The sequence below is a fragment of the Rana temporaria genome, chromosome 13 (genome assembly GCF_905171775.1).
Source record: "Rana temporaria chromosome 13, aRanTem1.1, whole genome shotgun sequence".
In the NCBI taxonomy this organism is placed as follows: domain Eukaryota; kingdom Metazoa; phylum Chordata; class Amphibia; order Anura; family Ranidae; genus Rana; species Rana temporaria.
The window spans coordinates 41,126,815-41,270,993 of record NC_053501.1 but is presented as its reverse complement, the minus strand read 5'-3'; the positions used below and the strand labels follow the sequence as shown (position 1 = coordinate 41,270,993).

At 46.5% G+C, this 144,179-nt stretch overlaps 4 protein-coding genes across 4 annotated transcripts in view; 3 read left to right on the top strand and 1 right to left on the bottom strand.

The window, feature by feature from the left end:
- Positions 1-33,246: 33,246 nt before the first annotated feature.
- On the bottom strand, positions 33,247-86,062 carry HEATR4 (HEAT repeat containing 4). Its single transcript, XM_040332417.1, has 18 exons — positions 85,966-86,062; positions 85,556-85,675; positions 79,705-80,533; positions 78,480-78,667; positions 77,128-77,262; positions 76,098-76,304; positions 74,033-74,176; positions 69,880-70,071; positions 66,094-66,254; positions 61,981-62,085; positions 60,019-60,137; positions 57,927-58,107; positions 56,842-56,911; positions 51,030-51,216; positions 41,440-41,518; positions 39,119-39,290; positions 36,576-36,637; positions 33,247-33,421 (listed from the first exon to the last, which is right to left on the bottom strand). Exons 2-18 carry the CDS (start codon positions 85,620-85,622, stop codon positions 33,266-33,268), a joined length of 3,054 nt encoding a protein of 1,017 aa, XP_040188351.1. The 5' UTR covers positions 85,623-85,675; positions 85,966-86,062; the 3' UTR covers positions 33,247-33,265.
- Positions 86,063-90,827: 4,765 nt separating this feature from the next.
- LOC120920304 (acyl-coenzyme A thioesterase 1-like) lies at positions 90,828-103,171 on the top strand. The gene is made up of 3 exons (XM_040332303.1): positions 90,828-91,458; positions 94,029-94,231; positions 102,405-103,171. The coding sequence occupies exons 1-3, from the start codon at positions 90,906-90,908 to the stop codon at positions 103,002-103,004; spliced, it is 1,356 nt and encodes a 451-aa protein (XP_040188237.1). The 5' UTR covers positions 90,828-90,905; the 3' UTR covers positions 103,005-103,171.
- Positions 103,172-113,167: 9,996 nt separating this feature from the next.
- LOC120920315 (acyl-coenzyme A thioesterase 1-like) lies at positions 113,168-130,658 on the top strand. Its single transcript, XM_040332324.1, has 3 exons — positions 113,168-113,772; positions 121,462-121,664; positions 129,964-130,658. Exons 1-3 carry the CDS (start codon positions 113,214-113,216, stop codon positions 130,561-130,563), a joined length of 1,362 nt encoding a protein of 453 aa, XP_040188258.1. The 5' UTR covers positions 113,168-113,213; the 3' UTR covers positions 130,564-130,658.
- Positions 130,659-142,859: 12,201 nt separating this feature from the next.
- LOC120920325 (acyl-coenzyme A thioesterase 1-like) overlaps positions 142,860-144,179 on the top strand; it is a 6,775-nt gene continuing 5,455 nt past the window's right edge. The window contains exon 1 of the mRNA XM_040332343.1: positions 142,860-143,471. Within this exon, the coding sequence (XP_040188277.1) occupies positions 142,880-143,471 (592 nt within the window). The 5' untranslated portion in view covers positions 142,860-142,879. The remainder of the gene's footprint in view (positions 143,472-144,179) is intronic.

Here is a 144,179-nt window from a genome sequence, read left to right as displayed (position 1 = left end):
ACGGCGCATTGGGTGACTGCTGGCAGCTGGGAAGGACGCATGACAAGGTACAGTAGTGTTGGAGGTTGTTCCGCCACCACGCCTCCAAAATGCTACTACTGGTTGTGACACACCTCTCTCCTCCACCCCCTCCTCTTCTTCTTCCTCTGTCGCCTCTTCCTGTGCTTATGTGTCCTCGGAACCAGCGGTGCTCCGTAGGCGTTCAAGGGGCTACGCAGGTACGCAGGCAAAGAGATGCCACGCGGTGCTTGAGCTGGTGTGCTTGGGGGACAGGAGCCACACTGGGCCAGAGGTTCTGTCAGCTCTGCAGGGGCACGCTCAGAGGTGGTTGACGCCACGCCAGCTTAAGCCAGGAATGGTGGTTTGCCACAATGGCACCAACCTCCTCTCCGCCCTGTGACAGGGATAACTGACCCATGTAACCTGTTTTGCTCATGTCCTTAACTTGGTGGTGCAGCGGTTCTTGGGCGGGTACCCGGGCTTACAGGATGTCCTGAAGCAGGCCAGGAAAGTCTGTGTGCATTTCCGACGGTCATATAATGCCAGTGCTCGGCTGGCAGACCTCCAAAAGGAATACAACCTGCCCAAGAACCGCCTAATCTGTGACATGCCCACCAGGTGGAACTCTACGTTGGCCATGCTGCAGCGGCTGCACGCGCAGCAGAGGGCCATCAATGAGTATCTGTGCCAATATGGCAGCAGGACAGGGTCAGGGGAGCTTGGTTTATTTTCCCCTATGCCAGTGGGCCATGATCAGGGATGCATGCACTGTCCTGTCACCATTTGAGGAGGCCACAAGGATGGTGAGCAGTGACAGTGCATGCATCAGTGAGACTGTCCCTCTTATTCACCTGTTGGAGCACACGCTGCGTGGAATAATAGACAGGGCCATTGAGGCAGAACAGAGGGAGGAAGAGGACTTCCTTACCTCTCAAGGCCCCCTTTATCCAGACAGTGTTCCTGCTTGCCCGCCTATCACACAGTAAGTGGTTGAGAAAGAGGAGGATTGTGTCAGCATGGAGGTGGAGCCTAGCACTCAGCATCAGCAGCAGTCTTCAAGGGATCAATTACAGTCCCAAGGAACCCATGGACTTGTACGTGGCTGAGACGAGATGGCTGCGGATCATGTCGTCCTCAGTGACCCAGAGGACTCCGCACCAAATGCCTCAGCAAACCTACGTTGTATGCCCCCCCCCCCCGATCCTGCAAAGCCTGCGGAAGGATCCTCGTATTTGTGCTATCAAGGAGAGGGATCATTACTGGCTGGCAACCCTCCTTGATCCACGTTACAAGAGTAAGGTTGCGGACCTTATCTAGCTGGCACAGAGGGAGCAGAAAATGAAACATCTTCGGGAGGCCTTGCAGAAAGGTCTGTGCAACGCGTTCCCAGATACTGGGAGGTTACAAAATCCTGGTCCTGGACAACGTGTTGCTGAGGCTTCGGTCAGTCACAGAAGGAGCGGTGGAGAAGGTGGCCATCTGAGCGATGCGTTCAGACAATTTTTTAGTCCGCAGCCCCAAGGTATGACCGGTTCCTGCAACCATCGCCAGCGTCTGTTTTACATGGTGCGGGAATACCTAGGGGCAAGATCAGACTTGGACACCTTTCCCACCAAAAATCCTCTGGCTTACTGGGTCTTGAGGATGGATCACTGGCCAGAGCTTGCACAGTACGCAATTGAGCTACTGGCTTGTCCTGCAACCAGCGTTCTTTCAGAACGTACATTCAGTGCTGCTGGAGGCTTTGTAACTGATCACAGGGTGCCAGGCACGGACTGGCCATTGAGACTACCGGGAGTTTCCCGGCAGGCTGATGGCTCAGTGGGCCGGTCAGGTGCAGTCCTTGAGCCGCTCCTCTCTGACAGTGAGTAATCAAGATTTCACTCCTGTCAAGAGAAGCAGCAGCCGTCACTTGCTGGAGTGAGTATTAGCCTTTCTGCTCCCTCCCGCCCTATAGGGGGAGATAGACTGCCGGCAGACTTTCCTTCCTCTCTCCCCTTATCACTTGTCACTTATCACATGACTGGAGAGAGGAACAATGCTGCCTTTCTGGAGAGTAATGATGAGCTCTGGCGTGTTCGCATAGAACACATGCAGAGCCCGCCAGGAAGTGTGCACGGCGCTGTGCTAATCACAGCCAGGGAGACATTGTCCCGATGCTCGGCTGCAGGGATCGTGAAATGTCTCCCTGACTGTTATTATGTGGGACACTCTGATGCAAGGGAGACTCTGATGGGGGATACTCTGATACAAGGGGGGCTCTGATGGGGGGACACTGATGTAAGGGGGACTCTGATGCAAGGGGGAATTAAACTTAAAATTAAAGTGGGCCGGTCTGGATGAAGTCCAGGGCCAAATTTCTGTCCCAGTCCAGCCCAGTCCAGCCCTGGACCTATATACATTTTTTCCTTTTCCAACTCTATATACTCTGAATAAACCAAGAGTCCTTTGGTAAAATCAATTGGCCAGAAGTGAGGATCTAGTGATCCTCTCGCCCATTTGCTGGCACACTGTTGACCAAGAGATTCTAAGCCTGCCCACCACGGCAAGGTAGACTCTTCTAGGGCAGGACCTACACTAACTACACTAAGCTACCCTACTGGATGCTAGTCATCCTTTTTCTAATGTTGGATGTATGTTTGTAGTAGGCCTCATCCTATAATCTGTGTGTGCAATCTACTCTCTCCTAATTTGGTTGTCTGTCTGTGTGCATCTATCTAAAGCATGGAGCGTTTATGTACACCTGGACGTCGTCTGTTAGTGTAGGTCAGTGCATGCCAGTCATTGTATGTTGACCAGTGTGTTAGTAAATAAATGTTAGTCCTGTTTTTACCTGGGCATGTAGCCCAACTTATCTGCAAGGCACCCCATTTTCTCTGGACCCTCTTGGTGGTAGACGAGTGCATATAGGTGGGGCCAGGGGGTAGTACCATTACACTGGGCGTAGGGGAGTGTGGACAGATGAAACTTGGGGGGAAGTTCCACTGGCCACACTCACCCTATACTCAGGGTGGTAGCGTCCCCTCTTGGTGGTAGATGAGTGCATATAGGTGAGGGCAGGTGGTATTACCAGTATACTGGGCGTGGGGGAGTGAGGGCAGATGAAACTTGGGGGGAAGTTCCACTGGCCACACTCACCCTATACCCAGGGTGGTTGTGTCCCCTCTTGGTGGTAGATGAGTGCATATAGGTGGGGCCAGGGGGTAGTAACATTACGCTGGGTGTGGGGGAGTGTGGACAGATTAAACTTGGGGGGAAGTTCCACTGGCCACACTCACCCTATACTCAGGGTGGTAGCGTCCCCTCTTGCTGGTAGATGAGTGCATATAGGTGAGGGCAGGTGGTATTACCAGTATACTGGGCGTGGGGGAGTGAGGGCAGATGAAACTTGGGGGGAAGTTCCACTGGCCACACTCACCCCATACCCAGGGTGGTAGCGTCCCCTCTTGGTGGTAGATGAGTGCATATAGGTGGGGCCAGGGGGTAGTACCATTACGCTGGGTGTGGGGGAGTGTGGACAGATTAAACTTGGGGGGAAGTTCCACTGGCCACACTCACCCTATACTCAGGGTGGTAGCGTCCTCTCTTGGTGGTAGATGAGTGCATATATGTGAGGGCAGGTGGTATTACCAGTATACTGGGCGTGGGGGAGTGAGGGCAGATGAAACTTGGGGGGAAGTTCCACTGGCCACACTCACCCCATACCCAGGGTGTTAGCGTCCCCTCTTGGTGGTAGATGAGTGCATATAGGTGGGGCCAGGGGGTAGTAACATTACGCTGGGCGTGGGGGAGTGTGGACAGATGAAACTTGGGGGGAAGTTCCACTGGCCACTCTCACCCTATATTCAGGGTGGTAGCGTCCCCTCTTGGTGGTAGATGAGTGCATATAGGTGGGGCCAGGGGGTAGTACCATTACGCTGGGCGTGGGGGAGTGTGGACAGATGAAACTTGGGGGGAAGTTCCACTGGCCACACTCACCCTATACTCAGGGTGGTAACGTCCCCTTTTGGTGGTAGATGAGTGCGCCAGGGGGTAGTACCATTACGCTGGGCGTGGGGGAGTGTGGACAGATGAAACTTGGGGGGAAGTTCCACTGGCCACACTCACCCTATACTCAGGGTGGTAGCGTCCCCTCTTGGTGGTAGATGAGTGCATATAGGTGGGGCCAGGGGGTAGTACCATTACGCTGGGCGTGGGGGAGTGTGGACAGATGAAACTTGGGGGGAAGTTCCACTGGCCACACTCACCCTATACTCAGGGTGGTAGCGTCCCCTCTTGGTGGTAGATGAGTGCATATAGGTGGGGCCAGGGGGTAGTACCATTACGCTGGGCGTGAGGGAGTGTGGACAGATGAAACTTGGGGGGAAGTTCCACTGGCCACACTCACCCTATACTCAGGGTGGTATCGTCCCCTCTTGGTGGTAGATGAGTGCATATAGGTGGGGGTAGTACCATTACACTGGGCGTGGGGGAGTGTGGACAGATGAAACTTGGGGGGAAGTTCCACTGGCCACACTCATCCTATACTCAGGGTGTTAGCGTCCCCTCTTGGTGGTAGATGAGTGCATATATGTGAGGGCAGGTGGTATTACCAGTATACTGGGCTTGGGGGAGTGAGGGCAGATGAAACTTGGGGGGAAGTTCCACTGGCCACACTCACCCCATACCCAGGGTGGTAGCGTCCCCTCTTGGTGGTAGATGAGTGGGTGTATTGGGTTGTAAGGCAGTTGATCCAGAGGAAGGCGAAAAACCCCAGCAAAGCATGATCAATGTGCTCCAGCTGGGTAAAAAATTCCTTCCTGATTCCCCGAGAGGCAATCGAATATTTCCTGAATCAGCCCTGTGTGTGGGGGAGGGCGGGCAATTGGAGCCCCACCCTCGGTGGTAAGTGAGTGGAGATGTGGGTGTCGGTGTGTGGAGAGCGGGGAAGGAGGGACCATCCCCCACACAGAGCTCCAGAGGGAGGAGCCATTGTCCAGACTACAGGTGGGTCACGACGTGTCTGTGTAATCTGCCGCCTCTGCTCAGGCTCTAAGGGAACTACAACTCCCAGCAATCTCTGTCCGCATGGGGAACAGCATGCACTGTGTAAGTAGTGGGGGTTCAGCTCTCAGCCTGGAATAAGATGCTGTGGGACTACATATCCCAGCATGAGTTTGTTCTATGGAGATATTACAGTTCCCAGTGATCACTACATATCCCAGCCGGCTCCCCTCCCCCTCCTCATGGGGGATTGCACATCTATCTAAAGCATGGAGCGTTTATGTACATCTGGACGTCGTCTGTTAGTGTAGGTCAGTGCATGCCAGTCATTGTATGTTGACCAGTGTCAACATCCTGTTTTTACATGGGCATGTAGCCCAACTTATCTGCAAGGCACCCCATTTTCTCTGGACCCTCTTGGTGGTAGACGAGTGCATATAGGTGGGGCCAGGGGGTAGTACCATTACGCTGGGCGTGGGGGAGTGTGGACAGATGAAACTTGGGGGGAAGTTCCACTAGCCACACTCATCCTATACTCAGGGTGGTAGCGTCCCCTCTTGGTGGTAGATGAGTGCATATATGTGGGGCCAGGGGGTAGTAACATTACGCTGGGCGTGGGGGAGTGTGGACAGATAAAACTTGGGGGGAAGTTCCACTGGCCACTCTCACCCTATATTCAGGATGGTAGCGTCCCCTCTTGGTAGTAGATGAGTGCATATAGCTGGGGCCAGGGGGTAGTACCATTACGCTGGGCGTGGGGGAGTGTGGACAGATGAAACTTGGGGGGAAGTTCCACTGGCCACTCTCACCCTATACCCAGGGTGTTAGCGTCCCCTCTTGGTGGTAGATGAGTGCATATAGGTGGGGCCAGGGGGTAGTAACATTACGCTGGGCGTGGGGGAGTGTGGACAGATGAAACTTGGGGGGAAGTTCCACTGGCCACTCTCACCCTATATTCAGGGTGGTAGCGTCCCCTCTTGGTAGTAGATGAGTGCATATAGGTGGGGCCAGGGGGTAGTACCATTACGCTGGGCGTGGGGGAGTGTGGACAGATGAAACTTGGGGGGAAGTTCCACTGGCCACACTCACCCTATACTCAGGGTGGTAGCGTCCCCTCTTGGTGGTAGATGAGTGCGCCAGGGGGTAGTACCATTACGCTGGGCGTGGGGGAGTGTGGACAGATGAAACTTGGGGGGAAGTTCCACTGGCCACACTCACCCTATACTCAGGGTGGTAGCGTCCCCTCTTGGTGGTAGATGAGTGCATATAGGTGGGGGTAGTACCATTACGCTGGGCGTGGGGGAGTGTGGACAGATGAAACTTGGGGGGAAGTTCCACTGGCCACACTCACCCTATACTCAGGGTGGTAGCGTCCCCTCTTGGTGGTAGATGAGTGCATATAGGTGGGGCCAGGGGGTAGTACCATTACGCTGGGCGTGAGGGAGTGTGGACAGATGAAACTTGGGGGGAAGTTCCACTGGCCACACTCACCCTATACTCAGGGTGGTAGCGTCCCTTCTTGGTGGTAGATGAGTGCATATAGGTGAGGGCAGGTGGTATTACCAGTATACTGGGCGTGGGGGAGTGAGGGCAGATGAAACTTGGGGGGAAGTTCCACTGGCCACACTCACCCCATACCCAGGGTGGTAGCGTCCCCTCTTGGTGGTAGATGAGTGCATATAGGTGGGGGTAGTACCATTACGCTGGGCGTGGGGGAGTGTGGACAGATGAAACTTGGGGGGAAGTTCCACTGGCCACACTCACCCTATATTCAGGGTGGTAGCGTCCCCTCTTGGTAGTAGATGAGTGCATATAGGTAGGGCCAGGGGGTAGTACCATTACGCTGGGCGTGAGGGAGTGTGGACAGATGAAACTTGGGGGGAAGTTCCACTGGCCACTCTCACCCTATATTCAGGGTGGTAGCGTCCCCTCTTGGTAGTAGATGAGTGCATATAGCTGGGGCCAGGGTGTAGTACCATTACGCTGGGCGTGGGGGAGTGTGGACAGATGAAACTTGGGGGGAAGTTCCACTGGCCACTCTCACCCTATACCCAGGGTGTTAGCGTCCCCTCTTGGTGGTAGATGAGTGCATATAGGTGGGGCCAGGGGGTAGTAACATTACGCTGGGCGTGGGGGAGTGTGGACAGATGAAACTTGGGGGGAAGTTCCACTGGCCACTCTCACCCCATACCCAGGGTGGTAGCGTCCCCTCTTGGTGGTAGATGAGTGCATATAGGTGGGGGTAGTACCATTACGCTGGGCGTGGGGGAGTGTGGACAGATGAAACTTGGGGGGAAGTTCCACTGGCCACACTCACCCTATACTCAGGGTGGTAGCGTCCCCTCTTGGTGGTAGATGATTGCATATAGGTGAGGGCAGGTGGTATTACCAGTATACTGGGCGTGGGGGAGTGAGGGCAGATGAAACTTGGGGGGAAGTTCCACTGGCCACACTCACCCCATACCCAGGGTGGTAGCGTCCCCTCTTGGTGGTAGATGAGTGCATATAGGTGGGGGTAGTACCATTACGCTGGGCGTGGGGGAGTGTGGACAGATGAAACTTGGGGGGGAAGTTCCACTGGCCACACTCACCCTATACTCAGGGTGGTAGCGTCCCCTCTTGGTGGTAGATGAGTGCATATAGGTAGGGCCAGGGGGTAGTACCATTACGCTGGGCGTGAGGGAGTGTGGACAGATGAAACTTGGGGGGAAGTTCCACTGGCCACTCTCACCCTATATTCAGGGTGGTAGCGTCCCCTCTTGGTAGTAGATGAGTGCATATAGCTGGGGCCAGGGGGTAGTACCATTACGCTGGGCGTGGGGGAGTGTGGACAGATGAAACTTGGGGGGAAGTTCCACTGGCCACTCTCACCCTATACCCAGGGTGTTAGCGTCCCCTCTTGGTGGTAGATGAGTGCATATAGGTGGGGCCAGGGGGTAGTAACATTACGCTGGGCGTGGGGGAGTGTGGACAGATGAAACTTGGGGGGAAGTTCCACTGGCCACTCTCACCCTATATTCAGGGTGGTAGCGTCCCCTCTTGGTAGTAGATGAGTGCATATAGGTGGGGCCAGGGGGTAGTACCATTACGCTGGGCGTGGGGGAGTGTGGACAGATGAAACTTGGGGGGAAGTTCCACTGGCCACACTCACCCTATACTCAGGGTGGTAGCGTCCCCTCTTGGTGGTAGATGAGTGCGCCAGGGGGTAGTACCATTACGCTGGGCGTGGGGGAGTGTGGACAGATGAAACTTGGGGGGAAGTTCCACTGGCCACACTCACCCTATACTCAGGGTGGTAGCGTCCCCTCTTGGTGGTAGATGAGTGCATATAGGTGGGGGTAGTACCATTACGCTGGGCGTGGGGGAGTGTGGACAGATGAAACTTGGGGGGAAGTTCCACTGGCCACACTCACCCTATACTCAGGGTGGTAGCGTCCCCTCTTGGTGGTAGATGAGTGCATATAGGTGGGGCCAGGGGGTAGTACCATTACGCTGGGCGTGAGGGAGTGTGGACAGATGAAACTTGGGGGGAAGTTCCACTGGCCACACTCACCCTATACTCATGGTGGTAGCGTCCCTTCTTGGTGGTAGATGAGTGCATATAGGTGAGGGCAGGTGGTATTACCAGTATACTGGGCGTGGGGGAGTGAGGGCAGATGAAACTTGGGGGGAAGTTCCACTGGCCACACTCACCCCATACCCAGGGTGGTAGCGTCCCCTCTTGGTGGTAGATGAGTGCATATAGGTGGGGGTAGTACCATTACGCTGGGCATGGGGGAGTGTGGACAGATGAAACTTGGGGGGAAGTTCCACTGGCCACACTCACCCTATACTCAGGGTGGTAGCGTCCCCTCTTGGTGGTAGATGAGTGCATATAGGTAGGGCCAGGGGGTAGTACCATTACGCTGGGCGTGAGGGAGTGTGGACAGATGAAACTTGGGGGGAAGTTCCACTGGCCACACTCACCCTATACTCAGGGTGGTAGCCTCCCTTCTTGGTGGTAGATGAGTGCGCCAGGGGGTAGTATCATTACGCTGGGTGTGGGGGAGTGTGGACAGATGAAACTTGGGGGGAAGTTCCACTGGCCACACTCACCCTATACTCAGGGTGGTAGCGTCCCCTCTTGGTGGTAGATGAGTGCGCCAGGGGGTAGTACCATTACGCTGGGCGTGGAGGAGTGTGGACAGATGAAACTTGGGGGGAAGTTCCACTGGCCACACTCATCCTATACTCAGGATGGTAGCGTCCCCTCTTGGTGGTAGATGAGTGCATATAGGTGGGGCCAGGGGGTAGTACCATTACGCTGGGCGTGGGGGAGTGTGGACAGATGAAACTTGGGGGGAAGTTCCACTGGCCACACTCACCCTATACTCAGGGTGGTAGCGTCCCCTCTTGGTGGTAGATGAGTGCATATAGGTGGGGGTAGTACCATTACGCTGGGCGTGGGGGAGTGTGGACAGATGAAACTTGGGGGGAAGTTCCACTGGCCACACTCACCCTATACTCAGGGTGGTAGCGTCCCCTCTTGGTGGTAGATGAGTGCATATAGGTGGGGCCAGGGGGTAGTTCCATTACGCTGGGCGTGAGGGAGTGTGGACAGATGAAACTTGGGGGGAAGTTCCACTGGCCACACTCACCCTATACTCAGGGTGGTAGCGTCCCTTCTTGGTGGTAGATGAGTGCATATAGGTGAGGGCAGGTGGTATTACCAGTATACTGGGCGTGGGGGAGTGAGGGCAGATGAAACTTGGGGGGAAGTTCCACTGGCCACACTCACCCCATACCCAGGGTGGTAGCGTCCCCTCTTGGTGGTAGATGAGTGCATATAGGTGGGGGTAGTACCATTACGCTGGGCGTGGGGGAGTGTGGACAGATGAAACTTGGGGGGAAGTTCCACTGGCCACACTCACCCTATACTCAGGGTGGTAGCGTCCCCTCTTGGTGGTAGATGAGTGCATATAGGTGAGGGCAGGTGGTATTACCAGTATACTGGGCGTGGGGGAGTGAGGGCAGATGAAACTTGGGGGGAAGTTCCACTGGCCACACTCACCCCATACCCAGGGTGGTAGCGTCCCCTCTTGGTGGTAGATGAGTGCATATAGGTGGGGGTAGTACCATTACGCTGGGCGTGGGGGAGTGTGGACAGATGAAACTTGGGGGGAAGTTCCACTGGCCACACTCACCCTATACTCAGGGTGGTAGCGTCCCCTCTTGGTGGTAGATGAGTGCATATAGGTAGGGCCAGGGGGTAGTACCATTACGCTGGGCGTGAGGGAGTGTGGACAGATGAAACTTGGGGGGAAGTTCCACTGGCCACTCTCACCCTATATTCAGGGTGGTAGCGTCCCCTCTTGGTAGTAGATGAGTGCATATAGCTGGGGCCATGGGGTAGTACCATTACGCTGGGCGTGGGGGAGTGTGGACAGATGAAACTTGGGGGGAAGTTCCACTGGCCACTCTCACCCTATACCCAGGGTGTTAGCGTCCCCTCTTGGTGGTAGATGAGTGCATATAGGTGGGGCCAGGGGGTAGTAACATTACGCTGGGCGTGGGGGAGTGTGGACAGATGAAACTTGGGGGGAAGTTCCACTGGCCACTCTCACCCTATATTCAGGGTGGTAGCGTCCCCTCTTGGTAGTAGATGAGTGCATATAGGTGGGGCCAGGGGGTAGTACCATTACGCTGGGCGTGGGGGAGTGTGGACAGATGAAACTTGGGGGGAAGTTCCACTGGCCACACTCACCCTATACTCAGGGTGGTAGCGTCCCTCTTGGTGGTAGATGAGTGCGCCAGGGGGTAGTACCATTACGCTGGGCGTGGGGGAGTGTGGACAGATGAAACTTGGGGGGAAGTTCCACTGGCCACACTCACCCTATACTCAGGGTGGTAGCGTCCCCTCTTGGTGGTAGATGAGTGCATATAGGTGGGGGTAGTACCATTACGCTGGGCGTGGGGGAGTGTGGACAGATGAAACTTGGGGGGAAGTTCCACTGGCCACACTCACCCTATACTCAGGGTGGTAGCGTCCCCTCTTGGTGGTAGATGAGTGCATATAGGTGGGGCCAGGGGGTAGTACCATTACGCTGGGCGTGAGGGAGTGTGGACAGATGAAACTTGGGGGGAAGTTCCACTGGCCACACTCACCCTATACTCAGGGTGGTAGCGTCCCTTCTTGGTGGTAGATGAGTGCATATAGGTGAGGGCAGGTGGTATTACCAGTATACTGGGCGTGGGGGAGTGAGGGCAGATGAAACTTGGGGGGAAGTTCCACTGGCCACACTCACCCCATACCCAGGGTGGTAGCGTCCCCTCTTGGTGGTAGATGAGTGCATATAGGTGGGGGTAGTACCATTACGCTGGGCGTGGGGGAGTGTGGACAGATGAAACTTGGGGGGAAGTTCCACTGGCCACACTCACCCTATACTCAGGGTGGTAGCGTCCCCTCTTGGTGGTAGATGAGTGCATATAGGTAGGGCCAGGGGGTAGTACCATTACGCTGGGCGTGAGGGAGTGTGGACAGATGAAACTTGGGGGGAAGTTCCACTGGCCACACTCACCCTATACTCAGGGTGGTAGCCTCCCTTCTTGGTGGTAGATGAGTGCGCCAGGGGGTAGTATCATTACGCTGGGTGTGGGGGAGTGTGGACAGATGAAACTTGGGGGGAAGTTCCACTGGCCACACTCACCCTATACTCAGGGTGGTAGCGTCCCCTCTTGGTGGTAGATGAGTGCGCCAGGGGGTAGTACCATTACGCTGGGCGTGGAGGAGTGTGGACAGATGAAACTTGGGGGGAAGTTCCACTGGCCACACTCATCCTATACTCAGGATGGTAGCGTCCCCTCTTGGTGGTAGATGAGTGCATATAGGTGGGGCCAGGGGGTAGTACCATTACGCTGGGCGTGGGGGAGTGTGGACAGATGAAACTTGGGGGGAAGTTCCACTGGCCACACTCACCCTATACTCAGGGTGGTAGCGTCCCTTCTTGGTGGTAGATGAGTGCATATAGGTGAGGGCAGGTGGTATTACCAGTATACTGGGCGTGGGGGAGTGAGAGCAGATGAAACTTGGGGGGAAGTTCCACTGGCCACACTCACCCCATACCCAGGGTGGTAGCGTCCCCTCTTGGTGGTAGATGAGTGCATATAGGTGGGGGTAGTACCATTACGCTGGGCGTGGGGGAGTGTGGACAGATGAAACTTGGGGGGAAGTTCCACTGGCCACACTCACCCTATACTCAGGGTGGTAGCGTCCCTTCTTGGTGGTAGATGAGTGCATATAGGTGAGAACAGGTGGTAGTACCATTACGCTGGGCGTGGGGGAGTGAGGGCAGATGAAACTTGGGGGGAAGTTCCACTGGCCACACTTACCCTATACTCAGGGTGGTAGCGTCCCCTCTTGGTGCTAGATGAGTGCATATAGGTGGGGGTAGTACCATTACTCTGGGTGTGGGGGAGTGTGGACAGACGAAACTTGGGGGGAAGTTCCACTAGCCACTCTCACCCTATACTCAGGGTGGTAGCGTCCCCTCTTGGTGGTAGATGAGTGCATATAGGTGGGGCCAGGGGGTAGTACCATTACGCTGGGCGTGGGGGAGTGTGGACAGATGAAACTTGGGGGGAAGTTCCACTGGCCACACTTACCCTATACTCAGGGTGGTAGCGTCCCCTCTTGGTGGTAGATGAGTGCATATAGGTGGGGGTAGTACCATTACTCTGGGTGTGGGGGAGTGTGGACAGACGAAACTTGGGGGGAAGTTCCACTAGCCACTCTCACCCTATACTCAGGGTGGTAGCGTCCCCTCTTGGTGGTAGATGAGTGCATATAGGTGGGGCCAGGGGGTAGTACCATTACGCTGGGCGTGGGGGAGTGTGGACAGATGAAACTTGGGGGGAAGTTCCACTGGCCACTCTCACCCTATATTCAGGGTGGTAGCGTCCCCTCTTGGTGGTAGATGAGTGCATATAGGTGGGGGTAGTACCATTACGCTGGGCGTGGGGGAGTGTGGACAGATGAAACTTGGGGGGAAGTTCCACAGGCCACACTTACCCTATACTCAGGGTGGTAGCGTCCCCTCTTGGTGGTAGATGAGTGCATATAGGTGGGGGTAGTACCATTACTCTGGGTGTGGGGGAGTGTGGACAGACGAAACTTGGGGGGAAGTTCCACTAGCCACTCTCACCCTATACTCAGGGTGGTAGCATCCCCTCTTGGTGGTAGATGAGTGCATATAGGTGGGGCCAGGGGGTAGTACCATTACGCTGGGCGTGGGGGAGTGTGGACAGATGAAACTTGGGGGGAAGTTCCACTGGCCACTCTCACCCTATATTCAGGGTGGTAGCGTCCCCTCTTGGTGGTAGATGAGTGCGCCAGGGGGTAGTACCATTACTCTGGGTGTGGGGGAGTGTGGACAGATGAAACTTGGGGGGAAGTTCCACTGGCCACACTCACCCTATACTCAGGGTGGTAGCGTCCCTTCTTGGTGGTAGATGAGTGCATATAGGTGAGGGCAGGTGGTATTACCAGTATACTGGGCGTGGGGGAGTGAGGGCAGATGAAACTTGGGGGGAAGTTCCACTGGCCACACTCACCCCATACCCAGGGGTGGTAGTGTCCCCTCTTGGTGGTAGATGAGTGGGTGTATTGGGTTGTGAGGCAGTTGATCCAGAGGAAGGCGAAAAACCCCAGCAAAGCATGATCAATGTGCTCCAGCTGGGTAAAAAATTCCTTCCTGATCCCCCCGAGAGGCAATCGAATATTTCCTGGATCAGCCCTGTGTGTGGGGGAGGGCACGCAATTGGAGCCCCACCCTCGGTGGTAAGTGAGTGGAGATGTGGGTGTCGGTGTGTGGAGAGCGGGGGAGGAGGGACCATCCCCCACACAGAGCTACAGAGGGAGGAGCCATTGTCCGGTGGGTCACGACGTGGCTGTGTAATCTGCCGCCTCTGCTCAGGCTCAGGGAACTACAACTCCCAGCAATCTCTGTCCGCATGGGGAACAGCATGCACTGTGTAAGTAGTTGGGTTCAGCTCTCAGCCTGGAATAAGATGCTGTGGGACTACATATCCCAGCATGATTTTTTTCTATGGAGATATTACAGGTCCCAGTGATCTCTACATATCCCAGCCTGCTCCCCTCCCCCTCCTCATGGGGGATTGCACCCCCCCAGTCCCACCACCCCACTCATCTCCCACCGCCCTTTACCCCTCCCCCGCAGGCCCAACCGGCCCACCCTTATCCTGGGGGGAGGGGACCCACCACCCATGGTGGGAGAGGAGTGTGGGGTGAAATTACCCCTGAGGAGGGGAGCAGGCTGGGGTATGTAGAGATTGCTGGGACCTGTAGTACATCTATAGAAAAAATCATGCTGGAACATATAGTCCTGTAACATCTTATTCCAGGCTGGGAGCTGAAGCCCCATTACATACACAGTGCATGCTGGGAGTTGTAGTTCCCCATGCGGGGAGAGATTGCTGGGAGATGTAGTCCCTCTGTCCCCTTCTCACGGTGTCCCTCCGGCCTACAGACATGAATTTTCTCCTCACAAGATGGAACATCGAGGGAAGATGAAATCTCGGTTTAGAATTCTGGCAAGCAGCATCTTTGGAGCAGTGAGAGGAGCAGTGTGTATACCGCTCCTTCACCGCTCCTTTCCATTGAAAACAATGGGACACCGCGGTAATACCGACAGCAATGCGCCTCTGCATAGGCGCAGAGGTTTAGAAAGTCTCTAGCACTCGAAAAGATTATTTCCACTTATTGTGAAAAAATGTCATATTATTCCAGCCACTGTTTTATTGCTGGTTCGACAGTACCAGATGATTAAACAAAAGCGCAAAACTGCGGCGGCGTAATGTATGACATTTACGTTACGCGGCCGCAAGTTTTACGGGCAAGTGCTTGATTCACAAAGCACTTGCCTGTAAAGTTGCGGCGGCGTAGCGTAAAAGGGGCTGGCGTAAGCGCGCGTAATTCAAATTATCCCGTAGGGGGCGTGGATCATTTAAATTTGGCGCGTTCCCGCGCCGAACGTACCGCAAATGCGCCGTCCCTAAATTTTCCAGACGTGCATTGCGGTAAATGACGTCGCAAGGACGTCATTGGCTTCGACGTGAACGTAAATGGCGTCCAGCGCCATTCACGGACGACTTACGCAAACAACGTAAAATTTGAAAATCGCGACACGGGAACAACGTCCATACTTACCATTGGCTGCGCCTCCTAATAGCAGGAGTAGCCTTACGACGAAACCAACTTACGCAAACAACGTAAAAAACTACCGCCGGGTGCGCGTACGTTTGTGAATCGGCGTAAGTATGCAATTTGCATACTCTACGCTGACAACTACGGGAACGCCACCTAGCAGCCAGCGTCAGAATGCACCCTAAGATACGACGGCGTAAGAGACTTATGCCAGTCGTATCTTAGGCTACAGTCAGCGTATCTAGCTTTCTGAATACAGAAAATAGATACGCCGGCACAGCTTTTGAATTACGCGGCGTATCTATGGATACGCCGGCGTAATTCGTTCCTGAATCTACCCCACTGTGGCACTCCTTCTGGAGCCTGAACAATCCACCCTTCTGGGGCCTGAATGGCCCTCCCTTCTGGAGGCTGAACAGCCCACTCTTTTGAAGCCTGAACTGCCCACTCTTCTGAAGCCTGAACAGCCCACTCTTCTGAAGCCTGAACAGCCCACTCTTCTGGAGCCCCGACGACCCCCCTTCTGGAGCCCGAACGGCCCACCGCTCTGGAGCCTTAATGGCCCACCGCTCTGGAGCCTTAATGGCCCATTCTGCTGGAGCCTGAAAGGCCCACTCTGCTGGAGCCTGAAAAGCCCCTCTTCTGGAGCCTAAACGGCCCACCGCTCTGGAGCCTGAACGGTCCACCTTTCTGGGGCTTTAACGGCCCACCATTCTGGAGCCTGAAAGGCCCACCCTTCTGGAGCCTGAACGACCCACCCTTCTGGAGCCAGAACGGCCCACCCTTCTGGAGCCTGAACGACCCACCCTTCTGGAGCCAGAACGGCCCACCCTTCTGGAGCCTGAACGACCCACCCTTCTGGAGCCAGAACGGCCCACCCTTCTGGAGCCTGAACGACCCACCCTTCTGGAGCCTGAACGACCCACCCTTCTGGAGCCGGAACGGCCCACCCTTCTGGAGCCGGAACGGCCCACCCTTCTGGAGCCGGAACGGCCCACTCTTCTGGAGCCTGAACGGCCCACCCTTCTGGAGCCGGAACGACCCACCCTTCTGGAGCCGGAACGGCCCACCCTTCTGGAGCCGGAACGACCCACCCTTCTGGAGCCTGAACGGCCCACCCTTCTGGAGCCCACCCTTCTGGAGCCGGAACGGCCCACCCTTCTGGAGCCTGAACGGCCCACCCTTCTGGAGCCTGAACGGCCCACCCTTCTGGAGCCTGAACGACCCACCCTTCTGGAGCCTGAACGGCCCACCCTTCTGGAGCCTGAACGGCCCACCCTTCTGGAGCCAGAACGGCCCACCCTTCTGGAGCCTGAACGGCCCACCCTTCTGGAGCCTGAACGGCCCACCCTTCTGGAGCCGGAACGGCCCACCCTTCTGGAGCCTGAACGCCCCACCCTTCTGGAGCCTGAACGCCCCACCCTTCTGGAGCCTGAACGGCCCACCCTTCTGGGGCCTGAACGGTCCACCTTTCTGGAGCCTGAACGGCCCACCCTTCTGGAGCCTGAAAGACCCACCCTTCTGGAGCCAGAACGGCCCACCCTTCTGGAGCCGGAACGGCCCACCCCTCTGGAGACGGAACGGCCCACCCTTCTGGAGCCGGAACGGCCCACCCTTCTGCAGCCGGAACGGCCCACTCTTCTGGAGCCTGAATGGCCCACTCTGCTCGAGCTTGAATGGGAATGTAGTACTCTACTGGAGCCTGAACGGGAGTGTCCCACTCTGCTGGAGCCTGAACGGGAGTGTCCCACTCTGCTGGAGCCTGAACGGGAGTGTCCCACTCTGCTGGAGCCTGAACGGGAGAGTACCACTCTGCTGGAGCCTGAACGGGAGTGTACCACTCTGCTGGAGCCTGAACGGGAGTGTACCACTCTGCTGGAGCCTGAACGGGAGTGTACCACTCTGCTGGAGCCTGAACGGGAGTGTACCACTCTGCTGGAGCCTGAACGGGAGTGTACCACTCTGCTGGAGCCTGAACGGGAGTGCCGCACTCTTCTGGAGTCTGAACGTGGGCGACGCCCTCTTCTGGAGTCTGAACGTGGGAGACGCCCTCTTCTTGAATCTGAACAATTTCTTCCAACTTGTTGGCAATCTTCACTCCTAAAAAAGCTGCACCCCTCCCATTTAAGTGCAGTCCATCCCTGCTATAGAGCCGGTAATTGACCGCAAAGTCAGCCCAGTTCTCCATGAAGCCAAACTCCTCTTCTCTGCACCAGTTCTTCAGCCACTTGTTAAGCTCTCTAAGCTCCTGCTGCCTTTCTGGTGTGGCTTGAGGTACAGGCAGTATTTCTGAAAATACTGCCTTGGAAGTCCTTTTTTTCAACATAGCCCCTATGTCACTGAAATCATTTTGTAGGATGCTCCATCTTCCTCTAACTTTGTCATGGGTACCAATATGTACCAAAACAGCTGGGTCCTCCCCAGCCCCACGCAACAATCTTTCCATCCTATCTGCAATGTCCCGAACCCGAGCGCCTGGTAAACAACATACTGTTCGGAGGTGACGGTCTTTGTGACAGATTGCCCTCTCTGTCCCTCTAATCATTGAATCCCCTACCACCAGTATCTGCTTATCCCTTCTTGTAACCTTGCCCCCATCTTTACCGGAGGAGATGTTCCCATGGTTCACCTGGCATTTTGGTGGAGTCTCAATGTCTGGTACAGTCCCAATGTGCACATTACACTCTACTGGAGCTTGCACATTAGCATCACACTCTGCTGGAGTCTCAAAGTTAGCGTCACACTCTTCTGGAGACTGGACATGGGAGACACACTCTTCTGAAGACTGAACGTGGGCGACGCACTCTTCTGGAGTCTGAACGTGGGAGACGCCCTCTTCTGGAGTCTGAACGTGGGAGACGCCCTCTTCTGGAGTCTGAACGTGGGAGACGCCCTCTTCTGGAGTCTGAACGCGGGAGACGCCCTCTTCTGGAGTCTGAACGTGGGAGACGCCCTCTCCTGGAGTCTGAACGTGGGAAACGCCCTCGTCTGGAGTCTGAACGTGGGAGACGCCCTCTTCTGGAGTCTGAACGTGGGAGACGCCCTCTTCTGGAGTCTGAACGTGGGAGACGCCCCCTTCTGGAGTCTGAACGTGGGAGACGCCCTCTTCTGGAGTCTGAACGTGGGAGACGCCCTCTTCTGGAGTCTGAATGTGGGAGACGCCCTCTTCTGGAGTCTGAACGTGGGAGACGCCCTCTTCTTGAATCTGAACAATTTCTTCCAACTTGTTGGCAATCTTCACTCCCAAAAAAGCTGCACCCCTCCCATTTAAGTGCAGTCCATCCCTGCTATAGAGCCGGTAATTGACCGCAAAGTCAGCCCAGTTCTCCATGAAGCCAAACTCCTCTTCTCTGCACCAGTTCTTCAGCCACTTGTTAAGCTCTCTAAGCTCCTGCTGCCTTTCTGGTGTGGCTTGAGGTACAGGCAGTATTTCTGAAAATACTGCCTTGGAGGTCCTTTTTTTCAACATAGTCCCTATGTCCCTGAAATCATTTTGTAGGATGCTCCATCTTCCTCTAACTTTGTCATGGGTACCAATATGTACCAAGACAGCTGGGTCCTCCCCAGCCCCACGCAACAATCTTTCCATCCGATCTGCAATGTCCCGAACCCGAGCGCCTGGTAAACAACATACTGTTCGGAGGTGACGGTCTTTGTGACAGATTGCCCTCTCTGTCCCTCTAATCATTGAATCTCCTACCACCAGTATCTGCTTATCCCTTCTTGTAACCTTGCCCCCATCTTTACCGGAGGAGATGTTCCCATGGTTCACCTGGCATTTTGGTGCAGTCTCAATGTCTGGTACAGTCACAATGTGCACATTACACTCTACTGGAGCTTGCACATTAGCATCACACTCTGCTGGAGTCTCAACGTTAGCATCACACTCTTCTGGAGACTGGACATGGGAGACACACTCTTCTGGAGACTGGACATGGGAGACACACTCTTCTGGAGACTGGACGTGGGAGACACACTCTTCTGGAGACTGAACGTGGGCGACACACTCTTCTGGAGTCTGAGTGTGGGCGACACACTCTTCTGGAGTCTGAGTGTGGGCGACACACTCTTCTGGAGTCTGAGTGTGGGCGACACACTCTTCTGGAGTCTGAGTGTGGGCGACACACTCTTCTGGAGTCTGAGTGTGGGCGACACACTCTTCTGGAGTCTGAATGTGGGCGACACACTCTTCTGGAGTCTGAATGTGGGCGACACACTCTTCTGGAGTCTGAATGTGGGCGACACACTCTTCTGGAGTCTGAACGTGGACGACACCCTCTTCTGAAGTCTGAACGTGGACGACACCCTCTTCTGGAACCTGAGTGTTGGCGACACACTCTTCTGGAACCTGAGTGTTGGCGACACACTCTTCTGGAACCTGAGTGCTGGCGACACACTCTTCTGGAACCTGAGCGTGGGCGACACACTCTTCTGGAACCTGAGCGTGGGCGACACACTCTTCTGGAGTCCGAGCGTGGGCGACACACTCTTCTGGAGTCCGAGCGTGGGCGACACACTCTTCTGGAGTCCGAGCGTGGGCGACAAACTCTTCTGGAGTCTGAACGTCCCTTTCAATACTGCTCACTGTGGCAGGCCTGCCGTGTGAGCTGGGTCTACAGTAAATCTCGCCTTCATCTGCAATAAAGAAAGACAAATTGGATTTAGCATCTATACCTACTATTTATATATTTTCTTTATACAACATCAAATATGAAGAAAAAAGTTCAAAACTCCACTGCCAGGGACAAATGGTAAACCCGACATGACAATGACACAGGAAAAACTGTTGTTGGCCTTTGTATAAAAATGCTGGTTGCCTGGCAGTTATGCTGACCCACTAAAATTCCATGATTGGAAGCCAACAACAAGTATTTTTAGCAGTATAATAAAACAGTATCTACCAAACATAGGTAATTGCTGTGGGCACATTGTGTGGGCGGGTAAGCAATTACACAGTGCTGGGGTGGGGTGTCAGTTCATTCTATCAACTGAATATCTATCACACATATACTACCCAGTATTAAAGCGGCGCTCCACCCTAAATTGGAACTCGAAACCCTCCCCCCCTCCGGTGTCACATTTGACACCTTTCAGGGGGGTGCAGATACCTGTCAGGGTATTTGCACCCGTTTCCGTCCACACAGTCTCGGGCAGACTGCGGGCATGATGTCACCTCCCTCCCGCCCCCTGTTGTGTTCTGGGAACACTCGGCTCCCAGTTCACAGCGGAAGCCAATCGGCAGGCGTAGCGCAACTCACACATGTGCCGTATGGAACCGGTCAGTGAAGCCGGAGCGCTTCACTTCCTGGTTCCCTCACCGAGGATGGCAGGGGGGGGGGCAGCAGAGTAAAGAGCGATCGCTCGTCCTCTGCTGCGGACGGCGCTGGACTCCAGGACAGGTAAGTGTCCTAATAAAAAAAGTCAGCAGCTGCAGTATTTGTAGCTGCTGGCTTTTAATATTTGTTTTTCAGCGGACATCCTCTTTAATATCACAGCTTATGGACTCTCTCTGTTTTTTCATATTTATTGTTTGCACATTGCTACTCACTGGGTGTGTAATATATATGTGTATTGTTTATGTTATTGCATTACAGTACCTAGCGCCACTATTTACTTTTAACCTATGTTTGGTAGATGCTGTTTCCAGGTAAGTGTCTTTATATTAAAAGTTAGCAGCTAAAGCATTTGTAGCTGCTGACTTCAAAAAATTTGGGTGGGAGACTGGAGCGCCTCTTCAAAGTGCACCTTGCAAAACCTTGGGATCAGTGGACATGCTTCCTACAAGTGTGTTTTTTTGTTTTTCTTTAGCCATGACAACTTCAGCTCCCTTATACGGGTTCAATTAAAGTGCTTGTAAAGGTAGAGGGACTTTATCTTGCTGCATTTCTAAAAAAAAACTTCTATATGAAGCTCCCCCTCAGCCCCCACTAAAAACATACCTAAACCTAATCCCGATCTAGCAATGTGCACAAGAGCCAAGGCTCTCTTGCTCCTCAATGGCTCAGTAAAAAAAAAAAAATACGCTTAAAAACACCAACGCTGTAAAAAAACGCTATTGCAAAAACGTTGAAAAACTCAACTGCAAAGCTACTGGCGTTTATATAACGTTATTATAACTTCCAGTGTGCATGAGGCAGCTTGTTTTTTTTCTTTCTGAGCATTGCACAGAGCAGGTAAAAAATAAAAGAACAAGCGTTACCATCACTGTAATGTATGGCATTGGTTTAATGATCTGCGCAGGGCCGCTATCAGGAATTATGGGGCCCCTTACACAGCTTCAGGCATGGGCCCCCTGGAGCTGCCGCTTCACATTGCGGGGGGGGGGGGGGCTGCCGCGAATTGAGAAGCGGGGGGCGTGAATTGAAAAGCAGGGGGGGTGCCACGAACTGGGGAGGTTTCCCTGGGGACCTCTGGGCCCCTTACAAAATTTATATATATATATATATATATATATATACACACACAGTATATATATATATATATATATATATATATATATATATATATATATATATATATATATAAAAGGGGAGTAGCCATCTGGGCCCTTTAATAAAAATAAAAAAATAAAAATATATATATATATATATATAGGAGGTTGCCATCCGGGCCCCTTACAGGTGTACTGCCTGTACCCCCCTGATGGCGGCCCTGGATCTGCGTCTTGTAGAATGAATCCTATTGTAATTGGAAATACATTCTCTGCCTACAATGGCTTGCTACATGTGCAGCTTAAAAACAGTTTCTGTAGAAAGGTTTTTTACATTTTGGCAACTATGTATATGTCTTATGTGGGTAACAAGGGGTTAAACAGGTATGTGGGGTTCTTTTCTTTCCATATTGTAAATCCTCTGTCATCTTTCTGGGTGGCACTGAGGTCATCAGTCCAGCCTGTAAATAGTGGTATGCACAATTTGTTTAAAAAAAAAAAAGTCAGTTAGAAGGCGGCAGTTGGAAAAATAAGGGGGGGGGGTGGGGGGACTTGGCTCAGGGTAAACAGATCTAAAAATAGCTACTTGATTCTCTTGATTTAAAAAATCCTCATAATGGTGTTTACCAGCAATGTCTATGGCCATTCTTATACAAGTGTACATATGGGGGGGTGATTGTCATCAATGGGGGGAATACGAATCCAATGAAAGTGTTTTGTATTTATCAATATCTATAAAACTTACCAGAGCCGCGTTCTTTGTGACGGCGCGTTCCATCGGCTTTACTGCCGGCATCATAACATCCGATAACGGATCTGAAGCAGCGACGTAGACATCGCCGTGCCCTCCGCATTTTGGTGGGCTTCTTGCTTGTAGGATCTACAAGCTGTTGTTGATTGATAGCTCCTTCCATAGCGGGGCTTCCTGTGGTTGGTTTCTCAATGTTGTTGTTTTGAGAAACAATCTGTTTACTTTTAAATAGTTTCATTATGAAGATATAATAAAACACGCTTTAAAGTCTGAGAAATCGCAATAAAACTGAATCGAATAAATCCGAATCCAATCAAACAGCAAGAGAACACTGGACAGAGAGAAGAACACGTCTTCACTGTACAGCAAACAACTCAGCTACTGATTCCTCACCTCCGCTCAGCCTTATATTGGGTCCACATGCTATGACATCACAAAGGACTTTTTTTCACTCTCTCACTGGCAGTTATTTTTTTTGTTGAGTCATGAGATTTAAAAACAACAACAACTCATGATGACTCAGCAAAAAAAATAACTGACGATTTTTCTTAAAGGAGCCTCGTCCTTTTTTTGTGAGCTTTGTGAATTCAAGCTGTAGGCTCAGTATACAGATGTAATAGGGATATGCCTCCTGTAATAACATGTTTTTTCTTGAAGTGACGAGATTTAACCATTTCACTACCAAACTATATTGTTCATTGGTTTTAACCCTTTAACCACTTCCCTCCCGCTGGCCGTCATATGACATTCCTTGATTTTAGTGGGGGATATCTGAATGATGGGTGCAGCTACAGGCACCATTCAGATGTCATCTTTTTCAGCCGGCGATTCCCTTGACCATAAAAATGATCATATCGGCTTTTTAGCCGCTTGATCGTTCTTACGGGTGGCGAGAGGGGATGTCCCCCCTCCTCCCGCTGCCCTCTGATGCTTCTACCGACTCACCCCTGCCATCGATGAGTTGGAGAACGGATCCACTGGCTCCAGATGTTTACCATAGCGATTTCTGGCGCACCAGATGGTCGCCGGAGTCTCTATGATCGCTCAGAGGCCGGGCGCAATGGTATGACGTCACGCCCGGCGTCTGCATTCAAACAAATGGCGCAGTTTTTTTTAATTATTTTTATTTTAGGCTTCTCAGCCTAGAGGGGAGATGTGGGGTCTTATTGACCTCATATGTCACTGTAAAGAGGACCTGTCATGCCAAATTCCTATTACAAGGGATGTTTAATTTCCTTGTAATAGGAAAAAAAGTGATAAATGTTTTTTTTTAAAGTGTCAAACTAAAATAGTAAAAGTAAAATTAACAATAAAAATATTTTTTTTTTTTTAGGCGCCACTGTCCCTGTGTGCTTGCAGAAGCAAACGCATACGTAAGTCCCATCCACATATGAAAACGGTGTTCAAATCACACATGTGAGGTATTGCCGCGAACGTTGGAGTGAGAGCAATAATTCCAGCACTAGACCTCCTCTGTTATCTGTAACTCAAAACATGTAACTAGTAAAAAAAATTGAAGCATTGCCTATGGGGATTTTTGTGACATGGTAAGTAATGTTTAGGGGTAAAAAAATTATGGGAAATGTCAGAATTGGCCTGGGTGGCAAGTGGTTAACTGTCAAACCAATGAACCCCCTCCCCCCTACACACACAAAGATTTTTTTCCCATTTCTCAACCATATGTTCAATTATACATGAAGGAAAACGTTCTTATTGTTAGTGTTGGATGGAGTGGAGAGAGATTGGAACCCCTGTCGGGTTTTTATTGCTGTCTACTTATCCTTTAGGGAGAGTCGCTTTCTGTTTTTCATGTTTACCATTTCCACCAAAAGTGAAAGAAAATTCCAGATTTTTGGTTGTCACCGGAAGAGGAAATAGAGGGAAAATGGGGACACTAGTTCTGGTGACACCCAGGTATTATGGCACTTTGAGGGATTTCTCTCACTTCCTTTTTGGCTATGGGAAAAGAAGTGAAGGGAAATTCCCCCAATGGAGACACAGATGGCAAAGAAAACCTGACAGAGGTTATAGCCCTCCCTTTCTCTATTGTAAATGAAAAAAGCTAGTGTGCGGAGGGTGGTGGGGAATCAGTCTAAAAGAGGGTGCAGCATATTACACATGGGGCTATGGGGGAGGCATGTCGGTTCTGCAGACCCGAGCAACTGCCACTGCCAGAGGGGAGGGGCGAGCGCTCAGATAGTAATTTTGAGGGTAATTTTAGCCCTTTCACTGTTGGACATTTTTTTTTCATTTTTGCACATTGCTGATTTCTGCTCTCCATGCACGCCATAGTTTGTGAAATGATGAAGGCCCCAGTCACACCTCTGACATTCACCTGGATGGCAAACACCCATTTTTTTTTTGCCCAACAAGCATAGAGCAGCTGCCCTATGCGCGACAAGCGTGGCAAAGTAGCTCATGGTGTGTTCCAGTTTGTTTTATTTACCGCGCATTTTGCCACATTTTTTGTATTGGCATCTCACGTTTGGCGTGAAATTTACATGGCACTACAAGCGCGAGGAACATATTTTTGCACATATTTTTGCATGGTAGCGGCTAGTTCCCATCCTCCAGATTCACCTAGTAATGTAACAGGAAACATGTGACCAGGAAGCAGGAAATAGAGGGCGGGAACATGAAGTGAATAGGAGGCTGCAAGCAGAGCAGACATTTTCACCCTGAAGGTCTCTCCTTTCCCTCCCTCTCTATCCATCTTCTTTTATATTATATCCTCCCTGTATACCTCTCTGTGTGTGTGTGTCTCTCTCTCTCTGTCTCTGTCTCTGTCTCTGTGTGTGTCTCTCTCTGTGTGTCTCTCTCTCTCTCTGTGTGTCTCTGGCTCTCTCTCTCTGTCTCTCTCTCTGTGTCTGTCTGTCTCTGTCTCTCTCTCTGTGTATCTCTCTCTCTCTGTGTATCTCTCTCTCTCTCTGTGTGTGTCTCTCTCTCCGTCTCTCTCTCTCTGTGTCTGTCTCTGTCTCTGTGTCTCTCAACTTACGGAGCAAGTGCTTTGTGAATACTGCACTTGCCTGTCAAAGTTGCGGAGGCGTAGCATAAATAGGATACGCTACGCCCGCACAGAGTTACGCGCTCCCTACCTGAATCTGGCCCAGTGTCTCCTGGGAAGCTGAGTGTTCCGCCTATCACGGAACAGAAGAAGTAGGAGGCGCAGCTTTTGAAAAATGGGCGGCCGCGATTCTGCATGTCTTAGGATAAGGTGAGGGATCGTCAAGACACAGTCAGGCATGTCATAAGGGAACAGCCAATCTGGCATGTAATGGGGCACAGTGAGTCTGGCATGTAATGGGGCACAGTAAGTCTGGCATGTAATGGGGCACAGTGAGTCTGGCATGTAATGGGGCACAGTGAGGCATGTAATGGGGCACAGTGAGTCTGGCATGTAATGGGGCACAGAGAGTCTGGCATGTAATGGGGCACAGTGAGGCATGTAGTGGCACAGTCTGGCATGTAATGGTGGCACCGTGAGGCGAGGCATGACTAGTAGGAAGGGGGTAGTCTTATACAGCGAGTATATCCCAAAACCAACATTTTAGCTGGAAAATTGGGGGGTCGTCTTATACACCCAGTCGTCTTATATGCCGGCAAATACGGTATATGTGTTTAAAAATAAATTTTGAAACTTTGCTATTAACTCTGCCTCTTTTTTTCTGGTTACCTTACTGCAGTACTGGTTTCATGTCCTCATTGCTCGTTTTTGCTTTGATGTTGCTGTAAAACTGCTCTGATCTCCTCACTTCCTGGTTGTCTGGCTCCTTATAACCATGGTACTGGGAGCTTTTCACGATGGTCTAAGCTGTCATTACTGTGTGTCTAAAACTTAACAGAACCAATCAGATTAATTTTAAAAACAAAACACTGCCCTGGATTTGTTTGTTTTTGTTCTATGGGTCTCTTTACTTCACATAAACATGAAACCAGTTTAAAAACGAAAGTGAAACTACAGGCACATTATATGATTGAATTTAATCTATTTTTAATCATTTTTAAAAGGAATCGGTTAACTTTTATGTCTCTATACCCTGTAAACAGTAATTTCAGCAAAAAAGTTTTTTTCCTTTAGTGATCCTTTAACTTTGCTTTTACTGTATGTTATAAGGAAAGTACAAGAGTAAGTAAGACCCCTTTCACACTGGGGCGGTAAAGCGCCGCTATCTTTACCGCCGTTTCTGCTGCGGTTTTCAGCCGCTAGCGGGACGCTTTTAACCCCCGATAGCGGCCAAAAAAGGGTTAAACTACCCGGAAAGTGCCGCAAAGTGCCGCTGTAGCATTGCTTTGCCGGTGGTTCAGTCACGCTGCCCATTGATGCTGCTTGCAGGAGTTTTTTGTTTTTTTTTAACATCCTGCCAGCGCATCGCCCTCTGGCTTTTACACTGGGAATGCAGGGGAGCCTTTTTTCAGGCGCTTTACAGGCGCTATTTTAAGCCCAAAAGCGCCCCAGTGTGAAAGGGGTCTCAGACTTACAAAAACATAAAATATGACAATATTGTGTTGTATGAATGTCATCATCTAGACACCAATTTTATTCATTTATGAACTGTTGATTTTTTTTCCAAATTGAAAATGTCAGGTCAGTGGCCCTTTCTAGTTTTTAGACTGACTCATAGTTGGTGCTCAGATACAGTGCCTTGAAAAAGTATTCATACCCCTTGACATTTTCCACATATTGTCATGTTACAACCAAAATAGTAAATGTATTTTATTGGGATTTTTTTGTGATAGACCAACACAAAGTGGCACATAATTGTGAAGTGGAAGGAAAATTCTAAATGTGAAAAGTGTGACGTGCGATTTGTATTCCACTCCTATGAGTCAGTACTTTGTAGAACCCCCTTTCTCTGCAATTACGCTGCAAGTCTTTTTGGGTGTGCAAATCTTGAGTGAAATTTTTGCCCATTCTTTAGAAAATAGTTCAAGCTCTGTCAGATTGGATGGGGAGCGTCTGTGAACAGCAATTGTCAAGTCTTGCCACAGATTCTCAATTGAATTTAGGTCTGGACTTTGACTGGGCCATTATAACACATGAATATGCTTTGATCTAAACCATTCCATTGTAGCTCTGGCTGTATGTTTAGGGTTGTTGTCCTGCTGGAAGGCGAACCTCCATCCCAGTCTCAAGTCTTTTGCAGACTCTCAACAGGGTTTCTTCAAAGATTGCCCTGTATTCGGTTCCATCCATCTTCCCATCAACTATGACCAGCTTCCCTGTCCCTTCTAAAGAAAAGCATCCCCACAACATAATGCTGCCGCCACCATGTTTCACAGTTGGGATGGTGTGTTCAGGGTGATATGCAGTGTTAGTTTTCCACCACATATAGTGTTTTGCTTTTAGGTCAAAAAGTAAAATTTTGGTCTCATTGGACCAGAGCACTTTCTTCCACATGTTTGCTGTGTCCCCCATATGGCTTCTGGCAAACTGCAAATGGGATGTCTTATGGCTTTCTTTCAACAATGGCTTTCCTCTTGCCACTCTTCCATAAAGGCCAGATTTGTGGAATGCACAACTAAGGCCCCGTACACACGGTCGGTTTGGTCCGATGAGAATGAACCGAAGTTCATTTTGATCGGACCAAACCGACCATGTGTATAGGCCATCGGTCTGGTTTCCTTTGGTCCAAAATTTCTAAACATGCTTTAAAACCGAACCGATGGACCGCTGCCCCATCGGACCAAACCGATGGTTAGTACAGAAAAGCATCGGTTCAAAACCCGCGCGTGCTCAGAATCAAGTCGACGCATGCTTGGACGCATTGAACTTTATTTTATTTTATTGATGGTGTGTACACATATCAGGCCGTACGGCCACTTCAGAGGTGAACCGATGAAAACGGTCCGACGGGCCAGTCTCATCGGTTTGGTCCGACCGTGTGTACGGGGCCTAATAGTTGTTCTGTGGACAGATTCTCCCATCTGAGCTGTGGATCTCTGCAGCTCCTCCAGAGCTACCATGGGCCTCTTGGCTGCTTTTCTGATTAATGCTCTTCTTGCTTGGCCTGTCAGTTTAGGTGGCTTGTAATGTCTTGGTAGGTTTGCAGTTGTGCCATACTCATCTCAATTTTCGGATGTTGGATTGAACAGAAAGTGAGATGTTAAAAGCTTGGGATATTTTTGAATCCATGCTTTAAACTTCTCCACAACTTTATCCCTAACCTGTCTGGGGTGTTCCTTGGTCTTAAAAAAAAAATTACACACAGGTGAACTCTTGGTTCCACTAGATTTTAGTTAGGGGTATCAGAGTAAAGGGGGCTGAATACAAATGCACACCACACTTTTCAGATATTCATATTTGTACAAAATTTTGAAAACCATTTATCATTTTCCTTCCACTTCACAATTATGTGCCACTTTGTGTTGGTCTATCACCAGGGGCGGACTGACCATTGGGGCACTGCCCGAGGGCCCCATGCCACTAGGGGGCCCCATCAGGATTTCCAGGCTTAAAGCGGTAGTTCACCCCCCCCCGACACATTTTACCATCGAGACAGGCATTGTAGCGCGAGCTACAGTATGGCTGTCCCGATTTTTTTAACCCCGTACTCACCTTGTAGTCGTCCATCGTAGATTTCGGCTCCCGCGGGGAATGGGCGTGCCTATGGAGAGGGAGGATGATTGACGGCCGGCCCTGGCACGTCACTCTCTCCGAAGACAGCCGGAATAGGTCTCGGCTCTTCACGGCGCCTGCGCACAGGCTATGCGCACGCGTCGTGAAGACCAAGCCTATTTCGGCTATTTCCGGAGAAGCGTGACGCGCCAGAGCCGGCCGTCAATCATCCTCCGTCTCCATAGGCACGCCCATTCCCCGGTATCTTCGATGGACGACTACAAGGTGAGTATGGGGCTAAAAAAAACGGGACAGGCATACTGTAGCTCGCGCTACAATGCCTGATTTTAAGGTAAAAGAAAAAAAAAAATGTTTTTTTCCCGTCGATAGGGTGAACCCCCGCTTTAATAAAACCAGGGACAATATGTAGAAATCTGTGTTTTTTTAACATCTTTCCCTGATATGTCCAAAACCAACATGCTTTTGATGTGAAAATCCTGGGATTTTAGCTGCCCTGCCTCTGCACTGCCTCCTGGCCATCTGTAAGCCCGTGGGCCCCATAATCTTCTATTACCCGGGGGCCCCATGAGTTGTCAGTCCGCCCCTGTCTATCACATAAAATCCCAATAAAATACATTTATGTTTTTGGTTGTAACATGACAAAATTTGGAAAATGTCAAGGGGTATGAATACTTTTTTAAAGGCACTGTACCATTATATTTAATCGGAATGTACAGTGTTTTCAGTGACTTAGCTATGCATGTAAAAAAGATCAGCTTGATATGATTGATGTTATCATTATGCGTTCATGTGTTTGGGCATGCAGTTTTTTTTTAATTTCCATTCTTTGGTTGATCTAGTAATTTCATATGCACATGGGAGCAGCCATATTTGCTAATTTTACACTTAAATTTTTTCTGATTCCTGCTGAATTGGATGAAATTGGAGCTGTGGGTGGCCCTGTTGGCACCACCAGAGTTTGTTCTAGTACTAAGGCTGCCACTCACTTCTCCAATCTGAGCTATGTTGGTAAAGGAATCAGAGGAGGGCGACAACAACAGGACAATACATTTTTAATATATATATATATATATTTATTTATTTACAAATACATAATTGTATTATTTGTAACCTGTAGGAATAGAAATATGGGAGCTGCCATAACCCTTTTTTTTTAAACTGTATGGCCCATATTCTCTCTAAAAATCCGCGGGCTGCGCTTAAGGCACTTACACTCCGCTGTCCCAACTTACAGGAGCAAGTGTTGTATTCCCCAAACACTTGCTCCGTAAGTTGGGACGGCGGAGTGTAAATACCCCGGCGTAGCCTGGCGGATCTCCAAGGGGGCGGCTTGTATTCAAATTAAGCGCGCCCCCGATTCTAATGAACTGCGCATGCGCCGGGCTTCAAAAAACCCAGTGCGCATGCTCCAGTTCTCGGCACACGTCGGCGTCATTGACGTAAAGTCGTATTCAAGAACGACTTACGGAAACGACGTACCCGACGAAAAAACACGACGCGGACCCGACACCATCCGTAACATGGCCTACGTGGGACTTGCGGAAACTTACTCCTCATATAGCAGGAGTACGTTTCCGCTTACGCAAACGACGTTAGCGACGGTTACGCGACGCGAACTCGTTCGGGAATCGGCGTAGAAGGATCATTTGCATACGCAAATGAGTCCTTCACGTAAATGCCATCTAACGGCGGCCGGCGTCATTACATTTAAGATCCGCCAGTGTAAGTGACTTGCAGATGGCGGATCTTAAGTGTATCTATGCGAAAATGATTCTAAGAATCAGTCGCATAGATACACGGGCCAAAAAAGGGAGATACGATGGAGTATCCTGAGATACTCCATCGTAACTTCTATGAGAATATGGCCCTATGTTCCTGGGCCTTTATCCTCATCTTTGCTTCCCTGCCAAACACTGTTCTGCCCTCACAGATTATTATGTAATTTTTTTAGTTTTTGTAATTCCTTTATTTTCCAAAGAAATTTGCCTTTAACAGTCAAAATATGCAATAGTGACAGATTACAGAATTAAGCAGCAAAAAAGGGTCACACAGTCAGCGTTATACAACAAAAAAGCCCAGCTCTACACAGTACGGATGGTCATGAAAACAAAATACATTAGGGGTTTGAAGATAGATGTCTGTAAGCAGAGCTGGGGAGATGGACAGGCAACTACAGGGAGGACCCAAAAAAAAAAATTCATAAAAGCAAAACATTATACTAAAACAATGTGAAATAAAATAGAACTTTTACAATATATTGGGAGATATTGTATCCCAATGGCCCGCTTAGCCCAAACATGGAACAATAAGGTGAGTGTAATGCAAGCAAGGATACACACCCTATCTGGATAATATAGCCCATTACCGAGCAAGGTCGGGTGTCCCCAGCATGTGAAAGAAAAGGGATCAAGAGAGGGAGAAAAGAGGTCTACAGGTAGGGCCTCTCGCCCAGGGGGTGGGACTAAGTCCAGAAGGTCAGCCTGAATGCGCCATCTCCTGAAGATCAGCATCCATGAACACAAAATGGTGCCAAGGACTCCAGGTCTCATGGAAAGTCTCTTCCCGGTTGAGCAAGGTAAAATTGTGGTCCTCCATCTCTGTTTGTTTACTTTAGAAAACCGCAACAAAGGGGGATGCATGCCTTGGCCACATTGAGCATCTGGATTGTAAGGGAGGCCTTGTTATTTCTTAATCAGTCTCTTTGAGATGAAGCAAGCAAGCCACAGGGTTCCCCCCTAGATCAACATTTGTCTGGTGTCTGATTGTGGTGATCACCTTGCGCCAAAAGGGCTCAAGCTTGGGACAATCCCAGAAGATGTGCAGCATCATTCCCTCAGCATTGCCACGTCGCCAACATAAGCTGGGGACTTGAGGGAAAAAAACAGTGCAAAGTGATGGGCACTCTGTTCCATCTGTTCAAAATCTTGTAATGGGTCTCTTGAACTCTGGTATCTATGTTGGACTTTTGGGCAAAATGAAGGATCTCCTCCTTCTGGGAGGGTTAATACGTTATTTTAAAGACAAAATTTAATTTTAATCTAATTTGCCTAAATGTATTCCAGGTTCATCAAAACCAAAGGTTTGGAAAGTCTAATGCCGCGTACACACGATGATTTTTCAGCATGAAAAAAAACGTTGTTTTTCAGCATGTCCAAAAAACAAAGTTTTCCCAACTTCATCATTAAAACGACGTTGCCTACACACCATCGTTTTAAAAAAATGATCTAGCAAAGCGCGGTGACGTACAACACATGCAACGGCACTATAAAGGGGAAGTTCCATTCGCCTTTGGGTTGCTTTAGCTGATTCCGTGTTAGTAAAAGATGATCCGCGCTTTTCTGTCTGTTACAGCGTGATGAATGTGCTTACTCCATTATGAACGGTAGTTTTACCAGAACGCTCCGGTCTCATAACTTGCTTCTGAGCTTGTGCGGGTTTAAAACGTCGTTTTTGCCCACACACGACCATTTTTTACCACACGAAAAACGACATTTTGAAAAATGACATAAAAAATTGAAGCATGTTCAAATTTTTTTTTTTGTCTTTTTTCAGAAGACGGAAAACGATGTGAAGTCCACACACGATCATTTTAAATGACGGTTTTCAAAATGTCATTTTATTTCATCACAAAAAACGACCGTGTGTACGCGGCATTAGGCCTCGTACACACGGCCGAGAATCCGGTCGTAAAAAAAAACGTTGTTTTTCTCGACGGGAATCTTGTCAAGCTTTCCTTGCATACACACTCTCGAGACAAAATCTCGTCGTTCTCAAACGCAGTGACGTACAACACGTACAACGGCACTATAAAGGGGAAGTTCGATTCCACTGGCGCCACCCTTGGGGCTGCATTTGCTAATCTCGTGTTACCGCGTGTTAGTAAAAGTTTGGTGAGAGACAATTCGCGCTTTTCAGTCTTTTACAGTGTAACGAATGTGCTATCTCCATTACGAACGCTAGTTTTACCGAAGGTGCGCTTCCGTCTCATACTTGATTCTGACCATGCGCAGGTTTTTAAGACTCAGAAAAGCAGTCTCTGATCGAGTGAGTAAGCTCATTCATGAAAAGTCGACTGATAGATCGACTTCTGATGAACAGGAATATCCATACATGGATCGAAATTCAGGCCGCTCCTGCTAAATCTGAAGGATTATGATCATGTATGGCCAATTTAACACCCACCTTTTGTTTTGATACATCTGGATTCTATTTAGCGGATTTAAACTGAAAGTCACATTGGGCTTTAACTCAATGAGAATTTATGAAGAATCTAAATATGTTTCTTTTAAGGTGCTGATGTGTCCGTCACTCCTTTTTAGAGGGTTAGAGAGCAGTGTATTCATTCTCTGGGTTGCTCTCTTGAGCCAAAGCATTATTGTGCCGTGTCTTTCCTCCTGCAGCACTGGATGATTTGGACATATTTGTCTGTGAACTTTCACTTTGATGAGATATTGATCTTGAATCATTTTCCATTAGTGCCTGAAAATAAGGTTACTTTTTTAGAAACAGACAAATAAAAACAAAATAGGAACCCTGTGCATAAGTAACAAACAAAAAAAATAGAAATTCTAATTTTGAAAGTCAAAGTACAATTATCTAAATGCAAAAACCATAGGGCCAGATTCACGTACTTGCGCTGCGGCGTAACGTTTGTCATTTACGGGAACGACGGCCATACTTTAACATGGGCTGTCTGACATTACACCACCTAAATAGCAAGTGCAACTTTACGACGGGAAAAACCGACTAGCGACGACGTAAGAGAATGCGACGAATGCGCGTACCTTCGTGGATCGCCGTAAACAGCTCATTTGCATACCCGACGCGGAAAACGATGCAAACTCCACCCAGAGGTCGCCGAAGTATTGCATCCTAAGATCTGAAGGCGTACGAAGCCGTACGCCTGTCGGATCTTAGCCAAATGCCGTCGTATCTTTGTTTGTGAATTACAAATAAAGATACGACGCGGCAAATTTGAAAGTACGCAGGAGTATCAGCAGATACTCTGGCGTACTTTTTCTGTGAATCTGGCCCATAGTTTCTATCTATTTAAATAAAAATTCCAGAAACATGTAATTAGTCATTAGCTGCTGATGCTGTCGGGAAAATACTGCAACTGTGCTGTGTTAAAGCCTCCAGATTTCTCTTAACTTTAAATAGTTTATTTGGACCAAGCTGGTCCAAATAAACGATTTCCTTCACTAATACATGCGCTGTAAAAATTGTATGTAGCATCAGTTACAAAAAAAAAGTCTGTGCTAGTAATTCTGTGCTGGCAGCTAGCAAAAAGAGATTGATTTATGCAAAACCTAATAAAATGCTAAATATAAATGCAGTGCCAATCCTAATATTATATGCTATCAATACCAATGTGCATAAAATAAATATACTAAAATATATAATTCATGAAAATGAAGTGCTATGTGTCCTATTGCACAAATCATCATATATTTATAATCCAATTTTCATATAACAGCAAATGTAAATAATAAATATAATGTGAGTACCTTCATGTGGTCCTGAGAATTTGGCCAACACCACAAAAGCAGTTAAAGTGGTTGTAAACCCTCTCTAAGGCCTCGTACACACGATAGGTTAAACAGAGGACGGTCTGACACGATCGGTTATTTAACCGATGGTGTGTGGGCGCGACGGACCACCAGTCAGCTTCATCGGTTAACCGATGACAACGGTCCTTCAGACCGTTCTCATCGCATGGACTGATCGTGTGTACGAGGCTTTACTTGTAATACCTACAGGTATGCCTAGATTAAAGCGGTTGTATAGTCAAAAATGTCACTTTACATTTATTTGTGCATAGAATTATTTTAAACTGATTGCTAGTAGCCTTTTTTTTTTTACCTGTTTACTTTAGAAGTTACAGCTGTATTCACGAGTGTTGACATGTACCGCGCATGCGCCGGATCCCCGTTCTTTCCGGCAAGCAGAGCCTCGGCCGGACAAATTATTTGTTTATGTCGGGGCTGCGTCATTTCCTCATGTTCGTCAGCCCCGACATCCCGCGATGCTTCGTCCACATTCCTACCAAAGAGCTTGATGGTTATCACGTGACCGGAACATCAGAGGACGGAAGGCACAAGATTAATAGCTTTCCATAGAAAAAAATATATATTCGGGAATTACTGTGAGTAGCTGGAGTCCTCGCTTACAGATCGTGCTCCATGAGAAATGATTACAGCTTCCTGTTGTACGCTGTGAATATCTTTTCTTCGTTTCCATGGTAACCGGAAACGAAGAAGAGGCTTGAATATCGTGAACATGGTGCGCACGCGCGGGATTACGGAGACCAGAAAGAATTGTGGGCGGAAATTCTAATAGAATAAGATGGGAAGACCACAGCTAAGATGGCGCAGGCTAACTAGAGGAATAACGCTTTACAAGGTACACAGTATATACAGTAGGACAAATAATTTGGAAACGCATATAGCGATGAATCGATTTATAACTACATGGTCTTTTTGAATATGTTAATTGTTATGATAGTATTGGAGGGTTTACTACCGCTTTAAGGCTTACATGTAGGTGTTTGCGATATCTCCTAAACCTACGCGGTTTAGGAGATATTTGCCACAAAAAATGCACCGTTGTCTATGGCGCATGCGCGCCGTAGACAACGACGCAGGCGCACTGAGAATGCCGGTTTTCTCAATGGGAAATGACGGCTTTGACGGCTCCCGCGCGCATCCGTGGAGTGACGTCTTTGCCGCTACAGCCAATCACAGCGCCGGAGCGGCAATATCCGGAAGTAACCTCCGGGGGAGATGTCTGCGGCTGGAGGGGGAGATGAAGACAGCTTCTGGGGCTTCGATCTAAGGTAAGTAATTCATAATGAGCTAGTATTTTTTTGAGAGTTTTAAAGGTTCATTTTTTTCACCTAACGCATCCTATGGATTAAGGTGAAAAAAAACCTGGCAATGACGGCCCCCCAGCCCCCCGTTTTACTTACCTGAGCTTGTTCACCTGCTGCGCTGGGCCCTGATGTCCTCTTTGTCACTCAGTCTGGACGTTGGTTGGCTAGATTGGATGGATTGATAGCAGCACAGCCATTGGCTTGCGCTGCTGTCAATCACATCCAATGACGCGGAGCGCCGGGGGGCTAGACCGAAGCTGCAGGCTTTCCTATGGCCGAGGCAGCAGTGGAGCTCAGCGGATCACGTGGTGTGCAGGTCTGCGGAACGGGAGGAAGGCAAGCCAGGAGTGGACTGAAGGGACCACCTGACATGGATAGAGAGGGTCACTGTGACTTAGGGGGGGGGGGGGGGGAATAAATCCTGTAAAATATCAATGCTGTCTAAGCATAATTTTGCCCGCGGCCTTGGCACAAGGCACCCAGTTTTTTTAAGGATTTAACGTCAGCATTCAGGGTCTTCCAACTCAACATGAGAGGCTGAACATGGAGGGGTAGTTTGGCAGGGGGTAGGAATGCAGCACACAATTTACTTACCAACTGCAATCAACACGTGGCCTGGAGCAGACCAAAAAAAAAGAATGTCTTAGTTGGGGGAGGGGCTGTCTTTTATTCAGCTTGGAACATGTAGTCATGTGGGGCTCCAAAGGAGGTATTATGTGCTGACGGGAGGATAGGCCAGGAAAAAGATGTTCTGAACTTTACCTGTAGTTCTGAGTCTGTACTCTTCATCTCTAATCCAGAGGTTGCTGATGAATACCCTTTGCCTATAAATGACAGTAATAAAAGAACTATATTTAGGAAAATACTTTACAATATTTATTAATTTATACTACCCAAGAGTATGTAAAAAGGCAAAACATATTTATCTTTTTAATTGTGGGTGGAGTAGTAATGGGTTAAACCCTCTGTCAGGTTGTGTATATCACCTTGATAAAGAGACTCTCCAAAATCTGTCAGTCTTTTAATTGAACGCGGGCTAACCCTCCATTGGAAGCTCTTGGGCTGGCTCTTTAGTGCCACCCTTTGGGAACCTGCTGCTAATGTTGTGTTTGGTGAGCATTGCTTCCGAGTATGCATGTTTGTAGTTTGGATATTTGTCCGATGGACTTGTGTTCACACGCTCAGAAAATCTGAAGATTCTTGGAAAATTGTAAAGCCTGCCATCCAACATTTGTCTTCGGGAAATCCGACAACAATTGTCTGATGGAGCATACAAATGGTCGGATTTTCCGCCAACAGCCTGTCATCACACAATCCCCGTCGGAAAATCCAATCGTGTGTATGAGATTTTAGGCCGGGTTCACACACGTGCGGTGCGAATTGAAGCTCTGTTTTCAAAGCTAATTGACAAAGTAGGTGTTCAGGGTTTCAGGCCAGTTTCTGATTAGGATCAGGACAGGATTGTATAATGTTCACAACTGAATGACATGTGCGATTCAGAAGCTTTCCCATAGAAGTCATTGGGCCTGAATTCGCACCTGAGCCAGGCCGCACTGTTCAGAAAACGGACAGGACAAATTTTCAATTTGTACTGAATCCACACTCCGCCTGCACCGGACATATGTGAACTCGCACAATAGAAAGCAATATTCTTTCACATGTCTGTCGAATTTGATGCGGTTCAAAATGCATCCAATTCCCATATGTGTGAACCTGGCCTCATATGAACATCATTAGTCTGCTGAGAGGTTTTAAACAAGAGTGGGCAAGGGATTTGCCCTTGCTTGTAAATGGAGGGGTATAGTAACAGTTGGCTCTCTAGGTTACTGCATGAAGTGGTCTGAAGGAAGAGGAATATCTTTTAAAGTGAAGAAACTCTGTAGAAATGTTTTATACTAGGGCTGTTAATGATTACAATTTTCGTGTTCGATTAATCGCTTTTTTTTAATCGATTAATTATAACGCACATACATTTTTTGGATCAACACCATATATAGTCCCCACTGTAATAACCACAGACATCTCCCCCACTGTAATATCCACAATCACCCCCACTGGAATATTCACAGACATCTCCCCCACTGTAATATTCACAGACATCTCCCCCACTGTAATATCCACAGACATCTCCTCCACTGTAATATCCACAGACATCTCCTCCACTGTAATATCCACAGACATCTCCCCCACTGTAATATCCACAGACATCTCCCCCACTGTAATATCCACAGACATCTCCCCCACTGTAATATCCACAGACATCTCCCCCACTGTAATATCCACAGACATCTCCCCCACTGTAATATCCACAGACATCTCCCCCACTGTAATATCCACAGACATCTCCCCCACTGTAATATCCACAGACATCTCCCCCACTGTAATATCCACAGACATCTCCCCCACTGTAATATCCACAGACATCTCCCCCACTGTAATATCCACTGACATTTCCCTCACTGTAATATCCACAGACATCTCCCCCACTGTAATATCCACAGACATCTCCCCATTGTAATATCCACAGACATCTCCCCCACTGTAATATCCACTGACATCTCCCCCCCATTGTAATATCAACAGACATCTCCTCCACTGTAATATCCACAGACATCTCCTCCACTGTAATATCCACAGACATCTCCTCCACTGTAATATCCACAGACATCTCCTCCACTGTAATATCCACAGACATCCCCCCCACTGTAATATTCACAGACATCTCCCCCACTGTAATATCCACAGACATCTCCCCCACTGTAATATCCACAGACATCTCCCCCACTGTAATATCCACAGACATCTCCCCCACTGTAATATGGTCCACATCTCCCCCACTGTATAGGAATATTAGTGCTTGCTTTGTCTAACCGGAGAAGCCGGTCAAACACGAGCAGTTGAGGCCGGGTGATGATGTCAGCGCGCCGCTCTAGGCTCACCTAGGCCGCCGCCAGGTGGACCAAGATGGCCGCCACTCCGGGAGCTAGGCTAAATCCTAGCATAGGCTTTCCAATGGCCGAGGTAGCAGCAGAGCTCGGCGGATCACGTGGTGTGCCGATCTGCATATGGTGACCCATTCGGATCGTGGATCATTTACGATCCGTTGCACCACTAGTACCGATCAAAAGAATTTTGATCGATCAAAAAAATTAACGATTAATCGAGGAATTAATCTTTCATATCCACAGCCCTATTGTATACGTATTGCAAGTTTCAGCAGTATCCATGAAGTTGAGTTCTATAGTTGGGAATATCATAAACCCAATAAATTGACAGGTCAGAAATGGTGTTTCAGAAGACAGTACCTGAGAATGCTTTGTCAACAAGATCGCAGAAAAACAAAGGTTCCATTATTTTATTTCTCCAGTCGGGAGTCTTCTGCAACAGCAGTTCTATTTCTTGATGTCCTGCCTCCAAATCCTCATCCAACTTCAGAATCTTAGGAAATAGCACTTCTTTCTGGCACAGCTTGGACATCTGTGAAAACAAATAGCAAATAACTGATTGTTAATGGAGAGTTCTAATGGATTTGGTGCTAAAGCATGCAAATCATACTTTTTGAATGGTAATTTATGCTGCTCTAAGGCCCGGGTACCCAACCTGTGGCCCGTTGGTGCTTATGGTGGGGCCCTCGGATTTCACAAGTCAATAGTATAAGCATTTATTTAGGGACTACAATAGCAGTCTCATATGACCTATCCCCAGTCTCTAACTGTCCATTTTCAGCCTTTAACTATACCTGTAGCATGTTACCAGTCTTTTACAATTTCCAGCAATGTATCACCAGTCACTAAAAACCTTGGGGGTTATTTACTAAAAGTGGAGCATGCAAAGCATGCAAAATTTGGTGGCGCTCCGCAAAGAAACCAATCAGATTCCAGGTTTTATTGCTAAAACATAATTGAGCAAACTGAAGTTAGAAGCTAATTGGCTACCATGCAGAGCTGCACCAGATTCTGAGCTCCCCAGTTTTAGTAAATGTCCCCCTTATGTAGCGCTATAGATACTGAATAAGATGTACAGCCCCTGAGGACATCAGGAGCAGCAACTGAGGTCCCCTTTATCTAATAAGATCACTAACACTGCTCTATGGCAGTGGTTCTCAACCCTGTCCTCAAGTACCCCCAACAGGCCATGTTTCCAAGTTTTCCTACATCTTGCACAGGTGCTTTAAAGCGGGGTTTCGGGCATAATTATTTTTTTTTGCAAGATAAAATTAATCACATTAAATAGACCTTAAAACATATTAATAGCTCCCCAATCATTCCAGAAATTATTGCAAACACTTGCCTTATATCCTCCAGCTCATGTTGTGGCCGTATCCATCATATGTGTGGGCATGTGAAGCCCAGTTCCTTTTTCTTCCTGGTTTTCAGGGAGAGGTGCATGCTGGGCGATTTTTTTTTTTTTTTTTTGCCACAGTAATGCCCAGAGACTCCTGGGAAATGAGTTTTATAATTTCCCAGGAGGCAATGGGGTCTTAGGACAGGAAGTTGAACCGCCTAGAACCAGGAACTAGCCATATTACGAAATCTGCCTGGTAACAGCCAGATAGAAGTGAGTAAGAAAAAAAAAAAATTTGTTTACATTAAAGGCAAGCTGTTAATAGAAAGTTCATTTTTAGGGTGGAACTCCGCTTTGAATCAGAGTCAATGGCTTGGTATTTTGGACAGCTATTTTATCTAAGAGAAATTGGCCTGTTGGGGGTACTTGAGGACAGGGTTGAGATGAGAACCACTGCTCTATAGGACAGGATAATTGCAGAAGAAAAATGCATCATTTTGAATATCTGAAATTGTGAGAAGATTAAACACTGTAGAAAAGTTATGGTTTGGTAGTACAGTGAAACCTCGGATTGCGAGTAACGCGGTTAACGAGCGCTTTGCAATACGAGCACCGTTTTATTTAAAATCCTGAAACGGTTATCTAGCAAAACGAGCAGGATTGAAGCCACAGCAGTGTGCAGTATCGCGTTTGGCCTGAGGTGGGGGGGGGGGGGGCGCCGGAGCCGAGCTGATCTGAGTCATTCGGAAAGGCTCAGAAAAACGTGGAAATACTCATTTCCCGAGCCTTCCCGAGTTCAGCCAAGCTGTTTTCTGGCCTTTCCAAGGCTCTCTGGTGCCCCCTCCCACATCTGGCCACATGCAGTATTGCGTGCCATTGAAGTCAATGCGGAACAAATTATTTTTGTTTCCATTGACTTCTATGGCAAAACTTGCTTTGTTATGAGAGTGCTTTGAATTACGAGCATTCTCCTGGAATGGTTTATGCTCGTAATCCAAGGTACTACTGTAATACATTTTGGTTGGTGGACGATTCAAAAGAAGCAACCTACAAATTAACCAGCAGTGTAACAATTAAAAATTATTTCAAAATTTCGGACATTTTTTGTCCCATTAATGAGGTCCTGTACAAAAAACAGGAAAATAAAATAAATCTCTTCTTAGAGAGTGCCCTCTTTGGAAGATTTCACCTTTCTTCCTATTCTGGTTACGGCTTAAAATGTAAGGAGGGACTTGCTAAACAGTGAAGCAAGGAGACTGACAGCCCTGGTATCCCGCACAATGATAATAGGTTAGTAATGGCAGCTTCCATATTTCTAGCCTCACAGGTTCCATTTACTTACTTGCTGCTTGATCATTAACAGCATCTCTTGGTTCTCACTTTGCTTCATGTTTAAAGCATCCAGAGTCTTTTTCAGCTCCCTAAATAATTAGATAAACTGTCATTTAAAGAAAAAAAAAGATAAAAGTAAAAAACAGAAGGTAAAAGTAAATAGAGACTGCACATCTTCCCCATCAGTAGGAAAGACAGCTGTACTTATGACAGCCACCTCTGCTGTGTCCCTGCTATGACACCAGGACTGTAGGCTGATATCCGCATTGCTTTGTTTCTGATTCCAATATATTGAGCATTTAAGTTTCATTATTCAAATTCAAACTTAAAGCGGTTGTAAACCGGCATCTAATTTTTTTTTTTTTTTTTTTTTTTTACACCTGCAAGGAAAAAGCCATAATGAACTAATATGCACCGCATATTAGCTCATTATGAAATACTTACCTCGGAACGAGGTAGGCAACTTACCTGGTCCACGCCGAGCCGAGCCTCGGCGTGTCTTCCGGGTATCGCCGCTCCAGCTCTGTGATTGGCTGGAGCGGCGATGACGTCACTCCCGCGCATGCACACGGGAGATTTCCTTTCCGGCATGGGTCGGCGGGGCCGGTCCTTCAGCGGAGGATCCCCCCTGCGCATGCGCCGCTGCAATCAGCGGCGCATTGCGAGGGGAATATCTCCTAAACCGTACAGGTTTAGGAGATTTTCTTTATACCTACAGGTAAGCCTTATTATAGGCTTACCTGTAGGCAAAAGTGAAAAAAGTGGGTTTACAACCACTTTAAGCCCTGTACACAGAACAGGTTCTCTATTTTTCTCGTCAAAATTCTGGGCAGTTTTCTTGCCGAGAAAACCGTGCGTGTGTACGAGGCTTAACAATTGAAAAATTATTATTTTCCTAACAGGTGAAATGTACAGGTGCATCTCCAAAAATTGTATTCATCATAAAGTTAATTTATTTCAGTAATTCAAATCAAAAAGTGAAACTCATATATTGTATAGATTCATTACACACAGAGTGATAATAATCAAAATGAAATGAAAGAAATGCTTGAAATATATCACTCTGTGTGTATTGAATCTATATAACCTATGAGTTTCACTTTTTGATTTGAATTAGTGAAATAAAAAGAGATTTTTAATACAGCTTACCTGTAAAATCTTTTTCTTGGAGTACATCACGGGACACAGAGCGGCATTCATTACTATATGGGTTATATGGAGTACCTTCAGGTGATAGACACTGGCAATCTCAAACAGGAAATGCCCCTCCCTATATAACCCCCTCCCATAGGAGGAGTACCTCAGTTTTGTAGCAAGCAGTATGCCTCCCAAAATGGTCCCCAAAAGAGGGGTGGGAGCTCTGTGTCCCGTGATGTACTCCAAGAAAAAGATTTTACAGGTAAGCTGTATTAAAAATCTCTTTTTCTTTATCGTTACATCACGGGACACAGAGCGGCATTCATTACTATATGGGATGTCCCAAAGCAATGCTTACAATGAGGGGAGGGAGAACATCTCCAAGACAAAAGGATTTAATTTAGAGATATACTCAAATCATAATAAATCCAACTTAGTTGAGAAAAATAATCTTAAATTTAACTCAAAAAAAGAGGAGCCCCCGGAATCCGAGGGTCTCAAACTGCAGCCTGCAGCACTGCCTGCCCGAAGGCAGTATCAGTATTCCTTCTTACGTCCAACTTGTAGAATTTTGTAAATGTGTGGACAGAAGACCAGGTTGCCGCCTTGCAAACTTGAGCCATAGAGATCTGGTGGTGTGCTGCCCAGGAGGCGCCCATGGCTCTAGTAGAATGAGCCTTTAATGATACTGGAGGAGGCAACCCCTTCAAGCCGTAGGCCTGAGTGATTAATTGCTTAATCCACCTAGAAATGGTGGACTTTGCAGCTGCCTGCCCCTTCTTGGGCCCATCCGGTAAAATGAACAGCACATCTGTTTTCCGGATCTTCTTTGTAGCTTTAAGATAGGCCTTCATGGCCCTGACGATATCCAAGGTATGCAGCAACCCTTCCTTTCTGGAAGTAGGTTTAGGGAAGAAGGATGGTAATACCAAATCCTGGTTCAAATGAAAACTGGATATAACCTTCGGTAGGAAGGAAGGATGAGGGCGTAGAACGACCCTGTCCTTATGAAAAATAAGATATGGTTCCTTACAGGATAAGGCCGCCAGTTCCGATACTCTTCTTGCGGAAACTATGGCGACCAAAAATGCTAACTTCCTTGTCAGTAAAACCAAAGGAATTTCAGCCAACGGCTCAAACGGTTGTTTCTGTAAACTTGACAGAACAAGATTTAAATCCCACGGACAAAGCGGGGATTTAACAGGAGGTTTAATACGTAAGACCCCTTGAAGGAAGGTCTTAACCAGCGAGTGGGTGGCCAGCGGCCGCTGAAACCACACTGACAGAGCTGAGATCTGTCCCTTGATTGTGCTTAATGCCAATCCCTTATCCACTCCTAGCTGGAGAAAACTTAAAACTCTATCGATGGTGAACTTGCGAGGAAGCCAAAGTTTGGACTCACACCAGCCTACATAGGCCTTCCAGACCCTGTGATAAATCACCCTAGAGACCGGTTTCCTGGCTCTGATTAGGGTAGAGATTACTTTCTGAGACAGACCTCTACCCCTGAGAATCAGGGATTCAGCCTCCAGGCCGTCAAATCTAGATGCCGTAAGGCAGGGTGGAGGATCGGACCTTGCGATAGCAGGTCTGGCCTTAGAGGCAGAGTCCAAGGGTCTCCCACTACCATCCTTAGGATTAGTGAGTACCATGCCCTTCTGGGCCATGCTGGAGCTACCAGGATAACTGGTATGTGCTCCACCCGGATCCTGCGCAGCAGGCGGGGTAGTAACTGGAGCGGGGGAAACGCATAAAGCAGTTTGAACTGATGCCAAGGGCAAACCAGCGCATCGGTTCCGCAGGCCATCGGATCCCTTGAGCGGGACATGAACCCGTCTAGCTTCTTGTTGAGTCTCGATGCCATGATATCCACGTCCGGCACTCCCCATCTTTGGCAGAGTGCTTGAAAGACTTGTGGATGCAGAGACCATTCCCCCGGCCATAGAGTCTGGCGGCTTAAGAAGTCCGCCTGAAAGTTGTCCACTCCTGGAATAAATATTGCCGATATGCAGGGCACATGAGCCTCTGCCCATAGGAGAATCAAGCTCACCTCTCTCTGAGCGGCTTGACTCCTGGTTCCCCCTTGGTGATTTATGTATGCCACGGCCGTGGCATTGTCTGATTGAATTCTCACCGGGAACCCCTGCAATTTTGACGTCCAAGCCCTGAGGGCTAGTCGAGCAGCTCTGAGCTCCAAGATGTTGATGGGCAACTGCTTCTCTAGCTTTGCCCAAGTACCTTGGCGAGTGCAACCATCCAAAATTGCTCCCCAGCCCGTCAGGCTGGCGTCTGTGGTCACTATCTTCCAAGCCACTGGGCTGAAAGACTTCCCCTTCAGTAGATTCTGAGGGTCTAACCACCAACACAGACTTTGTCGGACTCTTGATGAGAGCGGCAACGGGATATCCAAGGCCTGTGGCCTTCTGCTCCATGCTGACAGAATGGCTGCCTGCAGGATGCGAGTGTGGCTCTGGGCGTATGGTACCGCCTCGAATGTGGCCACCATCTTGCCTAGTAACCTCATACTTAGGCGAATAGTCGGTTCCTTTTTGCTTAGAACCAGTAGGATTAACTCCTTGATGGCTTTGACCTTCCTCAGAGGTAGGAACACTCTTTGTTGTTCTGTGTCTAATCTCATGCCGAGATATTCCAACTGCCTTGTGGGCAGGAAAGCTGACTTTTCTCGATTTAGGACCCAGCCGAACCTCTCGAGGTATTGGACCGTGAGGGCCACTGCTCGCTCCCAGCCGGGAGACGAGTGATCTATGACTAGGAGGTCGTCCAGGTATGCTAGGATCGTGACCCCTTGGATCCTTAGCTTGGCTAGGATTGGAGCTAGGACCTTCGTGAACACCCGGGGGGCCGTAGCCAACCCGAAGGGAAGCGCCACGAATTGGAAATGACGTGAAGCCACCATGAAGCGTAGATATCTTTGATGTGGCTGATAAATTGGAACATGAAGGTAGGCATCAATTATGTCTATGGACGCCATGAAGTCGTCCCTTTGGAGTGTGGCAGCTGCTGACCGCACGGATTCCATCCGAAATGAGCGGACCTTTAGGTATGCATTTACCATCTTTAGGTCCAAAATTGGCCTGACATCTCCATTGGCCTTTGGGATGATGAATAGGTTGGAGTAGAAGCCCAGCCCCTGTTCCAGGACTGGTACCTCTACTATTACTTCCTGGGAAAGTAGATGATCTAATGCCGATCTTAATGCGGCTCCCTTCTCCGGATCGTTTGGAATCCTCGACTCCTGGAAATGAGGAGGAGGAAACCTTAGGAAATCTAATTTGTAGCCTGTGGCCACGGAAGACCGTACCCACTCTAGTCGGGAATGCTGGCTTCCCAAATCTCTGAAAAGAGTCGCAGCCTTCCCCCCACCTTCGTGGGTGGGGGCGCCCCTTCATAAGGTTGGCTTGGGGGCTGGTTTTGCTGGTTTGCGAAACCACTGCCTTTTGCCTCTAACAGCCTGTCCTTGAGATCTGCTGTTGAAGCCGAAGCTTGCTTTTGCAGGAGGCCGTCGATACTGCTTAGTATTAGAGGGCCCCTGCCCAGGGGAATACCGTCGTTTAAACGCAGGCCCCTGAACCTTCTTCTTAGTTGGCAAGAGAGTACTCTTGCCGTTTGAAATGGTCTGAATGTATTTATCTAGGTCTTCTCCGAAGAGTCGTCCTCCATGGAAGGGGAACCCTACCAGGAGCTTCTTGCATGGGGGCTCAGCCTCCCAGCTTTTTAACCATAAGAGTCTTCTCATATGGATAAGGGATAACGATAAACGTGACGCTTGCTGGATAGAATCCTTGATTGCGTCTACCGTAAAACATATGGCCTTAGGGACATCCGAAAATTCTTCTGCCTGCTGAGCAGGAATAAGTTTAAGCATCTGCTTAAATTGATCCGATAATGCTTGAGCAACCCCAATCGCGGCCACAGCTGGCTGTACTACTGCCCCTGCAGCAGTGAAGGAGTTCTTAAGTAGTGCTTCCAAGCGCTTATCAACTGGATCCTTGAACACCTGTATGTTTTCTACAGGGCATGTTAACGATTTGTTAACACATGAGATGGCTGCGTCCACTGCAGGAGTAGCCCATCTTTTGGAAAATTTATCTTCCATAGGATATAGGACAGAGAATCTTTTAGGTGGTAAGAAGATCTTATCTGGCTTGTTCCAATCTTGGAACAAAACTCCCTCTAATAGAGGATGGATCGGAAACACAGCATTGCTTTGAGGCGCCCTCAGTGAGCCCAAAGCTGAAACCGTCGATACCTGGAGATCTGGTACTGGCAAGTTAAATGCCTTATGGACCAAGTCCGACAATCCTTGAATCCACCAGCTCTCCCTCAGGGAGACTGCCCCAGACTCCTCTGTATCCGGATCCTCGATCCCTGAACCATGTTGGTCCTTGTCCAAGAGGTCGTCCAATTCCCCTGAGGAAAGGACCTCCTCCTCTGAGGGTCCGCGCTCGGGCGACGGAGATCTATTCCGCTTACTGCCCCGCATAGCTGCGGCTATCATTTTTCCCATGCTTTTCTGCATCTCTTTTAAAGAGGTGAGTAATACCTCCTCCGTGACCATCTTAGGGTTGGACTGACTCGCGTCAGCTCCAGCCCCAGATCCCGATGGCCCCAAGGCTCCCTGTGGGGAAAGCAGCGGCATAGCTTTGTCCGAGACCTCAGACTCTCTGGGGGAATCCCCACCTCTTGTACCCTCTGACTTGTTTCTTGATGCCATGGTACAATACCGAGGTACACCTGCTACTTATTGGTACCTGGGACTTATAAATAGTTAAATGCCCAAACACCTGTTTGGGGGATAAAAAATGCTTCCTCTCCCCTAGATGACACTTTTTTTTTTTTTTTTTTTTTCAAAAAAAAATCTTTTTTTTTTTTTTTTTCAAATCTAGGAAAGAAAAAACATTCTGTCCCCCTGAGTAGTATTGCAAGAAAAACTATGAGATGGAAAAGAAACAGCCTATTCCTAGGCTTGAAAACAGTCTTCTGAAGACTGCAATATTCTTTCTGGCCACTGTGTGTCCTCGGCGCCCCGTGCTTGCCGTTCTGGTCTTTCCTCCCCAGTTCCAAAGTATTGAATGAGCTATATGGAACAAACAAGGAAGGGCCGCCCCTTCCTTAAGCCACTGACCCGCCCTTCCCCCCCAGCAATCTCAAACAGGAAATGCCCCTCCCGACGGGGGGGGGGGGGGTTGGGGGGAAGGGAGCCTCTCTGCTCCAGCAAACTGCAGCCTGCAGCCTGGAACCACGAGGAGGTCAGCGTTTTGCCTGCTTTGCAGGCTCTGAGGAGGAAGACTGAATGGAGCATCGCCTGGAGGCTTGCAGGTAAGCACAGCTCTCTGACACACACATACACTTTATACACAGGCCCCACTCAATGCTTTTCCAACACTACAAGGGAGGTCACATCTTATGGGGAATAATACATATAGAGCCATCCTATCTTTATGATATGTGACTGGTTTGCCAGATGCAGTGCATAACTTTAGGCATGTCCCCTGTGACCCCCCAGAAAAAACCTGCTAAGAACCAAGTTCCGCAAGTTTTCCCCTCACTTACCTGCTCCATGCCGCAGGACTTTGCCAAGCAAGAGGCCCAATCTTCCCCCATCTCCGTGGGGATGTCTAGACCTTCAGGCCCTGGGTTCCTATGAAGGATCCACTGTCCTGGGCCCATATAGCACCCTGGCAACAGAAAACATTAGGCACCCAGAGGTTTTCTAAGTTCTGGGCCCAGGGTCCAGCTCTCTAAAAAGAAAAGCATTATGGGCTATACCCCAAGGGTTTGGGGTCCGGTTACTGACCACTTTAGCGCTGAGGCTTTTTTGGACAGAACCGGTTAGCTCACCTAATCCCAAGGATGCGGAGGCAAGCTAAACCATGACTAACACCTAAGACACTGGCGTAAAAACTGAGGTACTCCTCCTATGGGAGGGGGTTATATAGGGAGGGGCATTTCCTGTTTGAGATTGCCAGTGTCTATCACCTGAAGGTACTCCATATAACCCATATAGTAATGAATGCCGCTCTGTGTCCCGTGATGTAACGATAAAGAAATTAACTTTTGAGCATTAGTATGCATGCAAAGTGCAGTCTAAAAGCTGATTGGATGGAATCCATCCAATCAGCTTTTAGATTACTAAAGTTATATCAGTCATTTTAATTGAATGGAGTTACTGTATCTTACACCAGGGCCGTCTTTAATATGGTTTGGGCCCTGGGCAAACATTTTCTTTGGGCCCCCCTCCAGCTTATTTTGGGCCTGGCTGGTTCACATGTATGTGTTTTGGCGGCCCTCATTTGTGCAGGCACAGCAGCCCATTGATTTGAATGGGCTGCCATGCCTTCGTATATATAAAAAATAAAAGAAATAAAGAAATATATATATATAAAAATAAAAAAAACGGGCCCCTGGGGACCTCCAGACCTCTAAAAAAAAAAAAATTGGCCCTTTAATAAAAAAATATTAAAAATATATATTTTTTTTATTTAAAAATAAATAAAAAAAAGGGGGGTTGCCATCTGGGGCCCTGGGGGGTTGCTTTGGACCCCCAACAGTGACAGGGCCCTGGGCAGCTGCCCCTATTTGCCCTATGGTAAAGACGGCCCTGTCTTACACACTTTAATTTGGCAATACATAAAACCCAAAGTTCACTGAATATCAGCGACAGATTTCTGCATAACCAACCAAAACCATGGCTTAGCATGGCAAGGCTGCTAGTGACAGACATATGCCTGGCCTACCAGGGCCATAAGGCTCGAGTGCTTTAGATTTTGTGCTCTTATGTTGGTGGAATAGTGTATTATGTACTTACAGTTCACCCACTCTGGTTTCCTGCCCCTAGAACAGATATGCTAGCAGAGAAGGGCAAAAGCTTACTGTATTCTTATAGTTGTTGGATTTTTGTATACCGGTGCAAAGTGGGCAAACTGTCTCTTTCAGCCTTTCTGCCTCCAATCTTAGCACGCCATGAATGAATATAATGTCTGATCTTAGTAGCGGGATGTTAAGGCTTATCAAATGCAGTGGCGGTGCATCCATAAAGGGCGCAGGAGCACCGCCCCCTCTCTCCTGCACCGCTCTAATCACCATAGATAGATTCATGCATCGCATGAATCTATCTATGGTTGCTGCTGACACCCTCTATTCAGGTGTCCGGCCCCTTTTCGGGCACCTGAATTACAGTGGCAGGGGTGTTTTTTGGAAGCGCCTGATTAGAGCCGTAGGCTCCAATAGGCGCCCAAATATGTGAACAATGGGCGTCATGCTGGGCGTTCGCTGTTCATTTAGCTGTGTGTTAGCAAAGCAAATGAATTTGCTTTTCTAACACTGCATCTGCCTCTCAGCCAATCAGGTTGCCGGGTCTGTTACCGGTCACCTGATTGGCTGAAATGTCAGGCACTGTGATTGAGCGCCTGAGAGAGGACGGAAGAAGACATGGAGGACGTGCAGCAGACCGCCGCTGACCCGCTCCGAGACAGGTAAGTGCAGGCAGCATCTGATGGGACACAGTAGCGGCAATTGATCAGCACACTGGTAGCATCTGATGGGGCACAGTAGTGGCAATTGATGGGCACAGTAGCAGCAATTGATCGGCACACTGGCAGCATCTGATGGGGCACAGTAGCGGCAATTGATGGGCACACTGACAGCATCAGATTGGGGCACAATAGCGGCAATTGATGGGCACACTGGCAGCATCTGATGGGGCACAATAGCGGCAATTGGTGGGGCACACTGGCAGCATTTGATGGGGCACACTGGCAGCATTTGATGGGCACACTGGCAGCAATTGATGGTACAATGGTGGCAATTTATGGATACAGTGGCTGCGTTTGATGGCACAGTGGCTGCAATTTATGGGTTCAGTGGCTGCATTTTATGGCACAGTAGCTGCGTTTGATGGGCACAGTGGCTGCAATTTATGGGTACAGTGGCTGCATTTTATGGCACAGTAGCTGCATTTGATGGGCACAGTCTTTCAGTTTGTTTGCTCCCCCCCAAAAAAATTTGAGCACCAGCTGCCACTGATCAGATGACTAGGGTAGGAAGTTGGCATCACAATACAGTTGGCCAGGTAGGGAGTGAGGCAGTAAATATATGTCCCTACTATGACTCTGTTCACACTATTTGATTTCAGATGCAACTTGAGTCACACAGAATCGCATGACAATGGGAATCACATTGTTTTCAATGGTGTCCGTTTACATCAATGAAACTCAGCAAAGCACTGTTTTGCAAAAGTCTCCTGTACTGCTTTGGCGCAATCCATCATAATTTTGGCCCCATAGAATATCCAATCACATCGAAATTTCACTACATAATTGCACTGAAAGTCAGATCAAAATCAGATTGCAGCAGTGTGAACCTAACCTAAATAGTAATAAAAACACAACAGAAACACAAGGTTACCCTTGTGAAAGTTTTGGACTTTAAAGACACACTCACCTATTGGCCATCCCATGGGATTCCAGTGTCAGCCTGTCCTGCAGAGCATACTGAACTTCAGAGTCACAAAGCTGCAACGTAGCGATGCAGTTATAAACCTCTATTCGGATACCTGGCTCCTCCAGCTTCATGGCCCACAGGAGGAGTTCTGTCACCTGAGATGTAATATGTCCTATTTGTCCTAGAGCTAAAATATTTAAAAAGATCAACACAATGGACCAATGCAATCAAGCAACCTTTTTACTGACACTGAACAAAATAAATAGTACATGCACATATGTCCACTTGGTATAAGGAAAAATCACAAAAAAAATCTTGCAATTTTGACATCTGAACTGCACAGAAATTTAAAAACACAAATTATGGTAGTTATCTACTCAATAATAACTCAAAAACTGGATTATAAGCCAGTATGAGAATCTGAATTTTTCCCGATGTCTCTATAACTAGCAATTGGAATGTTAGCAGTCAATCAGGCTCTGCTGCAGTGCACATGTATTTGCGCTGAAAATTATTATTATTATTGATATTATTATTATTATTATGCCAACAGATGGAAAAAGAAAGTGTCAGTGTGATGCAGCTCCTGTTTTTGACCAAGCAGTGCTGCTGAAGTGAGGATCAGTGAGCTGGCTATCTGACAAGTAAACTGGGGTCACAAAACTGCTGGAATAGAACTTAATTAAAAAAGGGGGGAACTAATGCGCATACCAGGGAAATAATCTAAAACCTAAAATATATAGCAGCAGCCACCTAAAAATGTTCGCACATAAATAATAATATTAAAAAGAAGAAGCGCCCCCTACCTTCTTCTTTTTAATTACAATTAACCTACAATTACCTATCCCAGCGTCTCTCATATATTTTCTGTGTGGCCTGCTGGGCCATGCTTTCACAATAAAAACACTCAATAATTCCATCTCTATTAATTTCAGGTCATTGGGACTAATAGTGGATTGCCTTTCTATAGAAATTAGTGGGGGATTACCTGCAGGTAAGGTCTGGCTGTACAGTGAAGACCTACAAGGAGACGCTGGGGGAGAATAGGGTTATTCAAAGGATAACTTTACTACAAGCAGGGCTGCCATCAGGAATTATGGGGCCCCTTACACAGCTTCAGGCATGGGCCCCCTGGAGCAGAGAACCGCGGGGGGGGGGGGGGGGTTCTGCCGCAAATTATTGAGAAGCGGGGGGGGGGGTCCTTTACAAGAAAAGAAGAAATAAAGAAGAAAAGAGATTTATAAAAAAAAAGGGGGTAGGAATCCGGGGCCCTGGGGACCTCAGCCCTTTAATAAAAAATAAAAGTATATATATATATACACATATATATATATATATATATATATATATATATATATATATATATATATATATATATATATATATATATATATATATATATATATTTTTTTTAAAAGGGGGTTGCCATCTGGGGCCCTGGGGACCTCTGGGACCTTTAATAAAATATATATATAAAAATATATATATTTTTTTATAAAAATAAATTACAAAAAAAGGGGGGTTGCCAATCGGGACCTCTGGGCCCTTTAATAAAAATAAAAAAAATAAACCTCTGGGCCCTTTAATAAAAAATAAATAAAAATAAATATATAAAAAAATAAAATAAAAATAAACATTTATAAAAAAAATAAAAAAAGGGGGGGTTGCCATCCAGGGCCCTGGGGGCCTCTGGGCCCTTTAATAAAAAAAAAAAAAATAGATAAGCAAAAATAAAAAAATAAACATTTATAAAAAAAAAGGGGGGTTGCCATCCAGGGCCCTGGGGACCTCTGGGCCCTTTAATAATAATAATTATATATATATATATATATATATATATATATATATATATATATATATATATAAAAAAAAGTTTTTTTTATAAAAAAAAGGGGGGTTGTCATCCGGGGCCCCTGGGGACCTCCGGACCCCTAAAAAAAAAAATTGGCCCTTTAATAAAAAAATAAATAAAAATATATTAAAAAAATATATTTTTTTTTAATAAAAAAAAAATGAAAAAAAAAGGGGGATTGCCATCTGGGGCCCTGGGGGCTTCCAGGCCCCTGGAAAACCTCCGGACCCCTTACAGGTGTACTGCCTGTACCCCCCTGATGGTGGCCCTGACTACAAGTACAGTTATCCATGGAAGCAAGGGACTGCTATTACTAACCTCTCTCTAAAAAGATAAGTTCTGGGTTGTATACTTTCTTAGTCACTTTGCTAGAGACAGAATGCATAGCAGATACATCAGAGGCCCTCCATCTGTATACTTGTTCTGGGTTGGAGCAGGGGCGGATCCAGGGGGGGCAACGGGGCAATTGTCACCCCCGAGAAATGTTAGGTGCGGAACTTGCGGTGCCCGAGAGTCTGAGCGGCTCCGCGTGCAAGTGGCAGAGCAGCTCCACGGGTGGGTGACAACGTGAGCTGCCCTGTGCCTTGGTGTGTGGGCAGGTGGTGAGTGAGCGTCAGAGAGTGGGCGGTCAACTGGTCGGCTCTGTGGGTGAGCGGGCGGCTGGCCAATCAACAAGCCAGCGGCCAGGGGGAAGAAGAGAGATGACATCATCTCTCACCGCCCCGCGCCCGCCCTGCATACCTGCAGTAACCTTCACTGTGCAGGCAGCAGAGAGATTACATCATCTCTCTGCTGCCTGACTCTGACAAGCAAAACACCACCTTAGCTAATGACATTTAGCAAGGTGTGGCAGGTAAGGTGCAGGGCCGTCTTTAATATGGTTTGGGCCCAGGGCAAACATTTTTTTTGGGCCCCCCTCCAGCTTATTTTGGGCCTGGCTGGTTCACATGTATGTTTTGGCGGTCCTTATTTGTGCAGGTACAGCAGCCCATTGATTTGAATGGGCTGCCATGCCTTTGTTTCCTGCAGAAAAAAGGTGCATTCAGCATTTTAAAAATACAGTTGCCTTGAAATCCATTCTGCTTTTGCACCATGCTCAGGGCCGTCTTTAATATGGTTTGGGCCCAGGGCAAACATTTTTTTTGGGCCCCCCTCCAGCTTATTTTGGGCCTGGCTGGTTCACATGTATGTTTTGGCGGTCCTTATTTGTGCAGGTACAGCAGCCCATTGATTTGAATGGGCTGCCATGCCTTTGTTTCCTGCAGAAAAAAGGTGCATTCAGCATTTTAAAAATACAGTTGCCTTGAAATCCATTCTGCTTTTGCACCATGCTACTTACCTGCAGTTCTTGCACACACAAACGCACTGTGTTTTTAAAAGCGTGACCTAAACATCTAAAAATGCAGCAAGTTTGACAGTGCGGGAACTGCAGATAAGTCACAGCAGACAGCAGAATGGACAGACAGTGCTGTATTTCAGTGCTTGATGGGCATAGGCGTGCCGTGTGCGCAGCCTATTACATGAGGCATGCGCTTTTCTTTGCAGGAAACGCAGGCATGGTGGCCCATTCAAATGAATGGGCTGCTGTGCCTGCGCAAATGTGGGCCGCCAAAACACATACATGTGAACCAGCCAGGCCCAAAATAAGCCCATCAAGCAGTTAAATACAGACAGTAATGTCATGTACTCTGAGGCCTTACTCAGCCTGGACTGCAGGTCTGGTCTGTGATTTAAAGAGTTCCTCTATTTTACACATGGCATGGCATGGGGTCCCATGGTGCTAAAGCAGAATGGACAGACGGTGCTGTGACCCCATGCCATGCCATGTGTAAAATAGAGGAACTTTTTAAAACACTGACCAGACCTGCAGTGAATCATCAAATATTATAAAGACTTTGGGCACACTCTACAGAAAACTTCTATTTACAATATAGATTAGCAAACAGTGACATACCTTGAGGAGCAGGACATGAAGAAGTCAGCCTCAGGAAGAGCAAACTGGGGATGTTATAAAATCACATTCTAATTCACTTTTATATACAAGCAGCACCCAGTGGCAGGAAGGGAGAAGTGCACGTCTAAAGGGAAGTCAGGGGTGCTGTACATTTTAAAACACTGGGAAGGGAAGCAGTACTGTCACTGGCTGCGTGCCGCTGATGATTTTCAGCCTGATTTGTGGGCAGCACAGGGGCTTAACGGGAGGCAGGGCCGCCATCAGGAATTATGGGGCCACTTACACAGCTTTAGGCATGGGCCCCCTGGAGCAGAGAACCGGGATGGGGGGTGCTGCCGCCTGAAATTGAGAAGCGGGGGGGGCTGCCGCAAATTTAGAAGCGGGGGGCCCTTTACAAAAAAAGAAATAAAGAAATAAATAAAGAAAAATATATATAAAAAAGGGGTGTAGCCATCTGGGGACCTCAGGGCCCTTTAATAAAAAGAAAAAAAGAAATAAAAAATATATATATAAAATATATTTTAAAAAGGGGGTTGCCATCTGGGGCCCTGGGGACCTCTGGGCCCTTTAATATTTTTTTTTTAATAAAAATAAATTACAAAAAAAAGGGGGTTGCCATCCGGGACCTCTGGGCCCTTTAATAAAAAATATATATAAAGAAACATTTATTAAAAAAAAAAGGGGGGGTTGCCATCCAGGGCCCTGGGGACCTCTGGGCCCTTAAATTAAAAATAAATAAAACAAATATATAAACAAAAATAAAAAAATAAACATTTATAAAAAAAGATAAAGGGTGTTTGCCACATGGGGACCTCTGAGCCCTTTAATAAAATATATATATATATATATATATATATATATATATATATATATATATATATATATATATTTATATATAAAGAAATAAAATATATAAAAAAATATTTTTTATAAAAAAAAAGGGGGTTGCCATCCGGGGCCCTGGGGACCTCTGGGTCCTATAATAATAATAATAATAATAAACATATATATATATATATATATATATATATATATATATATATATATATATATATATATATATATATATATATATATATATATATAAACGATTTTTTTTTATTAAAAAAAGGGGGTTGTCATCCGGGGCCCTGGGGAACTATGGGCCCCTGGGGACCCCCAGACCTCTAAAAAAAATTGGCCCTTTAATAAAAAATAAAATAAAAATATATTAAAAAATTGTCCCTTTAATAAAAATATATAATTTTTTTTATTATTTAAAAAAAATAAAAAAAAGGGGGGGTTGCCATCTGGGGCCCTGGGGTCCTCCGGGCCCCTGGGGGCCTCCGGACCCCTAAAAAAAAAAAAAAAAAAAATTTTTTTTTTTTTTTTTTAAAGGGGGTTGCTTTGGGCCCCCAACAGTGACAGGGCCCAGGGCACCTGCCCCATTTGCCCTGCGGTAAAGACGGCCCTGGTAAGGTGGCAAGTGACAATCTGCATCTGGTGGCAGGCAAGTGACATTCTGCAACTTGTGGCAGGTGACGTGGCAAGTGACAATCCGCAACATGTGGCAAGTGACAATCCACAACGTGTGGCAGGCGACGTGGCAAGTGACAATCCGCAACTTGTGGCAAGTGACAAGCTGCATCTGATAACAGGTGACGTGCCAAGTGACACAATCGGGGCTCCCACTGATTCTGCATTATGGTGAGTTGAACCATTTAATTTTATATTACAAAGTAATAATATAAATAATGCGCTTCAATTATCCTGACACCATAACAACCATGGTGCCATGATCATTGAAGCGCTAACACCAGTCATTTGCCTGATAAATTGCCCCCAAAAAAAAATATTTTCTGGTAGTGCTCCTTTCGAGACTAGACTCAGGATCCGACCCTGGGTTGGAGACATAACATTTTAAAGCCAGAACAAGACTGTGACAGCCAGGAAACTAGCATTTGCAGGATGAGCAGTTAGCAATGGCACCTTGGCCATTTAGATTGGTTGATTGGCCAGCTACTAACCTCTGATTGCCTGTGCTTGGATTTTCCATATTGGATCATACTGAATTATGTGGTAGAGGTGTTCCATGACCTAAAAGAAGAGTATAAGTTCAAAACACATAACAATTCTGAGTAATCATTATAAAGTTGTAGATGATTTATTGCTTGATCTCAATAAACACTAAGCTGCCAACAAACCAGTTAAATACTGTAAAATGTATTTTTTTTTTTTTTAGCTTTAAGATTGGGTATTTGGTTGAACTAGATGGACTTTTGTCTTTTTTCAACCTGACTTACTATGTAACTATACAGTGGAACCTCGGTTTAAGAGTAACGCAGTTAACAAGCGTTTTAAATTGCGAGCAACTTTAAAAAGAAAAATCGACTCAGTTTGTGAGTGTTGTCTTGCAAGATGAGCAGAATTCAACCTAATGGGGCCTGCAGTACCGCATTTTGCCTGAGGTGCGGGGGCGCCGGAGCCGAGCAGAGCCGAACAGCGACGATCGCAGCCGTTCGAAAAGACACGGAAATGCACAGTTTCCGAGCCTTTCCGACATTTGCCGAGGTCAGCCGACGTATTCTCGGGCATTTCCACCTGTTTCAGAGGCTCTCTGTCACCCCCCAATCTCTGGCCGCATGCGGTATTGCATCCCATTGAAGTCAATGCAGAACAAATTATTTTTGTTTTCATTGACTTGAATGGGGAAACTCGCTTTGATATTCAAGTTCTTTGGATTACGAGCATTCTCCTGGAACGGATTATGCTCGTAATCCGAGGTTCAACTGTATTTGTCAATTTCTATATTTGTAGCTATAATGTAGCTAAGAGAAAAAAATACAATACACTATGGAAATCATAAGGTTTGGCATTCTGGTTAAGAACGATAATACTGAATTAAAAAATAATAATAATGTGGATGTATGGCTTTGCACTCTTTGAAAAGAATGCAGGTTATTTTCTGAATGGAGGCGGTACAAAGCGAGTAACCCAAACTGCACTGAACACGGTTAAATGGGTCATGTTTGGGGGGGGGGGGCTGATGAACACGCCGCTCAGCTGCATTTTTTTTACTGATTCCCAGCCACAAGTGAAAGGTAAGTATTACCATCTCATCTTTAATGTGAAGTACACCTGAAGTGCGACAGGCCTGTCTGCGAACTGCAGCAAAGTCGTTAGTAAAACACTGCAGGAATCCTGGAAACAGCTGGGCTGTCATAATCTGTAGGCAACCAATGAGAGACAAAGCTTCCACCTTTGATTTCCAACTGTCACCTTCTAGGTGTTTCCTGAAAATAATAAAGTCAAACTTCATTTATATATTCACGTACCAGGTAAACTACCGTATTTATCGGCGTATAACAAGCACAGGAGTATAACACGCACCCTAACTTTAAGAGGGAAGTTTCAGGAAAAAAACTTTCCACGGCCCCCTGCATATAACACGCCGGCACAGTTTACCCTCTATTTTCAGGGTAAAAAAGTGAGTGTTATAGGCCAATAAATACAGTATACTATGCAAGGATTTTAGCAGATTCCTTTGTATCGTCTAATGGTAGTTATTACTATTTGGCTTTTGTCAAAGTTGCTCAGATCTTTATACTTTTTTTCGGCTTTCAATACATTAACTTCGCACTCATTCAAAGCCACAGGTTTCAATAACAAAAAAAATATATATAATCCACCCACTGACTTGCACACAATTTTTGGGCATTTTGCCAAGGTACCCCTGAAGAACCCAGAAGGCGCCCTGGTTGAAAAAGGCTGCTCTAACCTATTTCTGTTCTGTAGGTATTGAGATAGACCATACTGGTACAACGGCTGCACCAGTGTCACACATTCAGGCCCAGTGTTGCAATAAGAAACACCAATAACATGTGTAGCGCCCTGCTCCTAATGAACAGGCGCTGCCTCAAATTTAATGGGGGTCTGAGCTGTTATTTGGCTCAGACCAGAGTGATTAAGGGCAATTTAGCCTCTGTTATAGCCATGGCTGGTCTAGGAGTGATCCACCATTGATCGCCTGGGGGTGTTATTACCACCCCAGGCCAAGGGTGGCAGCAGTCAGGTCATGGTACATGGCAACAAATTAGTGGGAGTGGTTACCCCGCTGAGCATGCTAGGGAGGGGTACTTAAGGGACAGACACCATTGGTGCGGGTCCGTTCGCCTCGTGGCCCACCTGGCCGGGGGTGCGTGTTGTGAACCCTAGCTCCGGGACCACGTTGGCCCAGGGCCTGCGGCTTCGTCTGGTGGGCCCAGTTGTCTGACTGGGGCCAGTACTGCAGAGGTGATCCTGTGCTGTCCGTCCTGCAGGAGGAAGCCACTTGATGAAGGAGACCAGGGGAGGACCTATCCAGGTAAGGACCATGCAAGAGGCTGGTACCTTAGGAGAAGGCCTGGAAACTTCATCCAAGGATGAACCATACACCGAGAGGCCTGACAGTGTCGCCTGTCGGGTCTAAAGGTTCCAGTGAGAAAAGCTAAAAAAAAATTGGTGCTGAATCCCATGGCAGAGGATTTCGGACCAAAATATCTAACCGAGAAAGGAAGGTCTGTGGCAGAGACTGTACTTTATTTTGTACGTCATGCCGGCTGCTGGGTCAGTGAGAGGGCCATACCTGGGTGAGCAATACCCACTCTGGCTAGAGTGCCGATGAGAACTGTTTGCTGGAAACAGGAGTGTTTCCCTACTTTGTGACTGTGCATCTGAACCTAACTACCCTTCCACCCCTTACACTTCTTTTCTACTAAAGTTCTCCAAAATAAACCCAAAGAGAAAAGAGGTACATTGTGTGTGGACATTGAAATTCTCCGGACTCTCCTTTTACCCTGGACAGCGAGAATAGGGGTAAAGTGCCACCCAAAATCTAAACCAATAGCTCCTGTGGGGGTAGTGCTACACATGTATCTCACCAAAGATACAGCACTAATAACACTGTGTGAGTGTTGGCTTTTCTCTCAAGCTCTCTGCAGATTTTTGGAAAAGGCAATGAGCCACTCAAAACTATTAGGAGCAATAACCACAAAGTACTGTTGTAAAGGTTGCTCAGATTCCAAAATGACCCAGTTAGTTAATCATGTTAATGTCATGTTCAATAACCTTTTATTAACACCATTACACTGGGCACAGCATCTCCTCCTGAGATTAAAATACTCTATCACTCATGCAGACATGGCTTTACCCACTGCCATTCCCACCTTAATCGATCATGCACCTCCTTTCCTTGACCAAGACTGCCCAGTGCTTTGGCAGCTGCCCAACGCACAGCAGGACTCCAGTCATTCCACATCAGATGGCTTAGTTTATTCTTCAGGTCCTAGAGACACAAAACACATAATCAGGCAATCCAAACAGACCTCAGTGAAAATGGATTCATTTTGTAATAGAGGGAATGGTCTAAACCAGAACATCAGTATATATAGCGCACAGGTGTCTAACACAAGGCCCGCGGGCTGAATCCGGCCCTCCAGGCCATTTCATGTGGCCCTCGCCCCTCTCCTGCAGCTTCAGGAGAGCTCTAGCCCTCCTCTGGTCCTCCTCCAGACCCCTACTGTATGCTTTCAAGCAATGCATCCAGCTTCTTCCCAGCAGCAGCATAAGGAAAGGGGGGTGCACTGTGATGTAAGGGAGGGTGGGGGACTCAAATTCTGATGGTGGGGTGGCTCTTGACATCTAATGTAAGGGGATTGGATGCGCTGAACATCTAATCTTACAGATACAACCGGGCCTTTTGAGGGCAATCATAATAGCTGTGGAGTCAGCGCTCCCATTGCTTTGTTTTGTGGTGATCCAGTCTATCTGGAGTAGACATGTGCACACTGAAATATTTTGTTTGTTTAATTTTGTTTTCGTCCGAAAGATACATTTATTTAGTTACTCCCGAAATTCGTTTTTATTTATTTTGTTTTTCGTTAAAAAAATGCATTCGTCCGAAAATCCAAATTAAGGTCGAATCTGTCATTAAAGGCTTATGGTGTCTGTCGAATGTTCTAAGAAAAAAAAAAAAAAGATTCGATAGAATCTTAAAGAAATTGTTTTTTGACTCTTCATGTCTCTCTATGTCGAATCTTCATGTCTCTCTATGTCGAATCTGTCATTGAAGGCTTATTATGGTGTCTGTCGAATGTTCTAAGAAAAAAAAAAAGATTTGACAGAATCTTCAAAAATAAATAAAAAATTTGACTCTTCATGTCTCTCTATGTCGAATCTTTTCTCTCTATGTCAAATCTTTTCTCTCTATGTAGAATAATATTGGTCTAATAGAGTTAAGGTTAGGCACATTCGACCACAACGAAAATGAAAATAAAGCATTTGTTTATGTCGGATCTTTCGGTTTTTATTTTCTGTGCTTTCGTTATCGTTTGTTAAAACGATAATGAAAATACCTGAAATTCGGACGAAAATGCATTCGGACGAAAACGAATGCACATGTCTAATCTGGAGTGAAGTTTGGCCTAGAACTCCATTGCTCTTCCTTTATAAATACTCCAAATTGCTCAAGTCAATCCATAGGCCCTGCCATGGTGGATAATGAGAGGGGAGACACTATGCTGGAATATAATCATGTCGGTCACTGTGTTAGTCAAGAGTCTACTGCACTTCTAAGCTTCAGCTGTACACGTTGCTAGCAAACCTAAAATTTCTTGCCAGGCCGGTTAAAAACTCAAGAATGCAAAATCTAGCAAAATCTTAGCAACCAACAAAGCAGCCTTGGGCTTCTTCTTACCTATCATTTAGTACCACCTTAATATGTTTCAAGGTAAGCTATACTTTTAACTAACGTAAGCCAAATAGCTGACACTTACCTTCCCATGCACCCTTATACCTACCTACTTCCAATCAGTGGGAGATCCAATAAGGGTGTTTTGGCCTGTATCAGCCAACTACGTTTTTCTTTGTATGTCTCTATGTTATCCAGAAAATTTAAGGGAGGTTTGGAATTATTTTTCTGGGTAACACAGTTAGTTATTCTTTCATATACTCTTTTATTCCTGAGGCCCGTTATATTTTTTTAAATCTCCAAGTGTTGCTGACTCCTGTGTGGTAGTTTGTAAAATGCTTCCATGTAACATATCAGCAGCTGAATAAAATTTTAGCATATTCTCCCCTCCAGATTTAGCTGTGGTATTTTTGTAAGGTTTTCTATTAAAAATGCTTACCCGGCTGATGTCCCCATGAAGACGGGAGAGGGCTCTGCATGCAATAATTCGATCCTTCCAGTTACTTCTGTTAAGTGCTTCTCCCAGCAACGAATAAATCAGATTCTATAATATGAGATAAGATACACTAAAGAGGACCTGTCATCAAGTAATAAAAAACTCATCAGCCACTAGCACAGAGCCCAAACCACATCAGCCCGTGGAACTATAATTTGCAACCCTACAGTTGAGAGTGTCCAAGTACTAATATATCTCTAGTAGGGATGAGCCGAACACCCCCCTGTTCGGTTTGCACCAGAACTTGCGAACACACCAAATGTTCGTGTGAACTTTAGAACCCTATTAAAGTCTATGGGACTCGAACATTTGAAATCTAAAGTGCTAATTTTAGAGGCTAATATGCAAGTTATTGTCCTAAAAAGTGTTTGGGGACCTGGGTCCTTTCCCAGGGGACATGTATCAATGCAAAAAAAAGTTTTAAAAACTGCAGTTTTTTCGAGAGCAGTGAATTTAATAATGCTAAAAGTGAAACAATAAAAGTGAAATATTACTTTAAATTTCGTACCTAGGGGGGTGTAAAGTTAGCATGTGAAATAGCGAATGTTTTCCGTACATACAACTGTCCCTGCACAAAGTGTCATTTCTGAAAGGAAAAAAACTCATTTAAAACCAGACTTGTGGCTATAATGAATTGTCAGCTCTGGCAATTCAGAGAGAATTCATTCATAAAAAAAAAAAAAAAAATAGCGTGGGGGTCCCCCCAAATTCCATTACCAGGCCCTTCAGGTCTGGAGTGGATATTAAGGGGAACCCCGCCGTCAATTTAAAAAAAAAATGATGTGGGGTTCCCCCCAAATATCCATTTCCGACCCTTCAGGTCTGGTGTGGATTTTAAGGGGAACCTTAAGTTTAAAAGTTAAAAAAAAAAATGGCGTGGAGTTCCCCAAATCCACACCAGACCCCTTATCCGAGCACGTTAACCTGGCCGGACGCAGAAAAGAGGGGGGGGACAGAGTGCGCCCCCCTCTCCTGAACCGAGTCTATGGAAGGGTGCCCGGATTTGAAAAATCGGTGCTCCCCGGCCAACAAACTTTGCACATGTGAAGAGGAAGAGTGGGGCTACATGTGTGCCAAGATACGGCCAGCCGGTACTGGGTCCACAAATCCGGGACATCAGGCGCAAAATGGTGACTTGAGTATAAGCCGAGGAGGGCATTTTCAGCACAAAAAAATGTGCCGAAAAACTCAGCTTATACTCGAGTATATACGGTAGGTATTTGACCTCACAAATGTTCTTTCACCTGAAGGGCCATAAATTAAATTGTTGCTCTATTTTTGTTTATAGCGCAAAAAAAAACGCAGAGGTGATCAAATAGCTCCATCTGTGGGGAAAAAAAGGACATAAATTTTGTTTGGGAGTCACGTTGCACGACCGCCCAATTGTCAGTTAAAGTGACGCAGTGCCGAATCGCAAAAAGTGCTCTGGTCTTTGGCCAGCCAAATGGTCCGAGGCTTAAGTGGTTAAGATAGAGGCTAGGTAGAAAGTGGACCTGCTTCTGATGAATGGTATTACCGAGATACACCCAATCCAAAGATGGTTTCACATTAGGTCCTGGCCTCATGTAGGCATGCTGCCTTTCCTGGTCACCTACACACACAGATTTCCTTTATTTTTAACCTCGTAAGCCTGCCATTAACACACTTCTCGAAGGCCGTCTGCTAGGACTACATAACACCTCCCTCCATAATAGGGGGGTGCTTTGTAGTTTACATAGACAGCAGGGAACAATGCTAACTGCTAAAAGTACAGGGGCAGAAAGTACAGGAAATTATCAGCTTACAAGTTTCCTGTCTGGATGAATAGCTTTTTTTTTATGGTCTGGACGTGTCAAACAGATATAATAAAACACTTTCAATGGTGTATCTAACAGACCAAAAGGGAGTAAATAAGGGACATTTATTGTTAAAGCTTACACATTGAGGTATGCTAGACCAATTTTTTTTTCATATAGTTGTAAAAGTTAGAGCTCTTGTCAGGTTATTATTGCTTTGTGTGTGCCTGTATGAGAATTGTATCTTTACTTTCTGTCAGGACAGGAAGTGATGAAAAATCTCTCCAAGGGTTTCACAGACAAAAATACATTTTCAGTAGAGTGGATTTGAACGTCGGATAATGCTTTTATGCTCATCTTATTATGACATAGGATTTCCACTTACTTGCTGTCCAACTGATGGGTATCAAACAAAACATGAGGAAGACATAAATATCTTCAGTGCGGAAACAGACCGCGTTTAAATGGTGGCATAACCCTTTTCCACTGAAGTTTGTCTTGAGTTGGGTTTTAAAGTGAAACTGTTCAGACTGCCCATTTAGTATTGTCATGTTTTTAACAAGCAGTAAAAGCCCTTCAAAACAAGCCCTCATTCACCTCTGAAGCTATAGACATTGTGGAGAAATTTGTCTTCAAAGTTCACAACAAAGACACAGAAACCTTACCTATTTTCTATGGAGAACAGAATCTTGGCAGCCTGACAGCAGATGTACACACAGCAAATGTTTCTAAACTTAAAGCGGGGGTTCACCCTTAGAGGGCACTTTTCCCCCTTAGATTCCTGCTCGTTTTTACTAGGGGAATCGGCTATTTATTTTAAAATATGTGCAGTACTTACCCGTTTACGAGATGCATCCTCTCCGTCGCTTCCGGGTATGGGCTTCGGGAATGGGCGTTCCTTCTTGATTGACAGTCTTCCGAGAGGCTTCCGACGGTCGCATCCATCGCGTCACGATTTTCCGAAAGAAGCCGAACGTCGGTGCGCAGGCGCAGTATAGAGCCGCACCGACGTTCGGCTTCTTTCGGCTACGAGTGACGCGATGGATGCGACCGTCGGAAGCCTCTCGGAAGAATGTCAATCAAGAAGGAACGCCCGCTCCCGAAGACCCATAGCCGGAAGCGACGGAAGAAGATGCAGCTCGAAAACGGGTAAGTACAGCTCATATTTTACTACAAATAGCCGATTCCCCTAGACCGAACGAGCAGGAACCTTATGGGAGAAATTTTTTTTTTCATAAATGGGTGAACTCCCGCTTTAAAGGCTTGATAAACATGGATGCATTCAGCCATGCAACAAAAACATGCAGCATATTTCTGGTGACCAGTGAAAGCGGCTGTATGCAGATCCCGAACGCAGAACATTTTGTCTGATTCTTGCCACTGGAATCTGCCTTATGCTCATAATTGCTTATATAAATCAGGCCTTACAAACTGACAACACATAGATAAGACAAAACAAGACAAGATAAGACAAGTGGTGGGCAGAAGGGACAGCTACCCTGGGCACTGTGGTATCATGTGAGGTGGGGCGCTTCAAAGAGATTGGGGGATTTGTGTTGGAAAGGGGAATGAAATTTCCTAGGAGGGAAAATTTGGGGGATGTGTTAGGAGTAGTGATTTAAAGGAATTTGTTTGGGAGGAGGGATAGGGGAAGGAGATTTGTGCTAGAAGGGGGGAATTGGATGGTTTGTGCTAGAAAAAAGGTAATATGGTAGAGGGGGAAGGGATTTTTTTTTGGGGGGGGGATTGTGCTAGTAGGGATAACTGGGGGGTATTTGTGCTAGGAGGGGAAATATATGGGGAGAAGATTTGTGCTGGGGGGGGGATTTGTGCTGAGGGGGATTGTAGGACATTTCTATGATACCTAGCTCCACCTGCCTTATGTAATTCCGCGTACACACCATCACTTTATGTGATGAAAAAAAACGACGTTTTAAATCATGAAATAAAACGACGTTTTTGAAACTTCATTTTCAAAAACGACGTTGCCTACACACCATCGTTTTTTCAAAATGCTCTAGCAAAGCGCGGTTACGTTCAGCACTCTTTTCCATTGAAGCTAGCTTCATAACTTGCTTCTGAGCATGCACGGGTTTAAAAACGTTGTGCTTCAATTTTTTTTTTGTCGATTTTCACAAGACATAAAACAACGTTTTCCCCCACACACGGTCATTTTAATTGACGTTTTTCAAAACGTCGTTTTTTTTCATGATGGTGTGTACGCGGCATTAGTCTTGGTAATGGTACTGGTAGCATGAAAATGCAGTCACCTGGTACTTACTGTTTTCTGACTGAGCAGGCTTAGCAGATACAAAGCCTGGTTTTCTGTTTCCTCATCCAGCACCTCAAATAGCTGGGTAAGTATCCTTTGTATTACCAGGTAACTGTGATTGCCCTCCAGGGCCAGACACTGAGCCGCAGCCCAGCTATCTGCATCATTGCCTGGAACAAAAAGAAATTGTACAGCTGAACCTACAACTTACTTTGTTATCCCCTAGAACACACACTGTTTCTTTTATAGATACAGGGCCAAATTCCCAAAAACGCCGCCTAACTTAAATTTCAGCAGTTAAGTTACACTGACTTAAAATTTCTACCTAAGTGCCTGATCCACAAAGCACTTACCTAGAAATTACACGCCGTGTAACTTAAGTGCCTCCATGGCAAGGCGGTCCTCCTCTCCGGGGGGCGTTTAAAATTTAAATGAGGCGCGCTCCCGTGCCGGCCGTACTGCGCATGCGTGTGACGTAATTTTCCCGACGTGCAGCGCGCAAACGTAATTTACGCCGGGCTTTGTGGATTGCGACGGGACACTAAAGTTGCGACGGGTGAAAAAAAATATACGCGCCGGGAAAACAAATAATTATAAAAAAAAATGACAGCGTCGCTCGGCATGCATTCCTGAGAGGGAGAACTCCATGCCAATTTTCAAAGAAAAAACCGGCATGGGATCCCCCCCCAGGAGCATACCAGGCCCTTAGGTCTGGTATGGGTTGTAAGGAGACCCCCCCTACGCCGAAAAATCGACGTAGGGGGTCCCCCTACAATCCATACCAGACCCGTATCCAAAGCACGCTACCCGGCCGGTCAGGAAAGGGAGTGGGGATGAGCGAGCGCCCCCCCCCTCCTGAGCCGTGCCAGGCCGCATGCCCTCAACATGGGGGGGTTGGGTGCTCTGGGGCAGGGGGGCGCACTGCGGGCCCCCCCACCCCAGAGCACCCTGTCCCCATGTTGATGAGGACAGGACCTCTTCCCGACAACCCTTGCCGTTGGTTGTCGGGGTCTGCGGGCGGGGGCTTATCGGAATCTGGGAGTCCCCTCAAATAAGGGGGCCCCCAGATACCGGCCCCCCACCCTAAGTGAATGGATATGGGGTACATCGTACCCCTACCCATTCACCTGGAGGCAAAAAGTTAAAGTTATTAAACACACAACACAAGGGTTTTTAAAATAATTTATTAGTCTGCTCCGGAGGCCCCCCTGTCTTCTTTATTAGCTCTATTACCAGGGGGGGCTTCTTCTTCCACTCTCCGGGGGTCTTCTCCGCTCTCCGGGGGGGGTTTCTTCTTCCGCTCTCCGGGGGGGGGGGTCTTCTCCGCTCTCCGGGGGTCTTCTTCTATCTTCGCCGCTCTCCGCTGTTGACTCGGCGCACCCCGGTTCTTCTGCAGATGTCCGGTGCCTTCTTCGTGTGTTAGCTCAATTACTAACAGGCAGCCAGCGCGGTCTTCTGTGACGTCATGTTCTTCTTCTCCCTTCTTCCGATGTTGACACGTCGCCTCTTCTCACTGCAATGATGGAAGCGCGCCTTGCATCCCATTTATATAGGCATCACCGTCCCATCATGCTCCGGTAGGTACCCACGTGGTGGGTGCACGTGGGTAGGCACCCACCACGTGGGTACCTACCGGAGCATGATGGGACGGTGATGCCTATATAAATGGGATGCAAGGCGCGCTTCCATCATTGCAGTGAGAAGAGGCGACGTGTCAACATCGGAAGAAGGGAGAAGAAGAACATGACGTCACAGAAGACCGCGCTGGCTGCCTGTTAGTAATTGAGCTAACACACGAAGATAGCAGGCAGCCAGCGCTGAAGAAGAAGGCACCGGACAGCTGCAGAAGAACCGGGGTGCGCCGAGTCAACAGCGGAGAGCGGCGAAGATAGAAGAAGACCCCCCCCCGGAGAGCGGAGAAGACCCCCCTGGAGAGCGGAAGAAGAAACCCCCCCGGAGAGCGGAGAAGACCCCCGGAGAGTGGAAGAAGAAGCCCCCCCTGGTATTAGAGCTAATAAAGAAGACAGGGGGGCCTCCGGAGCAGACTAATAAATTATTTTAAAAACCCTTGTGTTGTGTGTTTAATAACTTTAACTTTTTGCCTCCAGGTGAATGGGTAGGGGTACGATGTACCCCATATCCATTCACTTAGGGTGGGGGGCCGGTATCTGGGGGCCCCCTTATTTGAGGGGACTCCCAGATTCCGATAAGCCCCCGCCCGCAGACCCCGACAACCAACGGCAAGGGTTGTCGGGAAGAGGTCCTGTCCTCATCAACATGGGGACAGGGTGCTCTGGGGTGGGGGGGCCCGCAGTGCGCCCCCCTGCCCCAGAGCACCCAACCCCCCCATGTTGAGGGCATACGGCCTGGCACGGCTCAGGAGGGGGGGTGCTCGCTCGTCCCCACTCCCTTTCCTGACCGGCCGGGTAGCGTGCTTTGGATACGGGTCTGGTATGGATTGTAGGGGGACCCCCTACGTCGATTTTTCGGCGTAGGGGGGGTCTCCTTACAACCCATACCAGACCTAAGGGCCTGGTATGCTCCTGGGGGGGGGGAACCCATGCCGGTTTTGATTTTACAAATTGCCGTGGAGTTCTCCCTCGGGAATGCATACCAAATGCCGTCGCTTGAATGGGCTTTTACAAGGTGTGACTAATTTTACACATTGTAAAACCAGCCCTAGTTTTGCGCAAGCAAATCGGAACTTACGCAGAAATCACAATGCTGAAAAGCGTTGTGGATCTGCTTAAGTCCTCATTTGCATACTCAAAGCGGCATTTCAATGAGAAATGCCCCCAGCGGCGGATGCGGTACTGCATCCTAAGATCTGACCGTGTAAGTGTCTTACACATGTCAGATTTTCTGCCTAACTTTGGAAAAAGCCTTTTGAGGATCGTTTCCAAAGTTAGGCACAGACTGAACAGCAGTTCCGCCTGCGTATCTCTTTTGAGAATTTGGCCCACAGTGCCTTGAAAAAGTATTCATACCCCGTGAAATTTTCCACGTTTTGTCATGTTACAACCAAAAACGTAAATGTATACACTACGGTACACAATATATTGAGTGGACATTGTTAGCCCGCCGGCTACTAACCAACAACCTGGCTGCCTCCAAGGCGGCAACAACTTTTTTACTCCTTAGCCGGTGTTCTATCAAAACAGCCAACACGTTGTGTACCATAAGATATACGCTGCTGGTCTTCTGTGAAAACAGCCAAGTCATTGAAATCTGCAATTGCTGCTGCAAGAGAGTCTCCGAAAGAGAAGTTTTTGGAGATTTTGACGAGTTGGCTCTTTTGATAGAACACCGGCTAAGCTAGTCAGGGACACAGAAAGGCTGACCTGGAAGCGACGTCACGGACGTCACTTTCCGGGTCACAACAGAAGTGGAGGAAAGTGGATGTGTGTCCACTCTTCTTATTCCCCTTCGGCTGCTGAGGGGCATGGCGGTGCGGGGGGGGGGGGGCGGATTGTATGTGAAGCCCCTGCTGTCAGGTCCATACGACATACGGACCTGGCGGCGAAAGGGTTGGGGGTTTTCACTGGTACAGGCAGCAATAAAAACTTTCAACCTTTCCTCACTCCACTAAAAATTATCTTTTCTTTTTGTCTGTGTCCTTGTTGTAGATATTTTGTATTGCTTCCTGCCCTGAAAGAAAAGGGAAAATTCCCCATAGGGGCACTGATGGCAATAAAAACCTGACAGTGACTCTAACCTTCCACTCCATATAAAACTAAATTAGAAGTTTGGTTTATATAAATATTAAAGAAAAATAAACTATCCATAAAAGAATACCATTCTCCAAGACGGTGAACATGATCTTCCTGGCTTCTTCACTGAACTCTTGCATAAAGAACTGACACAGTGCAGCTGCCGTCCTCACAAGGTCATCCTCATTGTGCAGAGCATCGGAAACAAGGTTCTGTATCTCGGACGGCAACGTTGGCACAGTGGGTGGTGTTTTGTGGCCATCAATTTTTTTGCCAGCTTTAATGTTAGAACACAACATAAATAAAATGGAGTTTCAGACTTCATATTTGTCTTTTTGCTTTTATAAAACTGACGCATAGTAAAAGCGGAAAGTCTTTCTAACAGCAACCAATCAGATCATTTAATTTTATTCTAAACCGGCATTCCTGACAAATATTGGAACCAATTTGGTGGTTACCTTTAAAATGTTTGTTTTGGAGAGGCAAAATCATGAATCCATTTGCTGCTGTGGCATTCTGTGAATGGTACACATCAGTAGTGTATTTAGATTTTGTGCTGCCCTAGGCCTGACTAAACTTGTGCACCCCCTAATTTAAATATGACCCACCCCTTCTGTTAAGGCCACATCCCTTTACGTTTAAGACCCGCCCTAAAAATTTTCGAGTGGGGAGACTAGTTCTGAGGAAATGAATTCCCTTAATTTGCATAGATTTCCTCTCACTTCCTGTTTGGCTATGGGGCAGGAAGTGAAGGGAAATCTCTGCAATGGGACAGGGATGGTAAAAAATAAACTGACCGGGGATATAACCTTCCCTTACTCTATCCAAAATGAAAACAAAAAGTGTTGCCGATAGTTCTACTTTAAGCACAAATTCCTGATAATTTTGTGGAGCGGACTAAGAAGATATAACCATGCCAATGGTGCAGCAGAAAACATATAGCACAGTGAGGAAGGTTTGTGGTCCAGGATGATAGGACAGTCAAAATTAGAAGCAGCGCCCCCCCCCCCAGTGTCGGAATGCCGGCCACTCACATACTGGAAGCAGGGGGCGCTAGACTAATTGGCCTCTCAGCCCAGTCTGCCCCATAAGACTGGCGCTACACTAACAGTGAGGCGTAAGCCGGCGGGGACTTTTTCCGTGCTGCCCCCCTGCAAAGTGCTGCCCTTGGCCTAGGCCAGGATACAGTGTTGGTACACATGCCAAGTAAGTGACCCCCATGCTCACTATGCAGAATGGCAACCGCCATGGGCCTTGGAAGTCAGTGGCAATTGCTGTGGTAGTAGTGACTACCACAGAGATTTTCTGCTTTTACAAGGATCACATAAGTGTGGCATATGCATACTTACAAAATCCATAACTGAAATTCAGCTAACACATTTCCAAAATGAAAGTAAATCCAGTTTAAAGGGGTTCAATTAAATCTTGTGCCTCAAATCAGTTAGATGGAATTACTGAGCACAGGATATATACTGCAATATAAGGCAATGTCTTACTGTTGTAGGGGTGAACTTGACACAATTAATGTATTGTTTATGTCCAGTATACCTGTACAATGTACACATTTAATCGCATATTACATCAGCCCATTTTAATAAATGAAACATTACAACAGCAAGGAATCCATTTACAACAATACATATAAGCAATGTTTGCAAGAGATCAGGATACTGCACACAAGGTCAGTTGAGAACATAGTCTGGGAAAAGCTAAAGAAAACTTATCTACAGTGGATATAAAATGTCCCCTGTTAAAATGTCAGGTTTTTGTGATGTAAAAAAATGAGACAAAACTTTAATCTTCTTCTGGTGAAGCCATTCATATTTTTGATTTTGATGTATGCTTTGGGCTGTTGTCATGCTGAAAGATGAAGTTCCTCTTCATGTTCAGCTAACAGAAGCCTGAAGGTTTTGTGCCAATATTGACTGGTATTAGGAACTATTCATAAATTTCCTCTACCATGACTAAGGCGCCTGTTCTAGCTGAAGAAAAACAGCCCCAGAGCATGATGCTCCCACCACCATGCTTCACTGTTGGTATGGTGTTCTTTTGGTGATGTGCAATGTTGTTTTTGCGCCAGACATATCTTTTGGAATTATGGCCAAAAAGTTCAACCTCGGTTTCATTAGACCACAACACATTTTCCCCACATGCTTTTTTTGAGACTTCAGATGTGTTTTTGCAAAATTTAGCCGGGCTTCGATGTTTTTCTTCTTAAGGAAAGGCTTCCATCTTGCCATTCTACCCCATAACCCAGACATATAAAGACTACAGGAGATTGTTGCTGTAGGCCTCTTGGCAGCCTCCCTGACCATTTTTCTTCTCGTCTTTTCATCAATTTAGGATTGACGTCCAGTTGTCGGTAATGTCACTGTTGTGCCATATTTTCTCCACTTGATGATGACTGTCTTCACTGTGTTCCATGGTATATCTAACTCCTTGGAAATAATTTTGTCCCGTTCTACTGACTGATACCTTTTAAAGTGGATTTAAACCCACCACTCACCCAGTATGAACTAATAGCACAGTATTAATGTATATACCTGCAAGCTTCATGCATGTATCACTACCTTGCAAATGTCACCCCCTTCAGCAGTAGGAGCCCCGCAAAACTCTGGAATTGGTGGGTGGGTCTCATTGCCGAAGCTCGGTGGGTGGAGTTGTGATGTCACAAGACTCCCCACCCACCTCTACACTCTCCTACTCTTTCTGCTGGCTCTGGGAGCTGACTGCACCATGAATATTCTCCTTAGTCATGTTGATCTTCTGATTATCAAGGATCACGCCCCATGATGAGTCCCATCCCAATCATGCTGAGGTGTGGAGCAGCCAATCCTGGGAGAGCTGGAGAAGAAAGGAGGAGGGATGTGAAGCTGAAATCATAAACACTCTCTGCTCTTATGGTTGTTCATGGGATAAAGAAATCAGATGTCAGTCACAGCAGTGGAGCATGTGGCTACACAAACTTATCTGTGTTTAATTTTTTATCTTACTAAAAAAAAAACACAAGAGGATTGCTCAGAGCTGGATTAACTCTTAAGCCTCGTACACACGATCAGTCCATCCGATGAGAACGGTCTGATGGACCGTTGTCATAGGTTAACCGATGAAGCTGACTGATGGTCCATCGTGCCTACACACCATCGGTTAAAAAAACGATCGTGTCAGAAGGCGGTGACGTAAAACACAACGATGTGCTGAAAAAAACGAAGTTCAATGCTTCCAAGCATGCGTCGACTTGATTCTGAGCATGCGTGGATTTTTAACCAATGGTTGTGCCTAACGATCGTTTTTTTCCCCCATCGGTTAGGAATCCATAGGTTAAATTTAAAGCAAGTTGGCTTTTTTTTAACCTATGGTTAAATAACCTATGGGGCCCACACACGATCGGTTTGGACCAATGAAAACGGTCCATCAGACCGTTGTCCTCTGGTTAACCTATCGTGTGTACGAGGCCTTAGTGGCAAGACTGGGCACAGATGACTTGACATTCTCTACTGTACCATGTAGAAGTCTTCATTTTAAAAAAAAAATCAGGTTTACATCCACTTTAACAATGAGATCCCTCTGATGCTTTGGAAGCTCTCTGTGGACCATTGCTTTTGCTGTAGGATGCGACTAAGAAAATGTCAGGAAAGACCTACTAGAACAGCTGAACTTTATTTGGGGTTAATTAGAGGCACTTTAAATGATGGAGGTGTGTACTGACTCCTATTTAACATGAGTTTGAATGTGATTGCTTAATTTTGAACACAGCTACATCCTCAGTTATTTTTAGATCGTAAGCTCTAATGAGCAGGGCCCTCTGATTCATCTTCCAAATTGTAATGTAACTGTAATGTCTGCCTTCATTTTGTTAAGCGCTGCACAAACTGTTGGCACTATATAAATTCTGTATAATAATAAGAATAAGAGGGTGTGCACACTTATATAACCACATTATTTTAGTTTTGAAGTTTATAGGTCACATTAAAGATGGAAAAAGTTTTGAAATTACTTATCTTTGTCTAATTTTTTCACAGAAACCTGACATTTTATATCCACTGTAAGTATAGGGTACTAGTTTAGGCTTTGAATTGTACTTACAAAACTGATGAACCCAAAAAATTGTAGTTTAATTTAGCAGAAATCACAGATGCTGACCAAAAGAACTCTTGATTTAACCATAGGAAATTACTCAAATAACGAAAATTGTGTAGATAGTAGACCCCAATTTCTATTTACAATGTAATACTCACTTATTTCCTGGGGATCGATCTCATCTAGAGGTCCAGCAACTGCAGAAGAAGCAATTGTCACAAGAGCTGAGACGTTGGAGGCTTTGTGGACACTAGCAAGATCTCTTGTAAGCTGCTCCAGGGTGGTCTCTTTCCACATGGCACCTTCAAGGACCAAACAAAAAAAAGTATTTTGTGTTGTTATTGGTAACAGAGCTGAAATACAAGTTCTCTGATCCAGGGGTGATAAATTTGATATAATCAAATAATATTATGTGGTGTTCTGCTATATAAATTCTCAACAGATAACTGATATCCAATTGCTATCCCATCATCAACATATGGTCATCTCATCATTAAGTAACACAGTGGACCAGGGTCGTCTTTAAGGCAGGGCAAAAGGGACAGATGCCCTGGGCCCTAAAGCAGCTGCCTCATACTTGCCAACTATCCCAGTTTAAATTCCCTTGTCCCTTCAAGATTTAGTACTTTGCTGTCCTGATATCTCAGTGTGAAGTTCTGCTACTAATGCTGCTTAGCTCTGCCCTATTGTGTACAGATGACTCACCTGCAGACCCTGTGTTTACATGTAAATAACTGTCATTCATATGTAAATAACAGGAGCATTCATATGTAAATAGCCAAGGCCGGCATCATTCATATGTAAATAAAGGCGGCATTCATATGTATAGCATGCCCCCCTGAAGTGAAGAGGTGATGTGCTGTAACCTCTAGCAACCAATCAGTGAGCAGTATTACTGTACAGTAATCTCTAGCAACCAATCAACAAGAAGAAATCATGTGCTGTAACCTCTAGCAACTAATCAGTTAGCCGTAATGTGTGCTGTACCCTCTAGCAACCAGTCAGTAAGTTGCAATGATACAGTATGCTGTAACCTCTGGCAACCAATCACAATCACTGCCTAATCATATACAGTAAACTGATTTTAAGTCTAGCTGATATTTATTGTATGTCTCAGAGAAGGTGGAGAGCAAGATTTTTTTTTTGCCCAGGGTCCAATCAACATTAAAGCCGGCCCTGCTCAGGGATGGACTGGCCATTGGGACTACAGGGAGTTTCCCGGTGGGCCGATGCCTTAGTGGGCCGGCTTCAGTGACAGCGGGCCACCACCCCCCTCTGCTCCTCTGTCTCTCCCTCCCTGCAGCGCTCACCTCCTCTCCCTCCCTGCAGTGCTCACCTGGGGGGGGGGGACAGAGAAGCAGGGGGAGGACCAGAGGAGCAGGGGGGATGACAGAGGAGCATGGGGGGGACCAGAAGGAGCACGGGGGAGGGGACAGACAGCTGACTCAACAGCTATGGCCTGGGAGTTTCTCATTTCTGCCTAATCTTGTCCCATGGGGGGGACGGGACCAAACTGATTCTTTGCCCGGGTGAAATAATGTCTAGCTTCCCCACTGGTACTGCCTATAAGAGTACCAGTACCAGCCGTTTTACTCTAATAAAGTAGAATGGCTATTGAAGGGGGAGAGGGGGCTTGGGTGGCTGGGGGGCAGGAGTTGTCCGGCCGCCATAGGAGAGACCTATCAAAGTGGGCCAGTCTGGATGACGTCCAGGGATGAATTTTTGTCCCAGTCCAGCCCTGCTGCAGTGGACAAGAGTGAGAATTAAAATGAATTAAGAATTGTCCAGGACTTGCTCAGGCCTGTCCTATCATGCATTTTCCAAAGTGCATGGAATACAGACGTGTCGATTGTATACATTTGTGTGCAGCCCCCTCCTTGCCTAAGTTTCTGGCTTCTCCACCAACCATGACCATCAATGCAATAAGCAAGCCACCCTGTTTCATCCTTTGCAAACCTCCCATTTCCTTTTTGAGACATATGCAAAGAGGAATCTAACTACCTAAATATAGCAAAAGGCACACTAGGAAACAAGCCTACTGTAAAGCCAATCATTTTATGGTGGAGGACTAGGTAACTATAAAAAGCTAGAAGATGCCTCTTGGTGTAGAGCTACTGATTTGACAGTGATGGATAACTGGTGTTGCAGCATACCCATGTCCTAATTAAGTGAATTGATAGTATTGCCCAGACCAGCAGCATATTGTATAGGATAGATACTCACTTATCACCCAAGCACTCTTCCATTGAGACACAATATTGTGGAGGACTCGCTTCTCATTCCATTGAGCAAGCTGTATCTTCTTAGACTCTTTGTCTCTTACAGTTATAGGTGTTTCCCGAGTTTTCCTTCCAACATAATCCACAACTGCTGTTGGCAGGCCAAGCCATCTACGGGGACCCTTTTCAGGTCTCAATGTATGACCAGTTTAAACAAAAGTAGAAAAGAAATTTTGTTTATTGTAATGCATTTCCCTTATGCCTCAGTGTGTTGGAAACTAAATATTTCTACAATGATATACAGTACACATGCTATAGGCTCAGTAGGTCATTCTGGGGAACTGATTTCTTTTTACTGCAAGCAGATAACACAGCACAGCCAACTTAGGGAACTGACTTCCCTTTATTTCAAATTTTACCCATTTACACTCCTGCTCAGCAGCCCACCGGCCAGATCATTGGGTGATGGAAGCAAGGCCCTCATTGTTGCTAGGCACTGGGTGGGCTCCGTCTGCCTAGCCTCCTGTGCATTTATTGGCCTAAGGCCAAATACCTCCCTGTATTTGACTTCCTATCTTGATTGGCTAAGACACTGTGGCACCTTATTTAAGCATCACAAATCCAGGGCTCTGGCTTGTAAAAGCATCTTACTACATAGCTTCCTGCCCTGACCTTGGATTGCCTCTGAATATCACTAACTGTCCACTGCCTGCCCTGACCACCACCACCCCCTGGACTTTAGATTCTATACACTTTTGCTGTGCTATACCTTATGTGAGATCCTCCTAAAGAACCCGGGTACTATTTTCAATTACCAACGCTTAATCTTTAGTGTCAATAGGCCAGAAACTGTAGGATTGTGCACCAAGATCTGGGGGACGACCAAGTTCTTTTTAACAGGAATACAGAAGAGGTCTATTTATCAATGTTTTCACCCAAAAGTCACACCACATTCACCCAAGAGTCTATCTTCGGTGAAAACATTGATATATAGAACCTTAAATTTCATTCTCAAATAGTAAACTTACTTGTTTTTTCCTCTGCAAGGCCCCATTCATGATAAGATCTGGGCAAGGATTGCTGTACATTCTTTTTATATTTATTGTGGTTCTCCATTAAAATGAAGTCCCTCTGCTTTGTACCTTTCTGGTGCACAATTTTACTTGCCCCTAAAACAAACACAAAACAAAAACAAAACACAGACAGATAAGTGCAGATCAAACTTCTTCCATATATGTATTCTAACTGTGTAAATGCATTTGGTAAGTCGCGCCCGCATTTGTAAACGGTGTTCAAACCACACATGTGAGCTATCGCTATGATCGTTAGAGCAAGAGAAATAATTCTAGCACTAGACCTCTTCTGTAACTCTAAACAGATAGGGCTAGATTCACGTACCTGGGCGCATCTTTTGGCCGGCGTAGCGCATCTCATATGCGCTACGCCAACGTAAAACAGGGAGCCCAGAACAGTATTCACAAAGAAGTCGCGCCGTACGTTGCGCCGGCGTAGTGTAAATAGGCCAGCGTAAGCCCACCTAATTCAAAGTAGGCAGGTAGTGGGCGTGCTTCATTTAAATTACCCGTGACCCCATGTAAATGAGCGGCCGATTGAACGCATGCTCAGAATCACATCGAATATACGCCCAAACATATGACGCCTCAATGCCTATGACGTGAACGTAACCTACACACAGCCCCATTCACGTACGACTTACGTAAACGACGTAAAAATCGACGCTGTTCCGACGTCCATACCTTAACATTAGCTGTGCCTCATATAGCAGGGATAACTTTACGACGGACGTACGCCTTACGAATTTGCATATTCGACGCATAAATCTACGGAAGCGGCCAGCGTAAATATGCACCCAAGATCCGATGGCGTAGGAGACTTACGTCGGTCGGATGAGACCAGAATTCAGGCGTATCTAGTATAGGGAATAGGGCGCATAGATACAATGGCGCATCTGTTCACTTACGCTGCGTATCTGTAGATACGCCAGCGTAAGTGTTCTGTGAATCTAGCCCATAGCCTGTAAAAATAAGCTTTGCCTATGGAGATTTTTATGTACCGTAGTTTACCACAATTTTGAAGCAGGACATGTTGGGTTTGTATTCACTCAGCGTAACATCATCTTTCACATTATTGAAAAAAATTGGGCTAACTTTAATTTTTTTTTTTATTCATTAACGTGAATTTTTTCAAAACAAATTGCATTTGAAATATTCCTGTACAAATACAGTGTGACATAAAATATTGCAACAATCGCCATTTTATTCTCTACTGTCCAATTTAAACTTGTAAATGAAAAGTTACAGAAAAGGCTTTCTTCAGCAAGTGGATAGGCAATCTATAAACTGGCTAATTTACATCACAAATTTACCTGAATAAAGTTCTTTCTCAAATTCATTCTCAGTGGAATAGACATATTTCCCTGCTTTTGGGTTTATTGTGTCTTGTAGCCGCAGTGGAGGTGGTAATTCATAATGCTTGACCACCAATGTTTCTGCTGTCTTGTTTTTGCCACCAACCTCCTTCTTTTCTGTTGGTGATGGTAAATATCCAGGTAGGCTATATGGAAAGAGAGATAATACTGATCTACTGACATCCACACATAATGATTTAGGATATTGTATACCAAGGTCCTTAGATGGGGAAAGCACTTCAACTCTGCTAGAACTGGAACATTCAGTCAGTTTACCTTTATTATTATTATTATTATTATTATTATTATTATTATACAGGATTTATATAGTGCCAACAGTTTACGCAGCGCTTTACAACATCAGGGAAGACATTATAGTTACAATACAATTAATACAGGAATGATCAGAGGGCCCTGCTCCTTAGAGCTTTTATATGGGAGCTCTGTAATTCTTTGCATCTAGTCCCACTGTAGCTCATCAAAGGGGCACTGGGATGGTACTTTTAAAATCTGTGTATCACCAATAACATTGAACTTCCATTTTTTATTTATTTATGTTTTCCTCTTCTCCATATAGTACATCATTGTGGATTTAAAAGAAAATTGATGCAAGTTCTAACCCAGATTACAAAATGTTTTCCTTTGCTGCTCTAAAGTATCAGCTACATTATAAAAACCTGCCCTTGACACTTCTTCACCTTGCATATGTTTTTTAGTAAAAATCTGTTTTATCTACCATCATAATTCTATTTCATATCTTTGAAAAATTGCTCTAGTTGGCCACCCAGGATTCCAGGAACAGGGATTGTGAATAAATAAAAATACTATTACATATACCATATTAGTTGGGAGGCGGCCTAGATGCACATCTTAACCTCGAGATATGCTGATCAAAATTCGGCCAGTCCAGCAGGAACCAGCTAAATTTCATCTAGTATATGGGCTCCCCTGCTTGACAGAAGTCATTTTTTTAATAGGAAAGGACATATTGGTAAATTTTCATTGATCGGTGGCCGCAGCCAATTAGCTGCAGCTATTGATCATCAATGTATCCTGACAGCAGCGAGTGCTGATGGCCAGAAAATGGCCAGGTTTTAGTTTGTGGCGATTTTGCTTAACAAATATCCTCTCTAGGCTCTCAGCAGAAAAAAAATATGATTATTACTCTCAAATACTCACTTACTTGTAATAAACAGGAAGCAGGGTTTCAGTTTTTTTTTCTTGCATAACAACGTGTACATTTTGTAACCTGCGCTTCTCTAATTCATTGCATGTCCTGAAGTCTTCTTCAGTCAAATGGTCCTCACTTATCAGCACTGTAGCCTTATCCAGACCATACTGCTGATCAAACCTTTCTTTGGGTTCCTTATGTTCCGTGGTGTGAGCCAACAGACATTGTGATTTAGCTTTTGTCAAAGTCTTCAAAAGAACTTCATTGCTTCTACATTTTAATTTGTTTGACTCAGAAGCAAGACTTGGTTTAAACTTCTCCCTGAGCTCGTCTTTAGTCTGTCCGCTTACATCAGATGCTTTTGCTTTTTCTACCAGGAGACTTGGTACATTTTCTTGTGTCTTCCATATACTCTTCCCAAGTATAGGGCAGCTTTTTGATTTTATATCTTTGGAAGGTACAGAAGGGTTTAAATTATATATTTTGTGGTGGTTTGGATGTGTGCTTGATCCCCTCTTGCCTTTTGTTTGTGGAATAATATCTAAGATGTTGTAGATACTTTGTGAATCCCATTCTTCATAGGGTAGACTGGAGAGGCCTCTGTCCTTTACCACCTCTTTGGAAAAATGAAGGTCTCCAGCTACACTTTGAATGTATTTGGCTTGATGCTGTAAGGAATGGCGGTTTGCTGAGCAGTACTCAGTTATAGGTTGGATAGATGTCGGGTGATGAGATCCGTGTGAAGGTAAGCTGAATTTTGAAATTCTTTGAGATGGTTCAAGGCAAAACCCCATCTGATGACAATAGGTGGTAGAAAGTTCCATCATACTTAGCAAAATCCCTTAAAAAAATAAATAAATACAAATTATATTTAGTATCCTTGTGGCCAGATATTTTTAAATGTATTTACCGTAAATACTTGAGTATAAGCCGAGTTCAGCACATTTTTTGAGCTGAAAATGCCCCCCTCGGCTTGTACTCGAGTCACCTTTTTGCGCCTGATCTCCTGGAATCTGGGGACCCGGTACCGGCCAGCCGTAGGTACCCTGGACCCCAAACTTTACAAACATGTAGCCCCACTCTTCCTCTACAAGTGTGCAAAGTTTGTTGTCCAGGGACCTAAGGCCGGGGAGCACCGATTTTTCAAACCCGGGCACCCCTTCCATAGACTCCCATGTTAAATTGTCATTTTTCTGGTAAATTTGGGGACCCGGTACCGGCCGGTCGTAGGCCTGGACCCGGAACTTGGCACACATGTAGCTCCATTTCTTCTCTACAAGTGTGCAAAGTTTGTTGTCTGGGGGACCTACGGCTGGGGAGCACCGACTTTGCAAACTGGCCACCCCTTCCATAGACTCCCATCATGCAGATGGACACCCTAGGCTTATACTCGAGTCAATACGTTTTCCCAATTTTTTGTGGTAAAATTAGGTGCCTCGGCTTTTATTCTGGTCGGCTTATACTCGAGTAAATACGGTACTTTATGTTGCCAGTTTATACAATCACCATAGTTACATAGTTACATAGTTACATAGTTAGTCAGGTTGAAAAAAGACACAAGTCCATCCAGTTCAACCACAAAAAACAAAATAAAAAAACACAGTAAAATCCTATACACCCAACTCCATACCCACAGTTGATCCAGAGGAAGGCAAAAAACCCCAGCGGAGCATGATCCAATTTGCTACAGCAGGGGAAAAAATTCCTTCCTGATCCCCCGAGAGGCAATCGGATTTACCCTGGATCAACTATACCTACAAATCTTAGTACTCAGTTATATTCTGTACATTTAGGAAAGAATCCAGACCTTTCTTAAAGCAATCTACTGAGCTGGCCAGAACCACCTCTGGAGGGAGTCTGTTCCACATTTTCACAGCTCTTACTGTGAAAAAACCTTTCCGTATTTGGAGGTGAAATCTCTTTTCCTCTAGACGTAAAGAGTGCCCCCTTGTCCTCAGTGTTGACCGTAAAGTGAATAACTCAACACCAAGTACACTGTATGGACCTCTTATATATGTGTACATGTTGATCATATCCCCCCTTATTCTCCTCTTCTCAAGAGTGAATAAATTTAGTTCCTCTAATCTTTCCTCATAGCTGAGCTCCTCCATGCCTCTTATCAGTTTGGTTGCTCTTCTCTGCACTTTCTCCAGTTCTCCTATATCCTTTTTGAGAACTGGTGCCCAAAACTGAACTGCATATTCCAGATGAGGTCTTACTAATGATTTGTACAGGGGCAAAATTATATCTCTGTCTCTGGAGTCCATACCTCTCTTAATACAAGAAAGGACTTTGCTCGCTTTGGAAACCGCAGCTTGGCATTGCATGCCATTATTGAGCTTATGATCAACTAAAACCCCCAGATCCTTCTCCACTACAGACCCCCCCAGTTGTACTCCCCCTAGTATGTATGATGCATGCATATTCTTAGCCCCCAAGTGCATAACTTTACATTTATCTACATTAAACCTCATCTGCCACTTAGTCGCCCAATCAGACAGAGCATTGAGGTCGGCTTGTAAATTGGAGACATCCTGTAAGGACGTTATTCCACTGCATAGCTTGGTGTCATCTGCAAAGACAGAAATGTTACTTTTGATCTCAGACCCAATATCATTTATAAATATATTGAAAAGTAAGGGTCCCAGCACTGAACCTTGGGGTACACCACTCATAACATTGGACCATTAATCATTAACCACGACTCTCTGAATTCTGTCTTTCAGCCAGTTCTCTATCCATTCACAAACCGATATATCCAATCCCGTAGACCTTACCTTACACATGAGCCGTGTATGCGGAACTGTATCGAACGCTTTTGCAAAATCCAAATATATCACGTCCACAGCCACGCCTCTGTCCAGGGTTTTACTTACCTCTTCATAAAAGGAAATCAGGTTTGTCTGACAACTTCTGTCTTTCATGAATCCATGTTGTCTGCTGCTTAAATAGTTTTTTTCCAGCAAGAACTCATCCATGTGGTCTTTTATTAAACGTTCCAGTATCTTCCCAACTATAGAAGTTAAACTAACAGGTCTATAGTTACTTGGTAAAGACTTTGTTCCCTTTTTAAATATGGGCACCACATTGGCCCTGCGCCAATCCAGTGGTACTATTCCTGTCTTTAATGAGTCCCTAAATATTAGATACAGTGGCTTTGAAATGACAGAGCTCAACTCACCTAGGATCCGTGGATGGATGCCATCAGGTCCAGGTGCTTTATCCACCTTTATTCTGTCTAAATATTTCTGGACCATATCACTTTTGAGCCATTGTGGATTTGGGGCTGTGTCACTCCCACCCCCATTTTGGACATGAGCTCCCCCATGCTCCATTGTATACACAGAGCTGAAGAAAACATTTAGTAAATTTGCCTTCTCTTTGTCCCCAGTCACCCACTCTAGATTATTTTGTAAGGGGCCTACATGCTCAGACTTCACCTTTTTACTATTAATATATTTAAAGAATTTTTTGGGGTTTGTCCTACTATCTTTTGCAATCTGTCGTTCGTTTTGAATTTTTGCATCCTTGATTTCCTTTTTGCATATCCTGTTATATTCTTTGTAACATTTAAACAACACTAGTGTTCCTTCATTTTTATATTTTTTAAAAGCTACTTTCTTATTGTTTATAGCTTTTTTAACTTTGACCGTGAGCCACATAGTGTCCTGATTACCGCCATATCAGCATTAAATCACTGCCACATCAGTGTCCTGATCACCACCATATCAGCATCATAATCACTGCCACATCAGTATCCTGATCACTGCCATACTAGAATCCTAATCATCCTGATCACAGCCATACCAGCTTCCTGAACACAGCCATATCAGAATCCTGATCATCACCATACCAGTGTCCTGACCACCGACCTACCAGCATCCTGACCAAAGCCATATCAGTATCCCGAGCATCGCCATGCCAGCGCCCTGATCGTCACCATACCACTGTCCTGACCACAGCCATACCAGTGTCCTGACCACTGCTATACAGTATCCCAATCACCGCCATGCCAGCGCTCTGATCACTGCTATACCAGTGTCAACAGAGCCAGTGTCAATGACTGCAGCGGTGTCAGATCAGTATACGCCAGCACCAGTGTCCTGATCACTGCCAACAGAACCTGTGCTTCTAATTTTCATTTTTCTTCCACATTTTCCAAAACCTTGAGGCAAAATGTATGCCTCTAGAAATCCCAAAGGTGCTTTTTTGGATTTTGGGCCTCTCTATGTGGCTAGGCTGGAAAAAAGTCTCCCACATGTGGTATCTCCAAACTCGGGAGGCATAGCAGAATGTATTTTGGGCTATAATTGTAAGTATGCAAATGCTGTGTGTGAGATTTAACTTGTTAAAATTACAACATAAAGTATTTTAGCAAAATAACAACTTCAAATAATTTGCCATGCCTCTTACTAAATACATTGGACTATCTACTTTCCAAAAAGGGGTTATGATCTTTTGGGGATGAGGCCCTTGTCCTCATAAACAAGGTACATGTAACCTAGTACAGTTCAGAAGAGGGAGATGCATGCTGCAACCAGCCAGGTTGCATACTCGGATTAAGGGTCTGGTATAGATTTCCTGGGGGGTCCTCACACTTTTTTTGTGTGAGGTACCCCCTTAAAGGTTTTCTCGGCAGAATTCAGCAAGAAACTCGATGGGAGACGTATTCTGCCGAAAAAAACGGTCGTGTGTACACTTTTCGCCGAGAAACCCGTCGGGAAACTCGTCGAGCCAAAAAGAGAGCATGTTCTCTATTTCCTTGTTGGGCAATGGGAACATTTGGCTCGACTAGTTTTTTGACAGCCGAACAAGGAACTTGACGAGCAAAATGATGTGTTTTGCCCGTCGAGTTTCTCGGCCGTGTGTACGGGGCCTAAAGGCCAAATCAAGAGAGCAGCCTAGGATGACAACACTACTCCTCTATAGATACAGTACAGTGAGCGTTGTCACTCTAGGACAGGCAGTGTGTTATTGGTAGGATCACTGGCATGGAAAAAATAAGAAAACTACTGAAGCCACCATATCTAAGGACCAGTAAGCTGCAATATATTCGATTTCTGTTCTTGGGTTTAGATGTGCTTTAGGATAAACATAACAAAAACAAATAACTCACAATCAAGTCTGTTCAATGCATTAGGCAGGCCTCATTTACACGGTAGGTTAGAGACACTGGCAGGGTCTCGTGTAAGTTTGCCAGCATATTTCTGTCACTGGGGAGCTACAGGTGATGTGTACAGCCACCCAAACTTCTGCATTGGGAGTACATCATATGCGAATAAAAGCATTAGCATTTACACAAGTACAAGACTGTACAGCCACCTACCTCTTTGGGCGGCTGTGCGTACCACTCCCCAGCTGTGCGTACCACTCCCTAGCTCTGCGTACCACTTCCCAGCTGCAGTAAAACTCTGGGATCCTTACACCAGAACCTGTCTGCGCTTCCAAGTGTTCATGTGAATGAAGTATAATTCCGCGTACACACGATCGGATTTCCGATGGAATAAAATCCGATGGAATTTTCCGTCGGAATTCCGATGAAGCTGACTTTCATCAGTCTTGCCTACACACTATCAGACTAAATTCCGACAGTCCAAAACGCGGTGACGTAAAACACTACGACTATTTTTATCATTGTTGGAGGCCATACATGCTTCGATTTTATTACCCAATCAATTACAATCAAAATGATCGAATCGGCAAAACATCTCTTAGACATAACTTCTCTTTGGATTTATTAGGGCTTGGTTTAGATCAGATTCAATCAAACTGAATCGATCGGCCAGGGCAGAACGTTTGGCAGTGCTGTGATCAATCATATTATGAGTTTGCATGTTGAAAACAGATGTAATCGATTACTTACAATTGTATACCTGAACCGACTTTAGGGTCTCCGCTTCTGCATCTATCTTCCAACTATTGATCAACATCTACTACCCTGCGTGTGGCATATTGATCAAATAGGTTGTTGTCCATTTAGATCCTATCAAGATAGGTTAATCAGAAAATAAATTGATCATTCATCAAAGCATGTATGGCCCCCATTACACAACTTTTTTTTTTATTCTCTTATTAATAATTCAGTTGATAAATCATACATTTTATGATCTAGTCTAGCTGTTTGAATTCTTATAAAGCTACAGACCTCAGAAAACAGTTCTACCTCAGACAATTCTGATCAGACAAATATCACACTGATCACTATATAAATGTATATAATAAAACGATCTTATGATGTACTCTCCAAATTAGTAGATAAAAAATCTCCATTACCTGTTTACCTGCAGAAAAGATCAGCTCCTAATCTCCAGTTAAAACATAGAAGTGAGATTGTAATCACATTTCTTCACTAACATCTTGCACTAGTAATGACAGACGGGTCAGTGTTTACAAGGGTTGCTAAGCAACGACCTCTATTTTGGCTGCCAAGCTCTTTGTTTGACAATGTACTGTGAAGGCCACTAAGCATAAAAGTATAAAGCCTAGTACACACTGCTAGTTTTTTTTCCGTCCAACCCAGCGGGCTAAATGAAAAATAAAAAAAACTAACAGCTCAGGTTGGAGCTGCTGTACTAACAGTCTAATGATAGTACAACGATCTCGATAAAATACATTAACAAACGTAAATACATAAAATGTGATCTTAAAGGTAAAAACTTACCCTAATATAGTCCTTCTGCAGGACTTAAATGATGGCTGAGCGGGTCTCTGGTATAATGACTCCCAGAGCCTGGGGGGAGATCCCAGTCGTAAACTTGAGGTCCTGAAGACTTCTCCCCTTCGCCAATTACCGCAAGGTGGCTATGAGCCTTTGCTCTGGAGTGATGGAAAGCCTCATACATTTGTTCTGCTTCTTAATATAGAGCAGGGATCTTCAAGCTACGGCCCTCCAGCTGTTGCAGAACTACAAGTCCCATGAGGCATTGTAAAACTCTGACATTCAGACATGACTAGGCATAATGGGAATTGTAGTTCCTGAACATCTGGAGGGCCATAGTTTGAGGACCCCTGATATAGGGGGTCACCAATGGCAAGAGTTGGTGAAAGCAGGGGTCCGTCACCTGGAGATAATTCTGAAAATCATCCGGATTATTCTCCTGGATCTCCCACAGCAATGGCATATGACATAATTAGTCAGGATTAAGCAACCAATTTTTGGTCCAAGAACTCCTCCTGTTCCTGGACTGGACTTGGGTCAAAGCAATAACTCCTAGCTCAATAATCACACGTTCTCTCCGATTCCGCAACATGGCTGATTGACGAACGGCCAGTCAGAAACGAACTGAAAAGCGCAAATCAACACTCACCAAACTTCTACTAACACGAAAATAGCAGAAGGAGCCCAAAGGGTGGCTCTTGAGAAATTAATTTCCCCTCTTTCTAGTCTCGTAGTATGTCTAGTACGTCACTACGTTTGCGTTGTCGACCGACAATTTGTGTACCGTTAGTATGCAAGACAAGATCCTGGCAAACGCCCTTTTGACAAAAATCAGGCGCTCGGTTGGCCAACAATCCTACCGTGTGTACGAGGCTTTAAAGTGGCTAGACCCTAAAGTCAGGTAAGCAGCTGGTCAATTGTTTGGGATGGAGTTTAACCACTAGAGGACCAGATGCCGCAGTTATATTGTGGCAGGTTGGCTCTCCTGGGCAAATCACTGGAGCTATACGTCGGTCGCTTTAAGACCACTCGGGAGCGCGCAGGGTGATGACGGAGCCAATGCGCATGCCTGGCGGCCGCGATGTCCGTTCTCCGATCTCCGTTCTGTGAGGGGTGGGGAGACTGATTTGTTGTACATACTGAGCATGAACGACGATCGGTCTTCTCCCCCAGGCAGCCCCACAGTAAGAATCACTCCCTAGGACACACATTTAACCCCTTGATTGCCCCCTAGTGTTAACCCTAAGGATGAGCTCCAGCATGTTCACACAGTCCATGTGCAGAGCCTGCCAGGAAGTCGGCACTGCCCTGCGCTAATCACAGGCAGGGAGACATTTCCCGATCTCTGCAGCTGAGCATCGGGAAATGTCTCCCTGCTTCATCCTTAGTTAACCCCTTCCCTCCCAATTACATTTATACAGTAATCAGTGGCTATTTTTAGCTATGATCGCAAAAACGTGTCAAAAGTGTCTGCTGCAATGTCACGGTCCCAATAAAAATCGCTGACTACTAATGCCATAAATATATCCCCTTTTTTTGTTAATAGCGCAAATCATAAATACCGCAGAGGTGATCAAATAACACCAAAAGAAAGCTCTATTTGTGGGAAAAAATGGACATTTTGTTTGGGTACATCGTCGCACGACTGAACAATTGTCAGTTAAAGCGACGCAGTGTCGTATCACAAAAAATGGCCTGGTAATTAAGGGGGCAAATCCTTCCGGGGCTGAAGTGGTTAAGGTAGAACTAAAGGCAAAACTGTGTAGCACTACCCCCTGGAGGAGCTGCTGGATTTTTTTGGGCGGCACATTACCTCATGGCTCCTCCGAAATTCCTTGGGGTGAATGATGCGTATTGCATATAGTAGAAGTAACGGAATGTCCACGACAGGTGCTCTTTGCTGTGCTCTTTATTACCCAGCCGGGTAAAAACAGTAAACTTATGGTGAGGAAAGTAAAGTTGAAGAAGAAAGGAGAACAGCAGATTCAGGTGTGAGGATAAGAAACAGTCCTGCTCCCAAGTGTAACGCTTCTATGCGCCACTCCTACCGGAGTGGGTTTAGTGTACCCGGACAGGCCGCTCTCACTGACCTGGCAGCCGGAGTATCACTCGGACAATTGTAGGATAAAGTCTCTGCTACAGACTCTCCTCAGTGAGCCTCAGAAAGATAGCCTCTGCCACAGGCCCTCTCTGGATTGAATTCTTGGAGATATCCCTCCTTAGATGAGTTACGTCTGGATCTCCTTCAACTTATCGCCCAGGTACCGACTGACAGGTGATCAATCCCTCAGTGTGCGGCTACCTCGATCCCCGGTTGTTTGTCCAGGCCCTTTTGGACCGCCAGCCTCTCAATGGCGCTCCTCAGACTGACTCCCCACCGAACAGCAGTACAGCTTGGGATCCTCAAAGGTGGGAACCCAGTCACTCACTGGGTCCCTGTCGCTGTTCAGATGCTCCGGGCCAGCATGGCTCCGGAACCAGGAACACTGCGTGGCACGCACGCCCCGGCCAGGTAGGTAGGGTGACCAGACATCCCCAGTTTCAGGGGACAGTCCCCTGATGGAGGACACTGTCCCGGGACCAAGTCTGTCCCCGGTTTTGTCCCCAGATTGGATTTAATAGGGGGCAGGGCCAATTTCAAAGACATTCAGTGCAGAATTAAATAAAAATGTTTAGAATTACACAACCTCACTCCGCTGTGCCTACTAGCATAGGGGGGTTGTGTTTTTCCCATTATCTGTGCCCCTTTCTGATGATCATGTGCTGGTCGAAGCGGAGGGAATATTTCTTCAGTTTCGGGTGCATGCCCATTCAGCTTCGCTCACATGTTCTTCTGCCTTGGCTCAAGTCCTGGCCAGCCACCTGCCTGCTTATCTCCTTGCCTTCCCTGGCGGAGTGATCTTTCTCCGCTCCCCATCCAGTAGTAACCGGGGCCCTCTCAAGTAAGACTTGAGAGGCTGTGAGGTGGGCGGCGACGGGCAGAGAGTCGCTGATTGTTGCCATTACTAGTAAAGAAAAAATATGTCCCCGGATTTCATTTGGTCACCTTACAGGTAGGCCATAGCGCCAGGGCGCCGTGATGTGGCCACTCTAAAGGTGGGTGCCACACTGGACGAAGAAGCCCCAGAACCAATGCCGCCTGCCCCATAAATACCCCTCCCCAGCATGCACAGCAAGGTCAAACCCTCCTGATTGGCTGCTGGGAAAGAGCACCCAAAGCCTTGACTCCACCACTGCCACCTGCAGCACCGTTGCTGGAAGAACACCCAAGTACAACAGAATAAGCCCACAGCACAGCCAAGCTGAGGTAGAGACCCTGTTTTGCACTTAACAATCTGGATCAGAGTCTAACTACACTCTGATCTTACCCTTAAATTTGACTAGCACCGGTACCATAAAGTACACAGGCGCTACAACTGTTTTTCTATTTATTTTTTCATTTTAGAGTGTTATAACCCTATAACTTGTCTTTTTACCATCTGTCATGCCCTGACCCATATTCAAAATCGGAAAGCAAGCCAGTCAAACCTCAAATGGCACCTCAAACCCCCCACCGTCTTACCCCATCTAGGCGGCGGGTATCTGCAGCAGGCATCTCCTCCCTTCCTCTATCTTGGCGGCCGTGCATCTCCTCCCCTTCTCCTAGGTGTCCAATAGCATCCCCTGTCCTTTCAGCAAATTAGGTGACAGGTCTCAAAACACGCTTCCTGATTAGCTGGGAGGAGGATCAGTGTTACAAAAGCGAATATTCATTTGCTGTTATAACACACTTGGATGGGCTCTGTTCCCCTTCTCTGTGCCTCAAGACCACCCTATTTTGAAGCTTATTAGAGCCTGTGGCTCCAATCAGACGCTTCTAAAAAAAAAAAAAAAAAAAACACCCTGTTGCAATGGAATCCATGAGCCTGGCCTCCTGAAAGAGGCCGGACGCATGGATAGGGGGGTGGCGACTGTGCGCCATTAATGTACAGGCCGCCCCTGTTTTTATCGCTCTCCGCTCTATCCAAAACGGAAAAGGAAGTGTCGCCTTTAGTTATACTTTCAAATAATTTCTAGCAAAGAATGCTCAGTGTAAGATGTGTGCAGAAAACCTTGAAAACTGCTATGATAGACAAGTATGGAAGGTCAATCACTGATCCAGAGGACATTTTGCTAACAGAGCTAGACCTCATATAACCCGAGTTCTCCGCCCCCAGCGAAGCCCCGCCCCTGGACCAGCCCACTGTCACATGCAGTGTATGTGTCGCCTGGTGTCAACTTTCTCCGCCCCTAGGGAAGCCCCGCCCCTACCCAAGCCCGCTCTCAGAGTAAACCATGTCCCCAGTGAAGCCACGCCCCTACATTAGACCGCTTATGTGCAATGTATGTGTCGCCTGGTGCCACCTCCATCCGCCCCCTAATAAAGCCCCACCCCTAGAAAGCTTGTGTTCTATCAGAAACCTTGCTTTCCAACAGGACACCTGCTTTCAAGTGAAGCCCCGCCCACGTGAGCAGTCCGCTGTCATTCCCTGTATGTATCCCCTGTCTGCCCCGCCCCCAGGATCTGTCCGCTGTCATGCAGTGTATGTGCCGCTCTCTTCTCAAGCCCTCCGCCGGCCTCCTCCGGTTCAGGCGCTCCGTGTCCGGCTCTGATCTCTCCCAGGCTCGGCGCTCAATGTCCGGCTCTGTAGAGTTGCGGGTGTCCCCGGAGCGCTGCCTGTTCGATGATCCTCTCCGGTTGGAGGTGATCGGGCTGATCCCCGGGCAGGAGGTGTCTGTCCGCACCGAGCTGACCGATGAAGGCGGGGAATCGTTCACTTCCCTGGGCCGGTACCGAGCCGGGAGCGGAGGGGAGCTGGATCTGAGCCGGAGCCCGGCGCTGGAGGGCGGCACGTTCTCCGGAGTAGAAGCGGAGGGGCCCCTGTGGGCTCTGGAGCCCCGGAATGGTTTGAGGAGGTTTGTGAAGAAGGACGTGCGGATCCCCCTGACTGTCCGCTTCTCCCTCCACCAGGAGCCGGCCGGAGATGTGCTCAGCACTGCCGTCCAGGAGAGGAGCTTCCTGGGGGAAGGAGTCCGCAGGATCCCGGTGAGGGAGGGCAGAGTGCGGGCCACTCTCTTCATACCGCCTGGTGAGTGACCCCAGGACATTGGGCGATCGGGGTCACCGGGTGGGACATAGAGGGATTGGGGTCACCGGGACAGGGGGCAGAGGACACAGTGTGATGTGGGGGGATCGGGGTCACCAGGTGCAACAGGCAATCTAGGTCACCATGACATGTGACCGGAGTCACTGGGTGTGACATTGTGGGGATCGGGGGTCACTGGGTGTGTTGTAGAAGAATTTTCAGACTGGGGTCTCCAGGACAGGGGACCGGAGTCACTGGGGGGGATGGGGGTCACTGGGTGTGATGTGGGGATTGGGGGTCACAAAGTGTGACATTGGGGTCACTGGGTGTGTTGTGGAAGAATTTTCAGACTGAGGTCACCAGGACAGGGGATCAGGGTCACCATCGGGGGCACCAGTTGTGACATTGGTGGGGACCATCGGGGGCACCTGTTATGACATCAGGGGGGGAGCATTGGGGGCACCTGTTGTGACATTGGGGGGGGGGGACCATTGGGGGCACTGGTTGTGAAATTGGGGGGGGACCATCGGGGGCACCGGTTGTGACATTGGTGGGGACCATCGGGGGCACCGGGTGTGACATTGGTGGGGACCATCGGGGGCACCGGGTGTGACATTGGTGGGGACCATCGGGGGTCACCCGTTGTGACATTGGAGGGGACCATCGGGGTCACCGGGTGTGACGTGGGGGGGACCATTGGGGGGCAACGGTTGTGACATTGGTGGGGACCATCGGGGGCACCGGTTGTGACATTGGGGGGGACCATCGGGGGTCACCGGGTGTGACGTGGGGGGGCGATCAGATCAGTGTACAGAGGAGGTCTCTCTTGTACAGTGGGCACCTCATGCAGTCTCATCTTACACAGCACTTTGAGGTGGGAAGTATAAAGTGGAGTACAGGGTCACCTGTAAGTGTAAAATCCTTCTCACCATCTGTGGACTTTGAGACATGAAATATGAACAAAGCATATCCCTCTATAGTGTGTACTTATCTCAATAACCTCTTCCCGCTTGCGCTATAGCCGAAAGACGGCCACAGCGTGGGCCTGAATTGCTGGGAGGGCATCCATGTACGTTCTCCCATGCATGTGCTGCCTGTGCTCCTCCTGTGTGATCAGCGAGTCCATGAAACTCACAGATCAGAGTAAGGGGCCGATACCGAAAACCTTACCACGTGATCAGCTGTCAGCCAATGACAGCGGATCATGTGATGTAAACAGAAGTCGGTAATCGTTTTTTTTTTCTTTTTTTTTTTTCAGCGTGAGGAAAAAAAAAAAAAAGATACCGGCTTGTGTAAACGGGACATGGGTCCCACACACGGACCATCACTGCTGCTAAGCAGTGCCCACCAGTGCATATCAGTACTGCTAAGCAGTGCCACCTATCAGCACACATCGGTGAAGGAGAAAAATTACCTGTTATAAAATTTTATAACAAACTATGAAAACTTTTTTTTAATTTACGGTCTTTTTTTGTTTGCTTAGCAAAAAAAAAAAAAACCCAGTGGTTGATAAAATAATTATAAAAATGTCATATGGGTACAGCGTTGCATGACTGAGCAATTGTCATTCATAGCGTGACAGCGCTAAAAATTGGCCTGGGCAGGAAGGGGGGGAAAGTGCTCGGTAGGCAAGTAGTTAAAGCGGAGTTCCCCCTGTTTTTTTAGTTTATTAAAAGTCAACAGCTACAAAAAGCATAGCTGCTGACTTTTAATAAACCGATACTTACCTGTCCCACGGTCCAGCGATGCGGCCGCCCGGAGGCTTGCTCCTCTCCTCGGCGCCGTCCTAGCAACTGTGGGCACCTGACCGTGACAGCTTAAGGCTTCACGACCGGGCGCGCGCTCTGCTATTGGCCTGCCGATCTTCTGGGACCTGTGTTGTGTCCCAGAAGATCACTGGCAGGGGAGGCCGCCTAGGGCGAGAGAAGGAGTCGCCTAGGTGGCCAAAAAGAGGAAGCAGGACAGAAAATCCCACTAAAAGTAAGGTACACCCCCCCCCCAAAAAAAAGACACGCCAAATGGGGGGGAGTGTGTACCTTAGTTTTAGTGGGACTTGTCAGGGGGCGAGGAGTGCTTAAAGTGGAAGTTCAACTTTTGGGTGGAACTCCGCTTTAAGAGCACTATGTGTCATTTCCATCTGCTGCTTTGTTCCTCTGCTATCAGCATGAATCACTTCTGACAAGTTTTCCTGACACCAAGTGATAACACCACCCCAGGCGAACAATAGTGGTCACTCACAGCACAGCCATGGCTGGAACAGAGGCCAAATTTGCTGAAAATCACACATGTCTGAGTAAACTAACTCTCAGACTTGCCCTAAATTTAGAGCAGCGTCAGCCCAACAGGAGCAGGCCGCTACACTTGGATCAAAGGGATAGAACTTCTGTGTGTAAATGCAGGAAGTTTAACCACACTGTGTTTTTCACCGACTTTCTATGGACTGGCTTCATGCAGCATTGTGGTGAAAATATGTTGCATTGCCTTAAAATTACTTTTATGTACATTTGTTTTGGCTAGTACAGTGAAAGAGGTCCCATTTCAGGTATAGTAATGTGTGTGAATTATGCCCGCAGGACCCGGACCATTTCCCGGAGTGATCGAAATTCAAGGGACAGGCGGTGGACTCCTGGAATATAAAGCAAGCCTATTAGCCAATAGAGGGTTTGCCACGATGGCATTGGCGTACTACAACTATGAAGATCTCCCAAAGCAAATTAAAGATTTTCGCTTGGAGTACTTTGAAGAAGCGGTGAATTACATGCTGCAGCATCCTAAGGTGAGCGTCGTAGGAGGTGTTTATATATTGTGAAATGTTTTCCACAAGACGTTTGTAAATGCCATCTTGGCTAACTGTTGGTTTGAACTGAAGTTGTAATATTTCACACTGAAGGCGGTTTTCAGGCACTAAAAAAAATTGCCTATAAAGCGCCTGAAATTTGCCTCCCCTTATAAAAGCCTGAGTGCTTTCACACTGGGGTGGTGCGCTTGCAGGACCGGAAAAAAGTTTTGTAAACCGCATCTTTGGGAGCATACAACGTTCCTAAACCGCCCCTGCGCATTGGAATGCATGGGGAGCGCCTCCGAAGTGCCACAACATGGGCGCTTTTAACGCTTCGGCCACTAGTGGGGGTAAACGAGCCCCGCTAGCGGCCGAAAAGCGCTGCTAAACAACGGTAAAGCGCAGCTAAAACTAGCGCTGTGGCCCCAGTGTGAAAGTACCCTAAATGTTCCTAGAGATTTAGGTTTTGATGGATAAAGACAGGTAGTTGACTATACTTTCATTCAAGCTGTATTTACTGCGTCCTATGGCCCACGGATGTGGAGTGCATACTGATCAGACCAAGCTGGATGATTGGTCTGTCCCAAGTTTGCACCTAGTCTACCCGCATAAGCACTTGCAATGTAGTCATGAAAGGGCAGATTGTGGTACAGAGAATCTGAAATGCGCTACGGTGCCAGCCTTTCTGACAGGATGCTATTGGCACCTTTTGGCCTTTCTGTGCCTTATATTCCAGATTAAAGCCCAACTGGGTTTATGGGAGGGCACTAAAAGCAAGCCTGTCAAATAGCCTCTAAATAAAATGTCAAAGTGAGGGGTTTTGTTTCCTTAAGGTATGCCTTGATTTTATCAGTCAGGCCTGTAGTCTCCTGGCTCTGGGAGTACATCTGTGCTCTTGATAGATATTTTTTTGAACCCCCCTGGCGGTATCCCAGAGTCTGACTCTGGGTTAGATTTTTGTGCTAGGATCGGTAACCCCGAGTCAGACTCGGGCTTGCCTCGCTGGATCCACAGACTGTGTTTACTTACCTTGTCCCTGAATCCAGCGATGCCACCGCGCTGTGTGAGCGAACAGGACCTCGCTCGATTCACACAGCGTCTTCCTGTGCCGCCGATCTCCGTTCCCTGCGACGTTACGACGCACGGGAGCAGAGAACGGCGCCAAATTCAAAAACGTAAACAAACACCTTACATACAGTATACTTTAATCCTATAGATTACAGTACTGTATGTAAAAAAAATACACACCCCCTTTGTCCCTAGTGGTCTGCCCAGTGCCCTACATGTACTTTTATATAATAAAAACTGTTCTTTCTGCCTGAAAACTGTAGATTGTCCATAGCAACCAAAAGTGTCCCTTTATGTCAAAAATGGTTTTAGAGCAGCTAGAAAACAGCGATAATAAATTATAATCACTTGCAGAATTGTGCGATAGCGATTTGTGGGGAAATTCGTCATAAAAAAATAAAAGTAATGACAGCAACAATTCTGCAACTGAGCAAATTTCAGTGATTTTGAGTTGATTACATTATTGAATAATTTTTATTATAATTATATTATTATTTGTTATAATTATTTATAATTATTTATTATATTATAATTTATAATTTTTTTTTTTTTTTTAAATCATACCCGGGATGCCTACTAGACTCTTGTTTGGTCAGATTTAAGTGAGTTATTCCTAAGAATTACAGGCCTACAGTACAAATCACCAAATTTCCTTGCAAATAATTGTACCGCTTTCAGCACCTTTTTTCTGAAAGAATCATACCGCCAGGGAGGTTAATGTAGAACGGGTCTTCTGTCTCCAAAAAAGCAATGTGGAGTGGAGTCCAACAGCAACCTGGTCACAGAAAAGCCTCAAAACGTATCCAAACCCCAAAACAATGCGTATGTTTTCAGCTTACTAGTCCTTAAATATGGTGGATGCATTTGTTTTTTTTTGTTGTTGTTTTTTTCAGGCTAAGAACCTTTTTTTAGCAAGAGATTGTCACCTTTTCTTTAAAAGTTCACCTTTGGAACATGTTACCTGTTTCACCCATTTTTAGGGTGGAACAGGTAACATGTTCCCAGTGCTGCGCCCGCTACCCCCCCCCCCCCTCCTTGTGGCAGAAGAACGGGAAGAATTTTTCTGTACTAGCTGTCGCTTTTTAAAATCAGCGCGTCCGTGCGTCATTGCTTTTTTCTTTGTGAATGAACTACAAGCCCCCAACATCCTTTGCGGTTGTTGGCTTGATATTCTCAGTGAACTACCATGGCGCTGTGGAGCACCGTGGTAATTAATTGACTTTTCTGTCTGTATCTGCCTGCCTGTATGGGATGTATTGTTATACAGATATATTGACAGATTTGAAGGAAACCTTCATGGCACCAGCGATTCTCTGATTATTGGTGCAATGATTTAAAACGCTCCAAAAGAAAAAAATAAATGCACATTATTTTACCTGCAAAAAATGTGCATTTATATTTTTTTTCTAAAAAGGTGAAATTATACTTTGACCAATCCAGCTCCGGAAGGTTTACCCCCCCCCCCGCCCCCTTCCTGACAGGCGATTTTTTTTGCGATATGGCACTGCGTTACTTTAACTGACAAGTACACTGTACCCAAAAAGAAAATGTATGTTGGGGTACACACTTTTGCCGTTATTTGGACTGTTTTTGGGCACTTTGGATGGGGATGTGCGGCCAGGTAACCGCGGAGCATGGTGTTTCTTGTGCTCTGCGGTTGGGAGTGGATTTTTGTGACCACCTTCTTCCTTTTTGGCATTGCCAGCCTTTTTCACCTTACTGCCTGCCGTTCGTCGGCACGTTGTACTGGTGCCACTAGGTGGAGCTGGTTGCATTATCTCCCTCCAATAGGCGCTCGTTCCCGCTGAGCTGACCTCTCTGCCACGTCTGTTACTGACGTCCTATGGACGGCTGGTGTCTTGTCACATTCGGCTCCCTATCACAGAATGCTCCGGAAGTGACGTTTTGTCGCCGCCATCTTGCTACACCCCACACTATTGCACAGTAATGATCGAGTGAGAAGGGGGCAAGCGGACATCTTGTTACACCCACTGGAGTTTTAGATTTCACAGTTATTTTCAACACAGAACGGAGCTTATATGCTTAAATACAGTATTTGTAAATCCGACGGACTGTTTAGATGTTACATTTTTAAAGTAGCAGCAAACCTGCTGACCTTACAAGGTGGCTAATGTGACAAAACACCTCTGATTTTCACATTTAACATATAAACAGTCCGTCGGATTTACAAACACTGTATTTAAACATATAAGCTCCGTTTTGTGTTGAAAAAAACTGCGAAGTCTAAAACTCCAGTGGGTAAAACAAGATGTCCGCTTGGCCCCTTCACACACTATCATTACTGTGCAATGGTGTGGGGTGTAGCAAGATGGAGGCGATGGAACGTCACTTCCGGAGCAATCTGTTGGGGAGCGGAATGTGACACTACACTGGCTGTGTGGGAGGCGAGCGTCTGTGTTTTGGCCAGGTCACGTAATGCGGAAGTTCACGCCGCACACGTGACCGGGACACACATTTAAGGCTTTGCTGTGCAGCCCTGCTGTTAGGTAATCATTTTACCCACGGACTTCCCTACTGCAGTGTTCACTACGGCTTTCTTGGTGGTATGTACTTTCTTAATGTCTCCTGCACTGTCTATCTTATCCACTACTGTCTGCAATATACTTGGCAAATGTTTCTGATCACTTCCAATAGATATTACATCAATGACACAAGCCCTTCGGTAATTCTCCTGGTTATACCCTATTCAGTTTTAAAGCGGGAGTTGACCCTAAAAAAAATTTTTTAACCTTAGATTGATGCTCATTTTGTCTAGGGGAATCGGGTAGTTTTTTTAAAATCGAAGCCGTACTTACCGTTTTAGAGAGCGATCTTCTCCGCCGCTTCCGGGTATGGGCTGCGGGACTGGGCGTTCCTATTTTGATTGACAGGCTTCCGACGGTCGCATACATCGCGTCACGAGTAGCCGAAAGAAGCTGAACATTGGTGCGGGTCTCTATACGGCGCCTGCGCACCGACGTTGGGCTACTTTCGGAAAATCGTGACGCGATGGATGCGACCGTCGGAAGACTGTCAATCAAAATAGGAACGCCCATTCCCGCAGCCCATACCCGGAAGCGGCAGAGAATATCGCTCTCTAAAACGGTAAGTACAGCTTCGATTTAAAAAAAAAAATAGCCGATTCCCCTAGGTTAAAAATTAACATTTGTGGGTGAACCTCCACTTTAAGTTTTACGCTACAACTTTTTCACTTGAGATGGTTTTAAAACCATCTTGATGTATCCAGCCTGTCTTGCCATTTCTCACCCAGTGGCCGTCAGATAGGTAGGGACTGCTATAGGTTTATATATATATATATATATATATATATATATATATATATATATATATATATATATATATATATATATATATATATATATATATATATATATATATATATATATATATATATATATATATATATATATATATATATATATATATATATATATATATATATATATATACCCCTATTGGAGTTCAGATCTTACTAATTATTTATTATTACTACCAAAATCTCCCCCCCCCCCCCCGTTTTCCCCCTATAGATGTACTATTCTAGCGGATTGAATGTTTCAATCAATCAACATCCGTGTATTGTGTGCCACTTTAAAATGCGGCTGCTTCACCGCTTTCTGCCCTATCTGACTGATCAGGCCAGGATCGCTGTGGTGCACGCTCTTATCCTTCCGCATCTGGACTACTGTAACGGGCTGCTGGCTGGTTTACCTCACTACCAGATCAAACGCCTACAGAAAGTCCAGAATCAAGCGGTAAGGTTAGCCCTCAATCTGAGAGGCCACTGCCCAACCTCTGGGCATCAGGCAGCCCTTCATTGGCTGCCTGTGGGGCAGCAGATCAGATTCAAGGTTTTAATTTTAGTTTTTAAGGCGTTCAATAAATTAGGTCCTACTTACCTCCAGGCGAAATTGACAAGACATCTCACTGGCCGTTCATTGAGAGCAGCCACTCAATTCCGCCTGGACGTTGAATTGATTGCGAGCATGCGTAGGATTTTTGAGCGTCGGAGCTGGCTACAGACGATCGGAATTTCCGACAACAACTTTCGTTGTTGGCAAAATTGAGAACCAGTTCTCAAACATTTGTTGTCGGAAATTCCCGCAGCAAATGTTCGATGGAGCATACACACGGTCGGATTTTCCCGACGACAAGCTCACATCGAACATTTGTTGTCGGAAATTCCGACCGCGTGTACGCAGCATTAGGCTTCACTTCCTGTTTCCCTTAGTAATGATGCTGGCACCGGGAGCTGAGGGACGGGTCGGCTTCGGGTGCTGACATCGCAGGCTCCCAGGACAGGCAAGTCTCCTTATATTAAGTCATCAGCTACAGTATTTGTTACTGCTGACTTAATTCAAAATTAATTTAAAATTTTTACCCCGGAGGAACTCTGCTTTAACCCCAAAGTAGCTGAAACTGATTAACAACCCCTCTGCTACTTAACTGACCATATCAATATTCCAGGGGCACTCCCCAAAGAGAGAGTCGGGGAACACGAAAAGAGGAGGATCAGGGCTGCTCTGTGCAAAACCTTTGCACAGAGCAGGTAACTATGACATGTTTGTTATTTTAAGTGCTTCAGCCCCGGAAGATCCCCCCCCCCCTTTCCTGACCAGAGCACTTTTTACAATTTAGCACTGCGCCGCTTCAACTGACAATTGCGCGGTCGTGCGACACTGTATCCAAACGAAAAAACCTAAGGTTTAATATTGGCCATAATCTGTCTGAGGAAAAGTAACATGAATACAGAACATATGGCAGGTTGTTGCATGATGACAGCAACTGAAACGACAACAACTGAAACAACTGAAACTACTACAAGAAAATCCGAAAATTTGAAAGAATGAAAATTCGAAATAACTATTAAATTATAGGTATTGGAATTTCCTTTCAAATTTGGCTGTTAGTCAACGTAGCGAATACGAATTTATCCAAAGTTACAAATTATCGGAAATAACGAATGCCACATCTAAACAAATGGAATGTAGTATTATTATTATTAATAATAAAACATTTTTTTATTGTTGTTGTTTTATTATTATTATTATTATTATTATTATTATCATTAATTATGTTCCATTCGTTTAGTTACGGCATTAGTTTGGATAATTCGTAACTTCAGATGTACCGTATTTATCGCGGTATTTATCTGGCGTATACCGCGCACCCCCAAAGTGGCCCCCAATCCTGTGGGGAAAAAAAGATTTTTATTTTTTTTTGTACTTACAGTTTTTTTTTTTTTTTTAAAGTGTATTTTTGTGCGTGTACTCGAGAGAGGAGCCGGACTGCAGGAGTTGGGAGTAGGCAGGCCTCCCCCAGAGGCAATCTGCCACCTTTCTCCATGCCCCAGGTGGCAATGGCGGGTGTGTGAGGGGGTCCTCCCACACAGCCCGCCCTACCTGCTCCGCTTTGAACGGGGCAGAGGGACTCCCTATAAGAGAGTGAGAGGATTAGCCCGCTCAACCAGCCCTGTTAGTCCTTCGCCTCTCTTTTTAGAGACCGCGTGGTCAAAGTGCGTGCATGTTAACCCAATTATGAGTGCGTGTGTAGGTGTGGTGGTTTTTGTGGGAGGGGGGTGGGCGTACTAAGCGCAGGCTTACCTCGCATAGCACACCCACCGGGAGCCGGGCTGAGACCACCAAACTCAATTCACATGTAGCCGAGACCAGTACCCGAACCCCTAGCTGCAGAGGTGAATGGCTTGTCAGCGCAGTGCCAATCGCGTTGAGCCACCGTAGCTCCCTGTACTTACAGTTTTGATGTCTTGCGCGGCGTCCATCTGCGGCCTCGTCGGGTCCGGCGTCCTTCTGCGGCTTCGGGTGTGCTCTTCGGCGGGTCCGGCGTCCGTCTTCGGCGGGTCGGGTGTCCATCTTCGGCGGGTCCGGTGTCCATCTTCGGCGGGTCCGGTGTCCATCTTCGGCGGGTCCGGTGTCCATCTTCGGCGGGTCCGGTGTCCATCTTCGGCGGGTCCGGTGTCCATCTTCGGCAGGTCGGCGTCCATCGGCGGCGTCCTCCCGCTCGTTTCCCGCCACGACTTTGAATACTGCTCAGGACGTCAGTACGAGAGGCGCCGAGACTGCCCGAAGATTCACGAGTGTACTGCGCTCGCTATATGCGGGCGCAGTATTCAAACTCATGGCGGGAAAGCGGGTATCGGCGTATATCGCACACCCACGATTTTGCCCTGATTTTAAGGGCAAAATAGTGCGCGGTATACGCCGATAAATACGGTATTCGTATTCGTTACGTCCTCTAATAGCCAAATTTGAAAGGACATTCCAATACCTATAACTTAATAGTTTAGTAATAGTTACGTTATAACTGAAAAAAAAAACCTACTAAAACAACAACTGAAACAACTACAACAAGAAAATTTGAAATAAATAAATAACTATTAAATCATAGGTATTGGAATTTTACGAATTACAATGCCGCCTTCCGTGCCACACCACATCCCGGCTCGGTTCGGCGGCTCTCCTCTGCTCCTGAGCCTCCTCTGGCTAAATCTCTATGACAGGCACATTAGGTCACCCTGCGCTGTACCACTCCACCGCCCCCCCCCCCCCCCCCCCCAGGCCGGCTTTGGGCTGAAGCCCCTGGTCTTTTTGCCACCTAGCAACGCCCCTGCCCTGCACTCTGTAGGTACCGCACTCCTCAGCCTTGTACTCTGTACATGGCGCATATTTACTTATGAAGGCAGTAATAATGTGTATGGTACCTATAATAGCCAATCATATTTATCCTTACTTTATTTATCACAGTCAGATCAATGAAATATGCTTTATATTAAAGTTGTTGATGTTATTAATTTTTGTAACTTAATTCTGCATAAGACATTTAACAGTGTCATTTCATGAGATCATTTACGAGGGTGTGTTTAGGGGCGGGACAGGGTAGGGTTGGGCGGGGCAATTGGTGGCGAGTAACTCTTAAGACCTGGCTAGTAGCTCAGGATTTGAAATTTTGAGCCGTGTGTGGATATGTATATATAATGTGTGTATAGATCTATGTATAAACCTTTTCTCTCTCTCTCTCATGATAGTAAGCTGATAGAGCAATCTCTTTCTTTCTACTTCAGGTTAAAGGTCCAGGAATAGGTCTTCTTGGTCATTCTAAAGGTGGAGATTTGGTGCTTTCTATGGCTTCCTTTCTTAAAGGTATAACTGCAGCAGCTGTTGTAAATGGATCTGTGGCCAATGTTGGGGCAGACCTTCACTACAAAGACATCACATTGCCTGCCATTGGCTTTGACCGACAAAAGATTAAATTCCCACAGCCAGGATTTGGAGATATCAGGGACATTATGTACAATCCACTAGAAGAACCGAATCGTCGGAGCCTTATTCCTGTTGGTAAAGCAGATTGCAAGTTTCTCTTTATCGTGGGAGAAGACGACCGGAACTGGAAAAGCGACTTTCATGCCCAGACAGCCTGCAATCTTTTGGAAGAGCACGGGAAAGAAAAGCCAGAGGTTGTGTACTATCCTAAAGCTGGACATTATATTGAACCACCTTATTTCTCACTATGTAAAGCCTCAATGCATAAGATTGTTGGTCTTGTATGTGTTTGGGGAGGGGAGCCAAAAGCACACAGTGTTGCACAAGTGGATTCCTGGCAGAGAATTCAGGCTTTCTTCCGAAAACACTTAGATCGTGAAAGCCCCTCAAGCAAACTATGAAGATATTGTAGGAATGATATCATAATACTATTGTTGTGGATATTGTATTCTGACAGCCGTATGTGCCTAATTAATGTAAACTACAGTAGTCCGGGTCTTATATTAATTTTGGCAATAAAAGACACAGTAGGGCTTATTTTCAGGGTAGGTCTTACCATGTAATGTGCCCCCCCCTTCTCTCCCCTTCTCCCCCCTGCCTGACAGGAATCCGCAGTGTGAACTGAGTTAAAATGCTTGTAAAATCCTATAATCCACTCTATTACAGTATTATATAATGTACAATGTGTGGTTTCTGTAATATAATTGTGCCAAATACCTTCATTATAGCGCCACTCTGCGCTTCTGTGACCCGCCGGAGATCTCTTCCTGGCATTTATATTACAGAAACACACACATTGTACATTATATAATACTGTAATAGAGTGGATTATAGGAGTTTACAAGCATTTTAAACTAGGGCTTATTTTCGGGTTAGGGCTTATATTGCAGCCCTCCTGTAAAATAATGCTAGGTCTTATTTTCGGGGTAGGTCTTATTTTCGGGGAAACACGGTAGTATCGAGACAACCCTACTGCTTTCCCTCATTGTGTTCTAACTGTAGGGGTGAGGGGACTTACTAGGGACAGAGAGAGAGATCAGTGTTCAAACATTGTATGAACACACGATCAGTCTCCTCTCCCCGAAAGAACCGAGATTTGTGTGTTTACACACACAGATCCCGGTTCTCGCTCTGTCACGAGCGAACGCGGGTGCCTGTCGGTCATCGTTTGTGACATGTTATATGTGCAAATCTCATGTTTAAAATAAAGTTCATTATCTTCCAATAGTGAATACATAAAGTATATAATATCAGAGAAAAATTATTTTCACAATAAATATTTTTTTTTATTTCTTTAGTGTCTATTTTATGGAAAGAGGGGGGGGTTTTCCTCGCGCTAGGAGAATGAATATAAATGAATTTCAAATGGATAAGTGAATAAATAAATAGTGAGTAATTCCAGCAGCAACGCTAAACATGTGATATACACGCAAAAAGTAAAAAGAAAAAAGATGAGTTGCGCTAGGAGTCGCAACTTAATGCGAAAATAATATAAATAAATAAATGCATAAATGAATAAATGAATAAAGTGCTAGTGCAAAAAATAGCAAAAAAAAGGGATGATGCCCAAACAGTCATGGGAAAAACCTTTCGGGGTAATTACAACAATCTGCTATTTGGGACCAAACGCTTAGAAAACTTTGTTAGTCCATTAGAATTGCATACTAATCAATTGTTAGGCAGTCCAAAATGAGAGGGGAAATCAACAGCAGAACCCCAAAACATATGAATGTCCAAATAGATGGGCAAAAAACAGTTGCAGAGTAATAAAATGATCCAAATATTGAACAGCCTCTGGTCTCTGGTCAGAAGAAACATATATTCCCACCGAGAGGTAAGTAAGGGTGTGCTCTTACCAGATCCACGATCATAAAAAGTGTGTCGATCCACTCAGGTCATGGAGAAAACTCGGTCACAGCTGACAGGCAGAATATCCTCTCCAATGTGTTTAACGGCTCCACGTCCATCCGGCGAACCAGGGGAAGAAATAGGCTCAGAATGTGAAGTACCGTCAAATATTTATTAAAAATTGTGCAACATATACACAGCGGTACATATAATTTAAAATTGCCGGCTAAAACAAGCAAACAGATACAAATAAAAAACGTGCGCCCGTGCATCCGGGGTCACGTAAAACGCAATGACGTTCGGTGCGTGGCTCCGCCCTGATCGATTTCACCACAGATGGCGTTGTCAAAGGGCACACGTTTTTTATTTGTATCTATTTGTATCTGTTTGCTTGTTTTAGCCGGCAATTTTAAATTATATGTACCGCTGTGTATATGTTGCACAATTTTTAATAAATATTTGACGGTACTTCACATTCTGAGCCTATTTCTTCCCCTGGTTCGCCGGATGGACGTGGAGCCGTTAAACACATTGGAGAGGATATTCTGCCTGTCAGCTGTGACCGAGTTTTCTCCATGACCTGAGTGGATCGACACACTTTTTATGATCGTGGATCTGGTAAGAGCACACCCTTACTTACCTCTCGGTGGGAATATATGTTTCTTCTGACCAGAGACCAGAGGCTGTTCAATATTTGGATCATTTTATTACTCTGCAACTGTTTTTTGCCCATCTATTTGGACATTCATATGTTTTGGGGTTCTGCTGTTGATTTCCCCTCTCATTTTGGACTGCCTAACAATTGATTAGTATGCAATTCTAATGGACTAACAAAGTTTTCTAAGCGTTTGGTCCCAAATAGCAGATTGTTGTAATTACCCCGAAAGGTTTTTCCCATGACTGTTTGGGCATCATCCCTTTTTTTTGCTATTTTTTGCACTAGCACTTTATTCATTTATTCATTTATGCATTTATTTATTTATATTATTTTCGCATTAAGTTGCGACTCCTAGCGCAACTCATCTTTTTTCTAGTGTCTATTTTATGAATGTGGTTGGATGATGAGCGCAAAAATTGGTGAATGGTGCATATACAAACAATAGTATAAATATATAAGATCCCCAATGAAGGGGAATAAGCCAATTAATGAATGAATTAAGTTCTGAATGAAGATACCATAATCACTCAAATCACTTTGGTTCATTTTTGTTTGCGTCACTGTCAAAGTGTCCTGTGTTACAAAGGATAAATAAAATAGAAATATAAAATGTCCCAAAATAGTCAACAATAAACTTGTGCGTCCAGATAAAAGTGTTTAAACACGATCCCATGTACTAACGATTTTTTGTCGTTAGTACATTTTAGATTTGAGCTGCATTTATTATTTTATTATTTTACTCACACCATTGTTTTCACAACTTTATTCCTCACGTTGATAGTATTGGCCAGCGCTTTAGTTCCCCCCTTTGCACACTATTTTATGAATGTGCTTCTTTTTTTTATCAGTCCTCTCTTAAAAATGGCTCATAAAATTAGAATATAATCAAAAAGTTAATTTATTTCAGTAATGCAATTCAACATGTGAAACTCATATATTTTATATCGATGCGTTACACACAGAGTGATGTATTGCAAGCATTTCTCAGAAGCATGTCTCAGAAAATTTGAATATTACATGATTAGAAAAAGGGATTCTTAAAGCGGAGTTCCACCCAAAAATGTAACTTCCGCTTTTGCTCCCACTTCTGGGCATAGATACCTGAGCCACCCGCGGGTATCTACGCCACTTCCAGGCACCTTCTCCGTCGTCCTCGCTGTCTTCTGGGAGACACACAGGTCCCAGAAGACCGCAGGGACAGTGAGATTGTGCAGTGTGAGTCACGCATGCACAGTAGGGAACCAGGAAGTAAAGCCTCAAGGCTTCACTTCCTGATTACCTTACCGAAGATGGTGGTTGGCAGCACCCGAGAGCCGAGCGTTAGATCGGCTTCGGGTGCCGACATTGTGGACATTGTGCCGCCCTGGACAGGTAAGTGTCCTTATTTTAAAAGTCAGCAGCTGCAGTATCTGTAGCTGCTGACTTTAGAAAAAAAAAAAAAATTGTCGGAACTCCGCTTTAATACATAAATATGGGCATACGGAAAAGTATGTCCATGTACAGTATAGTACTATGCACTCAATACGTGGTCGGGGCTTCTTTTGCATGAATTACTACATCATTTTGGCGTGGCATGGAGGCAATTAGCCGGTGGCACTGGTGAGGCATTGTGAAAGACCAGGTTGCTTTTGGTTCATCTGCATTGTTGGGTCTGGTGTCTTTCATCTTCTTGACAATACCCCACAGATATTCTTCATAGGGTTTAGATCAGGCAAGCACAGTGATACCATGATCTTTAAACCAGGTATTGGTACTTTTGGCAGTGTGGACAGGTGCCAAGTCAAGCCGGAAAATTAAATCAGCATTTCCATAAAGCTGGTCAGCAGAGTCTGGTCAGCAGACTTGATGAAATACAGTGGACCAACACCAGCAGAAGACATGGCTCCCCAAATCATAACCGACTGTGGAAACTTCACACGGGATCTCGTCAGGGCTCAAGTCCTGTGGGAACGGAGTTCCTGCACTTTTTTCACAGCAGGAACTCAGTTCCCTTTGCAGGACTAGAGCAGCCGAGCCACCCGAGCCAATCCTTCACTAAACGGCGATGCCCAGCTCGAGTCACTGTCAGGGGCAGGCGAACCTTAGTAATCCTTTACGTTAATGCCCGCTTCCTGTATATGGATTTATCGGGTAGTGTGCGGGTATTCCGTCACAGTCTCGATGCCGCAATGTCTCCTGGGAGCTTTTGTCATTGTTCCCAGGAGACATTGTGAAGGTCTGCCGCAAGTTATCGTGGGATTTAGAAATAACTTGCTTCTAAAGTACAGTGGATCGGGAAAAAAAAACATGCGGTTTAGTAATTATGCATTTTTTGGGTGGGAGTTCCCACACTTTTTTCCCCAGGACTTGACCCCTGGATCTCATGCAACTTGGATTCTGTGCCTCGCCACTCTTCCTCCAAACTCTGGGACCTTGATTTCCAAATGAAATGCTAAATTTTCCACAGTCCGTGATGATTTAGGGAGCCATGTCATTTGAGACCTTGTAGTAAATCTGTTCCATATAGTAAATATATTGAGCTTCGTTCACACTAGTGCGGCTTAAACTAAATGACTAGATTAATGAATCAAAATGAAACAAATGTTTCCGTCATGCACATGTCTAGTATCAACTGTACTGGCTGATTTTGGCCAATATTCAGCCTGTATGTATGGGTCTTAAAGCCTGGTACACACAGCAAGTTTTTTTTGGGGGCTTAACAAAAAACTGAGGAGCTCTGGAAGAGGTTGCTGTACGACCAGTGCAATTTTAGTACAGCACTGAGCTAATGTGTTCTGTCAAGGGGGCCGCCCCCCCTGCCAGATCAACAGCGGTCAGCGCTTGCAGCCATTGGATGCTGGTTTTTCCAGCAAGCTCGTTCGACAGAAGCCATTAGTGAGATCAGCTTCAGTCAAACAAGGACCCATGCGAGCCAATGGCTGCGCTGCTATCAATCTATCCAATAAATGCCGAGGAGAAGAGGATGCCGGGGGATGCGCACAGCAGGCGAACGGGCTCAGGTAAGTAAAATGGGGGGGCTGGGGGGTCGTCATTGCCAGGTGTTTTTCACCTTAATGCATAGGATGCATTAAGTTGAAAAAACACAAACCTTTACAACCCCTTTAATACATTTTCAAAAATAAGGTAAGTCCCATTTCTAGAGTTTCAATTAATGGGGTTGTAAACCCTCATCTTTTTTCACCTTAGAGCATTAAGGTGAAAAAACTTCTGAGAGTGACCGGCCCCCCAGATCCCCCGTTTTACTCACCTGAGCCCTTTGTTGTTCCCTCAGCGGAGACATGCTCTTCCTGGGGTTCTCTGCCCTTGATTGGATAGATTGATAGCAGAGCAGCCATTGGCTCCCGCTGCTGTCAATCAAACCCAATGACGTGGGTCGGGGCCGAGTCTGGCATTCTGTGTCTATGCAGGCAAATGCTGGACTCGGGAGCGCGCCCCGCAAGGTGACCCCCAGGGAGGGCGCTTCTCCCAGGGGGTTTACCTATGTGAGAGCAGCCGGGGGGACCCCAGAAGACGGTGATCGGAGCCACACTGTGCAAACCGAACTGCACTGTGGAGGTAAGTATGATGGGCCATATTCTCATAGAAGTTACGATGGAGTATCTCAGGATACTCCATCGTATCTCCCTTTTTTGGCCCGTGTATCTATGCGACTGATTCTTAGAATCATTTTCGCATAGATACACTTAAGATCCGCCATCTGTAAGTCACTTACACTGGCGGATCTTAAATGTAATGACGCCGGCCGCCGCTAGATGGCATTTACGTGAAGGACTCATTTGCGTATGCAAATGATCCTTCTACGCCGATTCCCGAACGAGTTTGCGTCGCGTAACCGTCGCTAACGTCGTTTGCGTAAGCAGAAATTTAGTCCTGCTATATGAGGATAAAATTTCCGCAAGTCCCACGTAGGCCATGTTACGGATGGCGTCGGGTCAGCGTCGTGTTTTTTCGTCGGGTACGTCGTTTCCGTAAGTCGTTCTTGAATACGACTTTACGTCAATGACGCACACGTCGCGTCATTGACGTTTTCCGCCGAGAACTGGAGCATGCGCACTGGGCTTTTTGAAGCCCGGCGCATGCGCAGTTCATTAGAATCGGGGGCGCGCTTAATTTGAATACAAGCCGCCCCCTTGGAGATCCGCCAGGCTACGCCGGGGCATTTACACTCCGCCATCCCAACTTACGGAGCAAGTGTTTGGGGAATACAACACTTGCTCCTGTAAGTTGGGACAGCGGAGTGTAAGTGCCCTAAGCGCAGCCCACGGATTTTTACAGAGAATATGGGCCGATGTGTTTACAATCACTTTAAGTGTTGCAGCTCAAATGAATTAGATGCACATTAAACCATTTACATCAGTCCCTTTCATAAATGAGAGAGCAGGAACAGCAGATATTTAAATAGTAAAGAAGCCATTTACAACAGAGATAATACATGTAAGCTCTGGGTTTGCAAGAGATCAGGATGTTGCAAACATGGTCAGTTGAGGACGCTGTCTGGAAAAAGAAGACTTTTATATAAGTATAGGCTGCTAGTTTTGGCTTTGAATTTTACTTACAAAACTCATGACCAAGAGACCAATAGTCTTACTTGGCAGCGATCAAAAGTTCTGACTAAATGAGCTATTGATTTAGAAACAGTGGCCCAGATTCAGGTACGACTTGCCCCTTTCTTACGGAGGCGCAGTGTACCGTTTTAACACTGCGCCTCCGTAAATTTCCTGCGCTACGCTTGATTCACGGAGCAGTAGCTCCGTAAATTGCGTGTGCGCTCCAGAAAACTGCTCGGCGTAAGGGCGCGTAATTTAAATGATCCCGTAGGGGGCGTGGATCATTTAAATTAGGCGCGTTCCCACGCCGAGCGTAGTGCGCATGCTCCGTCGGGAAACTTTCCCGACGTGCATTGCGGTAAATGACGTCGCAAGGACGTCATTTGCTTCAAAGTGAACGTGAATGGCGTCCAGCGCCATTCACGATTCACTTACGCAAACGACGTATTTTTTCAAAGACGCGACGCGGGAACGACGGGTATATGTAGCATTGTAGCACATGAACGAAAAAACTCTGGATAGCCGCACTCCAAGATAACTTAAAATAAAGTTGGTCTTTTGGTCTGCAATCCAGCGCTTAGTCATGGCCATGACTAAGCGCTGAATTGCAGCGTGAAACGCGTCGGCCATTTCTGTACCTGTTGTTTGCGGTGTCTGCATGTGCATTTGAAAATAAAAAGACCAACTTTATTTTAAGTTATCTTGGAGTGCGGCTATCCAGAGTTTTTTCGTTCATGTGCTACAATCAGCATTGCCAGCACCCTGGTGGTTCAACAACCCTTGATGATCTACGAGGCTCACCTGGAGCGGTGAAAGAATTGTCTGTATATGTAGCATTGGCTGCCCCTGCTAATGGCAGGGGCAGCCTTACGCAAAAACCGACGTACGCAAACAACGTAAACTGCGTACGCAGGGCTCGCGTAGGGTTGTGAATCGGCGTTAGTATGCAATTTGCATACTATATGCTGACCACAACGGGAACGCCCCCTAGCGGCCAACGTAAGAATGCAGCCTACGATATGACTGGCATAAGAGCCTTATGCTAGTCATATCTTAGGCTGCCGTCGGCGTAACGAGGTTCCTGAATCAGGAGCATTCGAAACGCCGGCGCAAGTAAGCAATTGCGCTGCGTAACTATGGTTACGCAGACGCAATTGCTTCTTGAATCTGGGCCATAGATATGTGACAGCAGAAAAAAGACAGAGCAGTCCATTGAGTCTGACAATTTTTTTTTTTAACCACCTAAAGATCGGGCTTTTTCTGAAACCTTTTGTTTACAAGTTTAAGTTAGTATTTTTTGCGAGAAAATTCCTTAGAACCACACACACACACACACTGTACTGCACTGCATACCTCCCAACTTTCTGAGATGGGAATGAGGGACACCTATCAGCAAAAGTATGCAGGCATAGGACACACCCCTTGCCACGCCCCCTTAAAGGAGAATTGTACAAAAAAATAAGATTGGTTAAACCCACAAGTTCTTTTTTACCACTACTATTCCTTTATATTGGCTTTGGGAATTTACAAATTACAATTTAGAAATCAGATGAAAGGTTTAGCACTGGGAAACACGTTTTGATAGATAAAAAGTGCATTTTATATACATCTATATGGATCAGACCAAAAATGAGGGACAAATGAGGAGAATGAGGGACAGAGGGACATTGCTCCAGGGACAGTCCCTCAAAATCAGGGACATTTGGGAGGTATGTGTACTGTGAATTTATGGTTTCTTGGCCATTTTTTTGAGAATATGAATGATAACACAAAAACATTAATTTCACTCATGGTTAGTGTTTGGCTGAAGCTATTTATTATCAATCAACCGTGTTTACTCTTTTTAGATCATAATGACAACAGAAACTACCCAAATGGCCCTGATCAAAAGTTTACATACCCTGGAATGTTTGGCATTGGTACAGACACAGAAGGTGGCACACACAGGTTAAAATGGCAATTAAAGTGGAGGTTCTGCCGGTGTGTTGTCATATTCTGCTCCCTATCGCAGAATGCTACGGAAGTGACGTTGCGGCCAACTGCGCATGCGCGATGCGTTTCAACCGCAAGTGCGATACGTTCCAGAAGATTTACGACACTACCCACCACAGAAGTGACAAACCATAGACGGAGCAGGGGGGGGGGGGGCCTTTTGGGAGAGAGCATTACTTGCCCTCTCCCAGGTGACGGGCCGAGGACGGGGGTCACCTCCACTTGCCCTATATACATACACACATATACAAAATAAAAAATGTGGTGATAATTAATATCAAATCCAACAAATGTAATCTAGTCTGGCGGTAAAACAGCATTTTGTTTATTTTAAAATACATAATATGGTTGTTCCAGTATACTTGTATTGTGTTTTTGCTCTGTCACAGTAGCCTATATTATGTATTTTAAAATAAACAAAATGCTGTTTTACCGCCAGACTAGATTACATTTGTTGGATTTGATATTAATTTTCCCCAGATTTTTTATTTTGTATATGTATGTATGTATGTATATAGGGCAAGTAATGCTCTCTCTTTCCCCCATCCCCTGCTCCGTCTGTGGTTTGTCACTTCCGTGACATATTCTGATGGGTTCACTGGTGGGTAGTGTCGTAAATCTTCTGGAACGCATCGCACTTGCGGTTGGAACGCATCGCGCATGCGCAGTTTCCGGCAACGCCACTTTCGTAGCATTCTGCGATAGGGAGCAGAATATGACAACACACCGGCAAGAGAATTGTGAAGAGAGAAGCTGATTAATTGGCTGTACGGATCGGAGGCCCCTCCCCTCTCCACTGAACACAAGGGGAAAGAACCTACTAGCCCAGAAAGAGATCACACCGCGGCGACGGCTGCCATTTTTTTGGAGCCAGACACAGCTGCAGCGCCGAAACTGGGACAAAAGCAAAATCCCGGGATTTTAATCGGGACGGTCTCCGATCAGGACGAGGGTCCCAAAATCGGGATTGTCCATGGAAAATCGGGACTGTTGGCAAGTATGTATTCCATGGGCACTGGTGAGGCTGCATTTTATTGGCATTGGTAAGGCCAGAGTCACCTCCCTGAAATTAGTGTTTGCAGGTTGGGATGTCTGAGATTAGCAAACCTGTGAGATCACCAGGCTTGCTGCTGCTTTTAAAGTTCAACATCTAAGCTGTCTGCCAGATTTTTAAATACTGTATTTCACTATATAAACTGAGTTAACTGTTAAAAATAAGTGTGAAATGAGTGACCCTGGTGGGTGTAACAAAATGTCCGCTTGCTGCCTTCTCACTGTATCTTTACTGTGGACAAGTGCGGGGTGTAGCAAGATGGCGGCGACGCAACGTCAATTCCGTTACAAATTCTGACAGGTCACCAAATCGGACGAAACACCGGTATCCTCACCAGACACTCTTTTCTCGCCCAAGAACTCCGCCCCCGCTGAAGCCCCGCCTCTTGTTCAGCTCGCTGTCGTGCAGTTTCTGATCTTTAGTGCTAATTTCCTCCGCCCCCTCGAGTCGATCCCGCCCTGCCCAGGTCCCGTCCACAGCGAAGCCCCGCCCCCAGGAGAAGTTGGCTGTCATGCAATGGATGAACCGTTCTCTGTTCAGGTCCTTTGCTGGATTGACGAGTCTTCTGCGCTCCGTGTCCGGTGCAGTGTCATATTCTGCTCCCGCTCGGCGCTCAATGTCCGGCTCTGTAGAGTTGCGGGTGTCCCCGGAGCGCTGCCTGTTCGATGATCCTCTCCGGTTGGAGGTGATCGGGCTGATCCCCGGGCAGGAGGTGTCTGTCCGCACCGAGCTGACCGATGAAGGCGGGGAGTCGTTCACTTCCCTGGGCCGGTACCGAGCCGGGAGCGGAGGGGAGCTGGATCTGAGCCGGAGCCCGGCGCTGGAGGGCGGCACGTTCTCCGGAGTAGAAGCGGAGGGGCCCCTGTGGGCTCTGGAGCCCCGGAATGGTTTGAGGAGGTTTGTGAAGAAGGACGTGCGGATCCCCCTGACTGTCCGCTTCTCCCTCCACCAGGAGCCGGCCGGAGATGTGCTCAGCACTGCCGTCCAGGAGAGGAGCTTCCTGGGGGAAGGAGTCCGCAGGATCCCGGTGAGGGAGGGCAGAGTGCGGGCCACTCTCTTCATACCGCCTGGTGAGTGACCCCAGGACATTGGGCGATCGGGGTCACCGGGTGGGACATGGAGGGATTGGGGTCACCGGCACATTGGGTGATCAGGGTCACTTGGTGTGACATAGAGGGACTGGGGTCACCAGGACAGGTGATCAGGGTCACTCGGTGTGACATTGAGGGATTGGGGTTACCAGGACAGGCGATCAGGGTCACTCGGGGGGGAATGTGACGTGGGGGGACTGGGGTCACCAAGTGTAACGTGGAATAATGATCAGACTGTTGTCACCAGGACAGGGGATCGGGGTCACCGGGTGGGACATGGAGGGATTGGGGTCACCAGGACATTGGGTGATCAGGGTCACTCGGTGTGACATTGAGGGACTGGGGTCACCAGGACAGGTGATCAGGGTCACTCGGTGTGACATTGAGGGACTGGGGTCACCAGGACAGGTGATTGGGGTCACTCGGTGTGACATTGAGGGACTGGGGTCACCAGGACAGGTGATCAGGGTCACTCGGTGTGACATTGAGGGACTGGGGTCACCAGGACAGGTGATCAGGGTCACTCGGTGTGACATTGGGGGACTGGGGTCACCAGGACAGGTGATCAGGGTCACTCGGTGTGACATTGGGGGACTGGGGTCACCAGGACAGGTGATCAGGGTCACTCGGTGTGACATTGAGGGACTGGGGTCACCAGGACAGGTGATCAGGGTCACTCGGTGTGACATTGAGGGACTGGGGTCACCAGGACAGGTGATTGGGGTCACTCGGTGTGACATTGAGGGACTGGGGTCACCAGGACAGGTGATCAGGGTCACTCGGTGTGACATTGGGGGACTGGGGTCACCAGGACAGGTGATCAGGGTCACTTGGTGTGACATTGAGGGACTGGAGTCACCAGGACAGGTGATCAGGGTCACTCGGTGTGACGTGGGGGTAATGGGGTCACCAAGTGTGTAACGTGGAATAATGATCAGACTGTTGTCACCAGGACAGGGGATCGGGATCACTCGGTGTAACATTGAGGAACATCAGGGTCACTGGATGTGACATGGGATTGGGGGTCACCTGCAGGGCCGGATTTGCTCTCACTGCCGCCCCAAGGCCAGGTTCCGCAATGCACACCCTCCCCGCCAACCGAAGTACCCCCCCCCCCCTCCCCAAATCAATGGAGAATGGCAACCGGATGGCAGGGGCGGCACGGTTAGTTCAAATATTTTTTTTATTTTTGTATAATTTTCTTATTCTTTACCTTTTTAATTACTTTTTTATTTTATTAATTTAACCACTTCCATACAGGGCACGTATACACCTTCCCGCCCAAGCCAATTTTCAGCTTTCAGCACTGTCGCACTTTGAATGGCAATTGCGCGGTCGTGCTACACTGTACCCAAACAAAATTGGCGTCCTTTTTTCCCCACAAATAGAGCTTTCTTTTGGTGGTATTTGATCACCTCTGCGATTTTTTTTTTTTTTGCGCAACAACTAAAAAAAGACCGAAAATTTTGAAAAAAATTACGTTTTTATTTTTTTCTGTAATTTTTTTGTAAATAAGTAAGTTTTCTCTTTCAATTACGGGCACTGATATGGTGGCACTGATGGGCACAGATGAGATGGCACTGATGGACATCGACGAGGTAGTACTGACAGGCACAGATGAGGTGGCACTGATTGGCGGCGCTGGCATGCGGCACTCATGGGCACACATAGGCGGCACTGATGGGCACTCATGGGCGGCACTGATGGGCACTTATGGGCGGCACTGATGGGCACTCATAGGCGGCACAGATGGGCACTGTGGGGTGGCACAGGTGGCACTGATGGGCACTGTGGGGTGGCACTGATGGACACTGTGGGGTGGCACTGATGGACACTGTGGGGCGGCACTGATGGACACTGTGGGGCGGCACTGATTTACTTGTTGCCAGTCAGTGCCCATTTGTGGGCACTGATTGGCATCTTTTTTTTCTTGCATCTTTTTTTTTTTCCATTTTTTTTTTTCAGACTTTTTTTTTTTGATTTTTTTTTTTTTTTTTCCCTTCCCTGGTGGGCATCCCTGGTGGGCATCCCTGGTGGTCCATGTGGCGATCCGAGGGGGGGCTGCGCTGATAAACAATCAGCGCGAACCCCCCCTGTCAGGAGAGCCGCCGATCTGTCAGACGCGAGTGAGGAAGAGCCATCGACGGCTCTTCCTGTTTACATCGTGATCAGCCGTGGTTGGACACGGCTGATCACGTAGTAAAGAGTCTCCGTGAGAGACTCTTTACCGAGATCGGTGTTGCGCGGTGTCAGACTGACACCCCGCAACAACGATCGCTGCGATGCGCGCCCCCGGGGGCGCGCAGCGGCTCAGAATCCTGAGGACGTCATATGACGTCCGGTCAGGATTCTACAACCACTTTGCCGACGTCAATTTGTCATTGGCGGGCGGCAAGTGGTTAATTATTATTTCTTATTATTTTTTTTTATTTTTTTTTTTATCTATTTTTTTCACTTTTTTGCTATCATAGAGGAGAAAACAATTTCCTGTGTGATAGCAATTGGAGGTGACAGGTTCTCTTTATTGACCCCTGTCACCTCCAAAACAGGAGTCCTAGCACTGTGCTAGAACTCCTGTCACAGCTGAGATGGGAAGAGCACAGCTCTCCCCTCTCACTGTGTACATCGGCAGCAGGGACAGGAGACAGACTCGGTGGCTGGGGGGAGGACGGAGTCCCGAAGACAAAGCCAGCAGAGAGAGGTATGTGGGGGGGAAGGGGAGGACGGACGGGAGCACACATTTTACAAGTGATTTCGGTGACATCGCCGCAATCACTTGTTAACGAGCGAGCAGATTCCCCCATAACTTACCGCCCTTAACTGTATGTTACGGGCGTCGGAGGAATCCATGCCACTGCCGCCCCTTGGCGCCCTGCCGCCCCAAGGCCTGGCCTCAGTGGCCTTGTGGGAAATCCGGGCCTGGTCACCTGGTGTGTCATGGAGGGACATAGGGGGGCCCAGGTATAATATGGAGGAGTATCGGAGTCATCTGGACATCAGGGTGACTGGGTAAGGCTTGGGATTGGTTTCACCAGGTATGACATGGAGGGACTTCAGGGTCACTGGGTGTGACATGGAGGAATGATCAGATCAGGGACAGAGGAGGCTGTATGCGGTCTAAACCTATGACATGGAGGGAGATCTGGGTCACCAGATATAACACGGAGGGACGTTGAGATCACTGGGTGTGACTTAGAGGGACGTTGGGGTTGCTAGGTAAGACATGGATGGGATCAGGGTCACCAGCTATGACATAGAGCAGGGATATGCAGTTAGCGGACCTCCAGCTGTTGCAGAACTACAAGTCCCATCAGTCATAGCAAGACTCTGACAGCCACAAGCATGACACCCAGAGGCAGAGGCATGATGGGACTTTTTGCAAAAGCTGGAGGTCTGCTAATTGCATATCCCTGACACAGAGGGACATCAGGGTCACTGGGTATGACATGGAGGGACATCAGCATCATTGGGTTTGATGTGGAGGGTTGTCGGGGGTCACTGGGTAATATATAGGATTGGGGTCACTGGGTATGACATGGAGGGACATCGGGGTCACTGGGTAATATATGGGATTGGGGTCACCAGGTATGACATGGAGGGACATCAGGGTCACTGGGTAATATATGGGATTGGGGTCACCGGGTATGACATGGAGGGACATCAGGGTCACTGGGTAATACATAGGATTGGGGTCACCGGGTATGACATGGAGGGACATCAGGGTAACTGGGTAATATATGGGATTGGGGTCACTGGGTATGACATGGAGGGACATCAGGGTCACTGGGTAATACATGGGATTGGGGTCACCAGGTATGACATGGAGGGACATCGGGGTCACTGGGTAATATATGGGATTGGGGTCACCGGGTATGACATGGAGGGACATCTGGGACACTGGGTAATATATGGGATTGGGGTCACCAGGTATGACATGGAGGGACATCGGGGTCACTGGGTAATATATGGGATTGGGGTCACCGGGTATGACATGGAGGGACATCGGGGTCACTGGGTAATACATAGGATTGGGGTCACCGGGTATGACATGGAGGGACATCAGGGTCACTGGGTAATATATGGGATTGGGGTCACCGGGTATGACATGGAGGGACATCAGGGTCACTGGGTAATATATGGGATTGGGGTCACCGGGTATGACATGGAGGGACATCAGGGTCACTGGGTAATATATGGGATTGGGGTCACCGGGTATGACATGGAGGGACATCGGGGTCACTGGGTAATATATGGGATTGGGGTCACCGGGTATGACATGGAGGGACATCGGGGTCACTGGGTAATATATGGGATTGGGGTCACCGGGTATGACATGGAGGGACATCGGGGTCACTGGGTAATACATAGGATTGGGGTCACCGGGTATGACATGGAGGGACATCAGGGTCACTGGGTAATATATGGGATTGGGGTCACCGGGTATGACATGGAGGGACATCAGGGTCACTGGGTAATATATGGGATTGGGGTCACCGGGTATGACATGGAGGGACATCAGGGTCACTGGGTAATATATGGGATTGGGGTCACCGGGTATGACATAGGATTGGGGTCACCGGGTATGACATGGAGGGACATCAGGGTCACTGGGTAATATATGGGATTGGGGTCACCGGGTATGACATGGAGGGACATCAGGGTCACTGGGTAATATATGGGATTGGGGTCACCGGGTATGACATGGAGGGACATCAGGGTCACTGGGTAATATATAGGATTGGGGTCACCAGGTATGACATGGAGGGACATCAGGGTCACTGGGTAATATATAGGATTGGGGTCACCAGGTATGACATGGAGGGACATCAGGGTCACTGGGTAATATATGGGATTGGGGTCACCGGGTATGACATGGAGGGACATCAGGGTCACTGGGTAATATATAGGATTGGGGTCACCAGGTATGACATGGAGGGACATCAGGGTCACTGGGTAATATATGGGATTGGGGTCACCGGGTATGACATAGGATTGGGGTCACCAGGTATGACATGGAGGGACATTGGGGTCACTGGGTAATATATGGGGTTGGGGTCACCAGGTATGACATGGAGGGACGTCAGGGTCACTGGGTAATATATGGGATTGAGGTCACCGGGTATGACATGGAGCAGTGTTTCCCAACTCCAGTCCTCAAGGCACACCAACAGGTCATGTTTTCAGGCTTTTCAATATTTTGCACAGGTGATTTGATCAGTTTCACTGCCTTAGTAATTACCACAGCCGTTTCAACTGAGGAAAATCCTGAAAACATGACCTGTTGGTGTGCCCCGAGGACTGGAGTTGAAAACCACTGACATGGAGGAATGATCAGACCAGGGACAGAGGAGGCTGTATCCTGTCTGAACCTACACAGGACCAGGGTTGCCAACCCTCCTGCTGCTTTCTTTTACTGACTAAACATGGAACGTTTACTGACAGGGGAACTTTTCTTCTTCTTTTTTTTTTTTTTTTTTTTGACAACCAGAAGCATGTCAGATCTTATATTAGAAACAAAGAAGGTCAATGTTTGAACAATATGGACACAATATGAAAACATTGACAATACCCAGAACAAGTAGCTTGCCAGGTTTACATTTCTAAAGTCAATAGAGCGTGATGAGAGATCAGCCACCCTGCTGGGATACAGTTTCATGCCCATGACAGCAATGGGGATCACCAGGTTGTAACAAGCAGTGGCTTAAAAGAGGACAATTAAACAGAGCTGCACCCTGACCACCTACCTCTAAATGAACATAGCAGCTGCTTGGGTGAGTACAGAATACTGTAAACCTCGATGCTCAGCTTCACTTTTAACGTCCCATACCAAGTTTCACAGGCAGCACCACCTGTCAGACTTGCCTATTGAGGGCACTGCACTATACCATAAGGAAATCACTTGTCTTGCGGTGATAATGCAGGCCTTCAATGTAAAATTCCCATTTGGCTGGATAAAAACGGACATTCTGGAAGCAGCATTATCGTTTTCTGAATGGATGCAAACTGCCTCTGCAAAGCATTCCACCATGGGTCCCTTCATAGAGTTGCAGAAGGAACTGCAGTACATGGGAAGTAAGCCCACTTTAGGCCCCCTTTCACACTGGGGATCTTTCAGGTGCTTTTGGGCTAAAAAAATAGCGCCTGAAAAACGCCTCACCTGCAGCCCCAGTGTGAGAGATGGCGTGCTTTCACACTAGGGTGGTGCGCTTGCAGAATGTTAGAAGAAGTCCTGCAAGCAGCGTCTTTCGGGCGGTAGAGGAGTGGGGGTTAACCCTTTATTCAGCCGCTAGTGGAGGTTAAAAGTGCCGCCATAACAGCAGTGAACCGCTAATTCCACCTCGCCCCAGTTTGAAAGTAAACTAAGACACAAAGGGCTTATTTAGTGCTAGACATTCTACAGGAGAAGGTGAGAGACTGCAGACGTGGTACAGGAGAAGGTTAGAGACTGCAGACGTGGTACAGGAGAAGGTTAGAGACAGCAGACGTGGTACAGGAGAAGGTTAGAGACCTCAGACGTGGTACAGGAGACGGTGAGAGACCGCAGACGTGGTACGGGAGACGGTGAGAGACCTCAGACGTGGTACGGGAGACGGTGAGAGACCTCAGACGTGGTACAGGAGACGGTGAGAGACCTCAGACGTGGTACAGGAGACGGTGAGAGACCTCAGACGTGGTACAGGAGACGGTGAGAGACCGCAGACGTGGTACAGGAGACGGTGAGAGACCGCAGACGTGGTACAAGAGACGGTGAGAGACCGCAGACGTGGTACAGGAGACGGTGAGAGACCGCAGACGTGGTACAGGAGACGGTGAGAGACCGCAGACGTGGTACAGGAGACGGTGAGAGACCGCAGACGTGGTACAGGAGACGGTGAGAGACCGCAGACGTGGTACAGGAGACGGTGAGAGACCGCAGACGTGGTACAGGAGACGGTGAGAGACCGCAGACGTGGTACAGGAGACGGTGAGAGACCGCAGACGTGGTACAGGAGACGGTGAGAGACCGCAGACGTGGTACAGGAGACGGTGAGAGACCGCAGACGTGGTACAGGAGACGGTGAGAGACCGCAGACGTGGTACAGGAGACGGTGAGAGACCGCAGACGTGGTACAGGAGACGGTGAGAGACCGCAGACGTGGTACAGGAGACGGTGAGAGACCGCAGACGTGGTACAGGAGACGGTGAGAGACCGCAGACGTGGTACAGGAGACGGTGAGAGACCTCAGACGTGGTACAGGAGACGGTGAGAGACCTCAGACGTGGTACAGGAGACGGTGAGAGACCGCAGACGTGGTACAGGAGACGGTGAGAGACCGCAGACGTGGTACAGGAGACGAAGAAGAGGGAGCATAACAATTCTCGTGCCTTCGCTCCCATGTAAGGTCCTTTTGAAAATATCAATATTTTTTGATCTTGTCCATTCCCCTTGTCCTGTGCTGGAATATGTAGCACGATGTAAAGTACGTAAGGCATGAACAAGAACAAGACAACAGTACACAGCAATTGAAAGATCATATATCCATATGTCCTATCGATGGTGTAAAACATGACTTCTATTCCATACAGGTCATTGTTTAACAATTAGAATTGCTTTACAGTTCCATTTGGCTAGTACTGTGAAGGAGATCCTTTTGCAGGTATAGTAATGTGTGTGAATTACGCCCACAGGACCCGGACCATTTCCCGGTGTAATTGAAATTCAAGGGACAGGCGGAGGACTCCTGGAATACAAAGCAAGCCTATTAGCCAGTAGAGGGTTTGCCACGATGGCATTGGCGTACTACAACTATGAAGATCTCCCAAAGGATATGAAAGCTTTTCACTTGGAGTACTTTGAAGAAGCGATGAATTACATGCTGCAGCATCCTAAGGTGAGCGTCATTGTGGGAGGCATGAATATATAGAGTTAAAGGATCAGGAACATTTTACAAGTTACACCTGTATTTAGGGTGAAACATGTAACATGTGCCAGCTCCCTCCACCTCTTCCCCTGTGACATGTCCTCAGGCTTGCAAACAGAAGTATGGTCTGAAAGCCAGAGGACATGTCTGCAGGAGCCTACATTGCATCGTGATCTACTGATCGAAGGTGCAATGCTTTCCAGACTGCAGCTGGAAAAAATAATAAATGTACTGTGAGCGGGTGGTGGGTAGATCCCATGCCCAAGGTGCAGACCCGCTGACAAGTGACACAGCATCGCTGCTTGCAGAGGCAATGGGCCAGATTCACAAAGAGTTACGCCGGCGTATCAGTAGATACGCCGACGTAACTCCGAATCTAAGCCCGTCGTATGTTTAAGTGTATTCTCAAACTGAGATACACTTAAACATGCCTAAGATACGACGGCCTGCGCTGTCGTATCTTAGGGAGCAATATTTACACTGGCCGCTAGGTGGCGCTTCCATTGCAGTCGGTGTAGAATATGCAAACGAGTCGTTACGCCGATTCACGAACATACGCTTGCCTGTCGTAGTAAATTTACATCGTTTCCGTAAGAGATACACGGCGTAAAGATAAACATGCCCCCTAGGTGGCGTTTCCAATGTTAAGTATGGCAGTCGTTCCCGCGTCGCAATTTGAAAATTTTACGTTGTTTGCGTAAGTCGTCCGTGCATGGTGCTGGACGCCATTTACGTTCACTTCGAAATCAATGGCGTCATTGCGACGTCATTTACCGCAATGCACGTCGGGAAATTTTAGGGACGGCGCATGCGCAGTACGATCGATGCGTGAACGCGCCTAATTTAAATGATCCACGCCCCCTACCCGGATCATTTGAATTAGGCGGGCTTGCGCAGGGGGAATTTACGCTACGCCGCCGCAACTTTACAGGCAAGTGCTTTGTGAATCAAGCACTTGCCCGTAAAACTTGCGGCGGCGTAACGTAAATGCGATACGTTACGCCGCCGCAGATATACCTGAATCTGGCCCCGTGTCTGTATGGCGCCCCGCACTGCCTCCTGCGATCCTTCACGGCTACACTGTCTCCCGCAATCCACCCTTCACATCTGTCCTGTCCACTTAGTATTTCATATTTAGGCACTCAGGATACATGTGAGGTGAGGATTAGCGGAAGTGTAACGCACCAGGTCAGGCAAGTTTACTTCAAGGGCCACTAAAAGGAAAGGAAAAACACTTGTTAAAGGAAAAGAAAAAAGTATTATTCAACACCAGCTGATTAAGCATGCAGTTGTAAGGGGGATGCTGGACAAGGGACATGTCGGTCATACATGTTAGCTGCCACTCCTAATCTCTGAACACTGCACTACTTTAGTCATGACCTGTAAACATTGCATTACTTACTCATAACTTGCGAACTCTGCTTAGGGCTCATTCAGGTGGGCGCCGAGTCCCGTCCTCCGTGCACGGCTGCTTTTTTCTGCGTCTGTATCCACCTCGGAGCTGCATGCGGGCAGCCCATAGAAATGGATGCGCACACAACAGCTGCACGGAGACGGTTGCAATTCTAAATTTTACATTTGTGCAGGAGCGGGTGCACAGATCCAAACGCAGACGTTGTGTGTTCAGATCAATGGACCCACTCCTACATGATTTTTTTCCCCCATAAAGGTTAAATTATCCTTTAAATCGGAGCTCGGTAACCCATCAATCGTGAGCGGGTGGCGGGTAGATCCCATGCCCAAGGTGCAGACCCGCTGACAAGTGACCTTCTCCCCACAGCATCGCTGCAGCCGTGCACGGAGGACGGGACTCGGCGCCCACCTGAGTGAGCACTAAGCAGAGTTCGCAAGTTATGAGTAAGTAATGCAATGTTTACAGGTCATGACTAAAGTAGTGCAGTGTTCAGAGATTAGGAGTGGCTGCTAACATGTATGACCGACATGTCCCTTGTCCAGCATCCCCCTTACAACTGCATGCTTAATCAGCTGGTGTTGAATAATACATTTTTATTTTTTCTTCTATGTCAAATTTCGACATGCGACTGTGTCCGTGTGGCTGCAGCATCTGCATCCACTTCTATGGGCTGACTGTATGCAGATGCAGCAAAAAGTGGCTGAGCATGGAGGACGGGACTTACTTACTCCTGACCTATGAACTCTCCATCCAGTTACTCCTCAGTGTCCTCACCTGTGAACTTTGATTTACTAACTCATGAACTATGTTACTCCTAACCATTGCACTTTGCATTTCATTATATACACCTCTGGCTATTTACTTTCCACAATGTATACTTCTCTGACAGGCTGAGCCCAGCCCAGCTAGCCAAGTAGAATCCAACCAGCCAGCCAGGGGAGATCTAAGGCCAGCCAACAGGGCTAGAACTCAGGAAACACATCCTACCGACCTCTGTACGCTGCTCTATGTACTACCGACCTCCTATGTACTACCGACCTCTGTACACTGCTCTATGTACTACCGACCTCTGTACGCTGCTCTATGTACTACCGACCTCCTATGTACTACCGACCTCTGTACACTGCTCTATGTACTACCGACCTCTGTACGCTGCTCTATGTACTACCGACCTCCTATGTACTACCGACCTCTGTACACTGCTCTATGTACTACCGACCTCTGTACGCTGCTCTATGTACTACCGACCTCCTATGTACTACCGACCTCTGTACACTGCTCTATGTACTACCGACCTCTGTACGCTGCTCTATGTACTACCGACCTCCTATGTACTACCGACCTCTGTACGCTGCTCTATGTACTACCGACCTCTGTACGCTGCTCTATGTACTACCGACCCCTGTACGCTGCTCTATGTACTACCGACCCCTGTACGCTGCTCTATGTACTACCGACCTCTGTACGCTGCTCTATGTACTACCGACCTCTGTACGCTGCTCTATGTACTACCGACCTCTGTACGCTGCTCTATGTACTACCGACCCCTGTACGCTGCTCTATGTACTACCGACCTCTGTACGCTGCTCTATGTACTACCGACCTCTGTACGCTGCTCTATGTACTACCGACCTCTGTACGCTGCTCTATGTACTACCGACCTCTGTACGCTGCTCTATGTACTACCGACCTATGTACGCTGCTCTATGTACTACCGACCTCTGTACGCTGCCCTACGTCCTACCGACCTCTGTTTTCTGCCCCCCCCCCCCCAAAAAAAAAATGGAGCACCAGCTGCCACTGGGAAATCTTTTATTTTTTATTAAATTTTTTTGTTAAAAAATGTAATTGACTAATGTTTTGGCTGCTTTATCGCTATATTATATCTAATATATCTGATATATCTGACTATATCTACGACCATCTGCTATTGGACATCGGTTCCCTCATGACTGTGAATGATTTATACTGTATTGTGAACTATTGGTTGGTTGCACAGCAGGACAAAATAGATTTGTGTGTGTGTGTTTTTTTTTTTTTTATATAGATTGCTTTACTCTACATGAGTCTTGATGGTTGTATTTAGGTGTCTAAATATAAGGTGTGTGTGTGTGTGTGTGTGTGTGTGTGTGTGTGTGTGTGTGTGTGTAGGGGGTGTTAAGGTATGTAAGGAACAACGTTGTTCTTATTTTTAATAGGTGGGGGTTTGGGTGTGTGCATTTTTTATAATCAAAATTAACTAATTTAAAAGAGAAGTATGGGATCTGTTTTTGTTTTTTTTCCCCCCAAGAATCATCTAGGTGCATAGGCGAGCGCTTGAAATGCTTCGCTCTGCCTGGCCCTGGAAGTTCCATATGCGTTTCCGGCAACAGAGAGAGGAGCCCAACTCACAAACCCTGGGCACCTCTGCTCTGCAGCTATTTTAAAAGAAAAAACATTCCAGGTCCCATTGTTTAGCTGGTTTACGGGGCCGAAAGGGGACTATTTAACCACTTTCGGGTGCAGGCGGAGTGATCTACTGCACTGCGGTTACGGACATTTCTATAACATACGGTCTTCTTCTATAACAATCCGCTGGGGCTTTAAATGCAAGAAAAGTCTGATAAATAGTCCCTTTCTGCCCCAGACCCTGTTGCTCAGCTCAGTGTGGGTCAGGGAAGCTGGATCCCAGTGATCGGTGCTGTGCCCGGCTCTCGTGACCGACATAGAGCAGCGGGTGCAAGTGCAGAGCATGGCTGGCTGTGTCAATCCCTTGCGGTTCCGACTACCCCCTCCATGCTGATTAGTACAGAGGGCAGGCCCTTCACCCATCCATACTGATCACACTGTACCCCTCACTATACACCCTCCGCCCCACAGAATATTGCACCCCTCACCCCATACTGATCTACCCCATAGAACACTACCCCTCACTATACGTTCTGCCCCCACCCCGTAGATCACTGCACCCCTCACAATACATTTTGCCCTGACCTCATAGAACACTGCACCCCCCCACAATACACCCGTCCTCCACCTCACAGAACACTGTACTCCTTACTATACACCCTTCCCCCACCTCGTAGAACACTGTACCGCTCATTATACACCCTGAGCCCACCTCCTAGAACACTGCACCCCTCACAATGAACCCTGCCCCCATCTCGTAGAAAACACTACATCCCTCGCTATACACCCTGCCCCTACTTCAGCTGTCGGGTGCTGCCGCCGCCATTGCGGGTAAGGGAACCTGGCAGTGTAGCCTAATGGCAGTGAACCCTACTGTGCATGCGGCTCCGCTCCTCTCTCTCCTACTGGCCCTACTGGAGGAGGAGGAGGGAGCCGAGCGATGACCCCAACAGCTGCAGCTGTGGCTCTTGGAGGTGGGAACAGGGATACCTGTCCGCTTCTATCCCCACCTCCCCCCCCCCCCCCCGAAAGGGCCCAAATGTTGCATCGGAGGGGGGAGGAGACAAATGAGCAGAAGTTAAATTTTTGGGTGGAACTCCACTTTAAGCAGTGCAAAGCGATCGTTTTTAGATATGCTGGACAATACTCAAATGTGTTAATGAAACAACCATGCAATTGTTTGATATTGTTAGTCTGGTGTAATTGGCTTGGTGTAGCAAAAATCAGCAAATGGGTAAGAGTGGGTTAACAACTTTCATATTTTCAACTTTCACCCAGACATCCAGGACTAAATATGCTGGGTGGTTTAAAAAAAAGTTCTGACCACTTAAATATTGTTGTTTCAATCCACCCAATATTTCTCAATGTTGATCGGACCTAATTCAGTCACACTTTCCCCTGCAAGGTCTTGCATGACATTTCCTTGGAATAAGGCGGTAAACTGTTAAGCATTTAATCCAACGTTTTCAACAAAGAGGAACCCTTGAAAAAAAAACTTTCTGGTCTCATGGTACCCCTGCTAAAAGACTATGGGGTAGATTCACACCGGAGATACGACGTCGTATCTCTGAGTATGGCCGGTCGTATCTATGCGCCCGATTCATAGAATCAGTTACGCATAGATTTCTGTTAGATCCGACCGGCGTAAGTCTCTTACGCCGTCGGATCTTAACTGCATATTTACGCTGGCCGCTAGGGGCGTGTACGCTGATTTACGCCTAGAATATGTAAATCGGCTAGATACGCAAATTTACGAACGTACGCCCGGCCGACGCAGTACATTTACGCCGTTTGCGTTAGGCTTTTCCCGGCGTAAAGTTACCTCTGCTATATGAGGCGTATATGCGGTTAAAGCGGTGGTTCGCCCTAAAAACTACTTTTTCTTATTCCACTGCCCCCCCACATTACAATCCGATTTAAGGCTCTTATTATTTTTTTCATGCTGTACATGCCTTAGTACAGCATATTCACCCGTGCATCCGGGTTGCAAGTCCCGCGGGAGTGGGCGTTCCTCACATGTGTGTGATTGACGTTTTGCCCAAAAACGAGCTCCCCCCCCGTTGCGTAAGCCGCGTCACGATTGGCGAAAGGAGCCGAACGGCAATGCGCATGCGCAGTATAGTGCCGACTCGCCGTTCGGCTCCTTTCGCCAACCGTGACGCGGCTTACGCGACGGGGGGGAGCTCGTTTTTGGGCAAAACGTCAATCACCAGCATGTGAGGAACGCCCACTCCCGCGGGACTCGCATCCCGGATGCACGGGTGAATATGCTGTACTAAGGTATGTACAGCATGAAAAAAATAATAAGAGCCTTAATCGGATTGTAATGTGGGGGGGCAGTGGAATAAGAAAAAGTAGTTTTTAGGGTGAACCACCCCTTTAAGTATGTTAAGTATGGCCGTCGTTCCCGCAACGAAATTTGAAAATTTTACGTCGTTTGCGTAAGTCGTTCGCGAATAGGGCTGGACGTAATTTACGTTCACGTCGAAAGCAATGACGATTTGCGGCGGAATTTCAAACATGCGCACTGGGATTTTTTCACGAACAGGGTAATACGCAAGGTCACAGTTAATATACATAAAACACACCCACATCATCCACATTTGAATTAGGCGGGCTTATGCCGACACACATACGTTACGCCGTCGTAACTAAGGAGGGCGCAAGTTGTTTCTGAATACAGAACTTGTGCCCTAAATTACGGCGGCGTAACGTATCTGAGATGCGTTACGCCGGGCAGATAGATACACCATTGTATCTGAATCCAGCCCTATATCTACAACTCATGATACATTAGTGTGATGGTCAGTGGGAAGAATGCTCCTTACACTCGAGGTCATAGGGAAGAATTACTCTTTTACAGATACCTAAAAAGATCAGTGGGAACTTATCTGAGAGACAGAAATGGCTCCTAGCTCGAGGAACCCTAGTGTTCCATGAAACCCTGCTTGGGAAACCCTGATCTAATCAAATGATTCTAAGTCCTGGCAGGCCATCCACAGTAATGTAGACATATGTTGACATTAGTGCTGTCAAGCGATTAAAATTTCTAATCGCGATTAATCGCATTAATGTCATAGTTAACTCACGATTAATCGCACGATTAAGGAGGTTCACCCTTAAACATTTTTTTTTAGTTTTCTTATTTTTTTTTTTTTTTTTTATAATATTAAATTGTGTTTTTTTATTTTTTTACATTTTGATCACTTTTATTGCTGTCACAAGGAATGTAAACATCCCTTGTGACAGCAATAGGTGGTGACAGGTCCTCTTTATGGAGGGATCGGGGGTCTAAAAGACCTCCGAGCCCTCCTTTGCACTTCAAAGTATTCAGATCGCCGAAAACGGCGATTCTGAATACTGTGTACTTTTTTAAATCCGGCGCCATTGGCAGCCGAGAAACCCGGAAGTGACGTCATGACGCCGCTTCCGTGGTTTCAATGCGGAGACTGAATCAAAGCCGTTTACGGCTTAGTGTCAGTCTCCGCCTGGACACAGAAGGCGCCGGATGGAGGATCGGGTCTCCTGGTGGGACGGGAGGCCCGGTCAGAGCGGCGAAAGGCGGCGGGAGGGGGGGGATGTCCCCTCCCGCTCCTCCGGCATAACAACCGAGCGGCTTTTAGCCGCATCGGTTGTTATGTTTGGATAGCTGATCGCCCGCTCTAAACAACGGTACCGGGATGATGCCTGCGGCTGCAGGCATCATCCCGGTATAACCCCCGAACGCCGCCTCGTTAATCGCGCGATAAAAAAATTGACGGCGTTAACATGGGTTTGTGTTAACGCCGTTAATAACGCGTTTAACTGACAGCACTAGTTGACATATAACCTCAAGTCGCCCCAAGTCGCTTGACAGCAGAAATCCCATGTTAGTCAATGAGAGCCATCTTAATGTACTACTGAAGTGAAGTCGCAGCGACTTCAGAAAAGGTTCCTGTACTACTTCAAGGCGACTTCTAGGCAACTTGTACCCATAGATTTCAATGGAAGTTGCCTCCAAAGTTGGATCTCCATCTTAACTAAAGCAACTTTTTACAGGAAAAGAAAATAGTTTACTCAGGCAAACCCCTCCCTCCCACAGAGCTGATAATTCTGTGATTGGCCACACCCAATTTTTTTTGTTCTTTGTCTGAATTTCTCACTTCCTGTTTCTCCTCAGTAAACTTCACACCATCATCCGAGTGGTGGTTAGTCAGCCAGAACAGCTTACTGACCAGCTTACTGAGGAGGAACAGGGAGTGAGAAATTCAGACAAAGGAAAAAAAAACATTTAGAAGGGAAATCGAAGGAAAAGGTAAGTGAGCCAACAATGCACTAGCTTATAGGAACCTATTTAGAAAATAAAAAACAAACCTTTACAACCCCTTTTAAATGTGTAGTTGTTTTGGATTGCTTTCCCCTGAAAAGCTTGTTGGCCATCTGTCGCAATAGTAAGCTGATAGAGCAATGTCTTTCTTTCTACTTCAGGTTAAAGGTCCAGGAATAGGTCTTCTTGGTCATTCTAAAGGTGGAGATTTGGTGGTTTCTATGGCTTCCTTCCTTAAAGGTATAACTGCAGCAGCTGTTGTAAATGGAGCTGTGGCCAATGTTGCAGCAGACCTTCACTACAAGGACATCACATTGCCTGCCATTGGCTATGACCCAAAAAAAGCTACGTTCCCAAAGCCAGGATTTATGGATATCCGGGACGTTTTTAACAATCCACTAGAAGAACCGAATCGTCAGAGCCTTATTCCCATTTGGAGAGCACATTGCAAGTTTCTCTTTATCGTGGGAGAAGATGACCGGAACTGGAAGAGCGACTTTTATGCCCAGACAGCCTGCAATCTTTTGGAAGAACACGGGAAAGAAAAGCCAGAGGTTGTGTACTATCCTAAAGCTGGACATTATATTGAGCCTCCTTACTACCCACTATGTAAAGCTTTCATACATAAGCTTGTTGGTCTTCCATGTGTTTGGGGAGGGGAACCAAAAGCGCACAATTTTGCACAAGTCGACTCCTGGAAGAGAATTCAGGCTTTCTTCCACAAGCACTTAACTCAGGAAAGCCCCTCCAGCAAAATGTGAAGGTGAAACCATAGGAATGAGATCATAAAATGATCATTATTGAAGATATCGTATTCTGATAACCATACATGCTAAATACAGGTTTATTCCACATATTACCAGATTATTATTTATTTTATTTCAAATGCCAATTTTATATCTTTACCTGCACTATGATTAAGGTGTTCAGCAAAAGTTATTGCCATGGACTGGGACAAACTAGAACATTTTCAAGGGTGCATGAGCAGTTGCAGCAACAGTCTGAGGAATTCATGTGGTGGACACTCTTTAGAATTTCATTGCAGCTCTACATGACCCTTGATGTCATTACCCAGACATGGCCATGGCCATACTTGGACAGTGATATCAATTAGCATCGCCACTCCTTGGTTTACTTTCAGCTATTGGCAGGGGAATCTCCTAGATGGCAGCCGAATGGCACTGGGAATGAGTCATTGATTGTTATGGCATCTTCCCAGCAAATATGCCCAACTGTAAGAACTGGTACCTCTCTCTCTCCTATTGGCCAACTCAGAGCTGATTGCAATTACCGCCGGTTAACATATGTGCGGTTATTCTTTTAGACTTTCTCACAGCCATAGTGACAGATTCTAAAAGTGGCAGTAGTAGAAGCTGGATCTGGATATTCGCGTATTCGTTTCCACTGGTGCAAAGCTTTTTTGACTTAAAGGGGTGGTTCACCCTAAAAACTACTTTTTTTTATTACACTGGCCCCCCACATTACAATACGATTAAGCCTATTATCTTTTTTTTGATGCTGTACATACCTTCGTACAGCTATTCACCCGTGGCTTCCGGGTTGCGAGTCCCGCGGGAGTGGGCGTTCCTAACATGTCTGTGATTGACGTTTTGACCAAAAACGAGCTCCCCCCCGTCGCGTAAGACGCGTCACGGTTGGCGAAAGAAACCGAACGGCAAGTCGGCGCTATACTGCGCATGCACATCGCCGTTCGGGTCCTTTCGCCAACCGTGACGCGGCTTACACGACGGGGGGGGAGCTCGTTTTTGGTCAAAACGTCAATCACAGACATGTTAGGAACGCCCACTCCCGCGGGACTCGCAACCCGGAAGCCACGGGTGAATAGCTGTACGAAGGTATGTACAGCATCAAAAAAAAGATAATAGGCTTAATCGTATTGTAATGTGGGGGGCCAGTGTAATAAGAAAAAGTAGTTTTTAGAGTGAACCTCCCCTTTAAGCACAGATCAATTTAAAGGGGCCATACCTCTAGAAAAATGTTGTTGCTTTATTGAATTCCCCCCCCCATGTCTTTCATTTAAAAAAAAAAGTTGATAAAAGATAACTCCTTAAAGCACTCCTGGCATTGTTCTAGGTTTCCCAATTCCTGAACTATCACTATAGCTGGTTGGTGTAGTTTGCGTGTAAATGTGGAGAAAATTACAAAGGCATGTGAAATAAAGGTTGCAAAATTTGAGTATAGCCTCAGATCAAATTGTTTAAATAATCATATAATGTACCATCATCCAGGATTTAATAGAGAAAGGGGCACCGGAGGATAGAATGGTCGCGGCTGCTAGTACCGTAAACCAAAAATAAACTATCACCCAGAAAGAATTTTTGTATATATGTGGACTTTCTCGGTACTAATGACACAGGTAGATACAGTAAAAAATTCATTTATTATACATAAAAAAATATACAGTATTAAAAACAAAACTAATGACAATCAACCTCACACTAGTTACAGCAGTAGAATATAAACGGAAATCCGTATGGTATCTATTGTTGTGAGGTAAAGTCAGAAGGAGACCTCAAAGTCTATATATATATATATATACAAAAAATTATTTTCTGGGTGATAGTTTATTTTTGGTCGTGGCTGCTAGTACCGTAAACCATTCTATTCTCCGGTGAAATAGAAGTTATTTAAAATATATTGTTATGTTTGGCAGGTGTCCTGTTGAACTTGACAAAGAGTGAAGATGCTTGAAACTGTTGCAGTATATGTTATTTGCAGACTAAGGGCCAGATTCAGGTAGGAGTTACGACGGTGTATCTCTGAGTGTGAGGCGTCGTATCTTGGCACCTGATTCAAAGAATCAGATACGCCAGAATTTGTCTAAGATACGACCAGCGTAAGTCTCCTACGCCGTCGTATCTTAACTGCATATTTACGCTGGGCGCTAGGAGCGTGTACACTGATTTATGCCTAGAATATGTAAATCAGCTAGATACGCCTATTCACGAACGTACGCCTGGCCGTCGCAGTACAGATACGCCGTTTACGTAAGGCTTTTTCCGGCATAAAGTTACCCCTGCTCTATGAGGCACAGCCAATGTTAAGTATGGACGTCGGGCCAGCGTAGAATTTTCCGTTGATTACGTCGTTTGCGAATAGGGCTTGGCGTAATTTACGTTCACGTCGAAAGCATTGGCTTTTGTTAATTTGGAGCATGCGCACTGGGATACTTTCACAGACGGCGCATGCGCCGTTTGTAAAAAGCGTCATTTACGTGGGGTCACGATGATTTTGCATAAAACACGCCCACATCTTACAGATTTGAATTAGGCGGGCTTACGCCAGCCAATTTACGCTACGCCGCCGCAACTTACGGAGCAAGGGCTTTGTGAATAATGCACTTGCCTGTCAAAGTTGCGGAGGCGTAGCGTAAATAGGATACGCTACGCCCGCACAGAGTTACGCGCTCCCTTCCTGAATCTGGCCAAACTTTGTATCTTCCTTTTTAGATTATACTTCTTGTAATGGCATTCTAAACTGTGTAGCTTCCGCACATACTTGAAAAATATTCGTTTTTATTTCATGAAGTCAAGTATTAACCATAAACTGTTATCAAAATACAATATTTTCTATGATAAGGGTTCATTAAAATGGAAGAAAAGCCTAACTATAACTATTCTTAAAAATATTCCCTCCCCCCTCCCCTCCTTCTACCTATCCTGCCTGTATAATAAAGATGTGTGGGCCAATCTATATTTAAGTTACAGTGATCTGGTCATGTGGCCCCACAACTCTAAGCGCTTCTTTGTCTGTGAGCAGCTGCAGGAGAAGATGGAACTCCAGCAAGGGCTGGGCAATAGGAGCCTTCCGGGGGGGCCACATGGCTCCCTAGATCAGTGTTTCTCAACTCCAGTCCTCGAGGCGCCCCAACAGGTCATGTTTTCAGGATTTCCCTCAGATGAAATGGCTGTGGTAATTACCAAGGCAGTGAAACTGATCAAATTACCTGTGCAAAATAATGGAAAGCCTGAAAACATGACCTGTTGGGGCGCCTTGAGGACTGGAGTTGAGAAACACTGCCCTAGATTCACAGACCTTTACACAGAGTTGCGGGATCAAACTGCAGCAGATTGAAAGTAGGTACCTACACAGATCGTTTTTATTTATTGTTACAGGATAGGTAGGAATATGGAGGAAGGACCATTTTTAAGGTCCCTTGTCCAATCAGGTCTGCCTGTCAGTTTTTCAGACAGACCTGATTGGACCTTGCAGTCTCCCCTATGGAGTGGCGGATGTCAGTGGACACATTTGCCGCTATCCAAACCGATCCTGTCTGCAAAATCCAGACAGATGAGGGTTCTATCTGGAGGATTGGATAGGATCAAATGAAAATGGACAGGTGGTTTGTTTCCATCCGATTTCCCCATAGAGGGAGAGATGCAGAGCGGACCGGACCTGTCATCCACCTGCTCGGCGGAGATCAGCAGAGTGGTCCTCGGCTGAGCAAGTGGAATTTGTTCCACAGAGGCGCCTGTGTGAAAGGGGCCTTAGAGTAGTCGTAGTTTTCTTCCACGTTAAGGAAAATCTATAGTTCTAGCTGTTAGGAACAGCCTTTGCATATATGATTATTAAGGGTATTTTCAGCCACTGTGCTACAACGCAGCGGTTGCTGTTCGGCACGGTCCGACCTGTTTGGCACAGTGCTCATGTGCCAATCTTGACGCATTGCACTATTATTTTTTATTTTTTTTCCAACAAACTTTATTTAGATGTCACACAGACGTTTGATAAAGGTAAATTGTTGGCTACACCGTGCAAGGCGGTGCATTGATTTGCGCTGAAGCACTCGGTACTCTTTTTCAGCACACACCACTGCAACGGAAAGGTCCTGAAAGGGGCAGAAAAGGAGACCAGACATTTTGCCTTGAAATGGGGGCCCAACACATTTCCACTGCATCTGGTGTGAATGGGCCTGTATACTTTGGCAATAACAAGGTAAAGATCCGGCATGTAACCTTCTTCGATTGATCTCATCCCTCTCCGTACTGCTGTTTTCCAGTCATTAATTTGATTGGGGCGTTGCTTGCTTCAGAGTCCCGAAGCAAAGCAGAGGGGCATTTGTAAAGCTCATCACTGTACTTTATAGGAGTGGGGTACGGGGAGATATATATTGCTTTTTATAAATCGGACACATAGATTTGATCGCTTCTTTATTCACTTGGATTGCTGTAGCTCAGCTGTACTTAAAGCAGAATTAAAGCCCACTTTTTTATTTTTGAATTGCGCATATGCAGGCTATTTATTCCAAAGACAAAAAGAAACCCGTCTGCCTTAGAATGTACACTAGAAAAAGTTGGCTCATGTGTCGTGGCATGACGTTGCCATCATCCCTTGATCAATAAAAAATTGAATTGAATACCTCTAATTGGGGGGTATTTCTGGGCAACAACAATTATAGGCGACAACTAAGGTCATAAAAATATAAAATTTATTACAAAAATAGATGACAGACTAAATATCACAATGACAAAATATCAAAATACATTATAAAAACATCATTCTAGAAAAGTACTGTAGATCACTGCATGCCACAGGACAAGGCTAAGGGCAGAGATGATTCTTTCCAAATAATTTTTATAATGTATTTTGATATTTTGTCATTGTGATATTTAGTCTGTCATCTATTTTTGTAATAAATGTAATCTTTTTATGACCTTAGTTGTCACCTATAATTGTTGTTGCCCAGAAAATCCCACCCATTTAGAGGTATTCCATTTTTATATAGAATGTACACTAAACTGCCCATCATCAGTATACCTGTACTGAGGCGCTCAGTATACATTTCCACCACTGTTTGTGTGCCAGGGTAACTGAACTCCTGCGCAGGCGCAAGAGTTATGCCACAGTTATGTAAGTCAATCAAAATGGCCTACGATGGACCCAAGTCCATTGGAGCCAAGGTAAGTATTTTAGACTTTAGCTCCACTTTAAGGCCCTCAAACAGTAGCATTTTTTCCCCCATAGTAAGTACATTACATTAATTGGTAACCTGTGTTAGAGAAAAACAATAACCATTTTACCTGTGGGTTTGTGTGAGAACTGTGAAAAGAACACACTTCCAGGGTGAATAAGTCATTAAATACCGTCTCATGGTGTTAAAACTCTGTGCCTTTTGGTTTTAGTTTACTTAAAAGGTCTTCTTAAATTGTAATATTAATGTTATTTTATTATTAATAAAAATGTATTCTAAGTTCAAATGATAAAAGCACTTAAAAGGTACCTTCACCCAAGAAGGACTTCCTCTGCTTCCTCCTGCCTCCGTCTTACAATTGGAAAAGGGACACAGACATGCCAGGGGTCTATAGGACCTTGCAACTACCTGTGGCATGTCTGAAAAAGTCAGCTAACCCCCCCAGGCATATGCAGAAAGCAGCAGATCTCTGTCAGTCTATGGGACTTGACCGAGACAATAGGTGTCTGCACATGCGTTGGTTATTGGTACTGGATGGTGGTCTGGGAGCAGAGAGATTAAAAATAACTTTGGCTGGAAGAAGGCCACCAATGGGCTCTATGGACAGTAAGTTGGTTTTTGTATGGAAAAAAATAAAATTGCCATGGACTAGAAAAAAATGTTTTTAGCTAGGTAGAGTGAAGTTCCTCTTTTAACTTGTTTTGCACTAACATTTGCACTTATTATGGAGGGAACCGTACAGGATAGTATTTAAATGTATGGAAAGGTTCTGGAATGACCATGCAGTCAGTGTGATAGACTGATTTTTCCTCCCTCAAAAATACTCATCGTTTATATTGTACGCAGATTAAAGTGTTCCTGTACTGTGTATTTACAGTGTAAGCTTCCAGACGAGTATTTCCATAATTTAGGAATCTAGAGTTGCCTTTTAGATACCTGCTGATGTATTCCGGAACATCTTTGAAGCCCTGAAAAAAAGTACTTTGTTATGCAAGTACTAACGTTGCCTGGATAACTTATGAGTTCTCTCCTCTCTGTTGGTCCCCCAACATGGTAGTAGGCTTTACTGACCAATTGTGAAACTTGGGGATTGTATATTTTCTCCATGTATCTTCCTATAACCCAAAAAACACACCGCTTATAGGTTTCTGCCTAAAATTGTCATGAGTGCTTGTATACGTTTTTATGGTTGGATTATTAGATTGTAAGCTCCCTTGAGATAGAGTGACATGACGCAGATGGTGTAGACTTCTATGCAAGGCAATTTTGGTGTCATCAAATGTGGGCTGTAATAAGCCCAGGGCATATTGGGGATAATATGTTTGTATCTTACAAGTGTTAAAAATACAACAGTCCAAAGGTTTTAAATTGTGTCTGTATGCCGCAAAACTAAACTGTATTACTTTTATATACTTTTTAGAATAATACTTGCATCATCTATTCTATCTGCTTGTTATGTTAATGTTGCCTCTGCACATTTTGCCAAAATTTTTTGCTGCATTCAGGGCTTTTCAAAGTAGTTTGATCTTCATTTATGACACAAATATTGTTTCTGATTTGATATGATCAAGGTTTGCATTTCTTTGCTTATAACAAATTTATATAAAATAAATATATATAAAAAGTATTATTTTTTTTTGAACAGAAGCCTGTTTTATTTTCGGTGATAAATGTCTAGCACTGGACACTACTGATTCAGGTGCTTAGAAACAAATGTACTGGTTTTGGAGGCCATTTTAAAAAGCGGTGTTCAATCGCAGTCTCCATATTTTTAACAATTCAAGTGTCCTTTAATCTTGGTTCACGCTATTGCATAAGAGTTTGCGCACGTAGTCAAAGCAGCCCATTCATTTGAATAGGCTGCTGTACTAGAGAGAAACACGGGTAAAGAAGTCCCAGAACTGTTTTTAAAATGTGATGCACAGAACCAAATGGTGCACAGTGTATTCCAATGCATGGGGGTGCCATTAAGGATAAATGACACCCCTGAACATCTGATTAAAGAGATAAAGTATTTTTTTTTAATTTTTTTTATAAATAACAAACCTGTTATATTTGCCTGCTCTGTGCAGTGGTTTTGCACAGAGCAGCCCAGATCCTCCTCTTCTCGGATCCCTCGCCTGCTTCTGGACCCTAAAAGAGGTGTAAAGAAAAGGGGCAGCAGAGACTAAGATAGTTTTGCTGAAGATTTGATCATGAATTGGTGAGGACTGAAGGCTCGAGTCTGACATGCTGAAGTCCATGAAGTCACCTCCATCTCCATTTAGAGGAGTTATGTGGCTCCCGATTCGGCTTTGCTTGAGGCTGAAAGTCAGAGAATGCTTGTGCCCTTAACTGCCTGACTTCACACACTTATGCCGCGTACACACAACCATTTTTCGGGTTTTAAAAAATGAATTTTTTTTTAATGTCATTAAAAACGATTGTGTGTGTGTGTGGCTTCAGAGCATTTTTCACGATCTAAAAAATGGCCAAATTTTTTTCGAACATGATCTATTTTTTCACGACGTTTTAAACGGTGTCGTTTTTAACGTTGTAAAAAATGGTCGTGTGTGGGCTTTAACGACGTGAAAAAATCACGCATGCTCAGAAGCAAGTTATGAGACGGGAGCGCTCGTTCTGGTAAAACTACCGTTCGTAATGGAGTAAGCACATTCATCACACTGTAACATACAGAAAAGCGCGAATCGTCTTTTACTCACTAAATCTGCTAAAGCAGCCCAAAGGGTAGCGCCATCCGAATAGAACTTCCTCTTTATAGTGCCGTTGTACGTCACCGCGCTTTGATAGAGCATTTATTTTTCACGATCGTGTGTAGACAAGGCCGTTTTAATGATCGGGTTGAAAAAAACTTAGTTTTTTCTACACCCTTAAAAACGTAATTTTTTAGAACCCGAAAAACGGTCGTGTGTACGCAGCATTAGGGCCAGTTCTGTGTGCTTTTTTTCTGTACAAAATACATGCACAGTGTTTTCCATGTATTCCAATGGCTCTAGTTGGTTCTAGTTCACACCATGCGGTCAGTTTCTGCACCGGAAACTGCATGGTGTAAACTGGAGCCATTGGAATACATGGAAAACACTGCATGTGACCCAAATGCGCCGAAAATACCGCCATAGCGTCGGCGGTAAAAATAGCGGCATTTTACCGCTGATGCCATGAACGGTTTAGTGTGGAAGGGCTCTTAAAGGGAAAAAAAACGGATCAGTTTCTCATCAGGTTATTATTGGTTTTACATCGTTTTTTTATTTTTTTTTAAATCCACTACCAATGAAAAAACGGATGCAAAATGAACCCTTTGTCTATTTACATCGTTTTTTTTCGGCCGTTCCGTTTTAGGGCTTTGATCCGTTCCAAAAAAACGGATGCGGACGGAACTGGATGTAAATGGATGATCATCCATTTACATCTGTTTTTCCGTTGAGATGCATTGATGTCTGTTTTTCATTTGTCAACAGATGAAAGAAAAACAGACAATTGGAATGCCCATGTGAGAGAGGCCAAAGGGAAATGATGTGTGAAGTTAGGCAGTTGACAGATGACCTCTGCTTCAGTGGCAGCAGTTCTCATAATTCTATCCCGACTTAGGCCTCATTCACACGAGGCGGTCTCCGTCGCTACGGAGTCCGCCTGCTCCCGCCAGCTCAGCGGGAGATCAGTCCGCAGATCTCCGCCGAGCCGACGGATGACAAGCTCCTCTCTGCTCACTGAGCGGGGAGGGGCTTGTCGGGCACCGCTGTCTCCTATGGAGCGATCTGATGAAAACGGACAGCATGTCTGTTTTCATCAGATCTTTACTGATCCGATCCGCATGGACGGATGGGGACGTGCCTCCTATACGTCTGTTTTTAGCGGATCGGATAGGGTCGGATGTCAGCGGACATGTCTCCGCTGACATCCGATGCTCCATAGGGATGCATGGAGCAGAGTCAAAACTGACAGGTGGACCCGAACGGTCCGTTCGTGTGAATGAGACCATAAGCCCAACTGAACTTTCGGTTTAATCGGCTAAATACATCCCAGGTGCATTAAAACAAAAAGTGTGTAAAGTTTTAGTTTGCGTTCATTTTTAAGGGCCATCTTACACTGCAACACAGAGTAGCAGGAGTGATTCACCCCTTTTCCACTCCTTGGTGCCGGCTGTGCTAGGGGGCCCTGTGGAGTGCAGTTCAGTGCATCACACAGCTTCTTTTTCTTTTTTTTATGTTTTGTAGAAGCTTTATTTGAAGTGTACAAAACGTGAACTTCATTCATTACAATGTCTGGCAGTGTGATGGGCTGCCCAACATTGCAGTGGGATTAGGGCCCTGCACTGCGATAAAATGCAGCTAGGCTGAGTTGCAGTGTAAATGGGGTGTTGCACCCTCTACCTAGTGTAGGTGCTAGATTTTTTTTTTTTTTGTAGTGCAAGTAAATTTAGGCAGGACTAGCTAAAAGCTTGGCCTGTTTATTTTGATGTTTGTGGGCTAGGAGTGACTTAAAGTAGGCTGGTGACTGACAGCATCATCTTTCGGTTACCTCGCTTCTGCTTCTAGAAGGAAGGAGGGGGAAGAAGGGTGGAGCTGTCTGGGGTGTTCTGAATTGGCAAGGGGCAGGCCTCTTTAAATACCCAGGGTCAACCAAGCTGGAGAGGAGGAGTTTGGGTGGAAGAACTGGATGGAGTATTGGGCTCTCAGTGCCTTGGAGGGAGCCCCCCCAGTCGGGAGTGACCTTGGGCCAGGGGCTCGGAGCTTAATGAGAACCCCATACAACTCAAGGGGTGTCCTGAACAGGAGAAGACAGTGGGGAATACTGCCGGGCAAGTCTCCAGGAGGGATCCATCAGGTGTCGGTAAGTGGCATCTATTGATCAGTTTTATCCAAGCCCTTGTCCTGCCTGATGTATAAGAATAAATCCACAGGTAATTCCCAGTCCCCACCTTAAAACTACCCCACAGTGGAGGAGGAATTTAGCCATGCCTGCCAAACCGTAGTAAATTTATTTTCACAACCCCTGGAGATATACTGTATGTGGCTTTGGAGAAGGGGAACATGGAATTAAACAACCCCTTCCAGAAGGACACAGTTGGCCCCCACAGGGGTCCTCGTCCCCCCCCTCCGTCAGCGACATCTCAGCCGGGGGTTACTTCCGTGTATCTCAGCTCCGGGGCTGTGATGTCACTCCCACCCAAGCAACGGCACATAGATGTCATTACTTCAGTTTGCTTTAGTGCGCATGTGCCGATGACATCGGCACATGCAGGGGACAATGGATATCTCCTAAACCGTGCAGGTTTAGGAGATATCCTGGGTAGCTACAGGTAAGCCTTATTATAGGCTTACCTGTAGCATAAAGTGGTTCTAAAGGGTTTAAAACCACTTTCAGGCACTGGTACGTCGCTGCCTGTTTCTGAGTTTAGGGCGTGTCCATGTGTGTCCCCCGCCGACACCTGCTAAGATTGTACACAGCGGGAGTCTGTCAGCAGGTACCAGCCAATTATTCATGGCTGTGTCCAATCACTGCCTAAAGTTCTGTGTTGACAATCAACACAGGGTTCTGTACAGAGGGAATGATCTCTCTGTTTCTTATCCCTGCAAAACAGGGTAAAGAAACAAAGATCTTTAGTAAAAAGCAGCATATAATACACACATTACATATTTTAGGCACACGTTTAACCGCTTAATTGGCCTAGCTGTTAACCCCTTTCCAGCCAGTGTCATTAGTACAGTGACAGTATATAGTATAAGCACTGATCACTGTATTAGTGTCACTGGCGATGTTAGTGACAGTCATTTCCCACTCAGTGTCAGATTGCCCCTCACAGTCCCATTATGAGTCGCTGATCCCCGCTATTAGTAGTATAAAAAAAAAATATATTAATAAAAATTCCAGTATATATCCTATAGTTTGTAGATACTAAAACTTTCATGCAAACCAATCGATATGCGCTTATTTTTTTTCTTCGCAAAGACATGCTTTTTGTTTATACAATAAAAAATGTAATAATAAAAAATAAAAGTGACCAGACATCCCCGGTTTCCAGGCACAGTCCCCGGATTGAGGACACTGTCCCCGGACCAAGTCTGTCCCCGGTTTTGTCCCCGGATTGGATTTGAACAAGGGCTGGGGCAATTTCAAAGACAGTCAGTGCAGAATAAAAAAAATATCTGAAATTACACCACACTGCTCTATCTTGGGGGGGGGGTTCATTATCTGTGCCCCTTTCTGATGATAATGTGCTGGTCGAAGCAGAGGGAATATTTCTTCAGTTTCGTGCGCATGCCCATTCAGCTCCGCTCGCATCTTCTTCTGCCTTGGCTCAAAACCCGGCCAGCCGCCTGCCTATCTCCTTGCCTTATCTGGCGGAGTGATCTTCCTCCGCTCTCCACCCAGTAGTAGCCGGGGCCCGGAGAGTAAGACTTGACATGCTGTGAGGTGGGCAGCGGCGGCAACAGACAGTCGCTGATTCCCGCCATTGCTAGTCAAAAAAAATAATATGTCCCCGGATTTCATTTAAAAAATCTAGTCACCTTACTTTAGCCGTGCCAAATTTCTACAGTGCGCTGCGTGTACACTGTCAGGGGCAGGTAGGTAAGTAACATTAGGGCTCCATTCACACCATTGCATTTTTTTCATGCTTTTTGCAGAAACGCAGGACATTTTTTAACATGGTTTGTTACAGAACACATTAACATCAATGCATTTTTGTGCTTCTGCATTTTTGGAAAGGATCAGGACTTTTTTTAAATACAAAAACTGTGATTTTTTTGGTTCAATAGACTTCAATGGAGAAGCTACAGAGAAGCATGTAGTTCGTTTTTAGTGCGATTTTGCTATGGTTTTAATTTGCCCAACAACAAATTTGCCCCCCAAAAAAAGCATATAAAAAATGAAAACTGTGGCAAAAATCGCTGTAAAAAATGTGTGTTAAAAAAAAAGCACTGCAATGTAATTGTCAATAAAAGCCTTTGACACTTATGAAATCCTTGTAATTATACTCCAGTATACCGTAGTAATATCTGACAAAAAGATCTAAAAACATTGAGGCAGCAAACTGTGAAAATTAATATTTGTGTCATTCTCAAAACTTTTGGCCACAGCTGTACTTTGTGAATGACAACTGGATTTGCTCGGAGATCTGCTTAGCTGGTCTGCCTGCAGGTCACATGACTGAGCAGTGTAGTCAGCTGACTTTTATTGACATACAGAGCAGAGACATGATGCTGCGTGGAGGGAGTCTCCTTGCTGCTGGGCTCCTGAGAGTCCCCTATACACAGCTAAGCAGGCCGGTGTCCCTGTGTGCGTCTCCTCAGTCTGGGCTGGCAGATGACAGGCTACACATCACAGTGCAGGGGCTCAGTCCCAGACAGCAGGTGACACTGAGAGCTTTAGTGACGGATGAGAAGGGCTCCATGTTTGACTCCTGTGCCCACTATGAGGCTGACAGCTCTGGCACTGTGGATCTGCAAAGGGACGCCTCCCTCGGAGGGGACTACACGGGGGTGCTGCCTATGGGGCTGCTCTGGAGCCTGTCTCCCTCCATCATGGAAAAACCCTTCCAGAGACTGGAGAAGAGAAGTGTCATGAAACCCCCCATGATCATGGAGCTGTTGGTGCACAAGGGGCACAGCGATCCCAAGGCTATACCGGGGCAGGTGGAGGCTAGGACTAAAATCGAAAGACTGTTCTATGCCCCCGGAGTGCGAAGAATCAGACTGAGAGAAGGGGCGGTTCGGGGCAGCCTGTTTTTACCTCCTGGTAATAATATTTAGTGTACTTTTATAACTCTGTGTTGTTTGTTAACTTGAAAATGCTTCCAATTTACGAAAGGAATTCAACAGAACTGTCTGCATGCTATTTTAACAATTGTGTTTAAATTATTTAACTACTTGCTTACTGGGCACATATACCCCCTCCTGCCCAGGCGAAATTTCAGCTTCCGGCACTGCGTCGCTTTAACAGACAATTGCGCGGTCGTGCGACGTGGCTCCCAAACAAAATTGACGTCCTTTTTTCCCCACAAATAGAGCTTTCTTTTGGTGGTATTTGATCACTTCTGCGGTTTTTATTTTTTGCACTTTAAACAAAAAAAGCGCCAATTTTGAAAAAAAAACAATATTTTTTGCTATAATAAATATCCTCCAAAAATATATATAAAAAAAAAATTTTCCTCAGTTTAGGCCGATAAATATTATTCTACATATTTTTGGAAAAAAAAAAAATCGCAATAAGCGACTGATTTGCGCAAAAGTTATAGCACCTACAAAATAGGGGACAAAATTATTATTATTTTTTGCTAGTAATGGTGGCTATCTGCGATTTTTATTGGGACTGCGACCTTATGGCGTACACATCGGACACTTTTTCAAATCTATACGGCGATTAGTGCTATAAATATGCACTGATTACTGTATAAATGTGACTGGCAGGGAAGGGGTTAACACTAGGGGGTGAGGAAGGGGTTAA

Bases quoted from the DNA above. Each gene is read 5' to 3' on its own strand.
- LOC120920315 (XM_040332324.1), top strand. From the start codon at position 113,214: ATGCAATGGATGAACCGTTCTCTGTTCAGGTCCTTTGCTGGATTGACG. The intron at 113,773-121,461 runs GTGAGTGACCCC...TTACGCCCACAG, and splicing joins CACTCTCTTCATACCGCCTG to GACCCGGACCATTTCCCGGT. The intron at 121,665-129,963 runs GTGAGCGTCATT...TTTCTACTTCAG, and splicing joins ACATGCTGCAGCATCCTAAG to GTTAAAGGTCCAGGAATAGG.
- LOC120920304 (XM_040332303.1), top strand. From the start codon at position 90,906: ATGCAGTGTATGTGCCGCTCTCTTCTCAAGCCCTCCGCCGGCCTCCTC. The intron at 91,459-94,028 runs GTGAGTGACCCC...TTATGCCCGCAG, and splicing joins CACTCTCTTCATACCGCCTG to GACCCGGACCATTTCCCGGA. The intron at 94,232-102,404 runs GTGAGCGTCGTA...TTTCTACTTCAG, and splicing joins ACATGCTGCAGCATCCTAAG to GTTAAAGGTCCAGGAATAGG.
- HEATR4 (XM_040332417.1), bottom strand. From the start codon at position 85,622: ATGTTGATCAATAGTTGGAAGATAGATGCAGAAGCGGAGACCCTAAAG. The intron at 76,305-77,127 runs AAACAAGTAAGT...CTACTTTTGTTT, and splicing joins ATGGGGCCTTGCAGAGGAAA to AAACTGGTCATACATTGAGA. The intron at 58,108-60,018 runs GTGGGAATGGCA...TATTATTTTCAG, and splicing joins GAGGTGCATGATCGATTAAG to GAAACACCTAGAAGGTGACA.